Genomic DNA, 130,050 nt, shown 5'->3' with positions numbered 1-130,050 from the left:
CTCCTTCCCGTGGTGTCCCCTACTACCTTCCAGAGCCTCGGAGTCCTCTGTTTTCAGCCAGAAGGAGGAGGGAAGGAGGCACCAGAGATTCTCAGACTCTTTGGCTTGGGGGTGACCCCTACCGCCTCCTCTCGCAGGCCCTGGACAGACTTGAGTCACCTTTCAGCCATTCAACACCATTCAACACACAGCTTCTGCCCATGGCCCCTCTGTCTCTACCCACCTGCTTCCCAAGTAAGCCCAGATGGCACGGAGAAGTCTTGGTGGGCCTACTATATGTTCCCTGGGCAGTGCTGGGGGTAAGGGCCTGCAAGCAAGGTGGTGTCTTGAACACTCTTGAAAAGTTTATGCAATCTAGTCCTGAGGCCAAACAGATACACGCAACGCTTTGAGGAAAGTAGCAGAGCCATGCAAAGGACCACTGTGCTACAGAGAATAACCAGAGCCACCGAGGGGGAAGGAGCAGACCAGACCAGACCCAGCAGCAGGAGCAACACTCAGCTGGATAAGGCCTTGTGAGAGAGTTTGGGAAAGGGAGGTGGGTTTGCAGAGAGGAGGGGGAAGCGTGATGAAAGCCGTGGGGACTGGGGATTGCACGGCTTCTGTAAAGATTCAAGCAGGATTTCAGTATTGGCAGGTGAGGGAAGCGACTCCCAAACACAGGGAAAATACACACCCGTGGCATTCACTCTGGGTGAATTTTCCATTTTATTTATTCATTTGGCGGCATTGGGTCTTCATTGTGGCACGCAGGATCTTTAGTTGTGGCATGCGGGCTCTAGTTCCTCAACCAGGGATCGAACCTGGGCTCCCCCTTCATTGAGAGCCTGGGGCCTTAGCCACGGGACCGCCAGGGAAGTTCCAGGATGAGTTTTCTTAGAGAAGAAGCTTTGCCTGGGAAGGGGAGGAGGAGGCAAGCGTGTGGCCACGGCCAGCACAGGGATTTAAGGCCCATCGGCTACTTTTTGGCCAAACCACCAAACGCCGGCCCAGTCCATTGCAGGATATCTGCATGCAGGCGAAAGAAGGGCTAAAGCAAAACTCTGGGAGCCCTGCCACATGGCTATTCCTTGGTGAGTTCAACCAGACCGGGTTTAGATCTAATTTGGCAGTTTCTAGAAACTGGAAATTGTAAGGGTTGTGTAGGCCCAGCAGGAGCAGCTCATAGGAAACTTAACAATGTCTGATGTAAAAGAAACAATGATTAATTTACAATTAGAAATGTGACGTAGATATTTCCATAAATTAGCATAAATCTTTGGTCATCTATAGGCTGTGAAATGGGGGGGAAGAGGGGTGGGGAGCATCTAGTCCCTTTTACCTCAACCTCCAAGGTAAGGAACCCCCAGGTGACTTCTGGGCAACAATACTGTTAATTTGTTAACCCACCTCTTTTTTAAAGTGAAAGTGAAAGTCGCTCAGTTGTGTCTGACTCTTTGCGACCCCATGGACTATATACAGTCCATGGAATTCTCCAGGCCAGAATACTGGAGTGGGTAGTCTTTCCCTTCTCCAGGGGATCTTCCCAACCCAGGATCGAACCCAGGTCTCCTGCACTGCAGGCATATTCTTTATCACCTGAGCCACAGTTCAGTTCAGTTCAGTTGCTCAGTCGTGTCCGACTCTTTGAGATCCCAACTGAGCCACAAGGGATGCCCTTTTTTTAAAAAGGTAATTTCTAATTAGATTCATTTCAGTTACAGCTTTATTTTTTTTTAACTGAGAATACTTCGTTCTTTCATCTTCAGTGTTTCTCTGGTTTCCTCCTTCAGGATTTAGAGATTATTCAGTTATCTCATCTCTAGCATTTTATTTGCCATTTAGTTGGATTTCACATTTATCCACTGTACCTTTGTGTACCAGGCCCAGGGGACACACAGATGAGATAAGGTATGGTGGGGAAGGGAAGAGAAATCCAGAAAATTTCCAGCTGAATGTATAAGTGGAATGTTCTGCCAGCCAAACACAGCACCAACCAAATGACAGGGATGGGGGGAAATGGGGGGAATCCAGAAAGAATTCTCGGAGAAGGTGGTGCCGAAGGAGGTGGTGGCAGGCAAGGGAATTTTAGGCCAAGGACCAGCCTGAGCCTGGCGTAGAGATGGCCTGACTGGGGCCTGGTAAGGTTGGGGGTGGGGGGGCGGGCGGACTAGCTCTACTGAGGGAAATCAACCCTGAATATTCTCTGGAAGGACTGATGCTGTAGCTCTGATACTTTGGCCACCTGATGTTAAGAACCGACTCATTGGAAAGGACCCTGATGCTGGGAAAGAATGAGGGCAGGAGGAGAAGGGAGCGATAGAGGAGGAGATGGTTGGATGGCATCATTGACTCAATGGACATGAGTTTGGGCAAACTCCAGGAGATAGTGAAGGACAGGGAAGCCTGGTGTGCTGCAGCCTGTGGGGTCACAGAGAGTCAGACATGACTTAGTGACTGAACAACACCTGCTGAAGGATCCAAGGCTGGGAGTGGCTGGGGAGGAGGGGGAAAGGCAGGCAGGAGCCAGCCCCTACCCCCATCCCCAGGCTATTAGAGACCATGCTAAGGAGCTTGGTTCTCCTATTAGCAGGGCTGGGGCACAGCAGGCAGTTTCAGGAAAGGATTTCAGACAGGAGTGAAATGGGTTGGGTAGGCCTTTTAAGTACATCATTCTGTTTGGCAGTTTGAGCAATGGACTCAGCTATAATCCAGTAAAGTAGGGGAAAGCAGAGTGGCTTTCCTTGGGCAATTGGATGGAGTGGAGGGAATGGCTTGAGGAAATCTTTGGAAAGTAAAATTAGCAAAATTCATTGAGAATTTACATGGGGTGAGGGAGAGAGGGGAACCCAGGATGCTAGCCAGGCAGGTGGATGTTGGGGTTACAGTCTGCATCAGTCCAAGTCCAACCAGGAACCCCCAAACCACTCTGCACAGCCTTTAAAACAGCAGGGATTAAGGCAGGGACTGGTTACATTCTGATGGAAGAAACTCTGAGAAGCCAAGGGAACAGCAGGAAGCTGTTAGCACCTCGAGGGTGGAGGGGAAGAGACAGGAGGCTGCCCTATCACAGCCCAGGGAGAGGACAGGTGGGAGGCGGCAACCGCAGTGTGCCTCCCCGGATGGAGCCAAAGCCACTGCCAGTATCAGCAGTGCCCCCATGTGGCCAGACTCACTGGGAAAACAGCTGAAAAGGGCAAGGATTTGGTCTGAACTCCAGCACACCAGGCCCAGTGGGCAACAGGGTAGAAAGGCGAGGAAGCTTAGTGGAGCGTGGGGAGCATCCATTTCTGGGCATGATGAGTTTCAAGATGGTCATGGGCCCTTCAGCAGAGGTGTCCAGAAGGAACTGGATAAGGGCAGGAGAGGTCTGCACCTTTGGAATTTACCAGCCTACAGGCAGTAGTTCAGTTGCCATGGTGACAGCAATGGATGTGCTCATAGGGCAAGTATGTTACATAAAAGAAACATTCAAATTATTTTCCCAAATGGTTGCATCATTTTCCAGTCCCTGCAGTTTTACAATCTATCCACTCCACATTCTCTCCAACATGTAGTCTTTTAGTTTCCAGCAGTTCCAGAGAGTGTGGAATGCTAGCTCACTGTGGTTTTAATTTGCATTTCTCTGGTGACCTTTGAGATTGAGCATTTTAGGAAAGACTTGCATATTGGCCATGTGAACGCACCTCTAGATTTCACTCAGAAGGCTTCTAGGAGGGTATTTGAAAGGGGAGTAGGGTGGAAATGTGTGTGGCCAAAGGTTCCTCCCGACTTCCAGGTCTCATATCACATTTTAAAGCAGCATGTGGGCCTTTCAGGCAACAGGTTTGTCATCTCAGAAAAATTTGGGGGTTACCTCTGAGTGCCTGAGCTAAAAGTGTGAACTTGGAGCCTGAGAAACCTGGGTTTAAACCACCACTTGCTTGCTGGGATGCAGCAGGCTCAGTATTTTCATCTGTAAAATGGGCACGGTATCTTTTTGTAGGGTTGCCATGAGGATTAAATCAGATAGTGTGGGTAAGTGGCCAGTTCGGTATCTGGCACATAATATGAACTCAGTTAACAAGAGCAAATGTCATTGGCATTGTTACTAGAATCAAAGATCTGCTGGAGATTATCTATATTTCATAGATGATCACATGGAGGTCTGGGCTAGTTAAGTCTCCAAAGAAACCTGCTAATTAGCACAGAGCTGGGATAAAACTGAGGTCTCCTCATTCTCTAGCTAGTTACTAGCCCTCTGACCACCTGTCTCCAGCTTTTTATCACTCATTTATACCCTGTATCAGGCTTGGATTAGTGAAAACAATCTTTGTCTGAATCATTGTTTTAGGGCACAGAATGGACTCAGTGACAAATTCCAATCTGAATCTCTGTAGTTGAGGATTCTTACAGACAGGGCAGAGCTCAACATCAGGCTCTTGCCAGCTTATGTTTGCTTTTTCAAAAAAACATCACCCCCGCAAGTGATAACTACAGGTAAATTTTGTCCCAATTACACCCATTCTCTTTCCATCGCCAGCCCCACCCCCCTCTGCCTGAAGGACTGGGCGGGAAGGAGCATGACAACTAGCTCAAGGCTTCTAGTTGCTTCACCCGGTATCATCCATCCTGCCTTTCACATTTGTCTCCCAAAGACACAGCAGATTGGGTTGAGTACTCCAGCGCTGCCTTTTGGAAAAAGTCGTTTACTGTGGAGTAACAATATTCCTTTGCTTCTGTTAAGTATTTGGAGGTCAGGCCTAGGATCACACTACCTCCACCTGCCCTGGAGACCAGGATGGGTGGCAACCAAGAGGATTCAGGTGAAAAGGATTTTTTAAAATACGAAAAAGAGAAACGTGTTTGCAAACATTCAACCACAACCTTAACGCAGTTGTCACGGGATGACGGTTCTGAAATGAAGCAAGGGAGCGGGGTCAGGAAATTGATCAGGGCCCGGAACACGGCGAAGGTCAAATGCCATCACTCCCGACCCCTTCATCCCAAGATCTCTCGGTCCGCTCTCGGGCTTTACTGGGCCTGCTACTCTCTTATCGCCCGATCGGTGTCTCGGTCACTAAATGCCCTGAAGGGTGCGACGAAGCGCCCGCCCCACGCCACCGCCGAGACCGCAGGCGAAAATGAGCGGCCCTCGAGACGCAGCCCAAGGAACGCCCCGAGCGCCAGACCCGGAAGCAGTCACTTCACGTGCCCTGCGAGAACTTGCCAGGTACCGGCCTAGAGAGTGGGGCGCCTCCGACTCTGCGTGCTTACGTCATCGCGTAGGCTGTCGGGGCCGCGAGATAGGGGAGGTGACGTATTGGGAGCGTCAAGCGGCTGTGGGCGGACCCAGGGGGGCTAGGGCGGAAGATAGCACCGCCTCTTAAAGCCGCCGGGGGCCTCTCGGGGTTCCGCCGCGCGGGCCTCACGCCGCGTCTGCTTTAAGAGTCGCCGTGACACGTGTGTGAGGCGCCGGAGACCCGGATGGTGCGTGTGCGGGGCCCGTGCCGAGTAGACGCCAACGCCGCTGGCCTGTAGCCGGGCCGGCTGAGGGCCGGGTAAGCTGGGACCAGGTTGGGGCGGCGCGCAGTCTGGCTGTGGGACTTCCCCCGGGAGTTTGCCGCCCGACGCGGGGCGCACCCGTGGACACTTGTGGGGAGACATGGGTGTTTGCGCGGGGCTTGGAGGTCCACGGGTCCTCAGAGCTGCGCAGTCCGCGAGGGGCTCCGGGGTCCACGGGGAGGCCCTGGGGCGTGCGTACGCCAGGGGCTCTGGGGCCCATGGAGCGGACCCTAAATGCCTGTCCACGAGGGGTTCTGGGGAGGCCCTAGGGCTGCGCAGTCCCCGAGGGCTCGGGAGTCCACGGGGAGGCCCAGGAAGTGTGCCCTCCGTCCGGGCTGCCCCAGGTCTGCTCTCTGCTCTTTCCTGCACTTCCAGAGCGACCCACGGTGCAGGGGAGAGCTGGCCCGGTCAGGAGCCCAGGCAGGCCAGGAGGCAGCAGCCTGTGACGGTGTCGGGCAGGTCGTTACGGACAGAAACATCATTTATCCAGGGTTCAGATTTTCTCTGGAGTGGCTTAAGTTAGAATCAGAGGGAGGGCATTCGATTTGGCAGCAGGGCTGATGTCTTATTCCTTTATCTTATTTGTAAGAAATGTGGGAAGGTTCACTCCTGGAGAGAATAATGTTCCTCATGGTTATGGTGAAGGGGTGGGTTCAAGATGGTGAGTTTTTAAAATACCCATTTCTTTGGTCTGGTAGTATTGGGTCTCCCCTGGGGTTCCCGGAGCTAGAGCAGCCTCCTAAAATAAAGATGGAAGAGAGGAAAAACATCCTGATCCTGCCTCAGTCCACCGTCTGTAAGGGAGGTGGAGAATCAGGTCTCCGGGGAGACGGACATTCAGTTTGCTCTTTCCTGGCTGGGGCCCGGAGCTGGCTTTGCTGCAGAGGCCTCAGGGAGGCCCCAGCCTCTGGGACTCCTCCCCGCCAGCACGTGGTTGACCCTGTGAGTCTTGAGCGCATTTTATGCTGGAAAAGTGCATTTACAGGGAGGAGGGAGAGAAAATGTGTTTGAATGGCGATGGAGAAAGCTCTGTTTGAGTAGAAGTAGAAATGTGCACGGAAAAGTACGAGCCTAAGTATGAGCCGTTCCTGGACAGTGGGAAACGTGGGCTGGAAAGAGCATCCTGCAGAGTTTTGAAGAGTGTGTTACCAGGTGTGTACATCAGAGGCCTTTTGATGGTGTATTACAAGAGCATTTTTCTCAAGGTGGCTGCACCTTGGAGAGAAATCATTTGTAGGTTGTTGCTTAATGTTTCGGGTGGGATTGGTGATGTAGAGGTTGCACCTTTCTGTCAAAACTGGAAAAATTCGATTTGTTCAAAGTCTCTTGACTACACATTGAGGAGTGGGCTCTGTAGGATAGGCGTTCTCTGAGTTGTTTATCTCAAATGAAATGTTAAATCTCCCAAGTTCTGCTTATCCTCTAGCTTCAGGAGTTTCCCGAACCCATGTCTCTGCTCATGACAGTCCTCAGCGATACAGGATGTTGACAAGAAGAGGGACATTGTAGGATGTTTTCATGAGAAAAATCTTTACACATTGACTTCATTCTGAGATCGTGTTCATTGTGTCTTTTTTTTTGAGTTAATATGCTTTTATTTATGGACATCAGACATGGTGTAGTACCTAAAACTTGCTGTGAAGTAATGGGGACAGGAGAGGAATTGCCTGATCCCACCCAGTAATTATTGAAGCTGAATAAGGGGATCATGGCGGTTCCCTGTGCTGTTCTCTCTACATTGTATATGAATGTTTTCACAGTAAAAAGTTTTTAAGTACCTTAATTTTCTGTAATCATAGTGATTGTGGTTGGTAATTCAGGAAAAAACCCACAGACTTAGCTAGAGTGAAAATTTGGCAACTGTCATTGCACGTTCGCTTTTCTTTCTTTTTTTTTGAAATCTTACTGGCTCATGAAAACTGAAAGTTGGAGATGATTATCTATTATCTCCTACTCTTTGCAAATGCAGTGAAGATTGGAGTTGACTAGTGAGTGTGGGGGAGATATTTGTTCATTGGGCTTGTCGCTGGCATGAAGGTTAGGGTCTCTAGTGGAGGGCAGGGTTTTCATATTGTATCCATCAAAATCGTTTGCAGCTAGTTAGCTCAGCTGTCCTCCGCTCTTCCTGTGTCTCGCACTATCCGTATTCCTTCTGCCTTAATGCTGACCGTTACTGGAAGATGGTTGGCCTTCCTGCTTGACATCCACGGAGGAGGGCTGGTGAGATGTTGGGAAGAGAGGTGGCTTCATCTGGTGCGCTTTCATCCCACAGATTCTGACACCCCTTCCGGACAACACGCTTGCAGCTCTGATGATTTAACGGGCCCAAAGCTGGGAAGCACGTGATTTTGAGGGCCCAGCACCCTGCCTACCTAGTCCGGCCAAGCACCTGACCCCACGCTGCAGGAACAGCACTCCAGAGTTCAGACACCCCAGGTAAGCCCGCTAGTGATCCAGCAGCCATTGTTCAGTTTGGTGGGCTCTCTTAGATAGTTCTCCTTAGGAAAGCTTCTTTTATTTTTTTTCATGTCAAAGAACTTGTGCTTGCTTGCTTTTTTTTTTAAATAATGTTTTTACGTTTCTGTTCTCTATAGAAATTTTTATAGAAAAAGAAATTTGATCCATATACAGAATTAGGTGCCCCATAACTTAAATCTGGGTGATTTCATCAGAGGTTTTGGAGGGAGTCTTTTCACTCCAGCAGAATTTTGGGTCCACCTGATCAGTTGGGTCTCCTGGGTCTGGCCACAGACCACATACCCAAGGAAGTCATCTTTTTTTCTGATGGGAGTGAGTTATATAAGGAACCTCTTATCTAATTGTGACTCAAATAGTCCTTGAGCTTTGGCCAGATGGTTGAGAGGTAGTGGATGGGAAGGAAAAGTGGTAGGTCCACGTGTAGCGGTCAGGGGTGTTGGGGGTTTCTGGTTTGTTACACTGCGGTTCCTCAGCTAGTACTCAGCTCTTACCCAGTGTGTGTCTCCCCATTAACCTCACAGGCACCTTTAATGCTGTTCTTATTCCTATTTTATAAAGAATAGGCTCTGGCAGTTACAGTGATTTTTTTCCCTGGAGTCTATAGCTAATCCAAGATGGAATAACACAGGCATTCCAGAGTCCAGGCTGCCGCCACGCCCCTGCCTGCTCCACCGCCTCAAGCTTCCGCATCTTGGGTATACTTTTCTGGTCCTGTTACTATCATTTGTCTCCTCTCTCACTTTTAAAAAAGATAGCCTGCACAAGTGCTATCCGATAACGCAAGCAACAGGTATCATCGGGTTTTACATTGGCCACGTTAGAAAATGAAGCAGGTGGAATGTATTTTATTTAACCCAGTATACGTAAAATATGATCATTTCAGGGCTTCCCTGGTGGTCTGGTGGTTAAGAATCAGCCCGCCAGTGCGGGGGACATGGGTTCGATCTCTGGTCTGGGAAGATCCCCAGTGCTGCAGAGCAGCTAGGCCGGTGTGCCACAACTGTGGAGCCAGCGCTCTAGCGCCCACGAGCCACAACTACTGAAACCCGAGCGCCTAGAGCCTGTGCTCTGCAGCAGGAGAAGCCGGTGCAGTGCGAAGCCCGTGCCTCGCAACTAGAGCGTAGCTCCTGCTCGCCACAACTAGAGGAAGTCCGGGGACGACAAAGAAGACGCGGAGCAGCCGTAGATAAACGAATAAAATAAAAAGTACACTTTGGCTTATAACCAGTCTTAAAATTACTGAGACGTTTTACTTTGCAGACTTCGAAGTCCACGTGTTTTACACTTGCAGCGCATCCCAGTTTGGACCAGCCTCCTCTCTTGTGTTTGGTGGCCCCTTAAGGCTCATGGTCTTCTTGGTTTTGAAGACTGTGGGTCTGAACACACACACTCACTCTTATCTCACTCACCTTGGGAATTCCTTTATTACGTGGATTTGTGTGTGTGACCAGAGTGTCTTGCAAGGTTAGCATTTCCCTGGTTTTGAGCAGATGTTAGCCCACGTGGCCGCCCTTTGAGGGAGATTACACCAGGCGTGATGTCCAGAGTCACTCGATGGTATTTCCTTCTGTTTATTTAAATTTTGTGTATGTATTTTACTTTTCGTTGCTGCATGCAGTTCTCTCTAGTCACACAAGCGGGGGCTGCTCTCTAGTTGCAGCGTGGGCTTCTCATTGCAGTGGCTTCTCTTGTTGCGGAGCACAGGCTCTAGGCTTACGGCCTTCGGTTGTTGCAGTGCGTGGGCTTAGTGTTAGGTTGGTACAGAAGTAATTGCAGTTTCGGACCGTGAATTTTAAATCATTATAACTAGGCTTAACCACGTCTTTATTAATCAAAATAGGAACCCTTACGATCAACACATTTTTGCTGATGAGAGGTAAGTTTGTTTATTCCTGTAGCATAAAAAATCCTTGCTTCCAGATTCAGCGAACTCTTGGAAAGCAGTTTCTGCCTCCTGCTGGTTGCGAAAACGTCTTCCCTGCAAAAAGTCGTCATGATGCTTGAAGAAGTGGTAGTCAGTTGGCGAGAGGTCAGGTGAATGTGGTGGATGAGGCAAAACTTTGTAGCCCAGTTCGTTCAACTCTTGAAGCGTTGGTTGTGCGACATGTGGTCGGGCATTGTCATGGAGAAGAATTGGGCCCTTTCTGTTATACCAGTGATGGCTGCAGGCATTGCTGTTTTTGGTGCATCTCATCGACTTGCTGAGCATACTTGTCAGATGTAATGGTTTCACTGGGATTCAGAAAGCTGTGGTGGATCAGACCCAGCAACAGACCACCAGTGACCATGACCTCTTTTTGGTGCAAGTTTGAATTTGGCAAGTGCTTTGAAGCTTTTTCTTGGTCCAACCACTGAGCTGATGGTTGCTGGTTGTCATAGAAAATCCACTTTTCGTTGCACTTCGCAATCCAATCAAGAAATGGTTTGTTGTGTAGAATAAGAGAAGATGACACTTCAAAATGACATTTTTTTTCCAGTCAGCTCATGAGGCACCCACCGTCTGAGCCTTTTTCACCTTTCCAGTTTGCTTCAGATGCTGAAACGTTGAGCTCTTAGGCAGCTTCTTGTGTAGTTGTGAGAGGAGCAGCTTTGTTGATGGCTCTTAATTGGTCATCGTCACCTTCCACCGGCCGGCCACTGCGCTCCTTATCATCCTGGCTCTTGTCTCCTTTGCAAAGCTTCTTGAACCACCACTGCGCTGTACATCCGTTAGCAGTTGAGCCAAATGCATTGTTGATGTTGCAAATTGTCCCCACTGCTTTATGACCCACTTTGAATGTGAATAAAAAAAGGCTCGATTTTGCTTTTTGTCTAACATTTCTATAGTCTAAATGTAAAATAGCAAATAATTTAGTTCATTAGCAAAAAAAAAAACAAAGCAAGAAATATGCATTAAAATGATGTATAGCATAATCACATTTATGTAAGAGTGTATTTCCAGTATCAAACAGCAAAGTGCAACAATGCAAAACCGCGATTACTTTTGCACCAAGCTAATAGTTGCGTCACACAGGCTCAGTGGTTTTGGCATAGGGGCTTAGTTGCCCCGAGGACTGTGAGATCTTCCTGGACCAGGGATCAAAGCCGTGTCCCCTGCATTGGCAGGCAGATTCATCACTGGCCCACCAGGGAAGTGCCTACTCCATGCTACTTCTTGAAGAGATGACATGAAGAGGGTAGTCTGACCTCAGGGAGGTCTGTCTATTTAGCGCTGTTGGCGGAGGCACTGTGTCTGTTTTGAGAAGAGAGGGGTGGATGCTGCTGTGTCTGAGCGGTCTTGTGTCTTCCGCTCGCTCTGTAGGATCGGCGGCTGATCCAGAGCTGCTTTCATGGTGGGACCCATCCCTAAGGCTCAGGAGGGGGTTGTCAGAGAAGGGACCCATCCCTAAGGCCCAGGAGGGGTTGTCAGAGGAGGGATGCTCTGCTCCGGGGGCCTGCTTACCCGCTGCTCTGTGTTCTCGTCCCCCAGTGATGCGCCATGCCCATCGTGGACAAGCTGAAGGAAGCCCTCAAGCCTGGCCGCAGGGATTCGGCTGACGATGGGGATCTGGGGAAGCTTTTGGCCGCCTCTGCCAAGAAGGTCCTTCTGCAGAAGCTGGAGTTTGAGCCGGCCAGCAAGAGTTTCTCCTACCAGCTGGAGTCACTGAAAAGCAAATACGTGCTGCTGAACCCCAGGACAGAGGGAGCCGGGTGCCACCGGAGCGGAGATGAACCACCGGCCCGGAGACAGGGTACAGACGCAGAGGGTGGTGCCGAGAGGGCCCAGCCGTGTGCTGACAGGCAGAGGGACGAAACACTGACCAGTAGTGGGAACAGAACCAACAGTGTGGTCAGCTGTGAGGGTCGGGCGTGGGGCCAGTAGGTTTTAGCTGCAGGAGTAACAGAACAGGGTTGGTGAGAGCGAGCTCTGTCTCGAGAGGTTCAGGAACAGGGCTTGGAAACTAGAAGGCGACGTGGGTGGGGTCAGCGCCAGGGCGTGCTGACTCCAGCTGTCCGCGAAAGCTCGTGCACAGAGGGGCTCTGGGGCTCCAGGCCAAGGCCGTCGAGGAGAGCTGTGGGGTCACAAGCTTCCTCCTGGGCTCTGGAGTGGGGACCCAGGTACCCCCAGATGCCGCCTCCTGAGCTTGCGCCTGTGGACTGTGTTGGGGCTCGGACATCAGGCTCTCCTCTATCCTGTCCCCCCACTCCAGGCAGCGAGCACGCCTACGAGAGCTGCAGCGACGGGGTCCCCGCGCCCCAGAAGGTGCTCTTCCCGGTGGAGCGGCTGTCACTGCGCTGGGGGCGTGTGTACCGCGTGGGCGCTGGCCTGCACAACCTCGGCAACACCTGCTTCCTCAACTCCACCGTGCAGTGCTTGACCTACACGCCGCCCCTGGCCAACTACCTGCTCTCCAAGGAGCACACGCGGGGCTGTGAGTGAGCACGGGGCTGGGGGGGCTGTTGCACATACGCGGCTCTGAGCGTGCCCTTGCCGCGGGGCCGCTGTGGGTGCTCAGGACCAGACTTTCCCTTATTTGGACAAACCCGTGTTCTCCTGGTGCTGCCATTCTTAGCCTGGGTCAGATTTAGGAGTCAGGTTCATGCTACGTAGTGACTGATAAATTGTAAATTTGAGGTGTGCCGGCCACAGGATGGGCAGTGGAAGAGAATCCAGGTAGAGTAACAGTCTCTAAACTGATCTGAAAGTAATCACCTAGACAGCAGAAAGGGCTTTTGGAAAACACCTCCAAAATACGTACGTTCAGTTATCGCATCCATTATAGTAGCACCATTTTTCGTGCATCATAAAATGTTCTCCAAAGTGGAAATTGAATATCAGTAAACTAAAGATGAAAGAAAGGATAACTTCGCCAAACAGAACAGAACAGAAAGTCTGACTAACCTTTCAACCGTTAACAAAATTAAATCAGTGGTTAACTTTTTTCCCCATGAAGAAAACACCAGGCTGAGACAGTTAGTGAATGAGTTTTACTGAAACTTTTAAGAAACAGATCATTTCAATGCTTCACAACCTCTTCCAGAGTAAAAGAAAAAGAGAGAAACTTCCTAGCTCATTCAGTGGGGTTCTCTTGATTTGGGTAACAAAATTAAACCAGCACAATACGAGAAAAATTAAAGTTCCATCTCATTCGTGAATAGATATGTAAAAATTCTAGGTAAAGTACCAGCAAATTCAGGAGTCTTGTAACCACTGTGAGCAGCTTGTGTTCATGCTAGAAACGTGGGGATGTTCTGATGTCAGGCAGTCTCCACGTGTGACTGTGGAGCGAGCGGAGCACAGCAGCTGCGGGAGCACCCCGAGGCCGGCCGGCCTGGCTTACGTCCTGGCTCTGCCACCCAGTGGCTGTGTCCTTGGAAGTCACCTGACTGGTCCCCCATCTGCAAACTAATAATAATATCGCCTTCGTAGTGTTTTTATAAAACTTCAGTGAATCACATACAGTGCTTAGAATAGCCCTTGGCACACAGTAAGTTCTACATGAAAGTGTTAGTGTCTCACTCGTGTCCAACTCTCTGCGACCTCATGGACTGTAACCTGCCAGGCTCCTCTGTCCACGGGATTCTCCAAGCAAGAATACTAGAGCAGATAGCCCATTTCCTTTTCCAGGGGACCTTTCCAACCCAGGGATCGAACCCCAGTCTTCCGCGTTGCAGGCAGATTCTTTAACGTCTGAGCCGCCAGGGAAGCCTCAGGTTCTATGTACGTGACTGTTAGTTTTGCTACCTTAGTTGCTGTCACTTAATAGATTAAGAGAGAAAGGGCACTTGGAAATAGATGTCCCCCCAAAAAAATTATGATTAAAAGAAAACTCAGCACAGTAGCAACAGAAAGAATTTTTACTAATGTTTATAAAAGGTGTCTTGCAAAAACTACAAAACATTCCAATTAGGAAAATACCAGAAGTACATTTTTAAAGTAAGGAGAGAAGCAAGGAGGGCTGCTCTGCGCGCTTGTGTTTGATGTTTGATGTGCTGGTCCCGGCCAGAGCAGTGACGCAGGAGACAGGAGGGAGTGACGCTCTCCTTGGTTGAAAATGATGTTCCTGCAGCAGAAGTCATAGACAGATTGGAAATTGGGGGGAATTCCTCGTCAGTCCAGTGGTTAGGATTCTGAGCTTTCAGTGCCAAGGGCCCAGGTTTGATCCCTGGTCGGATCTGTTTGGGAAGGACATGCACTATATTTGAGGTTACAGTATCTTGAAGAACTAGGGATGTGCTTGCCTTTGGACCCAGAAGTGTATCTTGTAGGTGTGTACCTTAGAGAAACCCTCAGGCATACAGGAGGTGGGTACGGGACCATTCACCCCAGCGTTGTGACTGTAGGAAGAGGGAGGGGTTGACGTGAGTGAGTAGGGGACTGTGTGGGTGGACTGCGGTCTGGAGGGAGGGCTAAAAGGCAGCTTGGTACAGTTCATAGAAAGCGAGCTTAAACGTGCAGCTGCAGTGCACTGGTGAGTGCCACGTGTGGAGTAGGGTGAATCCATGACTGGGAACAGCGCTGACCTGTCAGCAGTCCCTGCTGCCAGAGGTCAAGGGACAGACGGAGGACGTGGGGCGCGGGGGTGTGAGAGGCTGAGAGGGGAGTTCAGCTGTCACACCTGCGCTTGCCTTACAAATCACCTAAAATGGGGTGTCGTCTTTGCTCTTCTCTTTGTATTTAAGATAGTTCATAATTAGAAGCATAGCTAGGATCTGCCTGCCAGTGCAGGAGACGGAAGAGACGCAGGTTCACTCCCTGAGCCAGGAAGAGCCTCTGGAAGAAGAAATGGCCACCCACTTCAGTATTCTTGACTGGGAAATCCCGTGGACGGAGGAGTGGGCTACGTACAGTCCAGGGGGTCACAAAGAGTCAGACACGACTGAGCACACACACGCACAGAAGTATAGCACTGTCTAGCCTAATGCCTGGGGGAACAAATAGTTTATCCCAGCAGGGGGCTGGCCCAGCCTAGGGGGCACCATCTGGTCAGCAACAACTGGTCCCGCCTCCATGTAGGTGTCCCCTGGGGCAGCAGAGCCGCAGAGTCGGGCAGGTAGACTGGGAGGGAGCAGGTGCCTGGGGTCTCCCCGGAGCTGGCTGAGCCCAGATGTCTCCTGGGGGCAGCAGAGCAGAGGTTCCACGGTGAAGAGCGAGTGAAGGGGGTGTCTGTCGGGAAGCCCGAAATGTTCTCTGTCATTGACCATGTGATGCGATTTGCAGGTCAGAGGACACGTTCTAAACCGAGCTTGGCAGCTCACACTCCGTGGGCTGGGTCTCACGGAGAGATGGGTTCCCAGGTGCCACCAGCCTTGCAGGGCTTGGGCGGGCTGGGGGGCTCTGCTTTCTGCCAGCCAGGAGGCTGTGTCGTCAGCTCTCCTGGGAACTCCCAGGGCCCTACCGTGACCGCGTGTCCACGCCCGCAGGTCACCAGGGCAGCTTCTGCATGCTGTGCGTCATGCAGAACCACATCATCCAGGCCTTCGCCAACAGTGGCAACGCCATCAAGCCCGTGTCCTTCATCCGGGACCTGCGAAGTAAGAGCGGCTTCCTCCTGGGGAGGGCGGCATTGCCAGGGGTGCTGGCGGAGGGCAGGAGGCGGGAGTGGGCTCGAGCCTGGAGGCCTCGTGCACAGAGTGGAGCAGACTAAAGCCGGCCCTGGGGTTGGATGGACATGGGGCAGTCCATGTCAGCCAGTGGCGACCCCCACCCCGGCCCCTTCCCCCAGGATCCTGCGGGTTGGCCAGGCCAGGGGCTGTGTGTTTCGGGCGGGGAGCTAGGTGAGGAAGTGCTGCGAGACCTTTTCTCAGCATCTGAGGAGCCAGGGTCCATGTGTTGTGAAAGTCAGGCTTCTGTTTTGCTTGGCAGAGGTGGGTCCTTAGTTTTGTTGCTGTTGTTTTATTTCACGTATTTATGTATTTATTGGGCTGCACTGGGTCTTCGTTGCCGCTCGCAGGTTTTCTCAAGTTGTGGCAAGTGGGAGCTACTCTCTGGTTGTGGCATGTGGGCTTCTCCTTGGAGTGGCTTCTCGTTGCTGAGCCGGGCTCTGGGGCGCACGCGCCGCCGTAGCTGGGACCTGCAGGCTCTGCGGCGTGTGGGCTTCTCCTTGGAGTGGCTTCTCGTTGCTGAGCCAGGCTCTGGGGCACACGCGCCGCTGTGGTTGGGGCCTGCAGGCTCTGCACTCGGGCTCGGTTGCTGCGGTGCATGGGCTTAGTTGCCCATGGTACGTGGGGTCTTTCTGGACCAGGGATTGAACCTGTGTCCCCTGTGTTGGCAGATTTCTAACCACTGGACCACCAGGGAGGCCCACCCATTGGCTTTTTGAAGCCTGTGTGTGTTGTATTGGGCCGACATGGTGGTGATCTGCCATGGTCTGTATTGGCTCCTGAAAAGCCAGCTTAATTAATTAGCGGAGCTCATATCCTTACTGCTTGGTGTCCATTTGTGCTTTCTGTTACCTGTAGAGGGTCTCACTGGGAAGATAACTGCCATCAGGGAGGTGCCTGGGACGTAGGGCGTCACGCAGGGCTCCATTTCCTCACTTGGGTTTAGTCCTGGGTCCGCTAAGAGATGGCCACAAGACCAGCGGGAATGGGACATGCGAAGAGAAGGCGGGGGCTCTTCTCAGCTGGCCTGACGCGTCTTCCTTCCCTCCTTAGAGATCGCCCGGCACTTCCGCTTTGGGAACCAGGAGGATGCACATGAGTTTCTGCGGTATACCATCGACGCCATGCAGAAGGCCTGCCTGAGCGGCTGTGCCAAGTACGTGCTGCCCTCCCCCCATGCTGCCTCTGTGGACGTCCACACTGGGCCCCTGAGCATCCACAGCGGACCCACCGCTTCCCCAGAAAGGGCCTCTCCTGCTGCAGGTCAGGTGGCGGCGTCTCTCCCAGCAGCTTGCAGAGGGACATGCTCTAATAGATCTCTCCAGGGACCTTCTACTGACAGGGGCTCTCCCCATCTTTTTAAAACTGCCTTGTCATTTCAGTCCCGAGGATGGGGCAGTGGGAAGTGTAACCTTTAGGCAAGAACTTGAAAGTCTGCAGGAAAACTCAAGGGTAAGGAGATGATGATTTTTGAGGTTCGCTCCGCCCAAATTTGGGTGCATAGACCAGTGTTCCCTTTTGTGAAACAGCTGCTGCAAGAATGTTTTTGTATCATTCCTGGGTTTGTGGGTTCAGTTGAGAGAAAGCAGGCAGGAAGTGCTGCTGCCTGGGCTTGGAATGGAACTGAGTGCTGGACTCTGAAGTATGGCTGAGGAGTCATGTCTGGAACGCCCTTCAGGAAGGTTAAGTTGAGTTGTAGCTGTGAGGATGGGAAACCTCTGTTTCGGAGGATGAGACTGATGGAGTTGAACCTGACGTGTCTCCCGGTGAAGCCGTCTGTCTTCGGTGACCTCGCCCTGGCTGGGAAGTAACCCTCCCCTCGGGAAAACAAGCTGGCATTGCTTTTGCTGGTGTTAGAGGTCCCTTTTCCCTTTAATTCCTGGGAGTGTTTCTTGTATTCTGGTTTATGTATTTGATCGTACGGTTCCCTTTCTGGGTGTTGGGCTGTTGGTGGTCTCGCATCTCAGCTGTCCCTGCCACACTCACACACACACAGCCTCCCCGCTCTCCCCTTTCCCGTGCCCCTCAGTCCCTCCCCCACGGGCACCTCGAAGTTCAATCCTCATTTCTTTTCCGAGTTGAGTGAACTTTCTCTCCTTTTGGTCATGTTGGTTTTAAGGCTTGTTCACAGTGGTCTTCCATCTCCCCATGCGCTCGTTTGGGGTCTTCAGTTCACCCCAGGGTTTTGGCACTGCCCCCAGGGGCTGGTTCTTATTTTGTACTGGCAGCCCCCTAACTTTCAGATACTAATGAGGATTTGGCGAGTGGCCTGGTTCTTACTTCGGGCTCCCCCTTCTGGCCGCGCAGTGAAGCGCACGCTGGGGGTAGGTGGCTCTTATCCGGACTTAGAAGGGGTGTGGCCTTGGTATCTTTTGTTTGTTTGCTTCTTGTTCAGGACGCTCCTTTTTCCCCTTGCCCTGCCTCCCCCTCCCCGCAAGGAGCCTGTCGCCCTTGCTGCCCCCGGGGAGCACGTCCAGCTGCCAGGACTCCCAGGAGCCTCCCCTCAGGGGAGGTGCCGCACAGGCCTCGGTCCGTAGTTCCTCCCGTTTCCTCCCCACCTCAGTCTCGGGTGGAACGCTCAGTGGCAGCGTCTCAGATAGCTTCTTGGTCTGGCTCTGCTGTCCTGCTTCTGGGTAGTTGAATGTCTGCGCTATCCCTGCATCCCGGCTGGGCTGAGAGTATGTCCCTGTGTGGTCCTCCGGGCTCCTGTCCTGACGGATCCTGTTGTCTTGGGGGGCATCCCACCCAGAGGGTCTGGGTGTGTCTGAAGTTATGTCCTTGCCGATCTTTGGACCGATGATGTCCCTCCTCTGATGAGTGCTGGTGACAGACGATGGCAGTTGCTTTTCGTTTCCTAGTTTTGCAGAGCAGAAGTCTGCTGGCCCAGTGTTGGCCCCGTGTGTTCTGGGCTGTACTCCTTGGCCAGCTGCCCATGTGTGGGCAGCACAGCCATAAACAGTCACGTGGCCTGGATGGGAGGCTGAGACCAGGGCGCCCTGGCTCGCTCTGCAGGAGGCGGGAAGGGGCCGCCTACGGAGAGAGGAGCAGGATTAGCAGCACGCGTGCAGCCTCCAGAAAGTGTGGTGCCCACGCGGGACTGAGGGCAGAGCTGGAGCGGGAGCAGGGAGCACTGAGGCAGGGTTGGCCTGCAGGCTCATCGGGCCTCTTGCTCCCAGTGGGAGGTGAGGCCGCCTGCTGAGAGGGCAGGAGGGCGTCCTACGGGAGGTGGCTGCTCTAGGGGAGATCTCCAGGCGGAGCTGCCGCTGAGTAGGTGATGGGATGGGGCCTGGTGGGGTGCCCGCCTGTTTCTCGGCCCCTTGTCCTCCACCTGAAGGCCGTGGCCTTTCTCCAGGTTGGATCGTCAGACGCAGGCTACAACCCTGGTCCATCAGATTTTTGGAGGCTACCTCCGATCTCGGGGTAAGTGGAGAAACGTCCTGTGTCCCTTCTGGCCGGGGTTAGAGTATTAACCCGAAACGCTTCGTGTCAGTGCCCAGGCTGACCCGCCAGGCCCCCGAGGCCTCCAGCCTGGTCTGTGCCCCACAGCCCTGCCTACAGCCTTCCTGGGAAGGGGTTTGGAGGAGCAAAGAGTCCAGAGTCTGTAGACACGCTGGTGTTGCTCTTCCTTGGACTCTGTAGTTAATCAGACGTGGCTGCTGCCCTTGGGGTGGGGGTGAGTGCCCCTGGCCAGGCCAGCCAGGCATCTCAGGATTTGCCCTCCTCTCCTCCTGAGCACTTCCTGTCCCAGGATCTTGGGGAGCTGGGGAGCTGGGAGTGTGCCTCCAGTTCTCAGACTTGAAAACCTGGGCGACCTGGGGGTGGTGGCCCGGGGCCCTGCACCCACCCCACCATTCCCTTGTTCTCTCGCAGTGAAGTGCTCCATGTGCAAGAGCGTCTCAGACACCTACGACCCCTACTTGGATGTGGCGCTGGAAATCCGGGTACACACCTCATGCTGATCGATGTTCATTTACATTAGGATGGGGAGGCCAGTGGGCAGAAAACCCAAAACAGGAAAACCGATCAGGGCATGTGATCCAGGTAGATCAGGAAAGAGATACTTGGAATCCTCCATTCTTGTGTGTTTTGTCTTAGCCATCTTCCTCTGTGTTCCTTTTTTTCTTTCTCCGAAAAAAAAGGGGTTAAAAAAAAGACAGTTTGTGCCCTCAGATGTGAATAGCGACCCCACCACGTGCAGGGCTTGAGCAGGGAGGCCTGCGTGGTGCGGGGAGCTTCCACACAGAGGGCGCACAATTCCGAGCGGCCTTCCTCTGTCCCCTCTCTGAGGCGGCCGGAGCCGAGCTCACCTCAGCTTGAGGTTTGGATCAGACCCACGCGGCCGTGATAAACCCCTGGGGCTGTGATCCCGGTCCACAGAGAAGGAGTAGCAGCCTGGCTCCCTGTTGCCTGTGATGGGATGCTCTGACTCCCAGAAGGCGGCAGCGAGCAGGCCAGTTCTTAGGCAAGTGAGGTGCCGTGATCTGCTGCCTCAGCGTGAAAAAGACCTTACACCTGGCGTTTCTGGAGTCAGCCTTTTTCTTCCGCTGTTCACTGTACTCCCTGTTTCTGTCCTTCTCAGCAAGCTGCAAACATCGTGCGTGCTCTGGAACTTTTTGTGAAACCAGATGTCCTGAGCGGAGAGAATGCCTATATGTGTGCAAAGTAAGTTTCGGTTTGATCGTGGCCAAAAAGATCAAGCCAGCCTGCAAGGTAAAACACGTCACCTAACCTGACCCAGGTGCCATCCCTCCCTCGCCCCCGCAGGCGGCGGCCGTCCACGTTCTCTCTCTGGCCAAGCCTCGTGGCTTGTGGCATCTCGGTTCCCCGAGTAGGGGTTGAGTCAGGCCACGGCAATGACAACGCCGAGTCATAACCACTGGACCGCCAGGGAACTCTTGACCACTGTCCACGGTCTTGAGTGGTGTAATATGTCTTAAAACTAAAAGCCTTGAAACAGCACAGATGAAGAAATAATTGTGGCTGTCCTAGCTGCCACTCATGTGGCACTTACCCCAGGCTGCTCTCTGTTCTGAGGGGCTCACGTGCACGCGCGTGTGAAGCAGGGCCTGTTGTTACTCCATTCCACAGGAAGAAGAACTGAGGCCCAGAAGTGGGGTGATTGCATGTGGAGGCCATCCTGCCGCCTCCATGAGCCATGCTCTGCAGCTTCCGGTTTGGACTTGAGTGGTCCTCGGGACTTTTCCATTTCAGCAGACATGACTCTGACCTTCTTCTCTTTAGGGTTGTTCAGTCTCTGTGGGTGTGTTACCTTACATCCAGGTCATTTTTTGATTTCAGCAGACGTGACTCTAACCTTCTTTTCTTTAGGGTTGTCTAGTCTCAGGGTATGGGTATGTTACCTTATATCCAGGTCATTAAAAGCCATAATCACTAAAGAAGGTTTCCCTCCCTGTGTTTTCTTAGGTTTATGATTCTGTGCCAGAACCCTGCTTTTTGTCCCTCTCAGTTCACGCCCCTTAGCTCTAGACGCTGTTCACTTTAGCCTCTCTCTTCTCCCCCTTCATTTCCTCTTCTTCTGGCTTTGCTTTCGGTGATTTCCTGCCTGCCTGTTTATCTCTTGGCCACATCTGCTTGAATTTGTTTTTTCCTGTGTTGGCCCCGTTATTTTTCCATGCATCTGACTTAGTCTCCCGGTGGGAAAAGTGCTTCGTTTTTGTGTTAGAATGTCCACCTTTTTTCTAGTCCTTGTCCTGTTGTTGCTTTCCTTTCCGTAAGTGACGTTGATTTGATTTTTAGGGGTGCAGAGTTAAGTGCCACGTGAGTGGCAGCTAGGACAACCACGACTATTTCTTCTCATTCAAGAAGACTCCTTGTTAAAGAGCAGGTCTCAGGAGACTTCCTGGTCCAGTGGTTAAGAATCTGCCTTGCAGTGCAAGGGACGGGGGTTCCATCCCTGGTCGGGGAACTAAGGTTCCCACGTGCCTGGGAGCAACTAAGCCCTTGTGTCACAACCAGAGCATCATTCTTGCACCACAACGAAAGCTCCCACTTGCTGCCCCTAAGACCCGATGCAGCCAAATAAATAAAAATTTTTTAAAAAGCAGGTCCTGATGTTCTGATGCTAACCCTGTGTGAGGACAGGAGTCCTCAGAGCACAGGCCAATAGCTCTTCCTCTCCCCTTCCTCGCAGATGCAAAAAGAAGGTTCCAGCCAGCAAGCGGTTCACCATCCACCGGACATCCAACGTCCTGACGCTCTCGCTCAAGCGCTTTGCCAACTTCAGTGGGGGGAAGATCACCAAGGTGAGCCCTCAAGCCAGTGCCCTGGACCTCATGGTCGGCACTTTTTAAAATTCAGATTCCAGGCTCTGTTTCAGAGAGAGTGGATTCAAGTCTCTGGAAGCCAGGGCCCAGGAGCCTGCATTTCTGCAAAAATCCCTAAACGATTGTTAGGCAGTCAAGTTTAAGAATGTCTTTTTTCCCCCCAGACTCTGCTTGTGCTTGGGGTGTTGCTGCAATGGAGGGTCCAGGTGGCCTTAAGAACCAAGGTGATGACGGCTGCTCTTTGTAGCTCCCATCTCCCACGTCGTGTTTGCCCCAGAGCAGGTGCAGCTCCATGCTGCGCTTCTCTGTGGCGTGTAGAGGAAAAAGCTTCTGCAGAGTGCTGGTGTAGTAGATGGTGCCTTGTTTTATAAGGCTCTGAAGACCTGTTCTCAGTTGGTGGAGCCTAGCTGTGTAATTTCGGGCAAGGTGCTTGTCTCAGCTTCAGTGTCCTCACTGGTGGTGGTAGGGGCTTGTTTAGGTCAGCATTTCCCAAACTGCTGTTCTGCAGGATGGTTGCATGGTACCCTGAAAGATATTCTGTGTTCAGCTGAGCTTGGGAAACGCCACCCAACATTAAAATAATTCTTTTTTTTGTTTGTTTTGTTTATTTTGGCTAAGCTGAGTCTTACGGCTGCTTGGGCTTTTCTCTAGTTGCAGGGAGTAGGGGCTACTCTTTGGTTGCGGTGCTCGGACTTCTCATTGCAGTGGCTTCTCTTGGGCTTCACAAGTTGCGGCACGTGGGCTCAGTAGTTGAGGTTCTTGGGCTCTAGAGCACAGGCTCAGTAGGTGGGGCACATGGGCTTAGTTGCTCCGTGGCATGGGAATCTTCCCAGAGCAGGGATTGAGCCATGTCCCCTGCATTGGCAGGCAGATTCTTTACCACTGAGCCACCAGGGAAGCCCCTAAAACAGTTGTTTTTGATCGCAGGCCTTCTCAGAGCCTTTATTAAGCTGTGTTGCATTTTGAATCTCCCAGGGGAATTTATTATGAAGAGTTTCTTAGACTCAGTTATTGAGGGAGTCACTCATTCCTCCATTTTACTGACACTCACGTGTTCACATTGCACTTCGCCATGCGAGGCTCTAGGAAATCGGGGAGATGATCAGTGCTAAACGAGGTCTCATTGCTTCTGCCCAGAGGAGCTCACGTTTCTCCATAACACCTCCTGGAACCAGTTTGCTGTTAGAACACAGTTTGAGAGACACTGGTCTGTTTGATTTTGGCCCTGTGTCCGGCAAGACTGGACTGGGGCTCCTGAGCCTACTGGGTGTGTTTGCCTTTAAGATTTCTGAGATTGTCAGTAGATGAGAAAAGACATGTTGATGAATAGCATGACATTCTGTTGATCTAAAGAAGCCAAACACAAACAGGTACCGACTGTTACTGCGAATCCCAGGAACAGGCAGCACTAACCACTGGCTGTGGGCTCGGAACAGGCAGGATGGGGGCATTCACTGGAGAGAGGATTTTCTGGGTCCGTGTCTGTCTCTAGAATGGAGCGTGGGTTACCATCAATGGAGACGGGTCAGAACTCAGCAGACTGTAAGCTCCTCAAAGAGCTACCTGTTTCATTCCACATAAATTGTGCCTCGGTTTTTAAAAAAGTCCATATGAGCACAGGCAGTAATCGCAGTACATTATACCCTTGTCGTTCAAGGCTCACTTCTGATAGTATTTGCTTACAAAAGATTGTTCATTCCTGAAATAAACTTTGGCATGACCTTTGTTCTGATCCATTAAAATTTTAATCTGCTGTTGCAATTGCCCATATGGGGTCAGCCTGTTTTTCTGAAGCCCTGGGTCCCTGCCCTGTCCCCTGCCCTCCCCTCAAAGTCTTCTGCTTGGGGGCGGGAGGGAGAACTAACAGCTCTCCTCCTTCTGCACGTGGGACCCAGGTAGCAAGAGAACCAGTCTGGGCGTACGGCCAAGACAGGAGACCGTAAATCGCTTGACAGGACAATAAAGTAAGAGTTTCTCAGAGAAACTCCCTTAAAAAGGATGTGTTTTCTGCTTTCTTTTTAAATCACTGACCAGAGGAGGCTCCTGCCTCAGCCTTGCATGCCTGTCGCCCCACATAGTTCAAGACCCACTGATTGGGAGGGCGAGTTGACCCTTACTCTCACTGATGAATTGTAATTTCCTGTTCCTTGGCTCTTCCAACAGGATGTGGGCTACCCAGAGTTCCTGAACATCCGCCCGTACATGTCCCAGAGCAGTGGCGAGCCTGTCATGTATGGGCTGTACGCTGTCCTCGTCCACTCGGGCTACAGCTGCCACGCCGGGCACTATTACTGCTACGTGAAGGTCAGTGGCTCCGGTGTCGGCATCTGGCTGCCGCAGGGGTGGTGTATGCGCTGCCTCCTGGCCGGGGGGTGAGGAGAGGCAGGTTGGCAGTGCCTGTTTGCACACCTCCAGGTGGGCCCTCATTATACTCTGGGAAGTGGCCCTGCTTTGTGTTACGTCCAGGTCCTATTGCTGCTTCTTCATGGAGCACAAAGGCATCCTTCTGACCTGTCCCACTCGGATCGGCCCCACTTTTGACCGCCTAGCAGTGAGACACGAGGGGGCTGCTTTCGGTACTCTGTTCTTAGACCCCTGAAGAAGTCTCAGAAGGCCAGATGTTGGTGGGAGAGGCTTTGCCAAGCAGACCTTCGAAAAGAGCCTTCAGGAGGGAAAGCTTGCATCTTTGGGGGTGCCAGGAAGGAAGGGGGGGTCTCCAGCACACTTGTGGGGGCATATTCAGAGGTAGCTATTTGGTATTTTCATGTGAAATCATTGGAAAAGACCTTGATGCTGGGAAAGACAGCATCACCAGCTTTATGGGCATAAGTTGGAACAAACTCCGGGGAACAGGGAAGGACAGGGAAGCCTGGCGTGCTGCTGTCCCCGGGCCCACCAGGAGTCAGACCTGACTAGGCGACTGAGCAGCAGCATTTGCTAACTCAAACTCGGATATATGTGGCAGTTAAAAGGCTTGTCCTTCGCTTGTTAAAAGTAAGCCTCACAGAAGTGTTGACCATTGGTTTTCGTCCTCACCCTCTGCTGGTTCAGGCAAGCAATGGACAGTGGTACCAGATGAACGACTCCTTGGTCCACGCCAGCAACATCAAGGTGGTTCTGAACCAGCAGGCCTACGTCCTCTTCTACCTGCGGTAACCGACTCCCACCCCACCCCTTTCCCCCAGAGCCCACACGCCACGTTTGACCTGACAGGCCTCCTTGGCCTTTTCCTGCGTGAAAGTAACCGAGAAATCTGAAGGACATACAGCTGTCCTCCGGCCAGTCAGGGGTAACAGAGTGCGGCCACCGGGAAGGACGCTTAGACCACGTCTGCCTGGCTGCTGAGTCAGAGCCCGAGGGAAGGTCGGACTGAGTGCAGTCCGTCTGCCCCACATGGAAGTGACTCGGCACATAAATGGGAAGGCCGTCTGGCATTTTACATTATTGCCCCCGAATAGCTGTGCTCCATCTAGATATCGGCTCACCCCACCGTGTCCTCTTTGCGGGGAGTGGTCGTGGTGGGCAGGGAAGTGGGCCATCAGAGGGTGGAGGCCTCGGGAGGTTTTTCTTTCTGGGACTGGTGGTCGCCACCCGGAGGATGAGAACGAGGCGAAGGGCAGTGCTCTGCTGCTTCGGGATGGCGTTGATAAACTGAGAGTCTAGTTTTGGAAGAGCTCTCGCGTAATTGGCTCTCTGCTCATATTGAGCGGAATCCAGAGCTATGTAGTAAGTTCTCGTGGTCTGCCTTTGCTTGGTCCCCACTGCTTTTTTTGGGGGGGGGCCGTGCCACTCGGCTTGAGGGACTCAGTTCCCAGACCAGGGATTGAACCCAGGCCATGGCTGTGAAAGCCTGGAATCTTAACCACTGGGCCACCAGGGAACTCCCTGCTTGCCCCCCCATGAAATTGTACTGACTTGGGGGTATTTTGACTTTGGTATTTACCAACTTGACTTTGGTATTCTGATTCCTTCTCTCGCTCACTTTGGGTCAAGCCTCTGCAGCTTCAGTAAGGCAGTCCCTGCCTCCTTCTGTCCCTTTGACAGGATTCCAGGCTCTAAGAAGAGTCCCGAGGGCTCCATCTCCAGGACTGCCTCCCTTTCCAGCCGCCCCGGCGTGGTTCCGGACCATGTCCGGAAGAATGTCAGCAACGGAACCGCGGCCTCTCCAATGACCGGAAAGGTACTTGTTTAATAGGATCGATGTAAACCCTGCTGTTCTTGCCGCCTGTGCCTCTTGGGGTGTCATGGAGCACCACCCCCACCTCTGTGTGCCGGGGTGCTTGGCCCAGTTGAAGGAGGCACAGACGCGGTCCTGCTTTGTTCCATGTTCTTTCTGAAGAGGGTTACAGGGCCGATGCTGGTAAGGAAGAGGGAACAGTGAAGAGAAGACGCGACTCAGCAGATCAAGACTTAGCTCCCAGCTGCCTTATATAAGTACAATGACAGGTCCCCCAAGCACACCTTAAGCACCTGGGAAAAAATACTTTATCCCCACGCTTTAATATCGAAAATGTGAGTAGATTGTACCAGGGTATAACCGTTGCAGTTTTACTATGGTGGTGGTAAGAGAATATCCTTTCTTTTGAGAAATACTTGCTGTATTTGGAGGTAAAAGGACGTCTTGTCTAAAATTCATTCAAATGGTTAGAAAAATACATATGTACATACACACACATATGTTGATACGTATATGCAGGGAGAGAGAACAAGAAACTTAATGTGGTAAAGTTAAGGAATATCCCTTGAAGGTTTTTTTGTATGTATTGGAAAAAGTTAAACTCAGTTTTATTACCAAGATAAATAGCAATTTCCTTTATTACAACATAATTCGTAATTCAAAACTAGAACAACCATCTCTGTTGACTGCTTCTGTGACCCCAGTCTGAAGATCAGATCAAACCCAGACTGTCAACGGCCTCCACAGCCTGCAGGGTTTTTAGTCTTTTACGAAAATCTGTTTCCCCGCCAACGTTGAAGAAAATAGAAGCTGAAATAGAAGCATTGGAATTGACACAGCAGTGATGAGCTATGACCCAGTTGCAAGGGTGATGGTCACTCTGGCCAGAGCAAGAAAGCCAGACGCCTCAGTCACAGCTCAGAGAAACAGCGAGGGGCGCAGGGGAGCCTGAGGGTGAGCATGGGTAACCCTGGGTTAGGCTGGGTTAGCAAGGCCACTCCACTGACAGTGTGTGTTTTCATTACGAAAGCAGCTTTCCAAATACACTGTGGTTGCCCAGAAATCGTTTTACTTTAAATAACATCGTATGGTCCCAGGGACTTAAACGCTCAACAGTTGAACAGGTTGTGTAGCACAGTGGGAGGGTGTATTCCCTTTAGGAGGAAAATTAATAAAGAGATAAAAAATGACTTCAGTGACTTCAAGTCACTCTGTGGCCTGTGCAAAGGATATGGGTGCTTAATGATTCAAAGTAGTATGAATTTAGCAAACGTTTTGGGAAAACCTCATTGCTGGTAAGAGGATAGTAAATTCAGTGTGGCAATATGCATCCTAATTTGTGGAAATATTAATAGTCTAGTCATTCTATTTCTTAAAAAAAATGAGTATGGAGTACTAAATACAGGAGAAGATTGTTTTTTGATTTTTCATTGACAAGTAGTTACGAAGCGTAGGACCTTGACCTGTTGGGAGGGGGAGGTGACCGGTCACGGTGAGTAGCCCCGGTGCAGGCCCTGGGGAGCGTTTCAGGGTGTGGGTGGTATAGACCTGGGTGTAAAGGTGCTACGGAGAAGGATGGGGCACTTAGCACCCGGCTGGTCATTTCAAGGCTACCTGGAGCTAGTCTAGTTTATAAGCTCTTCACACAGTGAGCTGTCTGCTGCTGCTAAGTCGCTTCCGTAGTGTCCGACTCTGTGCGACCCCATCCCTGGGATTCTCCAGGCAAGAACACTGGAGTGGGTTGCCATTTCCTTCTCCAGTGCGTGAAAGTGAAAAGTGAAAGTGAAGTCGCTTCAGTCGTATCTGACTCTGTGCGACCCCATGGACTGCAGCCCACCAGGCTCCTCCGTCCATGGGATTTTCCAGGCAAGAGTACTGGAGTGGGGTGCCATTGCCTTCTCCAAGCTGTCTGCTAGTCAAACATTAAGACCTTTGTTGAGGGCCTGAGTATTTAAGTGATACGGCACATGGTTAAAACTGAGGCGCCCCTGTGTTGGCAGAGAAGCCCACAGGGAAGGACACCAGCATATCAATCAAGGTTGTGTTTAGGTGATGGAACTTGGTAAATTCTTTCTCGTTGTACTATTTTTGTATAACTCAAATCCTGATGAAAACGTCCTGCTTTCATAGTCGAGATGCTTATGGAGATGCGTCCACTTGTGCAGAACTCAGGAATTGCTGAAAAGCAGCAGCGACATCTGTATCATGTGCCCATGTCAATTTGTTTGGAGTGGCTCCTCCAGAGCTCCCGCCTGCTGCCTCCTCGTAGGGGCCGGCCCAGCTCCCTCTGGCTTTGATCACATCCTTTGCTTTGCTCCTCTCTTAGAGACCAGACCCTGTGACGAAGAAGCCACAGACCCCCGAAGAACTTGGAGTACCCATTGCCAGGAACGGCTCTGTGTTGGGCCTGAAGTCTCCGAATGGATATGCTCCTGCCAAGCCCCCCCTGGCGTCCCCTTCCCCCAAAGTCTGCAGAACACCCACCCACGCGCCAGCCATTCTGGATGAGCCTGGAAAGAAAGTCAAGAAGCCAGCGTCCCTGCAGCACTTCTCCACTCCACCCAGTGCCAGCGCACCGGGAGGCAGCAGGAGCGAGGGTCGCAGGCCAGGCTCCTGGGACGGCCGGGCCGCTGTCTCTACCTCACTCCGGGCCCCAGCTGCGGGGACGCCCAATGGGCTTGGGCCCCAGGCGGGCGACGAGGGCCCCACCCCTGAGAGGGGGGGCTCCAGCCCTGAGCACCCCACCAGCAGGCCCCCGCAGGCCCCCCAGAGCGGAGTCACTCCCCTCGGAGATTCTCAGGGAACCCACTCCGTCACTGCCGGCCCCACCAAGGTGCTGCCGGCCCGACAGGATGCCGAGCCGGAGAAGGCCAAGTGCCCCGTCCCGAGCGGCACCAGCCCTGAGCCGGCCAACACCATGTCTCCTCCTCCGGCCAAAAAGCTGGCCCTCTCTGCCAAGAAGGTGGGTGTGTGGGCAGCTCGACCCCGAAGGGTGTTGGTAGGAGCCAGGAAGTAGGGCTGCTTTTAGCTTTGGGGAGGGCGGTGGGACAACGGCTGAGGGCGTCTGCCAGCGTTGGAGGGCTGTCCTGGCCTGTGCGGGGGCAGCAGTAGTGTGATCAGATGAGGCTGGGGGCCGGGCCTCCGCTTCTGTGGACAGACGTCCTAAGGGAGCTCGGGGATGGGCCCTGGCCGGAGCTCAGCACAGGGGACACCAGCTGACCGGCACCTCTGTGTGCAGCCTGACGCGATGATGTAATTGTCGTACTGAAGTTTCTGTTTAAACTTCCTTCCTTTTTTCCTTTTTGTTTCTAACCAAAAACACTTCTGATTCTTCTTCTATCATGCCCCCCCACCCCTCACGCTCCCTTTTTTTGTTCTCCTGTCCTCTCATCCTCCCTTCTGGGCTCTTTTTTCTTTTCTTTTCTTTTTTTTTACTTTTATTTTTATTTTCCTCCTCACTCACGGCAACCTTTTTTAGACCACCAAGTTTTTATTTATGTCAATAACTGCAGGCCAGCACCCTGCGGAGGGCAACCGGCAATGACCTCCGTCCACCTGCCCTCTCTCCATCCTCCGACCTCACCTACCCCCGGAAACCCACTCACCCCATCGTCGCCGCCCCCTGGCCTGTCCGTGCAATACGGTAAGCAGGGCAGCCGCTCCTCCCCGTAGCGCCGGCGCAGAGGTCTACCAGTGTCCCCTGTCTCCTCCTGCCCGAGGGGCTTCCGCGGGGCACAGGCAGCTTGGTCTCTGCGGTCCTGGCCTTTTTGACTCTGTCTTCATCTCCCGTCTGTCTGCCACATGCCCTTGGTGATGGGTGTGCTGTGAACTGATGTGGCTGGGGGTCCCCAGTGCCGAGACAGGACCCCAGAGTGGACGGCTGGCGTTGCGGGGGTGGTGGGTGTCTGGACAGACGCCGTGTGAGCTCAGAGTCCTGTATGCAGGTTGTGTCTCCCAGCAGCGCTCCAGGGCTTATCTTGGGGCAAGGTGGGGTCTGTTGCCCTGGCCCTCAGGGCACTCCCAGTGGGCTCTGGGGGCTGCTGCAGCGGACGTGGCTCCGTGGGGCTTTTCAGCATCCTGGGGAGATGGCCCTCCAGAGGCGTGGGCTGTCGCCTCCTGGCCCGCTCTGCACCGGAACGCTTGAGTCCCTTCAGGTGTCGAGGGCAGAAGGCCCAGAGTTACTGATAAATGGCTGTCTGAGGAGTGAGAGACTTCTAAGGCCTTTGACAGCTGTGGAGGGAGGGAGGAAAGAAGGAAGACGAGGCAAAGCCACGAGGTGCTTTGGACGGGTTCAGCGTTTACATGGCGCCATCATGCCCTCCCTGCCCCCCTCATTCGAGGCCCTGCGCTCGGGGCCCACTGATCCCTTCCCCCAGCCCCCCTCCTCCTACTCTCACTGCTGGCACAGGGGTTTTGGACTTGGAATGTCCTTAAATGTTCACGACATATATTTGGTATTTTTTTCTGTGTTTCTTTGACGTACAACTTTTTTTTTTAATTTCCAAAGTGCAGAGTAACGTGACCTAGTAATGCAATTTGTGTGACCATCAGAGTTTGTTCTGATTTAGACAGTGATGAGACAGTTCTGTTTAATTAATAACCCTTGGAGGTGGGCATTATTGTCATTCATCCACAGATGAGAAAATTGTGGCTCAGGGTGGAAAATTGACTTTTCCATGGGTGCATGCATAGTTGACAGAAGGGCTTCCCAGATAGCTCAGTGGTGAAGAGTCGGCCTGCCAGTAGGGGACCCGGGTTTGATCCCTGGGTCAGGAAGATCCCCTGGAGAAGGAAGTGGCAGTCCACTCCAGTATGCTGGCCTGGGAAATCCCATGGACAGAGGAACCTGGCGGGCTACAGTCCACGGGGTCGCAGAAGAGTCGGACGTGACTTAGCTACTAAGCACACACACAGACACAGTTAGCGACACACACATTCGACAGAAAGGAGAGCCACGAGTCTCGCCCGTCCGGTCCTGCCCCTTGCTTGTCTTGCTGTATAGCTGGCTGGAAAGTCTGTCTCCCTGATCTTCATTAACCCCAGGTTTCAGAGGAAAATCCTAGGAAGGTAATAGTAAAAGACAGGTAGGCTTGTATCTGCCTTTCTTGTAAGACTCAGCTGCCTGTACTCAGACACGTGATGCTTGTGGAGGCTGGACGTTTATTGCTGGGTGGAGCTTTCCTCTGAACACATTTGTATTGAAAGGTTAAAACACGAGTTTGTAAAAGTACCTTGGACTAACTGGTGACAAGAAACCGAGATATGTAGTGATTTTTATGAACTTTGATCTTGAGGTTTGAATTTGCTTGTTAGCCTGTGTTTTCTAACTTCTCTGAAACATGTACATATCTGAGGTTTACAGGGGAAAATCATTGAAGATCCTTACTTGAGAGGGAGGGGGGCCGAAGGAAGGCAGGGCGGAGAACTCAGCCTGTCCTCACTGCCTGCCTCTCCCTACAGGGCTGTCTCGCCTGCTCCCAGACCCTCCAGCCATCTGAAGCCCCCCTTCGGCCCCTGTCCCCCATCACTGTCCAGCAGCCCCCATCCTCTTGGGACATCAGACCCACAGAGCTGCTCGCCCACCTCTGCACCCCTGCCTCAGGTCAATGGGGCCTTCCGGGCCCCGCTACACCAGCTGCCAGAGGCCAGTGAGCCCCTCCAGAGCCTTTGTAAAAAGAGGAAGAAGACTCGCGTGAAAGTGGGGGGCCGTGTCTCGGAGACCTGCACGGCCGTAGCGGCCCAGCCCGGGAAGAGGAGGAAGAGGAAGAGGAAGCACATGGGGGACGTGGACGCCACCCCCCTGCAGGACGAGCAGACACCAGGGCCGCCCTGGAGCCCTGAACGCAGGAAGGAGGGCCGGGCGGAGCCACCGGCAGACAGATCGGAGGAAGAAGGCAGACAGCAGCCAGGGAGTGGCCAGCGCCTGGAGAACAGTTGGCCAGTGGGATGCATGACCAATGGCCCCCATGTGAGCAGCAGGAAGAGGAGGAGAAAGGGACTGGAGAGCTGTGACGAAGAAGACTGCCTCCCCGGGGACCCACCTTGGCATGGGTGAGAGCGGGGAGCCAGGGGCCCTGTACCTCCACTCACTCACACACAGTCTGCTCTGGGTGGGTGCTGTCTGGAAATACAGGTGCCCGGACCTCTGGGATATGACCATGTTGTCCCGGGGTTTGGCGAGTGGAGGCATGTCCCCGATCTGTCCAGTACCATGTGTGCTGGGAGGTCTCACGTGACCCGGGCAGGGCTGGGCTGGGGTCCTGTTGTCCAGTAGGACTTGCCTCAGTGAGGATTAAAAATGCGCTCGTGTGCTCTCCTGGGCTGTGGCCGTGGATCACTGGTGCAGTCTGTCTTCGTTGGGTTCGGGTGGTGTCTCCCGGGGCTCTTCTGCAGGGCTGGGCACATGCCAGCAGAGTTCTCGAGGTGTCTGGGCTTCGGTTTGCTCGGAGCTGACTGTCCAGTCTGACTTCCCAGGAGCTGCGTGCCCTCGGACGTCGTCCAGCCAGAGACTGTTGCAACGTCACCGAGGAAAAAGAAAAAGAAAAAAAAGAAGCAAGAGCCACGACAAGAAGTAGAAGAGAAGGAGCCCGAGGGCCAGAGGGGCCCCGCTGTCCCTGGGTGCAGCCCCCTGCCAGCTGTGAATGGCCAGGCTCCCAGGGGCCCCACAGGTGTGCATGGGACGAGGAGGGGGCGCTAAGGGTAGGAGCCAGCCTGCCGTGTGTGTCCAGAGGCAGATGCAGTTCACTGGGGAGCCCTCTGCCCTGGTGCGAGCCGTCTGCCCACTGGGCCTCCTCACCTGGCTGATCATTCAGCAGGATCTGCCCCACAGGAGAATGCAGGACACACGTAAATGTCAGCACGTTCGTGAGCCCAGCGTTTCTTCTGATTCAGGGCTGTTCCCTTCTGGACCTTCCCACTGGAATGATTCCTGGCCGTCCAGCTTGATGTTGTCCTTTGCCACTTGAACATGGAGCATTGAGTTCAGAAGCTCACTTCCCTCTGCCTCTCTCAGTTGTGAGCCTGTCTGACGATCGTGTGGCCTCTTGCATTTGGGGTTCCGTGTGCTGTGGGTCTGCCTAAGCTGAGGCCCCCACCAAGCAGCTCATTCGTGTTTTGTCTTCTGTCTTTCTTTCTGGCTGGTGGGACTCACTGGGCTCTCCTGGTGGAGTGTGTCTGTTACATGAGGGAGGAGAAGGTCCTCAGCTCCTCTGGAAGGGGCCCAGATCTCAGGGCATCAGCTGTTGTGTTAGTTCTTTGGGGGCACAACCACCCTGGGGATTGACCTGGAGTTTGTATCGGACTCCAGAGAAACGCAGCCATGAATGAATGTAGGGTTTTGATAATTACATAGCAAAGTGCTAACTGCTAGGCAGTGAGGAGTGGCTGCAGCAGGCAGCCAGAGCATAATTGGAGAAGAGGCGGCAGAGAGTGGCCGCCACCAGACCACGGCATTGCTTTGTGAGCCCGCTGGCCAGGCTGGGGTGCTGGGGCTGCAGGGAGGCCCAGTGCCGTGTGTGCCCGCTCACAGTCCCAAGGTGGAGACGGGCGTCAGTGGCCGAGAATTGGCTAGAGCTGCAGTCGTCCATGGCTCCACGTTACCACTGGGCCCGAGCTGTGCTGAGGAGCAGCCAGTGGGGCTGGTGGGAACAGGCTGGGGGTGGACAGTGGAGCTCTCCTGCTCAAAGCACTGAGCCTGAAGGACACAAGGTCACTGCCAAGTTGGCAGCCCGGAGAGACGAGGTGAGGCTTGTGTTTAGGACGGCCAGTCCATTCAGGCGGTTGGAGTTGGTTGAGGGTCAGGGTAGAGGCCAGGGCTAGCTCAGATGGCATCTCTAGAGCCATGATGAGGGGCAGTCAGTACTATCTGTGCAGATGTCCTTTCTTGCTGGCCAGGCTCTCTGAGGACAGGTCCGGCAGACGGGAGCTGCCCCACCAAGCTGCGGTGGCGGTGGTGGCGGTGGAGAGAGGCACCTCGTCCCTCCAGTTCCCTCCGCTCCATGTTTCTGCTGGTTCCCTACAGGCGAGGAAGAGAAATCATTAATTCTCTTGCCACAGGCGGGCAGAAAGAGCTTGCTTTTACACATTCTTTCAGTAATTTGTGATTAGTAAGTTTTGCAGTGCTGTTGTAAATAAAAGGTGTGTGGTCATTTTCTTGGTGATTTAAATGTATGTAAACTGTTCCTCTGATTGCAGGGCTGGGACCGGCTCCACTTGCATCCTGGGACAGAGAGAGAGAATCCGATGTGGTCCAAGAATTGCTCAAATATTCATCTGATAAAGCTTATGGGAGAAAAGGTACTGTTTTGAGACCTGACTTCTGTTTTTCTGCTATTGGCTTCTGTAGGAGATAAAGAGGCCTGAAGCAGGCCTGCAATTTTGAGCCTTGTGCACAGAGATTGCTTGGCTCTGAAGACAGGAAAAGAAAGCCATTGCATGCAGGTCAAGAACCCTGCAGTTGGGGTTAGTCTGTGGAAGGATCCAGAACAGCTTCCCCCTGGGCTCTGGGAGCGGGGAGAGGATGAGTGTGTGTCTCGGGGCGGGGATGGCTGTGGCAGGGATGGCTCGTCTGGCTCGTGTGCTGTACGTTCTCATTTAGAACATTATTTTTCTAATTTGGACTTGGAGAACACAAGATCTTTGTCTCTCAAATGAGAGCAGGGGTTTATAAAAACTAAACTTGGAGGATCGGTGGTAGAGTTAACAGTGTTCGCTCGTGTGACAGAATCATTGACTGTCCTGCAAACCAGAGACCACCCTGTCCCTCTTCCTTTTCCTTCTGTGTGTCCATTTTCACCAGAAGGTAGCCCTCAAAAACGGTGAATCGTTAGGAGCAGACCAGCCTCGTATGTAAACTTCACCCTTGAAGTAAATCGCCAGGGCAGCTGGGAGCCCACCCAGGTCCTGACGCACGTGTCTGCTTTGCAGTTTTGACGTGGGACGGCGCGGTGTCGGCCGTCAGTCAGGACGCCATTCAGGACAGCAGGCTGGCCCGCACGGCCACGGTCATTGACGACTGGGACGAAGAGTTCGACCGAGGGAAGGTGTGACGCGTGGTGGCACCTGGCAGGGGGGACTTGGGTTTTCAGGGCGGTTTGAAGTGGCCGAGGGCGAGGCTGGAGCCTGGCTGCCTGGGAGCACGTGGCCGGGTGCAGGGTTTCCGTCCTGCAGTTGCTCCTGCTCTGCCATCAGTGAAGTTGGGGTCATGAGGACACCTCCCGAGGCCCACGTGGAGGACAAATCTGTTTAGGTCACACGTTGAGACTCTAGCTGGTGTGCAGTAAGCACTCGGAAGGAGCCACCAGGACCTGGGGGAGGCCTTTGTGGGAATTGTGACACTGTGATTCTTGACATAGGAGAAGAAATTGAAAAAATTCAAGAGAGAGAAGAAAAGAAACTTCAACGCCTTCCAAAAACTTCAGAGTAGACGGAATTTTTGGTCTGTGACTCACCCAGCTAAGGCTTCCAGTCTGAGCTATCGCCGCTGAATGTGCTGCTGTCAAGATAGGTCAGTTTGTGTGCATGTGGCAGTGGGGGCGGGGCGGGGTGGGGTGTGTTTACACACGTGTGTGGAGTGTGGTGTGTGTGCTGTGTTTCTGGGCTCCCTCTGAGTCACATGTCGTGGCCTGTGTGGGACGCACACTTCAGGGATGGTGGTGGGACCCTCAGGGTCTCATCTGTCTCCATCAGGAGCCATGTTCTCTGCTCCCACAGCCTCCAGAGGCACGGCATCCCTCCCCGCGGACGGTCTGTCTGGACAGAAGAGCCGCTTGCCGTGGACTCGCTGGCCTGTCGGTGGGGGGACGGCCCGCAGAGGCCCTGGGCTTCTGCCCAGGTGAACACGACGTGCACTGTGACAGACCGCGTGGTGACGCACGGAGCAGGGGCAGCACAGCGACGGGGACGCGGGGTGGGGCCGGCGCCCTGTGATGCTGGCCGGCAGCGGCCAGCCTGGAGCCGCAGGGGAGGGCGGGGAGGACGCAGCCGAGCCTTTCAGGGCGCCCTCGAGCTCCGGAGGCAACAGCATGCGGCCGGTTGCCCTTCTCCATGGATCGTGCGGCTCCCACTTCTCCCGCGGGGGCTCTGTATGCCTTACCAGTCCATCCTCGGAAAGTCAGAGCCCCAGGCTGGCCCCACGCTGCAGCCTCTCCCTTCTTTTGGAGTTGGGCGGCAGGGGTGGAGGGCAATGCATCTCTCCATCTCAAGAAACTCCTAGACCTCCTCTGGAGAGCGGACGGCTGAGGTGGGGCGGGGTGGGGGCTGAAAAGATGCGACAGCACATCTGCTGCTCAGGCTGCTACTGCTCCGAGGTGGCTTTGCTGGGCCTCCCCCTCCTGCCCCCAGCCCTTGAAGCTGCAGTAACCCCGGGGTCCTTACCGAGGTGGTGTTCTTGGGGTAGATTCCTCCTTTTATTTTACTACTTGATATAAAACGTTTATTTTTGACCAGGCCTGTGGCTTCCATTAGCAATATGTCTCTTTTCCCTAATATACAAATACCGGCTTTGTTTGCTCAATTTTGTGAGTGCTTTTGAATTGAAGATGATTGTGTAACTGGAGACGATCGCTATCCCTTTTTTTTATCCCGCTCAAGCTGTGCCTGCAAACATGTAATTTAATAAATACGGGAAATCCTCAGTGAGCTGATACTGTCCAGAAAAAAGACTGGTGTCCCAGTGGTAGAAGGTACAGAAGTTAAGTCTGAAGATTATCCCTCAGCACATGTCCTCTTGGGATCACTTCTGGCGGGCGTGGCTCAACGTCTGGCCTGGTCCTGCGCTCCAGGGGAGCTCCTCGGCCTGAGCCCCAGTGCACACATCCAGCCCCTGCTTTCCTCCTCACTGAGCTTTGCCCTTCGTTCTGTCCTTTGTTCTGGGACCTGGGGGACCCAGGTGGTATCGAAAAAGCGTTAAACATTTTTTATACGGGGAGATAAATTAATTTTTTCATGTGGGTTGTTGTTTTTGTTTTTCCTGGTTTTGTATTTCTCTCTTAAAAGGTGGGGAGGATAATACCCCATGGCCTGAGCTGGGGCTGCTCTGGCGCCAGCAGATGGGAACCAAGCTCTGCTTGGACTGGCCAGGGAGCCTTTTTCTGGAGGCCTGACTCCTGCATGTCAGCCACGCCTGCTCAGAACTGAGGGGCCCGCCCCAGTGCCCTGTGACTGTCATTTGTCATGTCAGGAGGGAAGGCAGGTGCCTCCATGGGCAGGGTTTTCTTCTCCCCATCTCAAGATGTCAGCATTCATTCCTGTGTGAACTGTTTCCCCGACCACGTTCTTGTCCTGTTTTGTTAGTTGGAAAAAGAAAAATTCTGTTATCTGCTCGCACAAAATTTATCTCCTTTTTTTTCTCTCCCTCTTCTCCAAATCAGTCTCTTCCTCTCTCCACTATATAATTACAATGCCTTTTTCTGAGGAAAACATCACCCGTTTTCTCCCAGGCAGTGATGAGCACTGGCCTGACTCCACAGCGTTTATCACTGTTAGCTAGGCGAGTCCTCCCCTTTCAAGGAGAAGCATCAGCCAAACTGAGAGGGAAAGGAGCGGCCCAGAATGCGAGCCCAGATCCTGGGTGCGTACACATCAAGGTGAAGAACTGAAGCTTTTAGGGTGACACTTGTTGACTGAGAATGTGGGTTTAATTTAACTTTATGTTTGTGAAGGGGGCACCTCTCCTGGTGGTCCCAGGCCTCTCCCTGCCTCTCCGCTGGGGGCCCTGGTTATACTGAGGCCCCCCGTGTGCGATGAGCCCGCAGCTCATGGCCAGGGACCGAGGGGGCCACAGATGTTGCCAAGATCTCAGTGCAATAAAATAACGAGTTTTTGTGGGACCTGCCTCTGTCTTTTCCCTTTGGCTTTTTTGGTTTCCTCCCACCCATACTTCAGTCTGCTGGCCCCGTTCACATGTGAGGTCAGCCTTGGGTGCTTTCTGTCACCTGTCCGTGAGTGGGAACCAGGCACTTCGGGCAGTCTGTGCAGGAAAGCTTAGAGCACATTCCTATTTAATTAGGAATAAAGAGGTTTATCTGAATGTCTTAATGTTATACATACACTTATCCGAATTTAAGAAGGCAAGAATCCTTTGAAGTGGCCCCCTGAGCTTTGTGGATGATTTTCAATGAGCATCAGATTGAAACACGGAAACAGTATCATTCCACTGAGGTCTGTTTGAAAATTTTTGTAACCAAATGTTTGGATTTCTGCAGGTAAAGATGAGGGAGACCTCATAGGTTTTACCAAACTGAGTTTTTCTGACAGCTGTAAAGGGTAACGCAGGCCTCCAGTTTGGGGACACTGCCCCCGCTCCCAGCCTGGCCTGGGTACAATGATGTAGTCAGGTCACCTTCAGCCCTGGACGTGCCCAGCTGCTGCCTCAGCCACGTGCTGGAGGCCCTGGTAAGGAAGGCTTGGTTCCTGCATGCACTGGAATTCAGTGGCCCACATGGACATTGCTGGTCTGGTCAGGCTGGGCCTAACAAGAGCAGGAAGATCATGTCTGGCTGATTGGACGTGTCCTGGAAGTTGGTGCATGGCCCGGAGGGGCCCAGGACCCTGTAGAGCCCCCTGTGATTGGGAGGTTACAGGTGGCAAGGGCAGCACCAGTGAGTGGGTGATAGTCCAGGGTAGGGGCAGGTTTCCGGTGGGTGGGTTTTGGTAGCCAAGCCCCACAGCTCCTCACCCCTTCCTTTCCTTCAGGGATGCCCTCAGACGCAGGACTCTACCCTGGTCACTGTGGGGGTATGGCCAGATGGCTCAAAATGACAGCAAAGGAAGAGGTGAAGCGAGGCATCAACCGGACCCAAACCAGAGGGGGTGGTCGGCAGGTGGGCGAGAGTTTGGGGGGACAGATTACAGCTCACAGGCCTGTCTGACCAGCCGAGCTTTTGTCCAAAGGCTGCACATCACGGGCTGGGCAGCAGCTGGAGTTGATCCACCACAAATCTGGGCATGGGTCATACAAGCAAGACTATAGCTCTATCCATATTGTGGTTCTGCGTGCATGGAAGACAAACACAGCCAAGTTTCCCCCGTCAGCCTGTGGTCTCAAGCTCAGAGCTGCTGTCTCCAGTGGGAACCAGGAGGAGGCCCAGCTCTACCAGATGTGGCCTCAGAGACTAGGGGACGCTGTGAACGGATCCTTGGCTGGTGAGCAGGCTCCAGCCAGCCAGGCTTCCTTGACTGACATGGTCAGGTGACAAAGCGGAAGCCCAGGCTATTTGTCATTTGATAACTTCAGCAGGAACTTCGTCCCTCCAGCCTTAGTGTGTCTTTCAGGCTCTGGTGAGTGCCTGTGGTATTTTCAGCAAGAGAATACAAGGTCTGATTCACTCTTTACACACCCGAGCCAGACGACAGTGTGTGTGCCGGCCAGGGGGTGGGGGTGTAGAAGACGGGCGAGAATGACCAGTCCAACAGGCTGGCCAAGAAGTGCTCCTGTCTGGAACTGTGACATGGCAGTAACTAAACAGGTGGGGCCACCTGGGCACTTGGAATCGAGAGCAGAGGTAACAAATGTGGAAAGTTCAGGGCCAGGGGAAGACCACTGGCTTGGGAAGTCGAGTGGTAGGGCACCATCGTACCAGAGAGGCAGGTGGGTGACAGGTTCCGGGGCCATGATACAGACAAGCCTGCAGTGTTAGCATGCTATCAGAACAGGAAATGGGGAGAACCACAGGTATGAGAAGGACGTGACCCAATTAAGAAAAAAGCACAGTTATCTGAACACCTGGGGAACTAGGCAGGCATCCATTAGAAGTGTGTCCTAACCTCGGGAGTCAGGAGTGAGCAGTGAAAGGCTGGCCAGTGTGATGGGGTGGGGAAGGCCTGGGTGTGAATCCTGCCCAGTCTTGGTAGCATGGACAGCCTCGGTATAGACAGGACCTGGGTGAAACGAGGTTCTGGGAGAAATGAGCTTCTGGGAATCCTCTCCCCCCACCGGGGGGCAGCCTGAGGATGTGTCACGTGACACCTGGTGGGAGCTCAGCAACGTGATTCCTTCTTGGCCTTTGGGACCTTGTGGCTAGTCACCTGCACCGGCTCCTTCCCTTGAACCCACAATCACACGTGTTTGATTCCTGGGTTGGGAAGATCCCCTGGAGGAGGGCATGGCAACCCACTCCAGTATTCCTGCCTGGAGAATCCCATGGACAGAGGAGCCTGGCAGGCTACAGTCCACAGGGTCGCAAAGAGATGGACACGACTGAAGCAACTTAGCAGGCACACACAGGCCTGGAGGGGCCCCTGCTGCACACACCCTGCTTGGTCCAGTCCCAGCCACGTGCTGCTCCTTCCTTCCCCACTCCCTCAGGACCAACTGCTTCTGTTGGGGAGGACCATCCGGCTGCAGAAGCTGGTAGCCATGCTCCGTTAGGCTCTGTCTTTAGACAGCCCCGCTCTCCCATCCCTTCTGCAGTTACCGCATATTTGTCCCCTCTCAACTGCCTGTGTGCCCCTTTTGCAAATGATTTTCATCCCACTCCAAAGTAAAACAGCGAAACACGAGGAACCCAAAACTGAAACCAGCTGCTTTCCCTCCCCTTGTGATCTATTCCCCTTCTAACATAGTGGTTCCAACACTCACGGAGCAGCAAAATCACCTGGGAGAATTATTTAATACTAATTTAATTGACAATGAATGTGCCGGAAAGGAGACTCTTGAGGGTGAGGCTTGGGCATTGGCATTTGAACCCTTCCTGAGTGATCCTACTGGGCAGCCAGTGTTGAGAGCCACTGTGCCAGTCCCAGGTTTGAGGGTCAGAATCACCAGGGGGTTGTGAAAACACAGGTTGCTGGGCCTCAGCCCCTGACATTCTGTTCAGCAGGTCTGGGCTGAGGTCTGATAATTTGCGATTATAACATGTTCCTGAAAAGTCAAAGTATTTGTCGCTCAGTTGTATCTGACTCCTAGTCCATCAGGCTCCTCTGTCCATGGGATTTTCCTGGCAAGAATACTGGAGTGGGTTGCCATTCCCTTCTCCAGGAGATCTTCCCAACCCAGGGATCAAACCCGGGTCTCCTGCATCAACAGGCAGATTCTTTACCATCTGAGCCACCAGGGAAGCCCCTAGGGATGCTTACCCACTGCTGGGTGGGGACCACACTCACAGTTCTGATCTAACAGTTCTGACATGGAATGGTCAGTAGGACCCTCTGTGGGACCTCAGTGTGCTCTCCAGACCAATCTCTTCCACCCCTGGGGACCTCACCTTCTAGCTGCCTCTTGTGTCTTGCTCTTCCCCCTTCCTTCTCTCATGAACATGTTCAAGTGTCTGCCATCCTAAAGAAGACCCCTTGTTTCCATGTCCCTTCCCAGCCACCCTCTCCCTCAACTTAGCTTTGATTTGCCTTCTGCTTCATTCTCCTCTTAGTCTGCCTTCTGCCCGCGTCACTCCACTCAAGTGATCCAATTCCCAAATTTGATGAACGTTTGCCACGACTTCTTTTCAGGATTTGACACTGTTCATCCCCCTCTCCCTGAAGAGCTCTTCTTTTTCTGTCCCTTAAATGTTAAATCTGTTGGATCTGATGAGCCCTGGATACTTAGATGGAGCCAGGATCAATCCACTCCAATCAATATACCCCATTGTCTAATCAATGTATCCAGAGGATGCTCATGGGTATCCTACTGGCAAATTTGTGGCCCAGACAGAGTTCATAGCTGTCTGCCCTCCTCCTACTTGTGTCCCCGCCGAGGCTGGGGGCCCACCATCCACCCAGATGCCAAAGCCAGAAATGTGCCGGCCAGGCTCAGCACTGTCCTCACATGATGCCCACGCATCAGTGATGGAATTCTGATCTTTCCACCCGGCTGTCTGGAAAAGTCCTCTTTCCCGTCCCCGCTGCCTGGCTCTCAGCTTGAGTCACGGCCATGTTTCTCTTGGATTCGAATCGTCTCCTAACCAGTTCTCCCTAGAGAAGGAGACCAGCTTTCTGGTCTGCCTTCCTGGCCCCCAGAACAGTCCTTGAAGACAAGAAGCCCTAATCCAGTGACTCCTGTCCTCAGGTGTTCCCAGCACTTGTCACACTGTGTTATTGAAAGGATGTGTCAGTCTTTATCCTGTGCTAACTGTGGGGACTGCTAAAATGCACCTTTATGTGGTTTTTTGCTCTTACAGTATTAGAAATGATCCGTGTTTCATGCACTTTATTCTCCCTTCTTATGTGTATTACCTGGAGAAGGAAATGGCAATCCACTCCAGCACTCTTGCCTGGAAAATCCCATGGACGGAGGAGCCTGAGAGGCTACAGTCCATGGGGTCGCAAAGAGTCGCTACAGTCCATGCAGTCGCAAAGAGTCACCTTTGCATGGCCTTGGTGAGATGCTTTCCCTTGGCAGAGACCAGTGGGCATTGATTCTATCAGGTCTCATTTTCCAGGCCCCCCCAACAAGAAGTCTTGGTGGAAGGGGTGAGTCAGACAGGAGCGTGGTTGGTGACTGTGCCCTGGTTGAAAGTAAAAGTTGCTCAGTCGTGTCCAACTCTTGGCAATCCCATAGACTATACAGTCCATGGAATTCTCCAGGCCAGAATACTGGAGTGGGTAGCCTTTCCCTTCTCCAGGGGATCTTCCCAACCCAGGGATCAAACCCAGGTCTCCTGCATTGCAGGGGGATTCTTTACCAGCTGAGCCACCAGGGAAGCCCAAGAATACTGGAGTGGGTAGCTGATCCCTTCTCCGGCGGATCGTCTCGACTCAGGAATTGAACCAGGGTCTCCTGCATTGCAGGCAGATTCTTTACCAACTGAGCTACTAGGGAAGCCCCTATTCACAGCTCAGAATGGAGCCAGCCTGCCTCCATCGATGTCCTTGGCCCAGAGGCCTTGCCCAGTCCTCCTGACGCTGCCGTCTCTGAGCCCCTGCCCCCCATCCCCCACTTTTGTGTTTTTTTTTTCCCGCAAGTGAAAACATTTTGGCAGGTCTGGCAGGAACCAGAGCATTAGCTCCTCTATTTGAAGTGAGAGCCTGGACTGTGTGGCACGTGGCCAGCTGTCTTTTGGGCGGCAGGGGAACAGTTGGTGACAGCTGGATACAATCAAGATCCATTACAAACAGATTTCCAAGTGCCATTCACACACAGAAGAAATTGCAAGCTTTAGCAAAATAAAATCTGGGGGTTTTCAAAGCAAGACAATGCCCCAGCCTCAGCCCGTGCGAGCGGTTTAGTTCCTCTCTCTGTAACCACACTTCCTTCCCCACCCCCACCTCCCTCTTGAGTGTAGGCTTAGGGGGTTGGGGGAGGCTGGCAAAGCTGGCAAGGGTTCTCCCTAGGCCAGGGTGTCCATGCCCTGCCTTGTATTACGAAGGACACTCCTGTCTAAACCTGGGTGGGAAGGGGTCCGAGGCTGGCTTCTAGCAGGGCCTCTGGCCAGCCTCAGTCAGGCCTCCCACCTTGGTCTCCAGGAGAAGGAAGGGTTCACAGAGTGGTTGGTGGGTGTTATCGGAGGTAGCTATCAAACCCCGGCCCTGGCCTTGGCAGAGCTCTGAGCTGTGGCTCATTAGGCAGCCGATTATGGTTCTGTACAGAGGGGAGGGCTTAGGATGCGGTTCTGTTGGGTCTGTGGGTCTGTTGGCCTCAGCAGACCGTGTTCCTTGACCCCACGGTGGTGGGTGGTGGTGGCGGGAGTCGTTCCTTTGGCACGTGGAAGGGGTATCGATTCATGGAGGGAGGCGACACTGTCCTCCCTTTTCTCATGAGAACCTCCAGCTTGTATCACCCGCTGGGGCCCCTGCTGCCTCATCCTTTTTTTTTTTTTTTAAACTTTTGGCTGCACTGGATTTTTGTTGCTGTGCGGGCGTTTCTCTAGTGGCAGCGAGTGAGGGCTACTCTAGTTGCGGTGCACAGGCTTCTCCATGCGGAGGCTTGTCTTGCTGAGGAGCATGGGCTTCTCTGGGGCACGCAGGCTCAGGAGCTGCAGTTCCTCAGCTCTAGAGCTCAATAGTTGTGGCACATGGGCTTAGTTGCTCTTTGGCATGCAGGATCTTCCTGGATCAGGGATTATTCACCTTGATGGGAGAAGAGAGAGAGACAGAACAAATAGAATCATTTGTTTTAGAAAAAGGAACCAGATAAAAAAATATGGGCATGAGGAAGAACAGAAAGGTCACAGTAAAATCCCTTGCCATCGTATCTTATATCTAAGTCCACTCTAAAAGTTTTATTTAAAATAGGTAATAATATCATACCACTTACATGTGGAATTTAAAATATGACAAAAATAAACTCATTTACAAAGCAGAAACAGACTCACAGACATACAGAACAAACTTACAGTTAAGAAAGGGGAAAGGGGGTGGGTGAGGAATAAATTAAGAGTTTGGAATGAATAGATACTAACTACTATATATAAAATAGATAAACAACAAGACCCTACTGTGTAGCACAGGGAACTATATTCAATATCCTATAATAACCCATGATGGTAAAAAAATATGAAAAGGAATATATATATATATATATAAAATGGAATCACTGCTGTATACCCAAAACTAATACAACATTGTAAATCAACTCTGCTTCAATAAAAATAAATAATATAAAAAATAAATTAAAAGAGGTAATACCTGTATATGGTACATCATTTAAAAGCTGTGTATTTCCCAGGGCCACCGCAACCAAGTCCCACAGACTGGGGGGCTTAAAACAACAGAAATTTATTCTCCCACAGTCTGGAGGCTGGAAGTCTGAAATCAGTGTTGGCAGGACCCCACTTTCTCTAACGAGCCCTTCTTTGCCTCTTCCAGCTTCTGGTGAGCCAGGCGTTGTTAGCCTCTCAAATGGCTCTCCATCTCCACATGGCCTTTTCTGTGTGTGTCTGTGTCCTGATCTCCCCTTCTTAGAGGGACACCGGTCATTGGATGTGGGCCACCCTTATGATCTCATCTTAACCTGGTTACATTTGCAAAGATCTTATTTCCAAATAAGATCACAGTTGACAAGTGCTGGAGTTACGGCTTTAACGTATCTTTTTGGGCTCCCAATTCAACCCCTAAGAATGGTGTATGTAATGAAGAGTCTCCCACTCCTGTTTCCCTGGCAGCTGACTTTCCTCCCAGAGGCAGGGTGGCCCCCAGTACCCCGTGTGCCCTCTTAGCCATGGTCTGTGCTTGTCCACTAGTTTGGGAGCCCTGAGAAGACATGGCTTTACAGCTGTTCCCTTTGTTGCTGTGTCCTCAGTATTTTGAACCATGCCTGTCACAGCATTGTCCCCCCGTCCTGCATATATGTGGAATGGCTGAGTGTACAGTGTAAATGTACATCACATGTAGATGCATTTTTGCTAGGAATAGAAATACATTATACACCCGTGTTCTGTCCTAGCTTTTCACACAGCTTGGAAACTGGCTCACTTTGGTAAACGCAGAAATCAGCTTCAGTCTTTTAAAAGACTGTGGGTGCTCCCGTGCATGAAAGTACTGGTATCTAGTAACCTGTCTCTTTTTGAACACTGTTTCTAAAAAAGTTCAAAACATCACAGTTTAAGCATGGGATAAAAAATAGATATATTTTGGGTTACCTCTCTCAAAAGCCATCCTTCATCATTCTAATTTTTTTTGGCTGTGCAGCACAGCATATGGAATTTTAGTTCCCTAACCAGGGATCGAACCCTCATCCCCTGCAGTAGAAGTCTGGAGTCCTAACCACTGGACTGCCAACAAAGTCCCTCATTATTCTAATTTTTGGGATTATTATGTAAGGCAAGGACTTCGGAAGGGAGGCATCAACTTAAAAAAAGTTGTCAGGCTGATCAACCCACTAAAGAGAACAGACCACAGTGACAGGCCTGCAGGGAGCCCCAGCCCATTTTCAAAGTTCTTACTGTGGGTGGGGAGGGGGTCAGGGGAAGGAAGCAGAAGACCAGTGGATTCCAGACGCTGGGTCCTCTCGGCTCCTCCGCTCCGTCCTCCCTTTGAGGCTCTCCCTCGGAGGTCTCCCTCTGAGGTCCCCAGGAGCTGAGGACACAAGTAGTAAGAGAAACTGACCTGCTGGCTCCCATTTTATACTGTGACCTCTGTGGGCCTCAGTTCCCAAATCTGCAGTATGGAGATAAAGCTCAACAATGGCCCCTCCCCTGCCCCTGACACCCCCAGCCCTTGAGCCAGGAACGTGAGCTAACAGAGGGTCTTTGACAGTCACCAGCGGTCAAGTAGGGATTCCCAGATGACGCTAGTGGTAAAGAATCTATCCCTGTGAGAGATGCAAGAGACATGGGTTCCATTGCTGGGTCAGGGGAAATCCCCTGGAATAGGAAATGGCAACCTGCTCCAGTATTCTTGCCTGGAAAATTCCATGGACAAAGGACCCTGGTGGCTACAGTCCACGGAGCTACAAAGAGTTGGACATGACTGACCATGCATATGTTGTCAAGTACATTTTACATCCCTACCCAGTGCATTCATTTACAACCAAACCAAACATCCTTATGGTACGAGGTGGACGCTGATTCTCTTTTATTCTACCTTCTCTTCCTTCAATGGAGATTGGTTTTTCAACCATTCAGAGTCAGGACCTGCCATTGGAAAACACTGTTGTAATGAAACAATGTAAGTTAAGGGAATTTGTTTACAGTCAAAAACCAGGCTAATCGAAGTGATTAGCATTCACGCCCTTCCCATCCAAAGGTTTGGGAGTTCAGATTACAGGGAGAATTAACCTGTGGCCTCAGTTGCTTTTCTGCCCAAGTTTTGGTCATAGAGCAAGAGTTATGTAAAATCAGTGAAGATTAAACTCCTAGGTCCACCAGAATCAACCTTCTATGGGTAAGATAATCTCTGAGGGAAGTATCTGATTCTGGAGCTATTGGAAAGAAACACTTGCCTAAGGAAATAAAGCCCATCTTCTTGGACATACGGGAGACATCAAGCTTCACCATCAAAGCCTGGGTCAGACAGCTCAGGGAGTAACAGGGATATTTTTGTTTGTGAATGCACGGTTTTCTTAGCCACCAGAAGGGTGGGCCAGAGCTGTGCCCTGATGGAATGTGAAGATTGGGATCCCTAGACTGATAATGTTGGAATCCGTCTCATCTAACAAAAACATTGTCAGCTGTGCTTTAGTCAAGTAGAAGACAGCAACAGATCAGAGATCAATACTGGGCAGGAGCCTGGATTTTATAGGCAGATACTTCATTTCATAGGTGTGAGACAGGTCCAGGGGGCTGAGGTATTTGCCCAGATCACAGAGCTAATAGGAAGCAGATGTGGAAAGAAAACCTACAGTTACCTCATTCATTTACTCCTTTTCCATGAGAGGAAAGGGACTTTCCTTTGTTGTCTCCTGGGAGGCATATTTTGGAACGGTCTGTAAGGAAACAGACTGCTGAGGAGGGTCACAACTCCCCCTGATGGAGATATTCCCTGACCTTTCAGGGGCATTGCCAGGACCTTGGGCTGAGCTCTTCTCTCGCAGCACCCCCAGTACAGCACATTGTGCTAGGGGGTCCAGGGTCATGCCCCCAGGAGGGTCCTGGACCATCCCTGTATGATCCTTCTAAATGACACACTTATAATTTTTATGTGTAGCACCAAACCAAGAAAGAGCATATCCACCCAGGAACAACTAGAAAAGCAGCATTTTCCTTTATTTTTCTAAATTAAAAATTGGTGATGTCCCCACCTCCAGGTGCAGAGCTACTGCCCAGGCTCCTCAAAGGGCAGCTCAGTCTAACCAGTGGGTGGGGATTGGTCGGTCGGCCCAGTGCAGGCAAATTAAACATGTAAGGCACAGCCTAGAAACGTATGAATCTAAGAGTCGCAGGAGTCAAGGTCACCAAAATCCTGACATGCTGTGAGGCTGAGGTGCCTCTCTTTGAAATTTGATCGGGGTAAATTCAGAGGACAAAGAAAAGGAAGTATATAAAGGCAATGAACTCATGACATTCACGGTGCTAAGGTTCAGACTGCAGAAATAATGAACTCAAAATATTCTGGTATTCGGCCAACGACTAGGCGGACCTGCGAAACTAACGTCAGCGAGGACCACCCTGCCCTTGAGTGGCCGGACACGACCTTGGTACCTTTGTGGGCGGCCAGGCTCTGGTCTGTTTCCCAGGCCTGCGCCACTCTTAGGAAATCCGAAACCTGCTGGGCCCCCGGAGGCGGCCGAGGCGGGGCCTCGGGTTGGGGCGTGGTCAGAGGCGGGGCCTTGGCGCCAGGGGCCAGCCGGAGGGGCGGGGCCTCAGCGGGCGCACGTACGCAGTCCTGGGCAGAGTAGAGGACGCGGCCCCAGGGGTGCGCGCGCGGGCGGCGGGGGCGGGGCCGCAGGCCCGGGGGCGGGGTCTGGACGGGCGCGCGTGCGCAGGCGCGGGCCGGGAGGCGGCCGCGTGCTGGGCTGTGTGAGTGTGTGCGCGCGCGCGCGTGCGCAGGCGGCGGGCGGGGCGCCCCGCGGGAGACGAGGGGCGGGCGGCGGGCGGCGGGCTTGGGGCCGGGGGCGGGGCTCTGAGACGCGCCGGGCGAACGGGGCCGGGAGCTGCGGTACCCGGGGCGAGCGGCGAGCCCAGGCGCGGAGCCTGGCGCCGGCACCATGGACGAGGACGACAGCTACGGTCAGTACGGCCCTCGGCCCGGCCGGCGGACGCCCCCTCCCTCGCTTCCTCCCTTCACCGGCCCGGCGCCTTGGCCGCGCCTCAGGCGACTCACGTTTCCCGGGGACTGGTGCCGGACGCGAGCCGGGCGGGGCGGGGGCCTCCTCAGGGCAGGGGTCACCGGCGGCCCGGAGTGTTAAAGGCTGAGGGGCGCTGAGGGGCCGACGTCGGCGTGCCCGGCTCTCGGGGGCCGGCGCTGGGGGTCGCCGGGCTCGAGTCTCTGGGGCCGGAGTCCTAGGACCGGGGTCTCGGGGCCTGAGTCTCCGGGGCGGAAGTCCTCCAGGGTGAGGGTCTGTCTCGAGGCCGGGGTCTAGGGCGGGGTTCGCGAGGAGAGGAGGGTCTCGGGGTTGGGGTCTCGGGCGGGGGTCTCCGGCCGCTGTCCCGCGCAGGCCCGGCCTCCCCCGCGAACGCTCAACTTCCCCCGGCCGTTCTCCGTAGTTTCCGGCCCCTTCGGTGCTGGCAAGTTATGTACCCCGGTCCATGTCTTTGTTCAGAAACAAAAATGAGAAAACACAGGCAGCGAACCCCGAGTGGACAGGCTGCCACCTGAGGGTGCCGTCGGGGCCGGGATCTCCGGCCGCCGGCCACCCCAAGGTCCGAGGCTGACCGCCGCTCCGCGGAAACTGGGCTGCTGTTCCCCTAACGCCTGCGGGGCGAGCCCGAGGGGCGCCGAGAAATCCAACTTTGCCTTCTCATCTGTGCCCAGAGACGCGGCACAGCTCTCACGCCACACCGACAGCGAACACTTGACAGAACTACCCGTTTCCAAAGCCGCCTTCTGCTGACCTCACCTGGGAACTGTTGGCCATCCGCAGGGCATTCGTCTGTCAAATGGCTTCAGATTGCCAGGGTGGCAGAAAGCTATGTGGAATGCTTTAGTTAAATTATTTAACGTTTTTTCCCCAAGAGATGAAAGAATGGCAGATAGAACAAGTGGTGAAGTTTGTGGTTTGGTAAGCAGAGTACAGACAGCAGTTTGAAATGCTTGTGTGGCTTAGTGGAAGCGAATCCGCTTTCTTGACTAAGTGACATAGGCGACGTTTGTTTCTTAAGCTCTGAGGGAGCAAGCTTTGTTGTGGGGTATGTTAAAATGTGAAAGGTGAAGCACCTTGTTACTTTTCTGTTTATTTAGAGTAAGTCATTGAGGAACCGCTGACCGCGATAGGTGGGTTTATGACCCACAGTGGCAGACAGGGGAAAGGCTGACACTTGTGGCCTGAAATCCAGAGCACGTGGGATCGGTATCCATCAGATGTCCCCTGGTTACCTTCCAAGTAAAAGCAGTGTGTGCTTTTCCTCTGTGATTGAAAAAAAACACACCCGCACACCCACGGATTGATCCCAAAGGACTTTTCATCCCCACTTAGGCGTCTCTGTTTCTGCCCACCCAGGAGAAGCCTTCTCCAGCTTTGCGTGCTGCTGTACCATCTCTTGCTGTTTAATCCAGGCTTTCTTCATGCGCTCTCCTGGTGTTCTTACCCACCGCTGGAGGCAGGAAGCTGTTGGTCTGGTTGCCTTGAACACAATGACTGCTTTGCCACCAGGCATGGCATGAATTCGTGCTCAGAAAGGGTAAATGGAAGCAGGGTGTATTTGTTTCCTGTGGTGGCTGTAACAGATTGGCACAAACAACATAAACTTATTATCTTACAGTTCTGGAGGTCAGAAGTCCAAATTTGGTCTCACTAAGCTAAAATCAAGGTGCTTACAGGGCTGTGTTCCTTTTGGGAGGTCGTAACAGGAACGTCCGTTTCCTTGCCTCTTCCAGCTTCTAGAGACTGCCCACGTTCCTTGGCTGCTGGCCACCTTCCACCTTCCAAGCCAGCAGGTAGCATCTTCTCAGTTCTCTCTGACTTCTGCCTCTTCTAGTTAGGGCTCTGTGATGTCATTGGGCCCACCTGAATAAGGATAAGGATCAGCAGCCTTAGTTCTACAATAGTAATCCGCTTTTTGCCATGTAGGGGCGACGTGTTTCCAGGTTCTGGGATTGGGACAGGGCCATGTCTGGGGCCCGTTATTCTGCTGACCACACATAAAGATGAGAAAGAAGTTCTTCTTTTCTTTCAATTTATACAACTTAAAAAAAAATTCATATTCTTCGTATATTGGAGGAAGCAGAAAGGTTAATTTAAAGATTTCCCCCATTCGTTGGGTTTACCACACAAAAAGTACCTAATGGTTCAAGATGATCATAACAAGAAAAATGTTCCTAGTTCTTTTTAAGGTTTGCCTCGGTCTCCAGAACTTGCCATTTCTCTCCTAGGTTTTACAGAGAATTGACCTCAAAAGATAAGACAACTATTCAGATTCCACATTTCAAAAGAAAGTGGGTGCTATGGACTCAAACAGTGCATAGAATGCCAGGTCCAGGGGGTTCCCTCAGAACCTCCATCGGTGGTTCATGAGTCAGCCTAGGTCACTACCATGATTTTTTAACATTGTATCTTAGGGGACATGGTTTATGATTTCCATGCTATCACCTGGCTAGATAAAACCTTTGAAACATAACTCATTTATAATAAGCTAAAGAAAGAGAATGTGTCTTAGAGTTTGTTCAACGAAAGAGAATTTCGAAAACTTACCAGAAGGCTTTTCCTAACTGCATACTCTTTGATGTCCTGTGCTAACCCAGAGACCACACCACTGAGTTCACCAGCCCTTTCTCCTGTACATTCCCTTTGATCCTGAGTTGTTTATTTGGTCTAGTTGTAATGCACTAGATCCGTACAGCATGGTTCAAACTACACGCGTGGTGTGATAAACCGCACTGCGAACACCTGTGTAAAGTTGGGGGGAGGTTAAACAAAAGTCAGTTTAAAGGTTTTTTTTTTTTTTTTCTTTTAGGAAAAATGTAGAATTAGTGGTTTTCTAAAAGCTTAATTGACACTTTAAGAAAGAGGTTCCTAATGCTTGTGGTTGGCTGGTCTTTATCTCCCCCCCAGCTTTTTAAACCCTGAAATAGTTGGGATTTTTGGGGGGTCATTTTACGTTCTTATTAGATGACTGTACTTCCTGGATGTCGCAGTTCTCGCTTGCAAAAGGAAGAGGTATTTTTGCCTTCATAGGGTTCCCTGCCCACGAAAGGACTCAGTGACTGTATTCCTCTTTGTGACTTCTGAATTCAAGCAGACATTTTTAACATGCAGTCTGCTTCTTAATGGGCTTTCAGGCCCCTCTGAGATTGTATGTGAGAGTTTGTGAATGTGCATTTTTGGAGTCTTTTGCTTTAATCCAGTTCTCGAATGGCGGCTCTGACTCTGGAAATTGCTGCTCCAGAGGTTTGCCTGCGTCTCTCTTACGAAACGTCTTGAGGTGGAGATGGGCAGAGTCCATCCAGTAGTAACATGGGAAATGTTAGTGGTGATGATTCTATATCACGACTCTAACGAAATAATCGGATTTCTGACCATAGGTTCTTAAGCTCCTTGAACCCATGGTGCTATTCAAGACCTTTACTTCTCAGATACAGACCTTACTCCTCTCGGCTTTTATTAGCTTCGGCTTATCCCTTTTCTGCTGCATGAGGGAGAAGCAGCCTTTAAGAAATAAGCCTCTCTCGAGAGAGTGGAGATGTTGATCTTAACCTGGCACACCTGCCGTCCTCAGATGATAACAGTGAGGTGTGGGCAGTGGTATGTGTAGCAGTGGCGTGCATGGGTGCTGCTGCAGGATTGGCTGTGCGTGGGAGCCTGTTGCGTCCAGGAGAGATCTGCTGTTTGGTCTTTGTGCCTTAAGAACAAGCGTGGGGTCCGGTACCCAGTGGAAGCAGCTCAGTGACTCTGGAGGGAATAATAGATTGAGCCAGTTTCTATGTGGCAAAAGTTAACATTTGCTGAACTTGAATTTTTCTCCTACCCCCATCCCAAACAGAAACTGGAACACTTTTATGAATGTGCTTGACCCTATGCCAAACCAATTTTCTTCGTTTTTCTATGATATTGATGACTTTCATTGTTCCCAAATGTAGTTCCACTCAGTGATTTGCGTTTATTGAAAAGGATACAATTACATAAAGTCAGGGCTTTCTTAGAAAATCTGGAACACAAGGTTACCATAATTACACATTTTGTGGTCTATAAGGTAGATTTCCAGGGGTGACATTAACATGTCAGAGGATATAAACATTTTGGGAATTCTTGATGGGTGGTGTCAATTTGCTTTTTCAAAAGGCTGTATCAAGCTACCCTGTTCTTAGCGCTATATGGGGGTATGTGTTCCAGTATCACTACCAGTGTGCCACTGGGGAGGATTAGCATATGAAAGCTTTTTTAAAGAAAACTAATTTAATGGTTACAAAATGGTTCCTCATTATATCTGTTGATTACTAGCTAGGTTAAAACAATTTCCTTTGTCTATTTGTGTATTATGACCTGTATTATGGCTGTTCATATAAGATAATGGTTCATCGATTTAACTGAGATTAACTCCTTTTTTAAGGCCTCTATTAAATCAACAGATTTATGTTTTTCTCACTCTGATGTTTTAAGCATGGGGAAAATATATACTTGAATTTGACTGGGGTTTGGGTCGGATTTTGACCATTTGTAGCAGTCACTCATTTACTTTTCCTTTGTTTTTCTCTTAAAAATTGAGGATCTCTCAACCCATGTATTGTCTTCTGGACAAACAAAATGTTTCCTTTAGGGGAGAAAATTGTGAGTTCTGTAGTTTTTATTGGTTGGGTGACAATGATAAATAGTTCAGTCTGTGGGATCTTAGGACACATACTTGCCCCTTTCTGAGAGTCCTGTGTTAGTCAAAAGCCATTTTGCTGAACAGAGTTTTTCTTGTGTATTTCATGCCTTCAGAATTAGGTAGTTGTCCAGTATGAACTAGGAGGAGGACGCCTTCTCATTCCAAGGGCGAGAGCAAACATGTAGGTCACTTGGTGGGGAGGAGAGTGGGGATGTGTATGAGAGACGGTGAGGCAGAGGATGGAGAGCTTGAGCCTGAGATCCGTGTTGCGGGTAGAGTCTCCTCTCTGCCCTTTTCCTGCTCGCCCTCCAAGACTAAGTCGTGGGCCGGGGGCTCCGAAAGAAAAGCGCTTTGCCCGAGCCTGTCCCTCTGCTCCACTGCCACACAGCCTCTCAACTGTCTAATTATTGTTGCTCAGTTTCAGTTGCAATAAGAGGCCTGGAGGAGGTGGAAAATTATTTAGAAATGTTTTAAGTATTGAATCCCACATCCTCTGAAACTGCTGGTGGTGGTGTTTTGCTTCTCTCTTTGCATGGACAAAAAAAACACCAAACACGTAATATAGGGTGAAGGCTGTAGGGGATTTTTGCTACTCTTCATTATCCATGATGGCGCGAGCCTGTGTCTTTCTGCTGCTGTGGTGGTGAGAGGGTTGAGAGCTGCTTCCTGTGAGGCCTGGCTCCTTTAGCAAGGGTCAGGATGTTCCCTTCCTTAGCCGGGTGCTTTCTGTGTCTTCCATCTCTCTCTCTCTCTTTTTTTTTTAAAGTCTTCAGGAAGGATTCAGTGGGAATTCCCTGACGGTTCTGAGCTCTCACTGTCCAGGGCCCAGGTTCCATCCCTAGTTGGGAAACTAAGCTTCCACAAGCTGCGAGACCAAAAAAAAAAAAGGTTTCTCTTTCAAAAACATGTCTTAATCTGACATTGTTGCAGTCTACATTGTAATTATTAAAGTTGGATATAAATGATGGAATAGGTTTAATGCTATTAGAAAGACTTCCCCTTCCAGTAGTCCTGAAACTGGTTTGGGCTCTGTGAGCAATTTGTAAAGGCTTACTCAGTCAGCAGGCACTCGTGACCACATCGTACAGCCCTTGCTATCACAGATGCTTGGAGCTGAGCAGGAAGAGACAGATGTAGAAGGAGGCTGTGAAGGGGAGTGTCAGAGTGGGTGTGGCAAGTGTGCAGGAAAACGTAGGCACAGAAAGGAGAGCAGTTCTGCTTGGAGCTGGGGTCGAACTGGATGGGGCAGAAGACAGTTCATGCAGGAGCTGGCATTTGGGCTGGACTTTGAAAGATGAGTTGGTGCCAACTAGGCAAATATGGCAAAGACATCCATTTCAGGCCAAGGATGAACCAGTGTGGCTGGAGAATCTGGCCCCTTTGGGAAGCTGCCAGTGGCTCTGTGTGCTTGGATGGCCTCCTGCGTAGAACCCAGGACTTTCCTGTCTGTGCCACAGGGATCTTCCATAGAGGGGGTGAGGCTAGGCTGTGTCCAGGTGATTATTTTGTATTTCAGAGAGATCCCCTGTGGTGCGGTGCAGCCGGAGTCCTGGGAGCTGTTGCAGGCGTCCAGGTCGGGGAGAGGATGGGGCCTGAGTTAAGGCAGTAGGGGTGGGGGGAAGGGGCGAACAACCACAGGACTGAGTGAGGACCTGAAATCAATAAGATGTGGTTGCCAGAGTTTGGGAGAGATAGCATCCAAGGAAGGTAAGGAAGCCGAATGAGTCTGGGGAGAGCAGTTGCATACAGCGTGTGTAGACTGAGTGTGTAGAGTTGAACACGAGCTCAGGTGAGGACACACTGAGTGGAGTCCTGAGATCTGTACAGACCATTCCCTGGTCTGGAACCGGCACTCAGTGGGAGGGGAAGCAGGGAGGGGGTCATGTGGCGTGCTGAGAAGCGGTCCAGGGACATCGTCTTGGACATGTCCCCGTTGAAGGGCTGGGCAGAGAAAGTGGCCCAGAAAGGAGACGGGACTGTGCAGTTGTATTATGTGTATAGATGGCTCTTTATAGGAAACTAGAGAGAGGGGGCAGCAGCTAGAAGGCAGTGCAGAATGGAGAGACTTGTTTTTAATTTGGGGAGACTTAAGACTGTTTGCAGACTCTTTTTGAAAATTACTCTGAACCAGCCTTGGATTAAGGTATTCATAGACTGTGTGCTGTGAACAGCACCTACAATGGAACTCACATTTCATTTTGTCTGTTGAGGCTTTTAAACACAGCAGCTGCAGGACTGCATGTGTTTTTGCAACCTTTTAAACTTAAATTACTTTCTGTTATGATATCTGCTTCCCTGAAATACTGTTTCCAACAGCCCTAGTAATTGAAATTGAGAATGTTTTGATTTTTAGCTACATTCTTGCATTTCCGGCTGCCTACTCGATGTTTCCCTGTGGGTATCCTGTCATCATCTCGAATTCAACGTCAGAACACAGCCTTCTGCCTCTCTCCTGTCTTACTCTCTCATCCAGACTTTTTTTTTTTCTATTTTTATCCCCATTTTCTTATCACTTCAGTTACTGAGGCTTGAAAAAAATGTTTGATTCCTTTGTCTTTCTTGCCTTCTAAATAGTCTTCCAACCATTCATCCATCTATCCATCCCATTTTTCATTATCTTCTTTGTGTTACGCATTTGCTTGATGCCAAGGCTGTGAAGAATTTTAAAAGATGGGCCCTGTTTTCAAGAAACTCAAAGTGCAGGGTAGTTGATGAGTTGAAAAATTTCAGTCAGAATATATGGATATATGACAGATGCTCTGATGGAGACATAATAAATGCTATATGAGCCTGGAGGGTTCCAGTCTTCAGTGTGTTTTGGGTGAGAGATACTTTTGAGTAAAACACCTAACCTTGGGATCAAATGAGGTGGGAACATCACAGACTACGTATTACCCCTGTACCTCCAGCAGGTAACTGTGCTGTGCGCTAAGTTCACTGCTGAACATTTTTCGTATGTTCTTCCTTAATCCTCACATTAATCCTGGGTGGGAGGTACAGTGGCCACGCCCACTTAACAGATGAGGAGATAGAGGTTGAAAGATTTATTTATAATAGGTGACCTGACTGATGAGCTGTACAACTGGTATTGGAAGCAGGTTTCTCAGACTTCAGAGCCCCTGTGCTCACCACTTCTGCTGCACAGCCTGCTTGTTCTTTTTTTTTTTTTTAGTTGAAGTATAGTTGATTTACAATGTGTTAGTTTCAGTATACAGCAGAGTGATTTCAGTTATTGTTGTTGTTCAGTCTCTAAGACATGTTCACCTCTTTGCTACGCTGTGGACTGCAGCATGCCAGCCTTCCCTGTCCTTTCCTATCTCCCAGAATTTACTCAGGCTCATGTGGATTGAGTTGGTGATGCCATCCAAACACCTCATCCTATGTCGCCCTCTTCTCCTCCTGCCCTTGGTCTTTCCCAGCATCAAGGTCTTTTCCAGTGAGTCAGCTCTTTGCATCAGGTGGCCAGAGTATTGGAGTTTCAGCTTCAGCATCAGTCCTTCCAATGAATATTCAGGGTTGATTTCCTTTAGGATTGACTGGCTTGATCTCCTTGCTGTCCAAGGGACTCTCAAGAGTCTTCTCCAGCACCTCCAGCACAGTTAAGTTATTCATACATTTGTATGTATATTCTTTTCACCTTCTTTTCCATTATAGATTATTATAAGATATTGAATATAGTTCCCTGTGCTGTACAGTAGGTCCTTATTGGTCATCTGTTTTATATACAGTAGTGTGTATATATTAATCCCAAATGCCTGATTTATCCCTGTGCCCCCTTCCCCTTTGGTAACCATATGTTTGTTTTCTGTGAGAATTTCTGTTTTGTAAATAAGTTTACTTGTTTTACTTTTTAAGTTCCACATATAAGTGGTAATTATGATCTTGTCTTTGTCTAACTGACTTCACTTAGTATGTTAGTCTCTGGGCCCATCCACATTGCTCCAAATAGCCTGCTTATTTATATTTCCTACTATTTCACACCCCTGTCTTTACTTTTACATACTTGTACTTTTACATACCTTTTCTAAACTTTCTCTTGGAATTAAGAGTTCCAATTCCATGATTCCATGTCTTGATACATTTCGTTTACTTTTTTGATTAAAACCTATGTTACAGGTTATTAAACAGATTAATATTGAAAGAGCCTGTCGCTCCTGTTAGGGTTGAGATTTGAGGGGTTTGTTGGATTGTATAGTAAAGCCCTCTCTTTCTTAGGCTGCTCCGTTGTGCTGGCCTCTCCTGGGGCCTTTGGTGAATGGGGGCTGGTGTGGTGACAGGAATGGCCCTCCTGGCCTTTGAGGATTCCCTGGAGCCAGACCCGTCTTGTGGTTTATGTAGGAAGGCCAGGTAACCAGGTGAAGGTTAATACAGGAGTCCTGCCTCCTACAGATCTGTCCTGAAGCTGGCCTGCCCACCACTTCCAGGGCCCTCTGGTGTGGCTCTTCACCTCTCACCATTTACGATGAAGTAGAAGAAGGTGCTGAGAGAGGAAACTCAGCAGTGAAACAGGAGACTGCGGTGGAGGCACCGTGTTTCTTCACGAGAAGGGCAGTGTTGCCATTCTTCCAGCATCCATCTCACCACCCTAGCTTCATCGGTGTGCCTCCTGTCAGGGGCTGTCTGTTAGACCGTCCCCTGGAGGGATCACCGAGGGTTCTGATGCAAGACTTAGCTCTGCGGGCTGAAAAAGACTTTGGGGCTTAGATTCCTAAGCGAGCATGCTGATTTATGGTGGCATTTGTGAAGAAGTTTTTAAAGCCAGCCTTTGGTCATTTGACTGCTCTCAGCCCAGCTGTGGAGGTGCCTGCACAAGGACTGTGTTTCAGGGGGACTTCCTAGTGGTCCAGTGGCTGAGACTGCATTCCCAGTGTAGGGGACCAGGATTGTTCCTGTCAACTTGGAAGATGTTGAAATTAGAATTTAGCCCTCTTACCTCACACGTGCACTGTCCCGTTTGATTCTTCTGTGTTTTGTGGTTTATCTGGGGGCTTGGTTCCTGCTACAGCTGGTTGTGGTGATAACCAGGTAGGGAGTTTCTCACCGCTGGCTTGCTGGGAGGGTTATGAGTACGGTTTCTAGGCATTCAGAGATTTCAGTACAAATCTTAAAAAAGGGATATGTGGACAAAGCATATGATGATTCTATTTTTGAAAGATGAGTGTGGCAAGAAAATTCTTTAAGAGGGCTACTATCACCTATAGTAAAGTGATTTCTGGTGTGAGGTAGGAAGTATTAAGGTATTTGACAAATGTATGCATCTTGACAAGGATTGGTGTGCACAGAGTACTTAGTCACTCAGTCATGTCCGACCCTTCGTGACCTTTGGCACTGTAGCCTGCCAGGCTCCTCTAACCATGGGATTTTCCAGGCAAGAATACTGAAGTGGGTTGCTATTGCCTTTTCCAGGGGATCTTACTGACCCAGGGGTCAAACCCGCATCTCCTGTGTCTCCTGCTTTACAGGCAGGTTCTTTACCCACTCAGCCATTAGTAGTTAGTGCTTTAACTGACAGGGATTACAAATTGGTAATTGTTTTTTTGTGTGTGATTTAAAAAATCAGGAAGACAACTGGACATGTTAGTAGGATGCTGCTTTGACTTGGATCTTTTCTGGACATGCTGTCTGCATGGTAGACAAAAGAAGTGGCTTCACTGTATTAGTTTTTTATGGCTATTGTAACAGAGTATCATGAATTGAGTAGCTTAAAACCATGCTAATTTGTTTTGTTGTCCTGGGGGTCACAGTCTGGAATGGGTCTCAGGGCTAAAGTCAGGGTGTCAGCTTTGTTTCTTCTGGAGGCTCCAGGGGAGAATCCATGTCCTTGCCTTTTGCACCCTGTAGAAGCTATCTGCATCCCTTGGCTCGTGGCCCTGTTACATCTTTTTCATTCATTTTGTTCTCTTTTATTCCTCTTACTACATCCTCAAAACCAGCAATGACTGATCAAGGCTTTCTCACATCTCATCCCTCTGATGCTGACTCTGCCCCACTTCCTCATTCCCTCCCCCCCCGATTCCACTTCCGAGCAGTCTTGTGATCATATTGTGCCTACCCAGATAATCCAGGATAATCTCTCCATCTCTAGGTCAGCTGCTTCAGTTCAGTTCAGTCGCTCAGTCGTGTCCGACTCTTTGCGACCCCATGAATCGCAGCACGCCAGGCCTCCCTGTCCATCACCAACTCCCGGAGTTCACTCAAACTCACATCCATCAAGTCGGTGATACCATCCAGCCATCTCATCCTCTGTCGTCCCCTTCTCCTCCTGCCCCTAATCCCTCCCAGCATCAGAGTCTTTTCCAATGAGTCAACTCTTCACGTGAGGTGGCCAAAGTACTGGAGTTTCAGCTTTAGCATCATTCCTTCCAAAGAACACCCAGGGCTGATCTCCTTTAGGATGGACTGGTTGGATCTCCTTGCAGTCCAAGGGACTCTCAAGAGTCTTCTCCAACACCACAGTTCAAAAGCATCAATTCCTCGGCGCTCAGCTTTCTTCACAGTTCAACTCTCACATCCATACATGACCACTGGAAAAACCATAACCTTGACTAGATGGACCTTTGTTGGCAAAGTAATGTCTCTGCTTTTGAATATGCTATCTAGGTTGGTCATAACTTTCCTTCCAAGGAGTAAGCGTCTTTTAATTTCATGGCTGCAGTCACCATCTGCAGTGATTTTGGAGCCCCCAAAAATAAGTCTGACACTGTTTCCACTGTTTCCCCATCTATTTCCCATGGAGTGATGGGACCAGATGCCATGATCTTTGTTTTCTGAATGTTGAGCTTTAAGTCAACCTTTTCACTCTCCTCTTTCACTTTCATCAAGAGACTTTTTAGTTCCTCTTCACTTTCTGCCATAAGGGTGGTGTCATCTGCATATCTGAGGTTATTGATATTTCTCCCGGCAATCTTGATTCCAGCTTGTGCTTCCTCCAGCCCAGCATTTCTCATGATGTACTCTGCATATAAGTTAAATAAGCAGGGTGACAATATACAGCCTTGACGTACTCCTTTTCCTATTTGGAACCAGTCTGTTTTTCCATGTCCAGTTCTAACTGTTGCTTCCTGACCTGCATACAAATTTCTCAAGAGGCAGGTCAGGTGGTCTGGTATTCCTATCTCTTTCAGAATTTTCCACAGTTTATTGTGATCCACACAGTCAAAGGCTTTGGCATAGTCAATGAAGCAGAAATAGATGTTTTTCTGGAACTCTCTTGCTTTTTCGATGGTCCAGTGGATGTTGGCAATTTGATCTCTGGTTCCTCTGCCTTTTCTAAAACCAGCTTGAACATCAGGAAGTTCACGGTTCACATATTGCTGAAGCCTGGCTTGGAGAATTTTGAGCATGACTTTACTAGCATGTGAGATGAGTGCAATTGTGCGGTAGTTTGAGCATTCTTTGGCATTGCCTTTCTTTGGGATTGGAATGAAAACTGACCTTTTCCAGTCCTGTGGCCACTGCTGAGTTTTCCAAATTTGCTGGCATATTGAGTGCAGCACTTTCACAGCATCATCTTTCAGGATTTGAAATAGCTCAACTGGAATTCCATCACCTCCACTAGCTTTGTTCGTAGTGATGCTTTCTAAGGCCCACTTGACTTCACATTCCAGGATGTCTGGCTCTAGGTGAGTGATCATACCATCATGATTATCTTGGTCGTGAAGATCTTTTTTGTACAGTTCTTCTGTGTATTCTTGCCATCTCTTCTTAATATCTTCTGCTTCTGTTAGGTCCATACCATTTCTGTCCTTTATCGAGCCCATCTTTGCATGAAATGTTCCCATGGTATCTCGAATTTTCTTCAAGAGATCTCTAGTCTTTCCCATTCTGTTGTTTTCCTCTATTTCTTTGCATTGATCGCTGAGGAAGGCTTTCTTTTCTCTCCTTGCTATTCTTTGGAACTCTGCATTCAGATGCTTATATCTTTCCTTTTCTCCTTTGCTTTTCGCTTCTCTTCTTTTCACAGCTATTTGTAAGGCCTCCCCAGACAGCCATTTTGCTTTTTTGCATTTCTTTTTCTTGGGGATGGTCTTGATCTCTGTCTCCCGTACAGTGTCACAAACCTCCGTCCATAGTTCATCAGGCACTCTATCTGTCAGATCTAGGCCCTTAAATCTATTTCTCACTTCCACTGTATAATCATAAGGTATTTGATTTAGGTCACTTGGACTGTGAAGAAGGCTGAGCGCCGAAGAATTGATGCTTTTGAACTGTGGTGTTGGAGAGTCCCTTGAACTGCAAGGAGATCCAACCAGTCCATTCTGAAGGAGATCAGCCCTGGGATTTCTTTGGAAGGAATGATGCTAAAGCTGAAACTCCAGTACTTTGGCCACCTCACACGAAGAGTTGACTCATTGGAAAAGACTCTGATGCTGGGAGGGATTGTGGGCAGGAGGAGAAGGGGATGACAGAGGATGAGATGGCTGGATGGCATCACTGACTTGATGGACATGAGTCTGAGTGAACTCCGGGAGTTGGTGATGGACAGGGAGGCCTGGCGTGCTGCGATTCATGGGGTCGCAAAGAGTCGGACACGACTGAGCGACTGATCTGATACCTGAATGGTCTAGTGGTTTTCCCTACTGTCTTCAGTAGGTCAGCTGATTAGCAACCTTAATTCCATCTGCAATGTTAATTCCCCTTCACCATGGAATTTACCAGATCCACAGATTTGGGGTCTGTTCTGCAGAACAGATCACCCTAGCTATTTTATTCCTTGGCTGTTTCTTGTGAGGCGGGACCTCTTTCTTCTTGAGGAGATGTTCCATATGGATAGAAAGGACTACAGTGTTGTCGGACTTTTTCTAATTGCTTTAAGCATTTCTCGTCCTGGAAGAGCATTCCTCTTTCAGAGGTAGCACACGTACAGAGCAGCAGCAAACTCTGACCTGGGTGACCTGTTTGTGCTCCTTAGCAGCCCTGTTTGTCATCAGATTGCTAGAACAGAGAATGTCTTCGGTTGTTGCTGCCTATTCTTGAATGTTTTTGTGTTGATACTTAATTTGGTAGCAAAGAGAATTTTTTTCTTTTTTTGGTTTCAGGTAATGAAAACATCCCTGAACAAGGAGCTTGTTAGGAAAAAGGAGTTCCTTGTTGTAGAAGATCTTGACATGACATTGGTGATTATTTTTCCAGACACCTGCTTTTGTTCTTCATGTCGCATGATGGGCATCTTGTGCAGAGGAAGCAGGCGAGGTGTGACACTCTTTCACAAATTGATGTTAAAGGCTCATTTGGTTTAATCTCCTATGGAACTGAATTTTTGGCTAAATACTACTGTTCTTTCCGTTTTTGGATCTTGTTTATCTTTCATTTTCTCAAACATAAATATGTATATGTACAACTTTTTAAAAAGAGGAATTTCAATTTCTACTTTAAAAAATTATAGAAGTAACATATCTTTATGGACTTCCTGGGTAGCTCAGCTGGTAAAGAATCCACCTGTGATGCAGGAGACCCCAGTTCAATTCCTGGGTCCGAAAGTTCCCCTGAAGAAGGGATAGGCTACCCACTCCAGTATTTTTGAACTTACCTGGTAGCTCAGATGGTAAAGAATCTACCTACAGTGTGGGAGACCTGGGTTTGATCCCTGGATTGGGTAGATCCCCTGGAGGAGGGCATGGCAATCCACTCCAGTATTCTTGCCTGGAGAATCCCCTTGGACAGAGGAGCTTGGCGGACTACAGTCCATGAGGTCACAAAGAGTCAGACACGGCTGAGCGACTCAGCACAGCACAGCAACTTATTGTTCTAGTAAAATGTGATGATAGAGAAAAGCCTATAGTTAAAAGTCACTTTTGACTTTTAAAGGGTTCTATGAGGTTGGAGAAGACTCTTGAGAGTCCCTTGGACTTCAAGGACATCCAACCAGTCCATCCTAAATGAGATCAGTCCTGGGTGTTCATTGGAAGGACTGATGCTGAAGCTGAAACTCCAGTACTTTGGCCACCTCATGAGAAAAGTTGAGTCATTGGAAAGACCCTGATGCTGGGAGGGATTGGGGGCAGGAGGAGAAGGGGACAACAGAGGATGAGATGGCTGGCTGGCATCACTGACTCGATGGACATGAGTTTGGGTAAACTCCGGGAGTTGGTGATGGACAGGGAGGCCTGGCGTGCTGCGATTCATGGGGTCACAAAGAGTCGGACACGACTGAGTGACTGAACTGAACTGATGAGGCTCTAGGAAGTTTGCGTGATTTTAGTTCTCTGTGTTACCTCCAAGGTCAGTTGATTTCCACACAAAGATATGTTGCACATCATCCCCGATTCCTGCCTGTGCAGCAGAAGTGAAGAAAACAGCCCTTGTGAGACTGAATTGCTCTTGGAGGTGTGCAGCTTGGAGAAAATAAGAACCTCAGAACCCCTTGGTTGCAAAGGTCAGGGGATCTCCCATATCAGAGACCACGAGAGGAAGAATGTGTACTTGGCGCTCCTGCAGGGGTCAGACTGAAGCTTAAAGAGTGGCTTGTTGACCTGCCCACCTGAAGCTGGGAATCTAGTAAACAGGGGGTAGAATAGTGCTTCCCATACCTGGCTTATCTACAGAATCTCATGGGTCATTTCAAAAAGCAGTTTACTCTGCGGCCCTGCTCTAGCCATGGCTTGTGAACCAGGATCCTCCAGGGTAGGATCCAGGGATGAGTGAATGAGTACAGACACACACACACGTGCACACATGTATTTTCAAAGCACCTGAATTCAGGAGCCCAGATGTAGAAGACCAGTTCTTGGGAAGCTTGTGCTGCTCTCTTTGGGATCATGTTGCTTGCTCCTGTCTTGGGTTAGAGATGGTTCTCTTCATTGCATGTGTTTGTTTGAAATGATGGTGTGGGGATTTGTGTCCAGGATTATAGGAAGGGTTGACTGAGCGTTAAATGTATTTTTTTCCAACTGTAACCATCTAATTGATGTGGTTTTGCTTTAGGCCATTCAGAATTCCCCTTAGAGGGTTTTGAGCTTTCAAGCAGAGGTCCATAAGAAAAGGCTCCACGGATCAAAGAAGCAAAAAATAACCAAGCTTGGGTTTTATTTTTACTCCTTTATAATAGCTACCAAGTTCATCTGCCTCCCCGCTTCAGCTTCCTCAAGTGTCTGTATGGTTTTAGTTTTTGCTCCTTTTAGAAAGATACCTTCCCTGTGTGTTGCTCAGTTGCTGGGCAGCTGCTGGCCAGGCGCCATCCTGGAGTCCTGATCTGTACAGCAGAGGAAGTGACCTGAAAAGAGCCTTCCCTTCTCTCTCTCGGGACGTGGATTGCCAGGCATGTGAGGCCTGCAGAAGGGCTGAGGCCCAGTCACCTGCCAGAGCAGCTTCCGAGTGGCTCTCAGCCTCTCCTCAGGCGTTGGTGGATAGGCTGGCTGTAATTGTAATGTCCTTCTTACTGTAGCACTTGGACAAGCTTTGAAAAGTTAACCTGGAAAATTTTAAAACACACGCAGAAGTGGATGGAAGAGTGTAATGAACTCCTGTGGACCCATCAACACAAACATTTTGGTGTAGTTTCCTTTCAGTCTTTTTTTTTTTTTTTTAACGTATATTTCTACATGTCCACCAACCTTAAGTCCTTCTTGGAAAATGTAGGATTTAAAAAATAAGCTTAAACCTCAGCTTCCACCTTAAGAGACTAGCAAAAAGGAGAAAATGAAATCAAAGCAAGCAGAAGGAAAATATAAAAGAGCGGAAAGCAGTGAAATAGAAGACAGAGCAGCTGTCCAGAAAAGTTCCCACCTTGAAGGGAAGTGGATTAGCAGAGAGGAGGAGGAGGGCATCCATTCCATTGATCACAGTTCAGCAGCCGGGTCATATAGTGCTGAGCAGGTGGCTTGGTAGAAAGAGCACTGGGCATGGAGCCTGGCTTCTGGGTCTGGTACTGTCTCTAAGGGCCCTTTGATCTTGGGCAGGTCACTTGGCATCACCAAGTCCCCTGAAAATGTAGACAATGGTATCTTTTCTACCTGCCCTGCAGAGTTGTTGCAAGGTCAAATAAGACAATGCATGTGAAAGTAAGTTACATAAAACAGCTGGGAAAAAAGTGAAGTATAAAATTTGATAAGGAGAAATTTGAAATTACTAGATCAACTGAAGCTCGGGGATTAATATGTGGATTTTATTTACAACAATGATAACAACAAAAAGTTTAAAAATTAGTTCTAGTCGTTCTGTAAAATGTTTTGTAGCTTTTTAAAGAAAAATGAACATTTTTCTCTGCCCTTAAAATGTATATATGGATGAGTTTTTTGATGGCATCTGCCGAGGAAGGACCCCATCCTCACAGGGACGGCAGGAGAAACAAGACTTCAGAGGGGGTGCTGGCAGCTGGCTGTCTCCCCACGGCTCTGTGGGGGCTGGAGGCAGGGAGCAGGCCTCACTGGGTCAGACAGTTTGTCACGTGGAGCCCAGCGGAAACCGGAACCCAGGCTGGACGTGCTGCTTCCCCGACCAAGGTCCATGGGGTGACAGGATAAGCCCAGATGATGGCCACGCTCGAATTGGGTTAGTCTGCAGCTGAGGAACCAGGTGCTGAGGGCTTAGCACCTTCCGCAGCAGACAGGCCAGCCCTCCCCTGGGAGCCACCTGGTCACACTTGGCCTCCTTGGCCAACCAGCTGTGACAGAGTATGTGCAAGGATGCTCAGGCCCCATGGTGGCCTGACTCTGCCCCAAGCTGTATAATATGATTGCACCATGATTTGATTACTTGTCCTTTCTTGTTGGTCATTTAGAAGTTTCCTCTCTGTTCTGTAACAAGTTAACCCTGTAACATCATTGTTGGTAAAGCTTTGCCAACATTTCTAATTGTTTCCTTAGGCTAGACTTCTGTAAGTGAAATCACTAGGTCAGTGACTAAAAACTATTTTTTAGTCTCTTGATATGTACTGCCAAGTGATTTTCCAGAAAGTTCTGTCACATTTACATTTCATACTAGTATATGATGATATTTGTTAATTTATCCTTCTAAACATTGAATTATTTTTTAATGTAATTTTTAAATATTTTCTGTCTTCTCAGTGTTAGTAGGGTAGCTTTATTCTAAGACCTCGGCCTAGTGTTCATATAAATCAGAATGGGATTTATAGCAGCTTCTTTCCCAGGTCATTTCTTGTTAATTTAGTCAACAGATATTTATTGAGGACAAACTAGAAGCTGGGCACTCTATGAGTCTTGGGATTTAGACGTGAAATCTCAGGGACCTGGCATTCTAGATGGAAGGAGAACTTTGACCTTTAAGCAAGAAAAGGAGCTGGTTTTTCTGGATAGTGTATGTTTCATCCAACTGTGTGTGGAGTTCAGATAAAGGTTTCTTAAGAGTTAAGTAAGGGTGAGAACTCATCTGCTTCCCACCCTGTGTTTATTGGACACAGGTCAGCAGTTGAACTTTGTGTTCCTGACTTTTCAGCACTCATGTGTCCCCTTGCAACTGACAAGGCCTTTTTATAAGACATCTGCATCCACAAATTGTGTTAAAGACTTTTGAAAGTGAGTCTACACAAAGCACGATTTAATCCTGAACAGATAGGTTTTAGAATCCTTTTATGTGAGGATAGGGAGAACAGTGCCTGTTTAGGGACTTTCTGGTGGAAAGAAGCTTAAACTTGGCTTGATAATTTTATCTCTTACTACTCTTTCCAAAGTGCACTGACTGGGAATTCCCTGGCAGTCCAGTGGTTAGGGCTCTGTGCCTTCACTGTCAAGGGTCTGGGTTTGATCCCTGATTGGGGAACTAAGATCCCACAAGCCGCATGGCATGGCCAAAAAAAAGAAAAAGAGCAAATGCATTGTCATGGATCTTTCATCTGTCAGCCTTAATTTTTACCCTTTGGCCCAAGGCCACCTTGTGGCTTGGGCAAATTATCTTGTCTTCTCTCAGGGGCACAGACTTGGGGTAAAGACTCAGTCTCACCTGCCTTGCAGGTCATCGCGAAAGGTCCAGTGAGATGCTCTATGTACATCAGTCAGGGGGCGACACACAGCGGGAGCCTGGAGAGAGAAGTGATGGCTGTCATCAGCACACACTGGAGGGCTTGGTAGGGCCGCCACAGATGCTAGGATACCAAAGGTGATGTTGAAACATCTTACTTAGTGATAATAAACACATTCATTTCCTTTTATCTTTTTGCTAAAAACTTTTCTGGTTACCCATTACTGTAGTTTTTAAAAAAACTATCGAGGTATAATTTACATACAGTAAACTGTATCCATTTGAAGTACAGTCTGATGAGATATATTTGGCAGATTTATACACCGTTGAAACTGCCATCACAGTCAAGATACAGAACATTTCTCTAAAAAGGTTTTCAAGTTCATCTGCAGCCCACCCCCCCCCCACCCTAGGCAGCCTGGGTCTTTGTGTCCCTACAGGTTAGTTTACGTCCCCCAGAGTTTTGTATAAATGGAGTCATACAATGCACTCTCTACTGTGGCCCTCCCTCAGCGTGAAGCGACCGAGGTCATCGCTGGGATGTCCGTCTTTCCTCTTTACTGCTGAGTGGTGTTCCCCTGTCTGTATTTATCCGGTCACCTGGCCTGATCTTGTGCCTTGTTTCTGGTTTGAGGCCATTGTGAACAAAGCTGCCGTGAGCCGTCGTGAAAAGTCATTGTGTGGACATGTTTCATTTCTGTTAGATTAATATCCATGGATGGAATGGCTGGGTTGTATGGTCGGGTTTTACTTTTCTCCTAAAAAATGTTTTATTATATGTAAAATGGTATTATATGTAAGGAATGGTATGTATAAATAGTATGTAACTAGTTTAAAATGTCTCAGAACAGCTTTTATTTAATGTAAGTATAATATGCAAATCAGTTAAAGTATGTTTTAATATGTTATCATTTTGCATCAATCAAAAAATACTGGATTTTCCTAGAAAAAACAGTGACAATAAAACTTGAAGCAATCACAAAGTAAATGAAAGTATTTTTTCCTGTTCTTGTACACAATTCTGTGCTTCCTTAAAATTGGAAGAGAACGCTTCACACAACAATTTCTAGGTATAAATTCTTGGAGGTGGGCAAATGCACCTGAGAGCACAGCGGAGGCAGAGTGGGGGCGGGGCAGCCCTCAGGAAGGGGCTCTGTATCTTGTGCGTGCTTTGCAGAGTTGCTCTGTGTATCTAGGTAAGGTGCTTCCTGGTAGCTAGTGGCTTTTGTCCATGATGTTTGTGAGACAAATACAACGTGGACACGCCTTTGATGGTCACTTTATTCCTTTTCCAGTGCAGCCAGAGGATGGGCGCCCTCTCAAGTCACCAGTCAGGCCTTTGCCACCCACTGAATTGCTTGTGCCACTGCCACTCAAAGTGCAAATCTTTTAAAAAGAGGGGAGTGGGGGTTAATATTTATTTTTAAAGGAATTATTCTGTAAAATCTTTTTAGAACAATTCTGTTGTTTAGGGGTTTTGGCATTTGAACTACCAGGAAGAAAGTTTTCTACTTTGGAATTAAGGTATTAATTAAAGATTATTCTAAAGAATCAGTGAGTTATGTCCCCAGATGAGTTAGATGGTGGGAGTTAAAAGTAATTTAACTTAGAGCTGGGAAATTGGTCCTTTCATAATTGCAACATGGTGAGCTGGTGGTTTAGTCCACTTAGTACCTTATTATGTACTGTTTTCTGTCCTGATTGTTAGTACTGCTTACTTTAATGGTTGTGCTGTGTAGGATTCCCTCGAGTCATTGTGTAAACCCCAGGTGAGAAACAAGGGCTGCCAGCAGTGCTCTGAGCTTTTGTTTGCAGTCTGTCAGCCTGTGGGTTGGGATGAGAGGCTTGGTCCCCATGTCCTCATGCTCCTGGTGACTCATCACCCAGTCCCTCAGGTTCATGCCTGGAGGCTTCTGGAAGGAGGAGGAAACTTTGGGGAGACTGGGTAACCCCTGCATGTACTCTTTTTCTTGATGTATCTCTTGGATGTCTTGTTTCCCAACCAGGATCATATGTGACTTTTTTGGCCGGACTGTCTTTTACTAAACAAGAAGCTTTGTACTCTACAGAATATCCTTTAGTTTTGTGTTTAACTAGACATTTTACATTTTCAATATAGGATTCAATGTGTACCATCACTTTGTGATAAGACATTTGGGACATTACCTCCATTTACTTGGTTGGTGTTAACAAACTCACTGATATGCTTTTGCATCGTTATCAGTCAGTCATTGTCTTAACCACTGACAACATTATTTGTCCTGATAATCCCAAGCCAGTTAATTGATGATAAGGTGAAGGTGAAGTCGCTCAGTCGTGTCTCAGACTGTAGCCTACCAGGCTTCTCTGTCCATGGGATTCTGCAGGCAAGAATACTGGAGTGGGTTACCATTTCCTTCTCCAGGGGATCTTCCCAACCCAGGGATCGAACCCTGGTCTCCTGCATTGGAGGCAGATGCTTTAACCTCTGAGCCACCAGGGAAGCCCAACTGATGATGTTCTCCTCCAATTAGATACGTTTCAAAGGTGATTTCTGTGGAAGTTTATGAAATGCGAATGATAAAGCTCTTTCCTTTCCAGTGAGAGAGAGAGAGAGAGCGAGCAATGAATAACAGTCTCTTCTTTTCCTGCCATGTTCTGAACTGCTGGAAATAGAGAAAGGAAGAGGAAACTGGAGATCAAACCACCAGGCTTTGTGAAGAGAAGGCATCCCCCTGATGCCAGGCATTGGGGAACAGGTTGCAAATTTGTAAAGTAGGTCAGGTTTCTTTCTCTTTCTAACCCCTAGTCGGATCTTTTGAATGTTTGGGACCGCAGGCTTCCAGGACCTTCTGCCTTCCGTTTCAGTACTCAGGTGGAAAGCAGGGGCCCTGGATCCACTCTGCTTAGTGCGATGTTTTTGGTATCTCTCTGTTGGTGATTTCTCTGTTTAAAATGGCCCCCCACACAGTGCTGAAGTGCTGTCTGGTGTTTCCAAGTGCAAGAAGCTGTGATGTACCCACCGAGAACACGTGTGTTCGGTGAGCCTCCTTCAGGTAGGAGTTCATTGTCAGTGAGGTGTCCTAAAACATGCTCACATATTGGGCCATGAAGGAACTGGGGTCAGGGCCTCACAGGAACCTAGCCCTGTATTCCCCTGGGATCTGGGTTCAGTATTTGGCAGTTGAGGGTTAACAGTGACTTTTCTAGGAGCCTTTCTAGGATGCTTGAATTAGGAGGACTGACTGTATTGCTAGCCTTCTTTCTCCCCTCTAAGCTTCAGGCTTAGATGGCTCACTGCCTCATTTCTCTTCCCTCCTCACTGAGATGTCTAAAGGGGGCCTTGTGCTTGGTGTGGCACAGAAGAACCCCCAGATGTCCCCATTCTAGGAAGCAGCATGTCCACCCACGTGGTGTGCAAACTGCGTGTTGAGAAATCAACCCCGATTCCTCCCTTTCTCTCATTTTGCACAGTTTCTTAATGGTGCTGTCCATTCCACCTCCAAACATGGTCTAAAGCGCTCTGCTTGCTGCCACATGAGTGGAGACCCCTGGCATTGCTCCTGGGATGTGACTCCAGCTCCCTGTGTCGCCCTCACTGTGACCTTGTATCCCGTGCTTTCCCCATTATGGGCACCTGATCAGCTGTCCCTTCTCAGGTGGACCCAGAGGAAACAGGCTGAGAAAGATTTTGTGGTTTGAGCCGCTGACGTCACTCTGGGTGATGGTAGCTTCTGTAAACAGTCCTGCCTCCACACCTGGTAGGAATATTTTTGAGACTGGAAAGGAGGTTTGCTTTTTTCTTTTTATAGGGAAAATAGACCTCAGAACAGTGGTTTAAGAGCTTGAAGAAAATCTTGAAGAAATGCCCCTTCAAGAATAGATTATTAGAGTTTTCTTATTTGTTTTGTATTTCACTGAAACCACCTGTCTTCTAAAACAAGGAGATTAGATTTTAGACAAAACCATGGTTTCCGCTTAGTTTGTTTTTAGAATCAGTGACGGGCACCAAGAAGAAGTTGGGACTGGCCGTGTGTGTGGCACTGCCTTCCGCCTTCTCTGCCCTGCCCTGTGATGCAGGGTGAGCGTCGTCTGTCTCCTCCTGTTTCTCTCACATGGTGGCTTCATCAGCAGGGCCCTGGCGCCTTTCCACGGGTTCACTTTGCACTCTGTCAGCTGAGTAAAAGGATGGGTGGAGTGCACCGATTTTATAACGTCCATCTTGTGGTTTTACGAAGAAAAGGGGTGATGTATAATTAGTAAGTCAGAAAGGGAGGGAAGGAAACAGGAAGAGAATATGCAGCACTTGTGCATCAGAGTTGATGTCCGAGGCAAAAAGGAGCGGGCGGGCGAACGCTTGGCTCCCCAGCCCACCTGTCCTCACTCTGAGCTGTCAGAGGGCTTTGCTTCATACTCATGTGGATTTCACACCACAGTGACGCTTGCTTTCATATTTGTTGAAGGCTGGCCACTTTTTCTAAAACTACTAATTGAATTTGGTTTAAAAGTGCACAGTACACCCAGTGAACTAATTTGATCATTCTCCCTGACATTGTTCATATTCCCCTAAGTAGTAAAAGTATCAGAAAGATCATTTCTGGAAATATCAATTGAATTTATCTTCAATGGCTAGTGCTTTTCATGTATTACAGTGAAAGAATGAACTTGCCTGATAGCTTAGTCACCATTGTCCCCTACAAAACCTTCGGCTTGTTTGATCCATAAATGTTTTCCTTTTGATCCAGGACAGCGTTGAACCCATCCATTCATCATCCAGTGGGTGATGAATATCGCATTGAGCTGATGGAACCCTAACATGATTGGTCTGTGATTACCTGAGACCTTAGGATGCTGGTTCAGCAGACGCTTTTCATCTTTGAGAAGGGGAATCTTAGTTCACAGAGTCATAAAATGTTTAGAGGGGAAGTGAAAAGTGAAAGTGAAGTCACTCAGTCGTGTCCGACTCTGTGACCCCATGGACTGTACCCTACCATGGGATTTTCCAGGCAAGAGCACTGGCGTGAGTTGCCATGTCCTTCTCCAGGGGATCTTCCCGACCCAGGGATGGAACCTGGGCTCCTGCATTGCAGACGCTTTACCGTCTGAGCCACACTTACCATCAGTCTGAGCCAACAGCTTCAGCTTGTTTGCTGTGTGTGTGGTGTAGCAGGTGACGGTGAAAGGGTCATGGGAGGACGCTCAGCACTGGACTTTGAAGAATTGGTCTTGTAAATTTCGAATACAGACATTTGCCATCTTGAAAAAAAGAAAACTGTGTTACAGAACTAAAAACAATAAAATGCAAAGCAGCAGTTCCCCGCACCACCTTGAGATCCTCCTCCTAAGGGGTAGCCATTTTGAATTTTTAAAGCTGTTTAACAATATTCTTTTCTTGCTTCTTGATGGCCAGTTTCAGACCTGCTCTGCAGACTTTCTGTTGGGCACGACATTGCCAAGCCACGTAGTATTCTGCAGTCATTCTGTCTTCTTGGTACCACTCTTTGTTTTTCCTGGAGCTGTTAATTGCCTTAGCTTTTCCCTTTGCCCAGTTGTCTTTGAAATTATCAGTTGTTTTCTAAAATATAGCAGCTGTGCCGTAAGCTTATCTGTGATGTGTTTTGTCTGCTTAAGTGCCTCAGTCAGTTGTGTCCCCCTGGCCTGTGCCTATCATTTTTCTGCTCAAATCTAGATCAGTTGCTCTTGGGTCTGCTATCTGGCCTTTGTTTCCACTTCCCCCCAGAGTCATTTGGGATTACCTCTCTGTTGAATCACCTTTTCCTTGGCCTGTGTCTTTCCTGTTTTTGATTTACCTTAAGTACATTCTCTAGAAGTTTCCTTCGAAAGGGTATGTGGGAGGTCTGTGTTCTCTTGGTCTGTCTTTAACACTTTTTGGACTTGGTATAAAATTCTTCTAGTAAAATTTTCTTCTGATTTTGAAGACTTTTACTTTACTTTCTTTTTTTTTTGCTTATCATTCTGCCTGTGAGATTTATTCATGTTGTTTCATGTAGTTATATTCACTTTCACAAACATACAAAACGTTTTATCTTTTGAATATGCCACTATTAAAAAAAGTCTGCTCCACTCTCACTGGACATGTAGGTGGTTTCCATTGGGGGTTATTGCTGCAAGTGCCACTGTGACCGTTCACGTTCATATTTCCTGGCATTCATGTGAATGATGGATTGCCAGCAGCATTTATAGGAAACTCAGTCTGTGATTTTTTTTTCCAGCTCTGTTACATGTCAAATGTTTATATCTACAAGGGTTTCTGGGCTCGTATTCTGTTCTGATGGTCTGTCCCATGCCAGAAGCACCCATCTTATAACCCCCAAAACAGAGAAGTAAAAACCTACCGGGATCGTGCTTCGCAGTGACAGATGTACATGGAACCTCTCGGTCCTCTGGGAACAGTGACAGCTGAGCGTGCCGGGTCCTGAGTGTGCTTTCTCTCTCCATGGATTTAGGTCCTCTGTCAAGGTTTTCACCACAATTTTAGAATTTTTTTCCATTAAACTCTTACACATTGTTGAACTGATTTATCACCAAGTGTTAAATGTTTGGGCTTTCCTGGTGGCTCATGGTAAAGGACCCACCTGTCAATGCAGGGGACGTGGGTTCAACCCCTGGGTTGGAAGATCCCCTGGAGAAGGAAATGGCAACCCACTCCAGTGTTCTTGCCTGGGAGATCCCACGGACAGAGGACACCTGGCGGGCTACAGTCCAGGGGGTCGCAAAAGAGTTGGGCAGGACTTAGAAACTAAACAATTTAATTTGTGCTTTTATATGTTGTCTTTGTAACCAGCAATCTTGTCAACCTCTGTGAATGATTCTAACAGTTTAGGGTTTGTTTTTTTTTAAACCTTTTCTATGTGGATAGTCAATCCACTAGTAAGATAATCATTTCTTTTTTTTTTTTTTTCCTTCTTTACAATCTTTCTGCCCTTTTTCTTGCCCCATTTCATTGGCTGGGGCATTTGGGCCCATTTCTGCTGGGGCTTCCTGACCGAGAAGATTGAGTTAGAAAACCCTCCAGCACAGTACCAGTGAAGTTGCTGAGTGTGGACACACTTCATGTCTTCCCCATCTTAAGGGAAAAGCTTTCAGCATTTCCCCACAAACTATAACATTTACTGTGAGTTGTAAATACCTTTTATTGTGTTGAAAAAACAATTCATCCTGTTTCTAGTTTGTCAAAAGATTTTTTTCAGTCATGGATAGCTGTTCAGTTCTTTCAGTGCTTTTCCTGTAGGTCTATGTGTCATGTTGTTGTGACAGTATATTATACAGCTAAGTCAGGAACTAGTCTAGCCCTGCACTGTCTCACGTGGTGACCACTATTGAGTTCTTGAAATATGTTCTAAGCATAAAACAAATCCAGGATTTTGAAACCTTAGTACAAAAAAAAAGGCAGAATATTTATTATATCGATCATATGTAGAAATGATAATGTTTTAGATATATTGGGTTAAATAAAACTTATTATTAAGGTTATTTTTTACCATTTATCTTTTAGTTGTTTACTGTATAAGTAAGTAAGTGTAAGTGAAAGTTGCTCAGTTGTGTCTGACTCTTTGTGATCCCATGGACTATAGAGTCCATGAAATTCTCCAGGCCAGAATACTGGAGTGAATAGCCGTTCCCTTCTCTAGGGGATCTTCTCAACCCAGGAATGGAACCCAGGTCTCCCGCATTGCAGGCAGATTCTTTACCAGCTGAGCCACCAGGGAAGCCCCTGTTTCCTGTGGCTGCTAGAAAATGTTAAAATACATATTTGGCTCATATTATGTGTTTTTTGGACAGCACTGGCTAGACACACTGATGTTTGCATCCAAATTTATAGTGAAGAATCTGCCTGCAATTCAGGAGACCTAGGTTTGATTCCTGGGTTGGGAAGATCCCCTGGAGAAGGAAATGGCAACCCACTCCAGTATTCTTGCCTGGAAAATCCCATGGACAGAGGATCCTGGCGGGCTACAGTCCATGGAGTCACAAAGAGTCGGACATGACTGAGCGACTAACACAATGTGTATTAAGTGTTTAATAGGTGTCCTCATTATTTTAAGCATTTTTACAGTAACCCAATGAAGTGGGAAATTTTTCTCCATGTCTTGGATGAGAAAACTAAAAGTCAAGGAGAGAGTAACAAAGTAGCTAGTGGGCAGTCGAGCCAGGACTGTAACCCAAGCAGCTGACTCCTGGGCCTGCACTGTCGGTCACTCCCTTGTAGGGATCATATGACATTTTAGATCACTGGGGATCTAAAATGAACGGGATCAGTGAACGGTGATGACAGTTGATTACCCAGAAAATACTTAGATTCCCTTTGTCATTCTACACTTGAAAAATCAAACCAAAAGAACTCCAGATGGATTAGGCCAAAGTGTCCCTTATTTATATATATACACTTAGACCTGTAACCCATCTGGAGTTTTTTGTTTTATTTCTTTAAGTATAAAATGACAAATATAAACACACAAATATATACATATATGCACATATATGTAATTTTTAAGTGAATATTTTTCTAATTTTATTGAGAAAGGAACACTACTTCCTAAGCAGGTCACAGAAACTTAGAAGTCATAAAAAAGCAATCAACAGACATGACATCGTATGAACCAACTTAATATATATAAATGTATTATTTATATTCTTTTTGTGTGACAAAAGCTTTCATAAAAAAGTAAAACAGGCAGTATAGTTGGAGAAAATATTTGCAGCACTTACGAGCAAAGATTGCTATCCAAAATATATGAAGAGCACCTGCAAACCGGTAAAAAGACAAACAACAGTAGAAAAATAGGACAAAGGATATAAACGATTCAGAGAAGAAGCACAGCCAGCCAGTAATCCTAATAGACAGGGAAATGTGAACTACAACGACCAGCAGATTACCAGAACGTTAAAGAGCGCTGGTGAGGTTGTGGAGAAGCCGACATTCTCGTAGTGTTTGGGGGGGGCATTTTGTGCCTGATTTCAGAAGGCAGTTTGGTAATGTCTGTCCCAGTTTAAAATGTTTATAGAGTACATCCTATGCCCAGAGCTTGGTTTCTAAATACCATTCTCCATTAAAAGGAACCTGTGATCCTTGGGGAAATGGTTGATTCTGGGGCTGGGTAGGGAAAAATACAAAGTGAGCCTGCTTGGAAAGTCTTGTGATGGCAGGAAGTGAAGAAGTGCTCAGAGAATGATGGGGACAAGTTGGAAGACACAGGAGCCAACTTGAAGAAGCACCTGGCTGCTGACCCCAAAATTAGGGCATGATAAAAGATGGCGAGGAACAGATACCCACATCCTCCCAGAGCATCTCCCAACAAGATTCTTAGGAATCACAGAGGGACAAACAGCCACAAAAACGGAAACCTGGTGGACTCACCTCTACCAGATGTTCAAGGTTGGCATCACTAGTAAAAGGCTAATCAACATCGTGGACCCTGATGTCATGCATCAAGGACAGCCTAATTTTCTGTGGTGGTGTTTAGTCGCTCAGTTGTGTCCGACTCTTTTGTGACTCCATGGACTGTAGCCCACCAGGCTCCTCTGTCCGTGGGATTTTCCAGGCAAGAATACTGGAATGGGTTGCCATTTCCTTCTCCACATTTTCTGTGTAATTCTTGCCAAAAATACACAACCTCAGTTGCATCAGAAGAAAACTGTGGGCAAATCCAAATTGGGGAACATTCTACAAAACAACCCAGCACTACTCTGTGAAGTGAAAAGGTCATAACCCTGAGACTGGGAACGTTCGTGATCAGACTAATTGCAGTGGGGTCTCCTGGATTGGGTCCTGGACTGGAAGAAAAGGACCTCACTGAGGAAACTGAGGCGGTTCCAATAGGTTTACCAGGTTGCCTGTCAGTATTGTGTTGATGAGAATGGAGGACACATGGCAAGTCGATGTTTGTATAGTTTTTCTGCAGATCTAACATGTTTCAAAATAAAAAGTTAGCTGCCCATACTTGTTGACTCTGGAATTCAGTTTCCGAATCTCTTCTGCAGGTTCAGAAAAATAGATAAAAAACAATGTCGATTTCACGTAGCTTGTGATGGCAGAGTATTGGAAACAGAGATTCACCAGTACAAAATCAAAGTATAGAATTAGTGCAGATTTTACTGTGGGATGTACCAATTTAAAAACTTGAGGTAGATTTATAGGCCCTGACATAGGGAAATCTCTATGAAAAAAAAACTTGGAGAAAAACATATATTACATTTAACTTTGTGATATAGGCAGTAAAAAAAACAAGTAGTTTTATTTTTGTATTTTACATGTTCTGCATCTTCCTCCCCACTCCCCTTCTATAATTTAAACACTGGGAGACAGTAAGTATGGTATTTTCTGTCTTCAGTGAGATCATCCTCTTTTGTGTGTTAGAAAAAACTCAGAATGGTGATTCCGATTGATGAAAATACAAAGACGTAAACTCAGCCCTTAGGAAAAGTTTCTTACTGGTTCATATTTGTGTTTCTTAAGCTAACCTCAGTGGAGAGGGGCTGTGTTCTAGGCAGTCTCAGAGTTCAGGGAATTCACAGTTGATGACTACTTCGCTGGGGGTGTCTGGTCCCTGTGCCCTGAGCGTGTGTCCATCGGGCTGAGGGAGCACTCTGGGAGGGTCCCCTGGGCTTGGTGTCTGCACCCATGGTTACGTGGCTCCTCAGCTCTCCTGTGTCTTCAGCGTCCTTCGTGGAAGGGGGATGGTGGCGGTTGGGGTGCTGCCTGGTCTCCTGCAGGTTGTTTTGATGCCCAAGAAATTCTGTATTTCTGTGAAAATACCTCTGTGTCTCTTTGGAAACTAATGCAGCTTTTGAAGGTTACCTGCTTGGTTATGGTGCAGTAGCACGTGTCCCTTCAGTCAGAGTGACAAACCTCAGGCTGTCCAACAGCACCATGAACCTGGTTCATGTTTGGAATTCTGCATTGTTTTATCTTTGAATCTGCATTTCTCAGGTCTCTTTTTCCTGCAGACTTCTTACCAGGTAGGTTTCCTGGCTGGAAAGAGAATGTGCAGCCCCACCAATACAAATGTCATTCTGTGACTTTGGGTATAAAATCATTTTCAAGAAGAGTAAGGTAATTGGACTGAGGGTTTGTTCAGTGGAAGGAAGTTAAGTTTGAGGCTCATAGTCTTGGAAGGATGAATGATCACTATGCGAATGACAGAAATGCAGGTAGGTCTCTGTGGGTGGAGGGGTTCTGTCGCGGTGACAGCAGACACGGGGGGAGACAGGCAGGACCACGTCTTGAAGGGCCTCTTGTGCTGGGCAGTTCTGTATCTAAAATGCCCTTCCTCTCCCAGACAGTGCCCGGTCACCCATAAAGGTCACCTCTACTTTTCTCTTCAAGATTGTGACCCCAAGGCAGTATTTGAGTCACCTGATCTCCTAAATGCCAGATATTGCCACTAAGATTGTGGATTTTCTCAAAAGTCACTCTTCTTTTTTGGACTGCTCACACCCCCATTCTTCTTGCTGCCCCCAGGGACTCATTTTTGATGTTTTTTCTCCAAGAGCTTGGAGTCCCCGACCCTCACGTCCTAATCCTGAGCAGCCCAGGTGGTGGTTTCAGGTGACCTCTGCCACCACCCGGGGCCTCCAGAGACCTGTGCTCTCATCACCTCTGGAGCCCAGCACCCAGCTAGTGTGGCACTCAACACAGTTCAAACTGAACCACACAGTAGAGACCCAAGTCTTTTTTGAGGGAATGCAGAGTACTCAGCCTTCAATGCTCCTTGGAAGGACTGATGGTGAAGCTGAAGCTCCAGTACTTTGGCCACCTAATGTGAACAAGTTGACTCATTGGAAAAGACCTTGATGCTGGGAAAGATTGAAGGCAAAAGGTGAAGAGGGGGGCAGAGGATGAAATGGTTGGATGGCATCACTGACTCAGTGGACATGAACTTGGCAAACTCTGGGAAATATTGAGGGACAGGGAGGAGGCCTGGCATGCTGAGTCCATGGGGTTGCAAGGAGTCAGACACAACTTAGTGACTGAACAACAGCAACTTAGCACGTACGTTTTTCAAATAACGAGCACCAGCTTTGTGAACGCCAGCTAGAACATGGCTAGAACATTACCAGGGGATGAGACTTCTCCTGAGGACACAGGAAGTGGGAGGTTCAGCCACCACAGTGGCTCTGGGTCCCCGAGCTCAGGTCTGTTCATGGGGAAACAGCCTTGGGAATCTAGTCATGCACACAGTGCCTGGTTAATTTCATTAGTCCATGCGGTGGGGAACAGGAAGCAGGAGGTTCACACACTGCAGAATGCACCTCACACACTGCAGAATTTTGGACCCCAAAAGCCTGTGTCCAGTGTTTTTGTTTCGGCTTGGGGGAGTCACAGAGGTTCAGATTTCACCTCTGTGATGCCTGTTCTGACCACCACATTTAATACTTTTTTGGGGGGGCTCTGTTGGGTCTGCTTTGCTGCATGGGCTTTTGTCTAGTTGTGGCAAATGGGGGGCTACTCCTTGTTGCAGTGTGAGGGTGGCTTCTTGCCGTGGCTTCTCTTGTTGCAACGCACAAGTTCCACAGGCTCAGGCTTCAGTAGCTGCAGTGCCTGGGCTCAGCAGTAGCAGTTCCCGGGCTCTAGAGCCCAAGCTTCATAACTGTGGCAGATGGGCTTAGTTGCGCCGCAGCATGTGGGATCTTCCTGATTCAGGGATGGAACCCGTGTCTCCTGCATTGGCAGGTGGATTCTTTACCATTGAGCCACCAGGGAAGCCCCGTGTTTAGTACTTTAATGATTACTGCACCCTACGCGCACACTCCTGGATCCTTCTTTCCCCCATAGCACCCGCTACTTTCTAGCATGCTAGTGAATATTGTTATTATCTGTGTCTGCCTGTATAACGTAAATTCCCATTGGCCATCACCTATTCCCATAAATTAATCACAGTGGCAAGCCAATTTTCATATAACGAAAACCTTTCAGGAAATGAGAACAGTGGAATATCACCAGAGCATGCCCTACATACTAGGTAGAACATGACTTTCTTCTGTATACATTCAAAAGGTAATGTATTTGCAAAAATGGCTAATTGTAAACCTTTTAACAATCTTATCATGTAACCAGCAGAGGGCAGCACAGTTCGAATTTATCACACCTAGTAATTTTGACTTTATTTTAAAGGACATTTAAAGCTGTAACAACTGTTTTCAGACGTAGTTCAACGTTTATCTCAACATCAAGTTTAATTTTTTTTTTTTTTTTGCTGCACTGTCATGTGGGATCTTAGTTCCTCAACCAGAGGTCTAACCCATCCCCCCTGCAGTAGAAGCACACAGAGCCCTAACCACTGGACTGCCAGGGAATTCCTCAGCATCAAATATAGTATACTGCTTTCTCATTTGTGAGTCATGCTATTGCTTCTCTGTCTCTGTGGAGGAAGACGTTTCTGTTTAACATCACGAATAGGTCAAGCACATGTTTTCTGAAGCACACAGAACCACTTTTCTGAGTGTGATGGTGACGACAGGTATGAGTCCTATGGGGCATCATTCCATCACCACTGGGGGGCGCTAATCATTTACCTGAGCTTCTCTCAGGGACAGGGCTGCCCTCACCTGTTCCTGGAGGACTGGATCCAGGTGCAGATCCCCCAGCACGAGGGTCCTCATTGAGCACCTGGTGATGTGTCGACCCCCTTCTCAAGGAAAATTGCTTAGAAACTCAAAACCACATGGGCCCCCCCCGCCACCCCAGTTTATGGCATTTTATGGCATTGATAGTGATTTTTCTTCCCATGGAAATTAAGAACAGACTCTGAAGAATTACACCTTTCTCTTTTTTTTCTTGCAAAAGTTAATGACTCTTCTTGGAAAAAATTGAAATTCAGATTGTGTAAGTAAGGCAAAGGGAAAGGACATGGTTTAGGGCTTTTGAAAAATATCTAATTGATTTTTACTGTTGATGATAAAACTGCTAAAAATTCCACCTTACAAAGTATGGGCAGGTAACAGTGGTGAGGTGCAAGTTAAGTGTGCATCCAGGAATTTTTTATTTGCATTCTCTGCAACACATGCCTAGTAAATCCTTTGTTCTCAGGCCTTTTTGTTTTTGTACTTTGGTGATTTGGTGCTGTTCATGTGTATGAGGAAAAACAGTACAAATCCATATTTTTCAGGTAACCCAAGAAGTAGAAAGAAAGTGAAGTCGCTCAGTTGTGTCCAACTCTTTGCGACCCCATGGACTGTTTAGCCTCCCAGGCTCCTTCATCCATGGGATTTTCTAGGCAAGAATACTAGAGTGGGTTGTCATTTCCTTCTCCAGGGTATCTTCCCGACTCAGGGATCAAACCAAGGTCTCCTGCACTGTAGGCAGACTCTTTACCGTCCGAGCCACCAGGGAAGCCCAAGAAGTAGAGTAACTTTCAAAAGAGCTTTGCAATATTTCTAGGCAACTGTGGGTTTCTGTCTGTAGAAAGTTGAGGTCTTTGTCACTTTCTACGTCACCTTACAGATACACTTCTGTGGGTTTTTGGACACGTGCATGATTGTGTTCTCCAATCCCTTCCTATTGGCAGCTTATGAGGAAAGATCTAAGTTGCAAAGAAGGAGGTCATCATGAAACGAAATGACATATCTTCAAATCTCAGAAATTCCTCTGAGATTGGAGATATGGAATGACGCTAGAAACCAGAGGGTGGGTCTGAAGTCATGACAGGAAGTTAAGACACCCAGTTCTTTTCCATCTCCTGTAGCAAGGCGATTTCTCTTTCCCTTTGGTAAAACATGGAGATCAGGCTGTAAGGGGACTGAGTGAAAGTCTGTGTACTTACTTAGGAGCTCCTTTCCCTTTCTCTCTCTCTACTTACCTGCCCAGGTGCTGCTGGCCAGCTGTATTGGAGATCTTGTCTTTAGGTCACTGCTCAAGACAAGAACCTCCAGAGCCCTACATGTGGGGTCTGTACGTGTTAATTGCTTTATTATTTTACAAAGACACTCACCACTCAACAGGCCATAGCTACTACACAGTTTTTAATCAGATTGTCAGTGCCTCTCTCTTAAATATGAAGAAATAGCCTCTGTTTACTAGACATTTAAGGAAAATCCCTGAACATGAATAGAACAAAGTAAACAGAAGAAAAGAAATTAGAGGAAACAGGTCAGGGAAGATATAGAAGAAAACTTTAACACTGTATACTTAAGAGTCTCGGAGATTACATTAATGAAATAAGAATCGGATGCTATCAAAAAGATACATTCAGAGATTAAGAGTGAGTTCTTGCAGATTAAAAATAAAATAAATAGGTTTCCCAGATGGCTCAGTGGTAAAGAATCTGCCTGCAATGCAGGAGACACAGATTCAGTCCTTGGTCCAGAAGATCCCCTGGAGAAGGAAATGGCAACCCACTCCAGTATTTTTGCCTGGAAAATCCCATGGACAGTGAAGCTTGGCAGGCTATAGTCCACGGAGTGGCAAAGAGTCTAGCATGACTTAGCGACCAAACAACAAATACCAGAAATAGAACATTCAAATAGAAAGATTGGAAGATAAAGCAGAGAATTGTCTTAGTTCAGGCTGTTGTAACAAAGTAGCACAGGATGGGTGGCTTAAACAACAGATGTTTGTTTCTCACAGTTGTAGAGGCTGAAGGTCTAAGATCTCAGTGCTGGGTGGATTGGACTCTTGGTGAGGGCCTCCTTCCTCGTTTATAGAGAGCTACACTCCTGCTGTGTCCTCACATGGCAGAAAGAGAGCTAGCTAACTCTCTGGCCACTTCATATAAGGGCACTAATTCCATTCAGGTGGCTCCACTGTCATGACCTGATCACCTCCCAGAGGCTCCATTTCCAAATACCATCACGTTGTGCATGAGGGGACACAAACATTTGGTCCATTGAAAGAATATTTCCTAGAAAGCAGCTCAAAAAGAAGAGGAAAAGTAGGAGTGAATAGGTAAGAATAATTAAAGGATCCACAAGAGAGGTCCAGTTGCTAATAAAAATGTCAAAATACAAGAACTGGGGGGGAAAAAAGGACAAATTTAATTGTTAGAGTATAAGATTTCAGGCATAGGTTCTACCCGATGGCTAACATATGAAATTTAATAACAGTCTGCATAGAGAGAAGGTCCTGAAAGCTTCCTGAGAGGGAAAAGTGTCACATACAAAAGTTTGGGCACCAGAGTGGCACCACTGCCAACAGCAGCACCGGAAGAGGGAACAGCGAGGGAGCACCTCCACCGCGCTGAGGGAATTAAGCTTCACTCAGAGTGCCACACTCAGCCAAAGTGCCAGGTGTAAGAGAGGAGACGCGCAAAATTCACAGCCCCGGTGATGAAAGCCTGCTCCTTCACAGCCCCTCTGTTAGTTGTGAGAGGATGTGCTCCACCAAAATGAGGGAGTAATCCCCAGAAAGGAAAAAAAAAAAAAATTGAATCAGACTCAGGAGCAGTGGCGGGAAGCAGCAGAGGGAGCGCACAGAGTGGTCCCCAGAACTTGGGCCTCAGAACCGCAAGACTAGGCTGAGCGGAAGCGTGGAGGTTTCTGGAGGCCGTCTCAGAAGACAGACCACTGCACAGGGTTGACCATATTGACGGCTTCATAGCATGGTAGAGAGTTTGGCACTGAGAGAAACAAAAAGGCCACTTAATGCCGTTATGTGGTTATTTTAATCATAGTACATCATGTAGCTAGGTTTTGAGCAGTATTTATGGGAATACTAAATACTGATTTTACCAAAAATGTTTGCCTAATTATACCAGGGGTGTGTGTGTGAGGGGTGTGTGCGTGTGTGCAGGGGTGTGTGTGTGTGCACGTGCATGTGGCTGAGGTGTGGCAGCAGAAGCCGAGTTTTCATCTTACGTGGCAGGCAGTTGATGTCTAGAGTTGAAAACTCGAGAACAAGTGGTGTAACTAGTTATTTCACAACAGGGAGGTGATGAGCAGAAGAAATAGCCAAGAGACCTACATCTGTGGAGCGTGATTTTAGGTGGGGGAGAGGGGAGCAGGGCAGGAAACTGTGGTTTTCTGTTTTAAACCCTAGGTACTACTTGCTTTATGTGATGTGTGTCTTTTGCTTAGAGAACAAACTAGGCATGGTGGTGAGAGATGAGCCTGGAGAGGCACAGGGTCCCAGGAAGAGGGTCCTGACACTGTGGTGATTACGGGACTGAGGACTTCAGGGCTGGCTCCTGGCCTTGGGGGTTGTGTGGTCTGTTTGGTCAGTAAGGGTTTGTGCCCTCCCAGCTCCACTCTGTACTCTCCCCAGCCCTCTGGCCCTTTGGATTGTCCAGGAGGCTGGCGGGCTGGGGGATACTCCCCACCAGCCAGCTGAGGTCAGGGGTCCCCTCCACTCCACCGCCCGGCAGGCCTGGCCTGCTCAGGGCCACCCCCTCGCACTGGCCCTGGGGCCGCGTCTCTCCCCGTGGTCTCCCCAGACCCTGCCCTCACTTTTCTAGACCGCCCTCTCTTCTGTCCACACTCCCAGTCTGAGTGTGTGTCTGTGTCCTTGGGATTGCGACTGATGTGGGTGTTAGGCTGAGAAAAAGACTTTGCCCAGAACATTATGTGAATATTCATGGAAGCTTTCTTTCAGGTTACATCCTGATAAACACATCATAAGTTGAAAATGTCATAGGTCAACATGTATGTAATACACCCAAACTGAACAGCACAGCTTAGCACAGCCTACCTTAGATGTGCTCAGAGCAGTAAAGCAGCCTACAGTGGGGCCAAACCACGGAACACACAACCTGTGTCGACTATCTGCTGTAACGACTTGAGCACTGTACTGACACAGTGAGAAGAACAGTTGTCTGCGTCCAGGGTGGTTGTAAGAGTGTCAGTTGTTCCCCTTCGTGACAGTGTGCTGACTGGGGGCTGTGCTCGCTGCCACTGCCCAGCAACACAGGAACGGATCGGACCACGTATTGCTAACCCAGAAAAGAGCAACATTCAGAGTATAGTTTCTACTGACTGTGTATCACTTTCCCGCCATAATAAAATTGAAAAGTCGTAAGTCAACCGTTGTGAGACTTCTCGAGCAGTCCAGTGGTTTGGGGTCTGTGCTTCCACTGCACAGGCACAGGCTTGATCCCTGGTTGGGGAACTAAGATCCCTTATGCCCCACAGCATGGCCACAAAAAAAGTCAATCATTGAAAGTCACGGACCATCTGTATACTTATCTCTTGAGGTGAATATATCTTAAGAGAAGGATAAATATATTTCATTATATAGTATATGTGGTTATTATATGTAGTAAATATGGCAGCTGTAATGAGAGATATAGATGTTGAGATATATATATATATATATAAAAAGAGTTAAATATGTAAGAGAGAATGAGAATATAGAAAACAAAAATCTGGACGAATATTAAGAACATATACTGAAATGTCATCAGTGGTTATCCCTGAGTGATAGGATTAAGGGCCCCCCCAACTACTATAATCTAATTTCAACAATAAACGTGTCATGAATATATTAAGAATATGCAGAAAAGAACAGTTTGGTGCAATATATTAGAACATAGAATGGGGATGAAGTTGAACTTATATGGGAATGATGCCCTTAGTTGTTTTAGGGTTTGGTTGTTTTTTTTTTGCCTCTAAAATCTGCCTGCTATTTTTATCCTGTGACCTCATAACATACTGTAATGATTATGATCTCTTAGTCACGCTCTTGGGAAGTGCGCTGTTACCTCACTGTGAGACAACCCAGTGTTTTTAAGTCATTTTGTTCTAAGCAAGTGCTTGGGAAGTGAAGAGAGAAACGCCAGCCCTGTCTATTGCTTTGGGTTGAGTCTGAGACCAGAAGTGCCACTGTTCCTCACTGGACTCCAGCCTCAGACTGCTTCCAGGGAGGAGGTGGTTAACCTCTGGGGAGCTCCTTGAGCTTGACTTCAGGAACTGGGTGGTGGCAGTGAACTGGGAGTGACGCTTCTGTGGATGGAGGCTGATTGGTCCAGGAGAGCTGCCAGGGAGTTCCCCGGCAGTCCAGGAAGCAGCTCTGAGCTGTCCCAGCGTTGGACAGCCCACAGGTATTCCCGCCCCACCCGGCCTCCCAGGAGTACACACCCCGGCAGCCTTCAGGGTCCTGCTGTGACAGAAAAGATGGTCCTTAAAACCGAAGAAGAGGATGGTGAGTCCAGGCCTGGTCTGGGTGTATGGGGTGAGGTTTAGGTATCTCTTTTGATCAACGTGTGACGACATGTGTTGCGTGACGACAGTTTTACAGCCCCTTGAGGAGTACCAACTGAAAGGCTCTTGCTTGTGTGTGTGTGTGTGAGAGAGAGAGAGAGAGAGAGAGAGAGACTGTGTTTTTAAACTGAAAGTGTCCCCCAGCCCCCACCCCCACTCTGCCTCTTGTTGGGGATCTGCCCTGGGTGCGTCTTGGTGGCGTTTGCCCTCCTACTTGGCGATGGCGTCTGACTTCCTGAGTGAATAACAGTCTTAGAAGCGCTGAAAGTTGCGTGTACACCAGTGTGACACTAAAAAAGGAAAGATGTTAGAGACCAGGTTTGAAAGTACCTGAGGATGAATAATAACCGTGAGGTTCAGGATGAATAATAACTTTTATTAAATAAAAATGTAGCAGAGGGAATCCGTAGTTGTTTGATCTTCCTCTTTTGGTATTAGGTAAGTAAGGACTGAAGCCTTGCAGGGTCTGGGGAACTTCCTTTGTCTTCTCCACACCCACACTGTAAACAGTGAAGCTAAGAGTAAAGGGGTGACAAGTTTTGTGGATTCTAAATCCCAAAAGCTTTTGCAGAAGAACTGGCTTTAAAGCACCCTAGGTCAGGGCTCTCCAGTGTCTTGAAGTTTTGTGTGTGGGTCTGTGTATGTTTTATTGTGATACTTTCATCAGATGGCCATGTATTTTTTGTTTTGTTTTTGATTTGTTTTTGACACGTACACACTACTACGTTTTATTTATTTATTAATGGCTGCCCTGCGTCTTCGTTGCTGCACATGGGCTTTCTCTAGTTGCGGCAAGCAGGGGCTGTGCTCTAGCGTCAGTGCACGGGCGTCTCCTCGAGGTGGCTGCTCCTGCTGTGGAGCACAGGCTCTAAGCGTGCAGGCTCCAGTTGTTGCAGCACGCAGGCTCGGTGGTTGCGACGTGCTGACTCTAGGCGCACGGTCTTCAGTAGTTGCGATACGGGGGCTCATCAGTTGGGGCTGGAGGCCCTAGAGCATGCAGGCTTCGATAGTTGTGGTGCCTGGGCTGAGGTGCTCAGCAGCACGTGGAATCTTCCCAGACCAGGGATTGAACCCAGGTTTCCTGCACTGACAGGCAGATTCTTATTCACTTGGGCCACCAGGAAAGTCCCAGATGGCCATGTTTTAGTGCCTTTAAGACAAAAAGCAAAATGTATACTGGTTTGTAGCTGGTATTGGATGATATGAATAAGTCAGAAATAAATATTAAGCTGTTTTTCAAAATGGATTTTGTGAAAATGATAATAAGCTTTAGGGATCGTTTTTATCTTTTTCCTTATCTGGTTCACTGTAAAATGTATTTGAAGTTTCATCTTTGTGTCAGACAGTATTGTGGACCATACCCCACAGGGTGGCTCGAAAAGCTATACTGTGTGTGAAAGCCTATGGGGGAGAGGGGGATTTGGTGTTGACAACACCCGGCATGTGAGGAGGGGATGATGATGAAGTGGTTCTCCGTCAGGGCTGAACTGCCCCCGTGGGAGCTTTTGTATCTGAGCGGTGTGTCCACGGTAGCCAAGGTGTCTAGCTCGAAAGGGGACCCTTGTGAGAGGGGTGGAAGACACTGGTGGATTATGCTGGGGTGGTCGGGGTGCACTGGCCCGGCCTCAGCAGAGGGTGACCGGTGCTCACTGAGCTGGTTCTTCCCTCTTACTTGCCGCTGCTCCTTCCTGGTGGCCTGGCTTCAGACTCCCTGAGGTGGTGCCAACAGTCACTTTAAAGTCAAAATCAAGGGGTTCCATGCTGTCAGCTTCTGGCCATCCTAGAGGCTTTAACATTCCACATAAACTGCTCAGTGTGTGTGCCCTTGATTCATGGGTGGGAGTAGGGCTAGGGCATTTAGAAATCAATTTTTAGAGATAGGATTAATGGGCAACTTTGCTTTGAGAAAGCAGTCTTCAGAATGGGTGGTTCTCCATTTCCCTCAGCGCCCCCTGCCCCGGAATGTTTCATCTTGTTGTTTGTTTGAGACATTGAGGGGGGCGCAGTGTTGATAAGATAGTTGCCCCTAGATACTGAGATGAGATGACAGAAATGGCATCGGGCATGTGTGAAAGTGAAGGGAGCAAATGGACTTTCCCGGGCCGGTCCCCAGCATCCCGAGAGGGCGGGTGAAGTGTCAGCATGTGCTTCTCACACAGCTGAATGGATTAGATTGTCACCCAAAGGGCCACCCAACACAGGGGAATCAAGGTTTAAAAAATGTCTCTGAAGAAGTCAGATCTTACCTGCTGCATGAGAATCTGCAATCCTTCAGTTACAGACATGGCTTTGCCTCTGTCCTTCCCTCTTACTTAGGCTCATCAGGTTCCACTCTAGTTACGCAGGTGTGTGTAACTGAGACTTAACCAGTGTCCAGTTATGTACGCGTGTGTAAGGATAGTGTCCAGTTATGCAGGTGTGTGAGACTTAACCATTACACTGAATTGAGCACTGTTTTCTTAGCCATCTGAGGCTGTTTTTAGCTGTTACCTTTGGAATGTTTGACCCCCTTGCTTTGCCTTTGAACCTTCTCTCAGGACTGGGATCCCAGCTCCCTGCTGAGGGGCACACGGGACTCTCACCGGCACAGCTCAGGCTCTGCCGGGTGCCCCGGGCCCTGAGCGGAGCTGTGCTCACTGTCCCCAGGCACGCAGCCCCCTGGCCTCGTCCCTTTGTGTGATCCATGCATCCACATTCTCTCTGCATCGGTCCTCAAGTCCAGGCTCCGAGGCTTGTCCAAGTCCTGAGCAGCCTGGCCGCGGTGGCCGCCTGTGCCGCTGCTGAGGGCTCGCCCGCCTGCCCTGCTGGGAGCCCCCTGCTGAGCTCTTTAAATCCCAGCCCCAGCGCTGGCCGGGCACATGCAGATGCGCAGTGAGTGCTGAGCTGACGTGGCACGGTTGATTATTCTGGGGAGAGAAAAGAAAGAGCTGATGGCTCAGCCAGAGAGTTTGAGTTGGACTTGGTCTGTTCCTGGATTATTTATACTCATTGAATCTTACCTCATCTCTAAACTGGAAGTAACACCGCGTACATAGTTCATTGTCAGGAAGTGTGCAAAGGTCACAATTGGGCTTTGTCGTCAAGTTCAAATAATGGAAATGAAATAATATTTTAGGCTATGGATCTTATATATGTATAAGTTAGTATTATTTGTAGGAAAATATACTGACTGAAATGGAATTGAGTAGAGTATCTCTCCCTCAGGACACTGGATTTTCAGGTTGCATCTGAAATACTCTGTCTGGTGGTAACTTACCCCTTATCCCGCCCTCTCAATGTGGTCCTTGCCACTGCTCCAGCCTCACATTGGGCAAGTTGCCGAGGCTGGGGGGAGTTTTAATTCGGAAAGCAGAGGTGCTATAAGTGCACATCCCATAGATACTCCCTACTCCCTTCCTCACCGGTTGAGTTTGTATTTTGCAGAACCAAAAATGGTTACATCTTTATTTTTAAGCAAGAGCTCTTGGCATTGTACAAAGCACACATCTCAGCGGACCTGCATCACCATCTGCCAGGACCAGTTTTGAAGGGGCCTCTCTCTGGTCTGAGTTTCATAGGCTCTGGTCTCAATTTCATAGGCTGTCTGTGGAGCACACCAGCGTGAGTGCCTGCAGCACTGAACAGAGGGTCAGGACTGCCCTTTCTTCTTGATGAAGGAGGTTGAAGAAATGAGGCTCAGGTTCTGCTCTGAAAAGAGTGGACCTTTATCTGTCATCTGAGGCTTTCCACAGCCTCCCAAGTTCTCTTTGCTGTGGAACATAAAAGCTGTCGGTGGTCAGGACCCAGCATCCAGGAGACAGTTGGGGTGTGGAAGGCAGCACGTGGAGTTGTCTGAGGAGCCAGCATTGTGGAAAGAACAGGCAGGGAGTATGGTCTTGGCAGGACGCAGGACTGGCATCCTCCAGCCTCTAGAGTGGGCCACGGAGCCGAGGGCAAGGGAGATGCGGTAGATATGGCAAGGCATTAGGACCTTGCCACCCAGCCCTCCCTGTGGCTCTGGAAGATTCGCTGAGTGTGTTGGTGGTGGTGATGGGGAGGGGCTGACTCTGCCTACATATAGTTTGCTGCTGGTTACCTTAAAAGTGGAGGGCTAGACCTTCTGCACATTTTATATAGTATCCATTTCTCACTTTTCCCTTGCATTTTGACAGCCTTCCAAAGGCACCTTTACTGAATTTACATTGTTCTTGTCTTTGCTTCTCTGTTTGCTGAAGCCAAGCTGAGATTTCCTTTTTAGAAAGATTCTTGTAACAGCTTCTGTCTTCTCCTGTTACCTTGTGAAGAGCTTCCGCTCATGGGGACTCAGATGGGCTCACCTTGCAGCTGGGACTGTCACTAGTGCAGAGGGGCCTCAGGCTCGTGGGGCCCTGGCTCCCAGGGCACGTGGAGCTCCCCTGGGGCTGGCGTTGGGCAGCGCTGCTGAGACTCGCTGCTCTTGGGACCCACTTGTCCTCCTCCTGAGCCCGTGCTGGTTGTGACACACCAGGGAGGATGGACACAGAAGTCAGGCTTGCTGCCCTCAGCTCTGCTCATGGTCAGGACTCGCCCTGCCACTTCCTTCCCTTCTTCCGAAGATAATTTCTTGACTTTTGTATGATCTTCCTTCCTTACCCTACAGAGAAATCATGAAAGCTTAACTTCTGACTTAGAAAAATACAGCACATTTCTCTTCCAAGTTGGTGACTGTTTCTGCATCTCTTCTCTTTCTGGCATCTTGAGTCTCTTCTCCTTTGTCTCTTCTGTTAAGAGTTCAGGATTCTGATTCACGGAAGTCCAGTGGAATCCTACATAGACAACACAGCATGATGGTATAGTTTCCCCCAGGGATTTCACACGCATTATATATAACAGGACTCCAGGTATGTTCCTCCCACAAAAGAAATACTTGGGTGTAAGCTGAGCAAATGTTTTGGGGTAATTGGTTGGTGACATTTCCATATTCTTTTCTGAATAGAGATTTCAGCGTAAAATTTTGCCTTAGTTTTGGATCCAGATAAACAGAAGGGTATAAAGTGCAGCATCGCTGCCTGCATTCATTCCCTGTCCACACTCCTTGTCTCTGGAGAGGGTCCCTGTCGACAGTTTGAAGTGCATCCTTCTCAGATCTGTGCATTTCCCAGCATCGGTGTCACATGCGTGGTGTCCTGTTCCTTCTCGTGGCACCGTGTCTGGGACATCTTTCTGTGCTGTCATCTGTGACCAGCTTACTCTTTTTAACGACCAAATTGTGTGTAAATAGCTTTTTAGGAGAAGGCAATGGCACCCCACTCCAGTACTCTTGCCTGGAAAATCCCATGGACGGAGGAGCCTGGTAGGCTGCAGTTTATGGGGTTGCTAAGAGTCGGACACGACTGAGCAACTTCACTTTCACTTTTCACTTTCCTCCATTGGAGAAGGAAATGGCAACCCACTCCAGTATTCTTGCCTGGAGAATCCCAGGGATGAGGGAGCCTGGTGGGCTGCCGTCTATGGGGTCACACAGAGTCGGACACGACTGAAGCGACTTGGCAGCAGCAGCAGCAGCAGCTTTCACTTTTGCACTTTTGAGAACATGTCCGTTGGGTAAGTTCTCAAATGCAGTTGCTGAATGGAGAAGTACTGCTCGAAGTTTGCGCCCTCTCCGCTCCCCCAGCGGAGCCTGGACCCTCGGGCCTTTGGTAGACGCTTGTTTCTGCCAGGCTCTTGGGAAGCTTTAACTGGAGGGTTGAAGCGTCCGTCCTTCGTGTCTGGCCACTGTGTTTCCGTGTCTGCCTTTCCTGTCCTTTGCAGCTTGTGCACCGTGGTCTCACAGCTCTGTGTGGTGCTCTCCTTTGGAAACGCGTGAGCCTCTGTCACAGGTGTTGCACGTCTGCTGTCCTGGTTGTTTACCTTTTAGCTCATAGAACTTTATTTTCCATTCTGAAGCCTTTCACTTTATTACAGCAAATTGAACAGATTCTGAGATTATGACCTTATTAATCTATGCTTTATTCTAGAATTTCTGTGGTTTCTTTTTTTATATTAAAATCTTTGATTCAGCTAGAATTTATTCTGATATAAATGAGGTAGGCGTTCAGCTTAGCTTTCCCTCAAATGGGTAGCTAATTGCCCTACCACCATTGACTGAATAATCCTATTTTTCTTTATATTTTTGTATCTTTTAAAAATACTTTCTTTATGAGACTTCATGACTTGAAGTGTTTCAGTATTTCTTGAGGTTCTTTTCTGCTGTTTTCCTTCTCTATTGCTGAAATTTCAATTATTGACGAGGAAATGGCAACCCACTCCAGTGTTCTTGCCTGGAGAATCCCAGGGACGGGGGATCCTGGTGGGCTGCTGTCTATGGGGTCTCACAGAGTCGGACACGACTGAAGCAACTTAGCCGCCACCGCCGCACTTCAATCTCTGGCAGCAGCTCTCTCACATTACCCTTCTTCCTCTTGATAGTTGCCTTTGCTATTCGCATACGCATTTTCCGTGTGAACTTTAATATTGTTTTATCCGTCACACTTCCTGTAAAACTCTTGTTGTTAAGGTAAATAGTATTTTTAGAAAGCGATGTACAAACTGAAGACCACCTTCCCCCACTGGGGTCCTCCTGCCTGTGCTCAGATCGTTTTATTTTCTTGGTGGCTTTCTCCAGCCATGGTAATCACGCTAGCTTGCATGGAATTTGCTGGTCTTTGGGGGTAGATTAGAGTGAGGATCTGTTTGTATTAGATGGAGGAGGCCTGTGCCCTCTCCCGGGTCAGCTCGCCTTCCAGAGCTGGTGGTGGAGGGCACAGAGCCACCCTGCGTCTCCAGGGGCAGAGCTGCCCGCATCCTGCCTCCCTCCCTTCTTCCTACCGCCCTGCTGCACCTCTGCCAAGGGCAAGAGGGAGAGGACCCCGAGAGTGGCCCCAGCAGGGATGAGTCCCTGTGCTGGGGCTGGGAGCAGGCCCCCGTCTGGAAGGCGGGCTGCCTGCTGCCCCAGCTTTGCTGCCTGTGAACGGACTCAGGGCTGCTGGGACCTGGAGAGCAGGAGCCTGGGTCGGTGCCTGCAGCCGCTCTCAGGCTTCTCTCAAACCTTGAGAGCCTTCTCTGGACCTCAGGCAGCTCTGAGAAGGGTTGATGTCTGGCCCCAGGAGCCAGCCCTTTCCAGTCTGAGGTTAGAGTTAGGGACTGCTACCCCCTCAACTGCTTCCGGCCCTTCTCAGAGCGGGGACAGAAGCCGGCCTTGGCTGCTTTGAAGAGGCATTTATGCTCCTGCTGCTGCAACTGCTGCTGCTAAGTCGCTTCAGTCGTGTCCGACTCTGTGCGACCCTGTAGACGGCAGCCCACCAGGCTCCACCGTCCCTGGGATTCTCCAGGCAAGAATACTGGAGTGGGTTGCCATTTCCTTCTCCAATATACGCTCCTCAGTTCAGTTGCTCAGTATATGCTCCTAGCTTCTACTAAAGAGTAACTCAGCATTTTAAAGCAGAAGGAATGGAGTAGAATGGTTGAAAAGTCCGTGCTTGCATTTCCTGTGATGCAGAAGCAGGGCAGGTGGGAGTGCAGGCTGACCTGGGGCCTTTGCCCAGAGGATGGGGGGCTTGGGGATGCGTAGGATTAACAAGTTTGTGATGCTGATAATTTGAAAGACACTGATTCATTGCCTCTCAGGAGTTGTCTGGAATTAAGCACAGGTGGGTGGCCGTGGAAGCTCTGAGCTGTCGGGGCAGAAGACGCTTAGTTCTGTGCCCCCACTCCTGAGCTGAAGTTTCGCTGCCTTAGATGAATGCCCTGTGTCCCTGTCACTTCTCTCTGGTCACCCCAGAAATGCTGCCTATCCCTCTCTCCTGGTGCGCCCGCACCCCTTGTGACTCTGCCTCACTGCCTGTCCAACAACAGTCAGATGTTGTCTTCAGGCCAGACTCAAAGGACACCAAGATACCAGTCAGATGTCTTCAGGCCAGACTCAGAGGACACCCTTTCTGACTAGTGCAGCTTTTCTAGGAGTTTCCAGTTTGTTCTGTATCCCTGTTTGTCCTTTGTCCCCAGCCTCTTGTGCCCTCTTCCCGCTGGCCCGGCCTCAGCTCCCATGAGGCCTCTGGGACAACCGGCTTTGCCGGCTTTGCTGTTGCTGACCCCACAGCACCTGTCACCAGTGTTCCATTGGCACATAGGCTGCTTGATTCTTTTTCTTTAAAAGGAACAGGAACACAGAAGCTCTTTGGGGGCTAAACCCACATCTTACTGTCTCTGTATCTTCCGCAGTAACTAATAGAGCACCTAGTTTATGGGTGGTAACCATTTTTTTCCCCAAAAGATTGTTGGAGTATGAGTCTGAGAAAGTAATTTTTTAAAGCTTTTATTTTCTCTGTTGGTAGATTTCCTGAGATTACTACCCTGTGCCCAGTCTTTTCCTCCAATCATCGCTGTGATTTCATAAACTTGATTATGGGGCTATTTATTTGAGATCTGTCTGTAGATATGAGGCGAGCCACACTGCAGACTTCCTGTCGGTAGCTTTTCCCTGTCACTTCTTGTCTCCTTGCTTCCTCGGATCATACTGTTTGTGCAGAGAATTGACTGTGGTGTAGGCTTTGCTGCCAGCGAGTCTGGCCTGGAGGCACGTTGAGGTCTTTGCCAGTTTACACGTTGCAAGTCCAGCCCCAGCAGTGGATCCTCTGTTGCTCAGTTGTAGCTGGTGGGTTCAGGACAAGCCACAGCGAGCCTGTGCCTTATGGACCGAGTTGTGCACAGGAAGTGATGTCAGGATCCACCTACTGGGACCTTTAAATCCCTGGAGGGTTTGTGTGCCTGTTTTGATCTTACCTCAAAAAGGGGGATGTAGCCCTTAGGACTGTGTAGAGTGCTGTGAGAATATTTATGATATTTTACTGGAAGGCAAGAGCTTCATTTCATGGACAGAAACCCCCCTGCGAATAGGACAGTGTCCAACCAGGTGTTAAACTTTGTGATACAAACACGTTCAGAGGAGACCGTATAGATGAAGAAGGCGTTTAGTGATGGTTCTTTTGTGTGAACTGAGGGAGTTCTTTCTGGAAGAGGTGGTCTTGATGGCTGGGGAGGATGAGCCTCTGAACAACAAGAAGGAAACAGAGATAGGTTGGAAACCTGTCTCCCTGGGCCAGGTGGTGTGTGATTGCTTACCAGACCCAGTATCTAGTAGGGACTCTCAGCTGGCACGTTTGTTGAAAACTTGTCTTCCTTTGTAGCTTTAAACAGATATTTCATAATTTTAGGGTTTATTTCTCATAGATGTGGTATGATTCTTTTAGATGAGAACTCCTATGACACAAAAATAAAATTTTTCATATTGTGACTGTTTCTTTAAAGACAGGCTGGGCCTGCAAAGCCCAAGTGTTGGTCAAGTCTGGTGACCTTGTCCTGGTGATAAGGAACTCACATTAGTGTAGTGGAGGGAGGGAGTCGTCTGTCAGCCGTCTATCAGCAGTTTCCTGAGGACAGAGCATTGGAAGGCAGGCCAGAGTGTGGGGTTTTTAGTTTTTTTCCTCTTTTTGTTGTGTGTCTGGAGTGGTGGTTCTTAGGCAGGGAGGTTTGACCCTGCGAGGATTTGGGATATCTGGAAGCCTGTGGGGCTGTCCTCTCGGGGTACGGTGGGATGCTGCTGTGGGCATCCAGGGATTGGAGGCCAGGGTGCAGTTAAATGTGCTCTAAGGCACAGGACACCCTCCCACACAGAAGGAGCCCCCAAATGTCAGAAGTGCCGAGATCGGAGAACTTCATCTAGTATAGTGGTTTATTTTCTCTTTTTCTCCTCGTGTATTTGGCACTTGTTTTAATCCTTAGGTCTCTTCCCTTATTAGTCAAAGGCAGTGCTTCCCAGAGGAGTTCACAGTCACAGCCTGCAGTCACCCCATGTTCTGCTTTAACACGGGGCCTGAGCCTCCAGACTCCAGTTCTGGGGCCTGAGGTCCCCAATGTGTGTGTCTGCCAATGCCCTTGGTGATCCTCACACCTTGAGGTGGACAGCCACTCCTCAGGCTGTAGTGACGTTTCTTGTCACCAGCCGTCTTACAGTATTGTCCTAGACCCACCGGCCACTCGCCCTAACCAGAGTGTACTGGCACGCTGGGTTGGAGCCTCTGGTGCTTGTGGCCTGAGTAGGAGGCAGGCCGTTTTAGTAAAAGGCTGGAGCAGATCACCTGGAGACAAGGGGCTTAGGGCTGCAGAGGACCAGAAGGGGTGGGGCGTGGGGGGGACGTTGGAGCATCAGGTCAGCGTCCCTGCCTGCTGATGCGGTTGGGGGGTGGGGGTGGGAGGGGTGGGGGAGGGGGAGTCAGGGGGTAGGGGGAGACGGGAGGTGGCCTTCTGCTGAGGGTGACAGGATAGTCTGCGTTCTGGATCCTACCCTCCTGTTTATCCACTCGGGGAGGGAGGTACCTTAAGTAAGGGTTAACACCCTCCTAGGGAAGCCACCATCAGTCTTTTGCTTCCAAGGGGGAGAAAAAAGCCGCTGCAGTCTGTGAGCAAAGGCTCGTGGCGCGTCCCCTCCCCCTCGGAGGCCTCGAGTGGGGGCGCGGTGGGCGGGGCGCTGTAATTGCATTCATGGAAATAAGCCTGGAGGACTGAGCACACGCTCGAAGTGTCCGCCTGGCGCTGGCTCCGCGGCCATCTCCAACCACGCCAGCCTTCCCCACTAGGATCGACTTACTCCGCACCCGGGTTTCTGCTCAGCTTTTGTGTCCCCGCCTGGCTGCCGCCTCTGCCCGGGCAGTGCGGGCGCACATGCCGCGCGGGCTCCGTCCCTGCCTCCACCCGGCGCTGGCGGGGCGGCCGGGGGCTTGGGACTGGGGGGTCGCGGTGCCGGGCCACCATGGCCTCTGAAGCGGACAGCTGCCACCTGCCAGGGCGTTGACGTCGCTGCCCCAGGGCTGCCGGGATCCTGGGGCCACCGGAGAGGGGACTCGCCCCGGGTAAGAGGCCGGGCGGGGGGTGGGGGGGTGGTGCGGGTGAGCCCACCGTGTGGAGCTTCCTGTGCCGCGTGAATCCCTCTGCTATTACTATGCTCCGCTGCCGGCCTCTCCCACCCCGGAGCCAGGCAAGCCTGATGTGTGCAGCGGCTGCTTCTCTGCATATCTGTCGTGTGGTTTCGCATTCTGCTCTCTCTTCCTAGGTTTCTTTTTTCCCGTAGCTGCTTCTTATAGAGGTTTCAGCCTTCAGTGTGGTTTCTGCTAGGCCCCAGATTAAGGAATAAGCTAATAACCAATTTGTATGGTCCTGCTAGGATGAGGTTTAAAAAAGGAGGACAGAAAACAGGGGCAGAGTCTGAGAGATCACCCTCCCAACCCACCCATGGAGTTTTTATTTTACTCATTAAACACTTGGGAACCTTTCCCTGGTATGAGTAGCCCTCTTCCCAAAAATGCACATAGAAGAGGAGCTGGAGTCCCTTGTTTAATTTGCTGCCATGGGTCTGTTCCAGCTGTCCGGCTGAGGGGGAATGTTTCAGTCTGCAGAAATAGTCAGGGTTTTATAAAGGGCCAGCATGCACGTAGGTTTTAGGAAGGTGAGTAAGGTGAGAGGAAACTGAGCTATGTGCCTCGGGTCCCCACCGAGCCTCTCTTTTGGAGGGCAGGGGTGTGGTGGCACAGCTGTGCAGTGCCCAGATGGCAGCTGGCTTGGGGAGGGGGCGTGCTTGCTCTGCCTGGGAGGAAGGAGAAGGGCACGGATGACAGTGGGGTTTGTCTGCTGGGACGGGAGCTCCCAGGCTTGCCCTGAGAGTGGAGGGCTCCTTTCTTGAGAAGCCAGAGGTGGAACGTGGTTCTCCTTGTCAAGCCGGCTCCAACTCTGCTTTCAGTCCACGAGACCCTTTCAGAAACAGCCTTGGAGACAGAGATTGGTCGTGTGAGCACTGGGAAGAAACTGCTGCAGAAGTCCAGCTGGACCACGTATTACCACTGCCAGGTTTTAGAAAAAGCTTGAGGTTCTTAAATGATTGTTTTTTAGTTTTCAGCTTTTATTGAAAGCAGATGTTAACTTTATTTTCTAAACCAAACTTTTAGGATACAATTTTATGACTTTGTCTCTTTTACTACCTTGAAATTTGATCTCATTTCCCTTTGATTACAAAAACCTGTCTTCAAGTTCTCCTTTTTATTAGATAAAATGTGTCCATTCCTTCTCTAAGTAAGGTAAGATGATAAAATACTTTGCTTTCATGAGGCAGTTTATGGAGCTGTTTAATAGACACCCTCTCACTGGGAAGGGGGAGGATGCTGACATGCCCATTCCTGCTTAAGGAAACCAAGGGAAAGATGGTGGTTTTTCCCAGGTCACAAAACCACTGGTCAGTGAAGCCCCACTCAGTTGCGCCCTACCTCAACTCCTGGGCAGTGTCTCATCTCAGTTAAGGAGGCCTGAATTTTTAGGTTAGTGGTTAGATGAGATGTCTATAAGATTGATACAGGAATAAAGTTTTCCTTAAAGATGCAGACTATAGGAATAAAATCTTTAATATACTTACTTCTGGGTGGGAGACTGAGTGGTTTTTATGTGGAAAGAATTTAAGCTACAAGAGTAAATATTCACATTGGTAATTTGCTGGAAGGCGCCTTTCACCTTTGATGTTGAATGTCAGTTATGCTAGCACATGCCAATTTAATTCCTTTTGGTCCTGTTGGTGTGTCTACATTCTTTTAGTCACTTAGGCTGTAAATTGCTTGCCTGGTGGCTCAGACAGTAAAGAATCTGCCTGCAATGTGGGAGACCTGGGTTTGATCCCTGGGTTGGGAAGATCCCCTGGAGGAGGGCATGGCAACCCACTCCAGTATTCTTGCCTGGAGAATCCCCAAGGACAGAGGAGCCTGGCGGGCTACAGTCCATGGGGTTGCAAAGAGTCGGACACGACTGAGCAACTAGCACAGCACAGGCTGTAAATTGGTGGTGAGACACTTCTTTTTACAGTGCTTTATACAAAAATCAGATCATAGCTTCTGAGAAAAAGGACTAAGCTTAGCAGAAATCAGGAATTCAGTATATTGCTATTAAAATTTTTGTTTCATTTTTAATTGTGGTGAAATATATGTAACATAAAATTTACCATTTTAAGTGTATAGTTCAGTAGCATTAAGTTCATTCATTCACGTAGTTGTACAGCCATCACCATTATCCATCTCTAGAACTTTTTATGAAACTGAAACTCTGTCCCTGTTGAATTTTGGCTCCCGGTTCTCCCCTCCCCCAGACACCCACTGTTCCACTTTCTGTCTCTGTGAACTTGGCTTCTCTGGGTACCTCGTGTAAGTGGAATCGTCCGGGATTGGTCCTGTTGTGGCTGGCTTATTTCACTGAGCGTAATGTCTTCTGAGTTCCTTCATCCTGTGGCATGTGACAGGATTTCATTCCTTTTCAAGGCAGAATAATATGGTATTAAATTTTACAAAGGGTTGCTATAGTTTTGACTTACGGAGGGAAAAGGAATTGTTTCCCAAGGTTGGGAGACTTTCTGTAAAGTCGTGAGATGATCAGGTCAGCACCCAGTTGGCCATGTATGTGTCCCCAGGTTTCCGGTTTCAGTCACATCCCATTTCCTCGTCCTTCTGTGTCCTCTGGTCTGACAGCACCCTGAGGTCTGTCTCTTAAGTGTGAGGCTGGCAGCAAAGCCCCTTAGTCATTGTATCTTTCTGTTTCACTCATCTCTACGTTGCCTGTTGTTAAAGACCCTGTGAATTTTGGTTGTTTTCTTGCCCTGTCAAGAATATCTGACCTTGTGTATTTCTAGTGTCAGGTCAGAATTGAGAGTTTTGTGAAAGTTTGCTGACTGTTTGTGTGTCAGCCAAAGCCTGACTATTTTCTAGTATTTAGAATTTTTTCACACTGGAAGGCTCTGGGATCTCCTGGGAGACCAGGTGACTTACCCCAGGGCGGGGCAGTACAAGTGATCTGACCGGAGGATCTATTTGCACAGGCTGAGTCAGGAAGGGCCCAGTGTGTGACCAGCACTCGCCACACGGCCGGCTCTTTGATCTTTGTCTCTGGAGGCAGTGGACACAGCGCCCTCAGTCATGGGCAGCTTCCCAGATTTGTGCTCTTAAGCCCAAAAGCTGTTCGTAAATAGCTTGTGTTCCCTCTGGAGCTAGTAACAGTTTCTGGAGAGGGTACAGGAAGGTCCAGTGCTTAATTTACCTTTCTTTTTTTAAAAAATTAAGTATAGTTGATTTATAGTGTTGTGTTAATTTCTGGTACAGTAGAGTGATTCATATATATATATTTGTGTGTATATATACATACACATTCTCTTTCATATTCTTTCCATTATGGTTTATCACAATATATTGAATATAGTTCCCTGTGCTCTGCAGTAGGACCTTGTTGCTTATCCATTCTGTGTACAATAGTTTTTACATCTGCTAATCGGCATCCTTGACCCGGCTGCTGTGGCTCCAGGCGGGCGGGTGGTTTCTGAGGCCTTGTGTGTTTTCAGTTTCATGAAGCTCCAGCCTGGAAAGGGTCCGTCCAGCCTTGCTTAGCAGGGCCCCCTGGCGCAAGCTCTGGAGGGATGGAAGCCCGTCTGCACAGTGACACCCTCCTGGGCTGCATGGGGGCCAGACCTGTCTGTCTACCCTCTCCACATGTTGGGAAAGGGAGGGCCTTCTGACTCTTGACCTGCCTTTTAAAATATTGTCCTGCTGTCCTGGTTTAAATTTGGACCCTTGTTACCACCAAAAGGCAGGGGCTATATATAAGAAGGATGATGCTCAATGATTATGGTGGAAAAGGTAAGGCAAATTTAAATCTAGGCAGTGGGACCCGGTGTAGCTGGAGCCTCCGAGGGAGCTGTGTCTGGGCCCTAAAGCGCACCTCCAACACTTTGATGTACGTCACTCCTGGGGACCAGGCACAGAGAGCAAGCATGGTCCCTTTTGGCCTGTATTCTTGTGGAACGGAAACTGCTGTCAGTAGATGTCTCTTTTCGGTTGGACTTCACTGCAGGTCTCTGGGCACCTGCCTGTGGCCTCAGGGGCTGGAGAAGCTGGACCTAGTGATGCCGCCCTGAGCATTTCTACTTGCCCCCAGCCCAGAAGGAGGGCACTGTCCCTTTAAGACTGCCTCCTTTGTATGCGCTGGATGGAGCACGTTGCAGCTCTGGGTTTCTGCTGGTTAAATCTGCAGAGCAACATTTAAATAAAGAAATAAATAGAGGGTCCCCTTGTGTGGCTTTCCTATTCACAGCTGAGTACAATGGTCCCTTGTTGTTGTAGGCTCTTTAATCCCCTTCATTAGATTGGAGCCTTGCGAGGGAATGGTGAGGGGCTGCTGCTGGAATGGTCCCCGTGCTGGAAGCAGGACACCTTGTAAATTAACCTTTGCAGGCATGAATTCCCGAGGCCTCCCAGCCTCTGCTCTGTGTCCTTTCTGTGCAGGCCGCTGCCTCCCTAGCTGCCATTCTTTTCAGAAGGAGAGGGCTTAGCTGCTTCCCTGGCACAGAAGTGTGGCTGCAGCACGTGGCAGTCGGGGGAGGGAGGAGTTGTTTGTTGCTCTGCCATCTGGCCCATCAGCAGATATTTTACAGTTTAACCCCAGTGGCTACACAGGAGAGCCCGGGCCTGGGCAGAGAGATGCCTTTGCCAGGTGCCCCTGCCACTTCCTCAGAATCTCGGGGTGGATGTGGTGGGTTCTGAGTACCAGCTGTTCCTGTCCTGGTGGTGGCTTGCAGGGTCCTGGAGATGCCAGCCAGGATCCTCGGGACCCCTCTCTCCTTCAGCTCTCCAGCCGTGGTTTTGATTCTTCATGCTGTTAAATGAAATTAAGCATTTTGTCTGTGAATTTTTTTTTCCTCATGAGCAATATGAGAATGAAGGCTTGAGTTTAACATTGGTGTTGCATTGATAAGTTTAATCAAAGGAAAATACATTTGTTAAAATGTTGGATTTTTTTTTCTCATCTGAGAACAAAATTCCACTAGAAAAATGAGATCTAAATCTGCTTTTTTTTTTGTAAGTTCTTAGGTGATTTATTGACCCATAAAGGAAGCAGTGTTGTGATTTGAGGGGGACTAAATGTAGAATGGAGAAGTGATTTAGAAATCACGGGCTTAATGTCAGGAGACTGCTTCACAGTAACTGTGAATGAACGTCTTGCTGGTTCTAACTGCACAGAGGTCCATCTGACTACCAGGACATAGGAGGCCTATCTTTCTCATAACCGTAGATTAACATTTTTATTTTTCATTAAAAAGAAAAAATCCAGTTGTACCTAGCTGTATTTTTTTAAAGCAGATATTCAGGAGCTTATGTTCCCCATCTCTCTCCATTCCCAGACACACCCTTCCCAGAAGCAATCACTCAGAATTAACTTTTTCTGACTTTTGATCTTCTGGTAGGTGCTGCCAGGTCTGTATTAATATTCTTGTCCTGCTGATTATTTTATCAAAGACTCTCTCCTGATTTCCTTCACTCACAGCATTCTTTTTCCTCACTCTCTCCCTGTCTGATAGTTTATCACAGATGTTTGGTCGCTTAATTTTCATCTTTGAGATTTTCACACACACATTCACAACCTTGATTTCTGTCTGTGGTCTTTCATGAGTGCCTCCTGCCCCTTTGTAGGAGGAAACGCAGGGACCCTGCTTGCCCTTCGTGTGCCCCCTGCCCTCCTCCAGCCCTCTCGCCTCTGTCCACTCTTTCCCCACTCAACAAGTTGACAGCTGATTACATACAACTTTTGTTGTGGAGCCTGGATGAGCCTCTGTGTGTGCTCCACTAGCTCCGCTCAAGACCAGAGTGCACGCTGATCATCTCTCCTGGGAGCTGCTCCCAGCACCAAGGTCATGCCTCTCCGTCCGTGCCTCCCCTTGGCCTGTGGCTTGCACCCTGATGCCCTCTCTCCTCTGTTTCTCCTGTTTCCAGCTGCCTTGTTATTCTGCTGAGAGGAGACCCAGCGATGCCTTCTTCCATTGTAAATGCTCCAGCTCTTTCCTATTTATTCTCTCGTGACCTTCCAGAAAAACTGTCCTGTATGAAGGCTAACCCAGAATAGCTGAGTGCTTAGATTCTGAAAAGAAAGCCACCACTGAGAGTTTCCAGTTTGGAACAATAAAATTTGACTTCTTAGGGTACCCAGCAGTCTTGAGATACAAATTTTTCTTATCGTGGTTCTGCATTAAATGCACCTTGTTATGGGGACTGTAGTCCTGCCTCTGATTGGGGTGAGACTCATTGGTGATCTGATGAGGCCATCTCTGGTTCACAGTCAAAGCCTGGTTGTTCATTCCCCTGTGGAATAGCTGTTAAAGAGATGAACTATTACCTCAGATTCTCAAAACCATGTTATATTGGAATGAGTCTTTGTCTTTTCGAACCTCAAAAAATTAGTTTCTTAAAGGGAACTTCTCATCTTCATGGACTAGAAATTTTTCTGGTTTGTTAAGTCCAGAAAAAGCAGAATAAACTCCCTTTAGGCTTGCTTTCTCTAGAATGGGGTGTGAATCAGTAGAATTTGTGTTGTTTCTCAGAGTGGTTTTTGCTCAGACTAGATCTAAGCTGTTTTTAGTTAACTTTCTCCTGAAGTAGCTGTTGGAATGTTCACCCTGGCTTCCCAGAGACACAGTTGAAGCCTCATGTGGAAGGCCTGGGCTGCATTTAGGTGGTCTGTTGGGATCTCTAGGTGGCTGTGTCTTCCAGCCTTTAGTGTACTGGGAGTACACTAAACACACTGGGAGTGTGTTTCAAACTGCAGTGCATTTATTAGGCTATGAAATCAATTTCATGGGCTAAAGCTACTGTTAGGAAAACTAAAACAGTAGGAAATGTCAATGGATTTCACATGATGAGAGTATTGTTTTGTTATTGTTGTGTTTGGGGCAGATTGGGTTGTGAAGTCAAATGCGTTTCGCAATTGTGGGTCTTGAAGTTTGAAAGACGCTTTTCTATGAAAGGGTGGATTTCATTTCTGTGGCTAGGAATGAAAGAGGAGGACCATTAATCAGGCCCCAGCCATTTCCATCCCAGAGGCTGGGGGGCTCAGGCCCCTGGTTAACCACTCCAAGGGTGGAAACTGGATTAAAAGGGAGAAGTCAGCTGAGACTCTGATATAGCTAACTAACCTGTGCCAAGACTTAATCGTGGTGGTCTCTTGTTTCTACCCTCTTCCGCTGTCTTACATGATTTGTATGAAACATTCGGGGAGAAGAACTGCTCTCTGAGTGCAGTAGGTTCAGTTTCAGCAGCACGGCTGGTGAGTCGTGCACCCTGACCTCACTCTCACCCAGCAGAAATGTCACACGAGCCACAAGGGCAGTGTTCCTCTCTAGCAGCCTCTGCGAGCGCAGTTAAAACACTGTATTTTGTGTACCAAGTTATTTCAACGTGTCATCAATATAAAATAGTATTAAAGAAATATGTTACTTTTTTGTACAGTCTGGTGTGTCTTTTACATACACCGCACATCTCAAACTGGGCTAGTCACATTTCAAGTGCTTACTACCCACACGTGGCCTGTGACCACCTTGTCACATGGAGCAGTTCTCTCTTAGGCGCCTACTCGAAAGATGGATGCCCACAGTAATTGTTCTGATGATAAGAGCTCGTTCTAAAACATTATTCAAAAATGTTCAGAAAAGCAGAGAGAAAAGTCCCCATAACCCCATCCCCAGAGTTAAGCATTGTTTCAATTTGGGGATGTATCCTTCTAGATTTTTTTCTCTGTACATACTAGCCTCCCCGCTCCAGAAGTGGCACAAGACTGTCATTCACATTGCTTTGCAATTGCCTCCCCCTCCCTGCTAGGGTCCTATACATCATCGCGTGTCAGGGTGGATTCAGTGAGGGAGCAGAGACCCGGAGAGATTGGTTAACCAGGGGCCTGAGCCCCCCAGCCTGTGGGATGGACATTGCTGGGGCCTGATTAATGGTCCTCCTCTTTCATTCTTAGCCAACTTCATCTCACCACAGGCAGCCTTTTCTCGTGTGTGTGTGTGACAGCTGTTCCTTTATCAGAGCTTTTCTCTGTGATCCGTGGTCCTTTCTAACTTTGGTCAACCTGATGGTGAATGGGAGCCAGAGTCTCCCCAGCAGTCGGTCATTTCCGACACAGGCTTCTTGCCTTTTCTGTGGTATCTTTGTCCTTTTGTGGTCTGAATTGTATTTATTTTTGGTAAGGTAAAAGCTTTCTTAGTAACCTTTCCCTCCTTTTTTGTAGTTCCCAGTGACCTAACTGCAGAGGAGCGCCAGGAGCTGGAGAACATTCGGCGAAGAAAGCAGGAGCTGCTGGCCGACATCCAGGTAGGAGCTGGGCAGCACCTTGACCAGGCGTCCTCTCATGACTAGCCTTCTGACTTGCTCTCACCACAGTTCGGACTAGGTGCCGGAATTGACAACCAGCTTTGCTCAACAAGGGAGAAGGGAATCTCAAAGTGGGGGGTGCTCTGTGAGCTGCACCCAGCTGGTCAGCTGTCAGGCTAGAGTGACCCCAGGTCTCCTGACTGACTTGAACCCAGGCTTCAGGCTAAGCAGACCCACGTCCACATCCTGGTGGCCATTTTCTGGCAGGGCAATTCTAGAGAGAGAATTTTGGTTCTTTGAACTTTAGTTTCTTCTTCTGTAAGATAGGAGTGAAAACATCTGTTGATAGGTTGTCATTAGTTGGATTATTTTAGGCCTTGGGGAAGCCATTTCTTTTAGAATTCTCTGTAAAACATTTGGAAGCCCAAGGGCAGGGAAGGGAGGGGGCACACCTTGTAACCCCAAGCTGCAGCATGTCGAGGAAAGACTGGGTCTGCTCCAGTGCTGGTGTGAGTGTACTTTGCTGTTACCTAGTTCTTTGAATCCTACCTCACTGGTAAATGCTGGAAAAGCATAGCAGTTCTTCAGTCAAAGCCAGTGAACTCTGTCCACTGTGCAGACCTGCTTAGAAGGGGCAGGAGGTGGAAGGCATAGCCAGGAGTGGTTCTCTTTGCCGGCCACTTGGCGGCAGTGTTGACCCAGTACAGGCACTGCTGGCTGGGCAGCTGGGTGCCTGGGGGACTGGTTTGTCCTGGTTTGTCCCCCCTCAGTGAGCTGCAGATGCGCTGCGGCAGACTGTCCAGGCAGCCCTTTTCCAGGGAAATACGCAGTTTACGTAGTGCATATGGTTATAAACTTCTTCCTAGGCGGTAAACTCCTTGAGGTCAGGGTGTTATCTTTTTCTTCTTTGTATTCCCTAGAATGATTACAGTCTGGTAGGAACTCAAGAAACATTTGTTGAACAGACGAATTTTCCAAAAATTTTTAGGTTTTGGGGGGTGTTGTCTTTATTTTGTTTGCTCTGTTTTACTTTTTGATCAGAGCGAGTTACTGGAGATTTTGGTGGTTTCTTCCTCCGGGTGATTCTGGATTGTGTATTTTGCAGAGGCTGAAGGATGAGATAGCAGAAGTAGCTAATGAAATTGAAAACCTGGGGTCCACAGAAGAGAGGTGAGTCTGTCCTTTTGCGGGTGGTTTTGTGGCTGTGGCATCGCCAGGTGCCAGCCTGGAATTGTGCCCATATCGCGCATTTAAGGAGAAAGTGCGTCTTCTGCCTTCTTTTCTGAGCAAGCACGTATGTAGCCATACTCTCTGCCTTCCGCGCAGGGACTCCTGAATGTGAAGGCTTTTGATGTTTTTGGAAAGGCTGAACTGGAGAACTTGGCAGGTCCCCCAAAATCTTAAACTGCCTTTAAATTGTTGTGTGAACTATTTCTTCTCTTCTCTTATCCACTGGGTTCCTATTTTAGAGTTTCCATTTTTTGCTTTGGGTAAAGGAAAAGCTTAACGGATGCTGCTGATGCAGCTCCAGAGGGCTGGAGGCCCAGTTGTGTCTAGGCATCACTGCAGGCTTGCTTGTGCCTCCCTAACACTTAAGAGAACATAGAAGTGAGATTACAGCACAAAGTGCCAAGGCGTGTCTGCTGGTTCTTTTTTTCCTTTAACTACATGAAATGTTAGTTGCTTTGAGAGTTTAATTTTCAATGGGGTTCCCAGACCATTTCTAACTGCTTAATGTCGTAAATGGGCTGTTTCTAATTCACTGCATGTCTGTATTTTTCTAAGCCTAAGTCTCCCCGTCTAGCTTCAGGAGACCGTTGGATTTTGTTATTTTAAACTTGTGTGCACAGGGCCATATGGATTAGTGAAGCTGCATGTCCAGCAGAAACCAGCCAGCTTATCATGTCCAGTCTCTGCTTTGCCAGTTCTGAATTACAGTTTTCTTACTCGCCATTAAAAAAAAAAAAAAAAAAAAAAAATTTGCTGCTTCAAAGAAATGGACAAGTTGGTGTTTGTCAGAATTTACCATTTCTGCTCTTACAAAGGGTACTCTTAAAAGAAATGAATAGGGACTTCCCTGGTGGTCCAGGGGCTGAGACTCTGCACTCCCAATGCAGTGGGCCTGGGTTTGATCCCTGGTCAGGGAACTAGAGACCCGGGTTCGATCCCTGCGTGGGGAAGATCCTCTGGAGAAGGAAATGGTAACCCACTCCAGTACTCTTGCCTGGAAAATCCCATAGACAGAGGAGCCTGGTAGGCTACAGTCCATGGGGTCACAAAGAGTCGGACACGACTGAGCGACTTCACCTCACCTCACCTCAGGGAACTAGATCCCACATGCCACAACTGAAGATCCTGTGTGCTGCAACCAAGACTCAGTTCAGTTCAGTTCAGTCGCTCAGTTGCGTCCGACTCTTGGTGACCCCATGAATAGCAGCACGCCAGGCCTCCCTGTCCATCACCAACTCCCGGAATTCACTCAAACTCACGTCCATCAAGTCGATGATGCCATCCAGCCATCTCATCCTCTGTTGTCCCCTTTTCCTCCTGCCCCCAATCCCTCCCAGCATCAGAGTCTTTTCCAATGAGTCAACTCTTTGCATGAGGTGGCCAAAGTACTGGAGTTTCAGCTTTAGCATCATTCCTTCCAAAGAAATCCCAGGGCTGATCTCCTTCAGAATGGACTGGTTGGATCTCCTTGCAGTCCAAGGGACTCTCAAGAGTCTTCTCCAACACCACAGTTCAAAAGCATCAATTCTTCGGCGCTCAGCTTTCTTCACAGTCCAACTCTCACATCCGTACATGACCACTGGAAAAACCATAGCCTTGACTAGACGGACCTCTGTTGGCGAAGTAATGTCTCTGCTTTTCAACATGCTATCTAGGTTGGTCATAACTTTTCTTCCAAGGAGTAAGCATCTTTTAATTTCATGGCTGCAGTCACCATCTGCAATGATTTTGGAGCCCCCAAAAATAAAGTCTGACACTGTTTACACTGTTTCCCCATCTATTTCCCATGAAGTGATGGGACCGGATGCCATGATCTTCATTTTCTGAATGTTGAGCTTTTTAAGCCAACCTTTTCACTCTCCTTTTTTACTTTCATCAAGAGGCCTTTTAGTTCCTCTTCACTTTCTGCCATAAGGGTGGTGTCATCTGCATATCTGAGGTTATTGATATTTCTCCCGGCAATCTTGATTCCAGCTTGTGCTTCCTCCAGCCCAGCATTTCTCATGATGTACTCTGCAAATAAGTTAAATAAGCAGGGTGACAATATACAGCCTTGACGTACTCCTTTTCCTATTTGGAACCAGTCTGTTGTTCCATGTCCAGTTCTGACTGTTGCTTCCTGACCTTCATATAGGTTTCTCAAGAGGCAGGTCAGGTGGTCTGGTATTCCCATCTCTTTCAGAATTTTCCACAGAAGGCTTTGGCATAGTCAATAAAGCAGAAATAGATGTTTTTCTGGAACTCTATTGCTTTTTCGATGATCCAGTGGATGTTGGCAATTTGATCTCTGGTTCCTCTGCCTTTTCTAAAACCAGCTTGAACGTCTGGCAACCAAGACTCAGCGCAGCCAAATAAATTTTTCAGAAAGGAAATGAATAGGCAGGCTACAGATAAGGGGAAAATACCTGCATTACCTGTATTTGAAAAAAGACTTGTATCTGGAATCTGTATAGAAAGTGAGTGAAGTGAAGTGAAGTCGCTCAGTCGTGTCCAACTCTTTGCGACCCCATGAACTATAGGCCTACCAGGCTCCCCCGTCCATGGGATTTTCTAGGCAAGGGTACTGGAGTGGGTTGCCATTACTTGTATCTGGAATCTATATAGAAAGAACACATAAAACTCACTAATAAAAAGACAACTTGACTAAAAAGCAGGCACAAAAACCCCATGAACGCTTTTACATGTATAACAGACACGTGAAAAATGCTCAGTATCATGAGTCATGAGGAGATGCCACTTTGCACCCACTAGGATGGCCAGAGTTAAATAGACAGGTGGTGCCTTGTGTTGCAGAGAGCTGGTGAGAACAAGCGGTGTAAACATTGGGGAAAACCAACTGGCAGTTCCTCCTTATGTTGACCGTATACCCCTGCTGTGCCCAGCAGTTCACCTCCCAGGTATTTACTCAGGTAAAGGAGAACATGCCCACATGCATGAGGGCATCTATAGCGTTCTTATTTAAAATAGCCCCAAACTGGAATCAGCTTTAATGTCCCCCAGCAGATGAACGGATGAACAGATGAGTTCATGAGCTATTAACTTACATAGTTAATACGTAACTATGACAGTACTCTACAACTGGATTATGGTGATAGTTGCCCAACTCAGTAAACTTATTAAACATTGTTCAGATGTGCACTCAAAAGGGGTATGTTATATGACATGTAAATTAAACCTCAATAAAATTTCAAAAATGACATGAAAAAAAAAAGAAACCCACTGTAGTAGAAGAAACAAAGGAGCCTAGGACCAGGGTCAGGATTTCAGTTGACCTTCCATAGTTAGACCCAAGTGTGCCTGAACTTTACTGAATAAATCTCAGACATCACTGCACTTCACTGACACATGTGGGAGTTATGTCAGTCTTTCAGAAATTCCCGATTACCCAGAGTACTGAAGTGGCTGTGATGGTTGTTTTACAGGAAGAACATGCAGAGGAACAAACAGGTAGCCATGGGCAGGAAAAAATTCAACATGGATCCTAAAAAAGTAAGTGACAAAAGCCAGCAGCCAGAGCCTGCAGTCTGTAAAGTGGCGGTTTCCACATTGTCAGCTGCAACCTGGGGCATTTGAGACAGCCTCCCTTCCCTTTTGTAGAGTGCAGCTCATGTCATAAGCCCTGCCTCCTGCGGAACATAGGAAGTACTTATTGGACACTTACTCTGTGTCCAGAGCACCCACACCCATTCTTCCTGCGCCCCCACCTCCTTTCTGGATGTTCCTGGTGTCTGAAGCACTGTTGGTGTCGTCGCTGTCTTTCCAGGGGATCCAGTTCTTAATAGAGAATGATCTGCTGAAGAACACCTGTGAAGACATCGCCCAGTTCTTGTATAAAGGTGAAGGGCTCAACAAAACAGCCATTGGTGACTACCTGGGGGAGAGGTAAGACCTTGGGAGACCCGAGTAGAGAAGACTGGTTGGCAGTTACCTAGAGAGAGAAACTCCAAGATACCCCGAGCTTTGTCCCGGGACAGGTGGAGGTGTCCAGCAGCTGGTATCCTGTGTTCAGCCAGTACACAGAGGCTGCAGATCTTTCATTTAACATTTGGCTGCCTCCTGGGCTGTGGGGGGTCTCAGTGCTCAGCCTGGGAGGCAGCCTGACTGGGGGTCTGCACGACCTTGGATTCTCAACATCATTGTCTGACTTCTGTCTTCTGTTTCTCTTGCTAGAGATGAGTTTAACATCCAAGTTCTTCATGCGTTTGTGGAGCTGCATGAGTTCACTGATCTCAACCTCGTCCAGGCCTTACGGTGAGCATGTTTGCAGCCAGTACCTTGTTGAGGGAGACAGGTCTTTGGTTGTAGATCTGTCCTGCACAGTTCAGTTCAGTCCAGTCACCATGGATCCTGCACAACCTGGCGTTTTAGTGAAATTGTACCTTGGGTGGTGATTTGAGTATCTGTGATTGAAATGATTGGATGTTCAGTTCAGTTCAGTCTCTCAGTCATGTCTGACTCTTTGCGACTCCATGAACCGCAGCATGCCAGGCCTCCCTGTCCATCACCAACTCCCAGAGTTCACCCAAACTCATGTCCATTGAGTTGGTGATGCCATCCAACAGTCTCATCCTCTGTCATCCCTCTCTCGTCCTGTCTTCAATCTTTCCCAGTATCAGGGTCTTTTCAAATGAGTCAGCTCTTTGCATCAGGTGGCCAAAGTATTGGAGTTTCAGCTTCAACATCAGTCCTTCCAATGAACATCCAGGACTGATCTCCTTTAGGATGGACTGGTTGGATCTCCTTGCAGTCCAAGGGACTCTCAAGAGTGTTCTCCAACACCATACTTCAAAAGAATCAATTCTTCTGCGCTCAGCTTTTTTTATAGTCCAGCTCTCACATCCATACATGACCACTGGAAAAACCATAGCCTTGACTAGACAGACCTTTGTTGACAAAATAATGTCTCTGCTTTTTAATATGTTGTCTAGGTTGGTCATAACTTTGCTTCCAAGGAGTAAGCGTCTTTTAATTTCATAGCTGCAATTACCGTCTACAGTGATTTTGAAGCCCCGAAAAATAAAGTCAGCCACTGTTTCCACTGTTTCCCCATCTATTTGCCACAAAGTGATGGGACCGGATGCTGTGATCTTAGTTTTCTGAATGTTGAGCTTTAAGTCAACTTTTTCACTCTCCTCTTTCACTTTCATCAGGAGACTCTTTAGTTCTTCTTCACTTTCTGCCATAAGGGTGGTGTCATCTGCATATCTGAAGTTATTGATACTTTTCCCGGCAATCTTGATTCCAGCTTGTGCTTCCTCCAGCCCAGCGTTTCACTCATGATGTACTCTGCATATAAGTTAAATAAGCAGGGTGACAGTATACAGCCTTGACGTACTCCTTTTCCTATTTGGAACCATTCTGTTGTTCCATGTCCAGTTCTAACTGTTGCTTCTTGACCTGGTTAAAGGGGATTAAATTGAAAGCAAAATTTGTAAAACTCTTCCTCAAATCTTTCAGTTAACATTTGGAAATTGATGAATACTTCCACTTTGAATCTTTCCCAATTTCACTCAAGAAAATCCTTTATACTTCTTGCCCTGGAACAGGAAATAGGTAGCGTGCCCTTCGTTTTAGAAGGAAAAAAGTCAACATTTAATTTTTTTTTGCTGAATCTAGTTCCTTTGTGCTTCTTGAGAAATTGTAATTTGGTATTTTCATTGCTGTTTAAGTGTAAATATCATGTTTTGTGGTGTTTAGGTAGGTGAAAAAAATCCAGAATTAAACCTGTTGGCTGTGGGTTTCTGTTTGACTTAAAGGGCTCAGTTGTGACTGCTTTGATAGAAAATCTCTTCTCCTGCTATGTCATTTTTTTTTTTTTTTCTTTCTGGAAATTGGAGTTCTTATGTATCAGTCTGAGGAGGTGAACCATTCTTTTGAATAGGAAAGTCTTTTTCTTTTTTTTCTTTTCATAAATACATTCCCTCCTATCGAGAGGACAGAGATGTGGAGTGGTTAGCCTGCATCTGGCAGAAGGCTGAAGCCCCCAACATCTCCCTTGGCTGCAGAAACCTCTCACACACAGGTTATCTCCCCCAGTCCCGAAACACGCCCTGTCTTGACCCCCAGGCAGTTCCTGTGGAGCTTCCGGCTGCCGGGAGAGGCCCAGAAGATTGACCGGATGATGGAGGCGTTTGCCCAGCGCTACTGTCAGTGCAACCACGGGGTGTTCCAGTCCACAGGTGAGCGCGAGGGGCGCCCCCTCCCAGGGCTGGCAGCACCTGCCCGGCTCACTGCTAGGCACTGGGCCATCCTAACACCAGAGGGGTTGGGTTCCTGCCTAAGAACATCGCTTTAAATGGTATTTATAATGGTAAAAAGTTGGAAACTATCCAAAGTCTGCCAGTAAGGTAGTAGGCGTCTAAGTAAGGGCACCTCTGAATTATGAAGTGTACAACTATTAAAAATTATGTTTTTATAAAGAGGCTTTATTGACATGGGAAAATGCTAATAAGATTGGCCAAAAAGCAGACTTCAAAACTGTGTATCTGTTGTAATTCTAACAGATATGTTACAGTCTTTATCTCTGAGGTTCATATTTTTTTTAATTAATTTATTTTTTAATTGAAGGATAATCACTTTACAGAACTTTGCTGTTTTCTGTCAAACCTCTGAGGTACATTTTGTGATACATTACACATAGTCACATTTATGTAAGAAAGCAAAATAAGTTATTCCTAGGTATGGGATTGTAGGTAGTTTATATGTTCTTTTTCATATATTGTGCTTTTCTGTACATGTTCTTGTTTTACAATCTGAAAAAAATAAAACCCTTTTAAGTCGTGAATGCTTTACGTTCTTTCTCATGCCTTGCCCTTTGCAGTTAGTGTACCCAGATGCGTGGATTTTGCTTACTCTTTGAGAGCACTGCTTTGCATTCTCAGTCTCACTTGGCGCTTCTTGTTCTTTCTGGTGGGATGTTTCTGACTGGATTTTGGTTTTCCCTTTTAGACACTTGTTACGTCCTCTCATTTGCCATTATCATGTTGAACACCAGCCTGCATAACCCCAATGTCAAAGATAAGCCCACTGTGGAGAGGTTCATAGCCATGAATCGAGGCATCAACGATGGGGGAGACCTGCCCGAGGAGCTGCTACGGGTGAGCTCAGCTCTCCTTCAAGGCCATGGGCTCAGGCGATGCTGATGGAGGGGACGGGAGGGACGCGGGGTCAATCCAGTGTCTGCTCGGACCATCCATTCAGCTACATGAATTGCATTAAGAAACTGGTAGCAAGGCCCAGTGAGGAATCAGTGGGGGAAAGTGATTTATAACTCTGAGACTAAAGGCTCAAGTGGAGGTCAGGCTGATCTCTCTTCTTTCTTGCTTACTGGTTAGGCCTCTGTTTCTTTTGTCTCTGGGTCCTGAAGGCAGAGGGGTTCTCGTGCCGCCAGTGCATGGCACGCAGTGATGCTCATTGCATGAGTGACAGGAAAGGCGGGGGGAGAGGTCTTTCTAGGATCGGAGACATGCAATGTCATCTTTTCTTCCAGAATCTGTATGAGAGCATAAAAAATGAACCCTTTAAAATCCCCGAAGATGATGGGAATGACCTCACCCACACTTTTTTCAACCCAGACCGAGAAGGCTGGCTATTGAAGCTCGGTAAGTGATGCCCTCTGGGTCAGGGCTCCTTACAGAAGCTTAGAAAGGATGTGTGTGTGCACACCCATGCATGCACTATGGGGAAAGGGGGTTTGGTACAGGAGGCTTTAAGGAGAGACTTTGGTATGAGTTCCTACTGTTCTAACATAATTGCCTCCCAAAAGACAGTGAATGCACGGCCAGCGCCCCACGGGACACACAGACTCCTGGGGACAGACTTGCCCACATAAATATTGCCCACGGGTGTTTGCGCTCCACGTTTCCTCTCTGGGGTGGATTGAGGAGAGTTCGTTTCAAGGCGGTTCCCCGAGGACCTCGTCCTTTTCCCTTCCCAGCCCCCCCTGACCACTGGGAGGGTGGCCAGCTGTGCCCACCTCTCTACTTCCCATCACAAGTTTGTGCCCCGTGCTCCCGCCTCGCCCACCCCCAGTGCATCACCACTTCCTTCTGCATCTGGCTCCCCACAGGCAGCGTGCATGGCAAACCCAGGGCCCTGGCTGCAGCGCGATCCACGGCACTCTTACTCATTCGCGGGCGCTGGTTTTTTCCCCCCTCCTTTCCAATCCAAATCAGCCACATTAATTATTTTGTTCATTCAGGAAAACTAAAAGTTGCTCCCCTTCCCTCTGCCAAAAGTGAGCTGGTATTGCTGAGATGTGTGGTCATGATCTGCCATCAGAGGGACAGGAGTGACCAAAAGGATCAGTAGGTTTTTACGCACATTCATATGCACCTCTGACTGTTTCATTGACAGTTTCAGCACGCAGAGAGAGCCCCCAGACATAATGATGCTAATTTTTTGGCCACTGAGAGAGTGCATTCCTCTGTTTTCTTTTCCCTTGGCCTTTTGACGCGAGGGTTCCTGCGTTCTCAGAAGGTGTCATTGGGGTGATCCTCCTGTCACCATTCCAGCTGTAGGTCCCAGTGAGATTAGAAGTCCTTATTATACTCTAGGCTGTTACTGACACATCTGGGAAGTGCTGAAATGGAATCTTCAATTTCTGTCTCATTCAGGAGGATTTGTATCCCCTTTTAAAACTAAGTCCTTGTGTTTATACATAATGACTTAATTCATAAATTCTCCTTAAAGCACTATCTCACTGAAAGGAGTTTTTAATGTCTCTCAAATTGGTCAGCATACCATATACATTTAAGCCAGTAGAATCTTTGAAGTCAAGGCTCTAAAATTACTTAGCCCAGAGGCAGCCACTCTGCTCTGCGTCCTGATTGCTAAGTGGACAGAGTTAAAAGGAAACCTGCTGGAAATGTAAGAAGTATATCCAGGTTTGGGTTTGCTTTCCCCTCCAGTGAGATTTGTTTAAATGCTAATACTAAGTGTTAGCTTTGACAGCCCAGATACTAAATTTAGAGCAGTACGAAGATTATCTTGGTTCTTACACCATGATGACATGTAAATTCATGAGACATCCCATATTTTTAAAAAAGAAAAAAATTTAACTAAATGTGAAACTCATTTTTAGGTCATTGCATTACTTTTTCTGAACCTCCATCAAACCCTCCTAAACTCTTCCTGTCGTGTTTTCATCGTAGCGCACTTAGAATCACCCCTTCATGTGTGTGCCATGGAAGGCGGGCCTTCTGGCCATCTGTAGTTGTATGTGTATGTCTGTGTATGCATATAACTGTAAGAATGTGTATTCTTGTGTATACACATATGTACATATGTATTCACAGGCTTGTGAGTGTGCATTTTCACACACACTTTAAAAAGGAGTAGCCATCCGAAGAGAGACATTTAATTTTTCCCAAAGTGATCATCACTGTGTTTGCTCTGGATTCTGGATATAGTAATAAATGTCAGCTCAGTGAGAACTGATTGGTGGCATCTTTGGGGCCAGGATTTGGGTGGTGCCTCAGATCTTGCCTTTACCAGGTAGGACATGGCAGATGAGGCAGGCCCCTTATTCCCACGCCAGACAGCGGCGTTTGCCCCGTGACTGTTTTTATGTCCCTATCCCCCAACCAGGCAGACATGAATGACTAATACAGTGCACCTTAAGATTAAGGAGTCGGGTTTAATTTCTTTGTTTTAATTTTCTTTTCTCCCTCATTTGTATGTTTCCATGATTTTGGCTCTCCTTTTCCTTGCCCCAAACTCCAGGAGGTATGTAATCCCCTCAACCCTGCTCGCTCGCTCTGCCCAGGCCACTGTAATCGCTGCAGCGTTTCCTTATTTTTGTTATTTTTGGTTATTTTGTTTTTTAATTGCTGGTGGTAGTGTTAATGCTGCTTCTAACTTACCATACAGTCCCTCGGGAACTGGTCAGGCTTGGGGGTGTGGAGGGATTTTCATCTTTCCCTGGTAGAGGTGGTGCACAGTGTGTCCAACAGCTGGGCCTAGATGTGGAATCATTTGAACTTTCCTGAGGGCAGTAGTGTAAGAAAACACAGTAAGAGTGGGTTTGTAAAAGCAAGCAAAGCAGTCACTGAATTCTCTCTTCGACTTTATTGGTCAGTCAGATGCTATATTATTGATTAAAATTGACACCCATGAATTTTCGAGATTTCTCAAGTGGAGAAGAGGAGGAGGAGAAGGAAGTGACTCCCACGGCCGTGTGCTTCTGGCACACCTCCCATGACCTGAGAAGCAAACTAAGAAAAGAATTAAATTAGACTACGTAGGACATTTGCCTTTGCATGAAAAAGGGAAATGGTGTTTCTTAAACTCAGAATGAGGCCAAGTAAAGTTTAAAAAAAAAGAAGACAAAAACCCCAAAACCCCTTCTTGAAGGCCTTCCATTTAATTTCCTGTCTTGGGGGAGGGCATTACAACCTTGGCTCTGTTTTTTATGTTTTGTTTTTATCCCGCTTCTTTTTCAATGAGTCATCGTTCAGACCCCAAATTGGCCTCTTAGTTACGTCGCTGGTGTCTGCCCTCCCTTGCTGGTTTCGGGGCACCTGTTTTCCAGATGAGGAGTCCGTGGATGTCTGCTTCAGTGGCACTTGAACAGAGCCACACAGGAAAGAACAGCCCCAACACTGATGTTTATAGAACGTTTTGGGGCCTTGTCAGGTGGTTCCCAGCTCCCGGGGAGCCAGAGTCAGGCCTTTGTACCTATGGGGTGGAGGCCAGCAGGCCGGGCAGTGGTCCTGTGAGTTCCTCAGGGACTGTCTTAGGTGCGTGCATCGGTCTGTCTGCTTGTTTCATGTCTGTTTTCCTTCCAACATAAAACATGCCCCTGGGACCGCACGATGCTCCCTGGTAGGAGCTCGTTAACGCAGCAGGTCGTTGGGAATAGCCAGGCCATCGTCGCCAGGGAGAGGCTTTGTCCGGCTTTGCTTTCTGTCCTGGATTTCCTCCCGTCTTCCTCCTTTTGGCATCTGACCCCTCTTCCACAACCTCCCAAGATCCGAGGGCCCCCAGGGTGGTCCTGTGAGGGGAGCGCACAGCAGTGGGCGTGAGCTGAGGTGTCCTGTGTCGGGGGGCCCCACGTGGGGTGCAGGTCCAAGAGGCAGAAGAGCCACTTTCTCAGATGCTGACGGGGGCGGGCTTCCTTTTCACAGCAAATCAGTTCAAGTTCTAAGTATATCCTTGTCTTCCTTCTCCTTATTTATTTTGGTTCTGCCCAGCCTCTCCCATTTCCTCATGCATGTCATACTTCCATCCGTGGTTTTCCTGATTCATGCCCTAGGGCCTCAGGGGCCAGAAGCACGTGCTCACAGAAGCTGGCAGTCACTGGGGGAGAGAGTCAGTCTTTGCTTGACACCAGCACGGGACGGGGGGTGCGGGGTGGGGGGTGTGCTGGCTTAAGGCCAAGCTCCTTCCCTAACCAGGTCTGTGCCATTGAGAACCTCTGTAGTTCATGATCAGTCACTTAACCTCTCAGAGTTTGGGCGCCCACGCAGAGCCATGCCAGGAGCCCAAAAGTCGGGTAGCCCTTAGAGTTGCTGCCAGGACCTATGCTGGACCCTTTATTTCTGGGACAGGATTTGCATTGCTCCAGCAACCGGATCCTTTGAGGAAACCAGGAGCCACATCCTGGAAGCTGGAGACACTCCCTCTAAAGCCCCTGCTCATCTGTTGGGGGAGAGGGGCAAGCGAGGAAGTGTGACCGGGGTCATTGGATTCACACCTTGTGGTCCTTGTTTTCTTTGAGGACCGGAGAAGCGGTGCTCTCTGTAGGTCCCATTGGCAGAGGGCGCGCCTCCTGCCCAGGGCAGCGCGAGGTGTTTGTGAAATGGCCTGCGTATCTTACCACGTGAAGGCTTTTCATTTGGTTCGTATTCAGAAAACTTTTCCTGGACCTGGTGTGCGTTGAGGAGAACGGCTGTGCTCAGAGGCAGGCTGAGAATAGGGTGTGCCTTCCCTCACCAAGGTCATGGTGAAGTGTCCCTTCCTTCACGTCGTCTCAGGACAACATCACGACTCTGATGTTTCCTTCGATTGAGCAACATTTAAAAGGACTAAAGGAGCCTCCACCAGCTCACCGCCACCCCTGAGAGCTCACTTGGCTCGTGGCTTCCTCTTCCAGTTATTTTTGTTCCAAACTTCTGGTGAGAAGTCCACAGTTGAATAGGTACCTCAGCCCACCAGTGGATTCTTCCCTGTTCCAGGAATCCTGCTTTGTCCCACCGAGGACTCTGGGGGAATTTAGGACACTGGCCCAGAAACCTAAAAAGCTAGAGTAGAAACATACTACGATCAGGAAGCTGGGCTAGAAGGTGAAACCGCAGGACTGTGGGTTCCTTGTTCCAGGAAAACTGGATTTGATCGTGAGGGGATTAAGATGTCTTATTTCCCAGTTCTTCTCCCACCCTCTTCTGATAAAACCCTGGGCTGGTGGACCGGCAGTGTAGTGTGGCCAGGGGGCTGACCCTCTCCCCTCCTCTGTGTGCGCCCATTTCCACTGCATCCATAGGCTTCTGCTGATGCTTCTCTGGTTCATCACTGTCCCGGCTCCCTCCCCAGCCCGTGCGCTCATCTGCTGTCCTGATGTCATCTGCAGGGGGCCACCCAACTTGCTTGCTCTGCTTGTACCCACAGACTTTCACACTGTGAAAGGTGCTTCTGTTTTGGCTCTGTGTCTCGTTACTGATGTAAATCTGCCATGGTCTCAGTGTCCTGGCGCCCTGCCTTCGCTTCCTCATCCCGCACCCTGGCCAGTGGACTCCTATCCAATACGTGTCTCTCTTTGCTCTCCAGGTGGCAGGGTAAAGACTTGGAAAAGACGCTGGTTCATTCTGACTGACAACTGCCTTTACTACTTTGAATACACGACGGTGAGCGCCTGCTGGTCGGCTGGGACTGGGACGAGGGGTGGGCCAGGCCTTGTGGTTAAACAGCTCTAATCAGATAAGATTGGAGGAGGTGGGGGCAACAGTCGGATGCCGCATCTTAGGGCAGGAGAAGAGTTTAAGTGAAGTGGAAGGGCTAAGAGGAATCTCAAAACTGGGGCCTGGGCGTGGTGTGCAGTGTCTGGGCACAGGAACCATACTTCAGAGCCAATGTCCAGTTCTCAACTGGGACAGCTGGTGCCTGGCTGGGAGACAGTGGCAGAGAACGTCATACATGGCGTTAGAAAGGGGTCATGGAGCCCAGCTAACGAGTTTGGATCCATGGCCAGGAGAGAGTTTTTGGCCCCACTGAAAGGGAGACAGAGGTATTGTGATTTAGAGAAGGCACATCTGTGGTAGCTGGAATACTGAAGCACTTGATTTAGAAGGAACAGCCAAAGGGCACAATGTATAACAGAGGAAAAGAAAGTGAAACGAAATGGGGAGAGTTAGAGACTACCTGGAGTTTTACCTAAATTGAAAATTTTGTTGGTTTTTATTCAGTGGGAATGAAATTGTAACACAATGCAAATACTTGTTACATACAAGTCCTGTTTGTAACAAGACCTAGGAGCATAAAGATGGTACAGTAAACCTTTTCTGAAGCTCCCTCTATCAGAGCCCCCAGGAGGCCTGGCAGGTTGGTGGCCTCAGGTTGGAGCCCTCTCAGACAGGCTCCCCGCGGCTGGGCGCCCTTGCTTCTGCCCTGTCCCCTGGTCACCAGAAGAGAAAACACGCACTGCTGGCAGCACTGGCGGCTGTCTCACCTAAGTCAGGGCGACTGAGATCCTCCTGAGAGAGTGGGGTTTTAGAAGTGTCTTGTATGATAAAGGTGGGGCACGATGGGACAGGCGTCCTGGTAGCATTTGTGGGACGCTCAGTGGGAGCCAGGAGGCAGGTCCACACCTGACCCTTTGCAGCTTGGGGGTAAGCAGGTTCCACTGTGTCCCGCACGGTGGTTCTTCAGCTGGTAGACGTCGTGTGGATGTGGCTTCTCAGCTGGGAGTGAGTGTCATGACAGTGTCAGCTGGTGACTCAGCCGCTCAGCAGTTTTCAAGGAAGACTGACCAGGATTTTGTGTGTAACGGGCTAAATTCATGCCACAGAAGTTCTGCAGCTTTGCATTTCTGTTACGAAAATCCTTTCAAACATGAAAGTAATGTATTTCAAATACCAAAAACAGTACAAACATTTTTTTTCACCCTATCAAAGTACCACTATGAACAATTGGTAAATTTCCTTCTGTTTTGCCCCTGTTCCCCCCATATGTATTGCCCTTTTTCTTCTAGACTGATGACATCTCTTAAATGTTGTTTAGATCTTTTTCATTGGTCTCTGGTTAAAATGAGCTCAATGCAGGCATCCAACAGTGCACCTCTGGGTCCCCAGTAGTCTCAGTGGTAGTGCAGTGAGATTCTAAAATCTTCTGGTTCTTAAAATGACGCCGACCATGCTGGTGTTACCTGAATTCAGTCTAGCAGTGCATCAGCATTTTATTAGGCAGTGGGAACCAGAGAAAACGTTCCCAAAGATGCTGACGGGGGAGCCTCAGGCTTAAGATGGTAGGTGGAGCTGTCTTCATGGAATTACCTAATAAAGCAGGAAAATCTAGTAGAAATAAGTGGGAACAAAGCAGCCAGATAAGGAAAAAGCAGAACTTAGTCAGCACGCTTCCCATTTGGCAGAAGGGGCCGCGATGCATCCTGGAGCCAGCAGAAGGGCCCCTGCTGTGCAGCCAGGCACAACGAACCCCAGACTTCCCGGCCCCGTGCCCAAGTCTAGGAGAAGCAAACTCAGTAGGAGTTCTTCCCTTTACCTCTTTGGATGGAGGAGTAGAGAGGGTAGAAACCAGGAAAAAGTGGAAAAACAGGACTCACTATATCAGTAAAAGCTCCGAATACGTGTTCATGTGAGAAAACTGTCCGTGGAGGGTCTGCAGTACACGTCAGCTCCAACACGTGCTGGATACCAGCAGCCTCAGGGGAGAGTCAGGGCTCAGGGTATCTGAGGGGGGCGCTCTCTCCACTCACTTCTCTCCTGAGGGTCTGAAGTGGCCACAATACAAAATATCCAGCCCTCTAGAAGTTTCAGACTAAAAATAAATAAGAACCAAAACTGCATATTCAAAATATAGCTATATAATTGTGGAATTATAACTTATTTATTAACAAATAAGTTAAAACTTTAAGGAATGATTAGCCAGAAATGTTGGAGAAGGCAATGGCAACCTACTCCAGTACTCTTGCCTGGAAAATCCCATGGGTGGAGGAGCCTGGTAGGCTGCAGTCCATGGGATCACGAAGAGTCAGACACAACTGAGTGACTTCACTTTCATTTTTCACTTCCATGCATTGGAGAAGGAAATGGCAGCCCACTCCAGTGTTCTTGCCTGGAGAATCCCAGGGATGGGGGAGCCTGGTGGGCTGCTATCTATGGGGTCGCACAGAGTCAGACACGACTGAAGCGACGCTGCAGCAGCAGCAGCCAGAAATGTAATTCCTGTTCTAGAGGAAAGATTTGAGATAGTCCCAGAGATTGAAAGATGAACATTAAAGCAATTTGTGGAACTCCCCTGGTGATCCAGTGGTTTAGACTCCAAGCTCCCAATGCAGGGGGCCTGGGTTCAGTCCCTGGTCAGGGAACTAGATCCCACATGCTGCAACTAAGAATTCACATGCCACAACTAAAGATCCATCGTGCCGCAACTAAGATCTGGTGCAGCCAAATAAAATATGGGGCGGGGGAGAAAGCTAACAGGTGCAGAGGACAGGTGAGAATCTCCCAGTGCCAGAACACTAGGACCTGCAGATGCAAAGACAGGTCATGAGATTATTGCCCTGAAAAGGAGAAAGAAACCTGAGTCTGCAGATCAAAAGGGTGCACATGGTATTTTAGGAACATTTGCTCTAGGAAGTGTGGCATGGCCCAGTTAAACTGTTGACCTTGGAACACAGTCTTTGGCCATTATTGTCTGGATGTTTGAGAGAGGAGGTGAAGGCTGCTGGTCAAGTGCCGGCAGGTGTGGGAGTGGCCTTGGCTGAGATGGGAAGCCCTGGAGGAGGGCTAGTCGGGGGTGAGGGGACGCGGGGCTCTGTTCTGGACAGGAGTCTAGGTGCCTTTTTGGTCCAAGTGGAGTTGTCAGGCAGGCAGTGTCTCTTTGAGGATCCTACAGCCTGGAGCAGGAAGACGGCACCGGAGGTAATGATAAGGTAGTGACACATGATACAGCTGTAGTCCAGATGTTGGGGGCACAGAACAGGGGCACCCAGGGCCAGACTAGGGCTTCCTAGCTTTGCTGACACTAGAACTGAGGCTTGAGAGATGAGTTAGGCAAAGAAGCAAGAAGTTTTTGTGTGAAAGGGACTTACACGTTCCCCACTGGAAGACCACACACAGCTCTTGTCACACTCATTCTTTTAGAGCGTCTGCGGAAGCACCTCTTCCAAAGGCCTCTCGGTTGTAGGGGTTCATCTGTGATATGTTGACAACACCCACACGTTTCTTGACCCTATTCTTGTTTTAGAACATAGGGTGTGGGCTCTAGAGCTGATTTGTAGACTTCAGGTCATAGAGAGGTGCAGGAGCCGGGCTGGGCCACTGTGTCAAGGTAACAGAACGGGTGTTCGGAAGCCGAGCAGTGAGGTCTCTCTCCATCTCTTGTGCAGGATAAGGAGCCCCGGGGAATTATTCCACTAGAGAACCTGAGCATCCGGGAGGTGGAAGACTCCAAAAAACCAGTGAGTATTTTTGATGAGCTGCTTCGGGGGGACAGAAGAGATGGGCGTAGCAGCTGTTCAACACAAGATGAAGTCACAGAGGTTTGCCATTGACCTTGGGCAACACGGTTGGGGCTGCGCAGGTCCCCTTACAAGCAGACTGTTCTCAGTGGTAACTGCTGCAGTAGAGCACTGTCTGTGTTGGGCCGAGTCCTTGGAAGCTGAGCCTCTGCTGCATAGACGGAGGCCACCTGTCAGTCAGACGTGGTCTCTTAAAGTGCAGAAGGTCGGTGCTCACCCCCGTCTTACTCAAGGGCCAAGGACTTCAAAAAACTCCAAAAGTACTCATTTAATTTAGCCTAACTTTTAAAATTATCTTTACAGGTAAGGCCAAGGTGAAAGAAACTGAATGATGTCTTTCGTTCTGTCCATCTGCTTTAGTGTCGCTTTCTAACTATCACACGACGTATAGGATTAGCCTGCCTTAAAAGGCTTCAGCAAGCTCTCGTGATTGGGCCACTTATTTTATGATCTTCAGATGGCTTATAAATATTTTTCCTTTGTTTTGGATTATTGTATTGCTGATGTGGCTGTAAAAGGCATTCGGTTACCTGCAGTTATCTCCATATTTTCTATACCTTAGGAGTAGAGCTAATGTGTATCTGCTTGGTATCTTTGCTAGTAAGACCTATTTATATACAATGTATGTTCTCCAGGATTCCACTTTTAGGTTACTCTTTTCCAAAGGAAATGTATGTTTCCTATATTTTATGAAAGTCAGAATAAAGAAATTAACTTTTTTTTTTTTAATAAAAATTTCCTTTTGGGAAAATAACCCTTTTTTTTTTTCTTGGTCAGCAGCTTTCTTAGATCTTTATCGCGCTCTCTCTCTTTCTTAATTCTCAGAACTGCTTTGAACTTTACATCCCCGACAATAAAGACCAAGTGATTAAGGCCTGTAAGACAGAGGCTGATGGGCGCGTGGTTGAGGGGAACCACACGGTCTACCGTATCTCGGCCCCAACGCCCGAGGAGAAGGAGGACTGGATCAAGTGCATCAAGTAGGTGACATATGACAGCTTGGACCTCGTGTCTCAGTCACGCCCCAGCTGTCTGTGTGCTGCCTGCCCCGCCTCAGCACCTCTTGTGCTGAATCCATAGTGGGTAGTTTGACTGTGATTCCCAGGTGACTTTTCACTGGGTCCCTGGATTCTTGACCCTTGGACATTTTTAAGAGAGTACCTCACATATTGGTTTCCCAAGAGCAGCTCCTGGTCCCACGGAGGGGACTGGTGAGCAGGCTTACAGGCACAGACGCCACTGGCTGGACTGGCCTTCTCATGTCTTTGGAAGCAGGTCTCATCTTCATGGTGACAGCTCAGTGGAAATTGTAACCATTCCCTTTTATAATTCCTTAATCCTGCAAGACACTGTTGTCCCATTTACAGACAGGCAAACTGAGGCCTACTGAGGATAAATGGTGAACGCTTGTCGAAGTCATGTGGCAGTGATCCAGGGTCATAAAGCAGAGCCCCACACTCCCCACTGAGCTGTGAAGAAGAGAAGCTCTGGGAGAAGGCCGGTGTAAACAGATCCTCGGATCCAGGGCTCTTCCTGGTCCCTGCTCTGCCTGTGTCACCGACTGTATCACAGGGGCGGTATCCTGCTGCAGGCTCTCTTCTCCACTCCCCCTGGGGCTTCTGCAAACCCTGTCCCCTCCACCGTCATGCCCATGCCCATCACCATGCTTGTCTCCGTGGCTCTTCCTCCTGGGAGCACGTCCTCAGTCTCGCCACTGATGCTGCGTTCATCAGGCGTGACCCAGCCGTCTCCCGGGTGTCGCCGGGACCAGAGTGAGGATGGCCACGGGAGCACACCTAGGTGTGCAGCTGGGCGGGGCTTCCAGACCTGAGCATGTCATGTGTCCTGAGCCCCTCACATGGGCCGGAGCTGTCCCGTGGCGTCCCTGGGGCTTGGCCCACCCAGGAAGCCGAGGTGGACTCCTCGCCCTGACGCCCCGAAGACAGAAGCAGGATTCCCTCCTGACCTCTCCACGTGGTCAGACATCCGCATGGCAGAGTCCCTCGGGATGTGTCCCGGCCCTGTCCAGGTCCTGCCTCCCATGCACATGTCCTCTCTGTGAACAGGGCCTGGTCAGCTTGCAGGAGCCACTGTGCACCTGGTCAAGTGCAGAGTCTGCAGTCACATGGGCTTGTGACAAGCCCGGAAACTGTTGGCACTTGGAATACCACTTCTCTGGAAAAGCAAATGAAAGTTCAAATTGTGGTTCACAGCTTGCTTGAAAGTAGAGAATGACCGGTATAAAGGGGCAGCAGGGGGCCGTGGCCTGCTGTCACCACCTGTGCAGGTGTCTCTGGGGCCAGTGTGGGGGCTGCCCGGGCTCTCTCCCCACCGGACTGTAGATGCCAGGCAGGCCACTGGCCGCTGCTCAGGCCCCTGCTGCCCAGTGACGGGTCTTGGCTGTTGAGCTGGTGCACCTGGGGACTCAGAAGTTGCTCAGTACAGACTGCAGCTGCCAACCAGATGCACCACATGCCAGGTGACACACAGGGTTGTGTGGCAGTCACTGCTCCAACAGATGCCACTGTCATCACAGAACTGAAGCATCGCGATTGTTTGCCTGTGAGGTGAAGAGGACTCCTGAACTTAAATTGATTACTTGGTTGAAACAGGCAACAAGCGCCCCACAGTTACCTTGTTACTTGTACCTCATCTCCCTCAAGACTTGTCTTTTGCGCCACGTGTGGGTCCAGTGAAGGTTGATGCCACGACGTGGCCTTTACAGCGACAGTCAGGCAGCTGAGGGGAGTGTATGGGTGCGGCTGCCACTAGGAAGCCCGGGCCTGGGGTTGTATCTCCTTTCCTGTTCCTCGGTCCCCGCTGATTTCTCTCCTTTTCTGTGCTGCAGGGCGGCCATCAGCAGGGACCCTTTCTACGAGATGCTGGCCGCGCGGAAGAAGAAAGTGTCCTCCACGAAAAGACACTGAGTCTGCACAGCCAGCGGGGCCCGCATGCCCAGCGAGTGCTTCCCAGCCAGTGAGGCCCAGGGTGGCCACCGAGCCTCCGAGAGTGGGAGCGTCTGGCCAGGCGTCACCCTGAATTCCTAGAGACTAGCTTCAGCTTTTGCTAATTTTTTTAAGTGGGAGAAGGGTAGGTGGTCACCCCTGAGGAAGGGGGCCTGACGCCTTCACACTTGGGTTTTGAGCCTTTCTCTCTAAAAAAGAACAGAGCTCCTGTCGGCCAGGCCACCCCCCGCAGGTCTCCGCTCAGCAGGTCTGAGAGCAGAGCTCAGAGCCGACCGTTTACCTCTTGGTTATTCCCTGGGAAGAAGCCTCAACCCTGCACCATAAATACGTGTATCTGTATCTTATTATATGTTAAGGAAAAAGGGGGAATGGAAGAGAAGCCACATACTATAAAGATATATTTTTGTTTTTTAAAGAATGAGAGAAAGTAGAGCTGTCCAGATGCGTTCTGTCCCATGTGCTTCAGGAATTTTCTCCCTGGAGAAGTTCTCTGGACCGCTGCTGCAGGTGTCAGCCCAGGGCAAGGGCTGGGCAGACCGCCTCCCCGTGCTCGTGGGGGCTTGGCTGGGTGGGAGAGGGCGTGGCGAGAGGGTGGAGGGGGCCACGCGTCGAGGACAGCCTCGGGGTCTGCAGGGCAGCGCCAGCCACTCCAGTCAGTGCTTGTGCTTCCTGGTGCCTGGGGAGCACTGCGGGGAGAAGGGAGTCCGCCTGCCGCCTGCACTCTTCTTTCTCTTTCAGGATTCATTCTTGTCGGGCTTTAAAATAGAAAGTCAGCATCTTTCCTTGAGCTACATACCTAATAACCAAAACTGTGAGGAAGGCAGTCCCATCAGAGGTTCTGGGATGACCTGTTTCTTATTTGGTTTTTCTTCCTTCTGCCCCTACACTCCATTCCTCGTTTTAGAGGAAGGAGCAGGTCTGACCTGATCACCCGAGGGCTTCAGCCTTCTCTGCCTCAGAACTGGCCCTCACCTGGACCACGCTGTGGCTTTAGTGGTGGCCCTCGGAGGGGAGCGGGCCTTCACCTGCGTGGCAGGGCCAGGGCAGGGGGATCCAGGGGGTGAGGGCTCGGCCCCCACTCCTGACGTGTGGCCGGAAGGAGCCGCCGCCACTGCTCTCCTGCTGTTCTCTCAGGGACTCTCGTCCGGGCCCGGCACCCAGTCCAGGCAGAGCAAGGCCGGCCAGGCCATTGTCACCAGACCCCTCCCAGGCTGTGTGACCCCGGCTCCTCTGACTCCTTCCAGGCAGGCTCGCATCTCTGGAAATAGCTTTGGTAAAGGGGAGTGGGGGGCTTTCTGGGCCCACCTTTGTGTAGGTCCTCCCTGGAGTGGCTTCAGGCGTTTTAATGCTGGAGCTTGTGGAGGTGACAGAAGAGGGTCCAGGCTGGTAACCTGACCTTTCTGGGTTTGAGAGCCGGGGCAGGGCCAGCTGGGATCCAGGGAGTCTGGGCCGGTGCTGGAGCCCCTCTGGTGATCTGAGTCCTTGGCCCGGGTTCTCGTGAATATTACAGACAGAGAGGCACCTGGATCAGTATTAGTCTATTTATCAGAGGTGTAAATAATCCATGTATAGTTTTTCTCCTTTTAGATTATTTTGTATTTGTTTTAAAAAAAAGTTTTGTCAAATATAAAGAAATGACTGAAAGTTGTTGACAGGGTTTTTAAAAAATTATTATTACAATTTCTTTTTGTTTGTTTTTTGCATTGTAAACTAGCGCCAAGGAACTGCAGCAAATAAACTCCAAACCTGCCCAAACCACTCTGTCACCTGTGGCATTGCTTCGTGCCCGGCTGGGCCCTGAGGAGGAAGCTTTTGCTTGTCAGGTGTGCTCATGAGGGTGGGTGTGTCGCCTGAACCTCACACAGGCCAAGTCCAGTGACAATAAAGACCAGAAGTGGGGAGGATGGAGCTGTCTTCCGTAAAAGAAAGCAGAGCAAGAAAGATGAGTAGCCTAGTGATTTCCCCCCTTTTTTGGAAGAAGAAACAAATGTCAGACATTGACTTTATTTCCTTTTATTAACTTTTATTGATAATTGCTTTATAATGTGTCAGTTTCTGCTGTACAACAAAGTGAATCAAAGTGAATCAACAAAGTGTACCCCTTCGTTTTTAGATTTCCTTCCCACTTAGGTAACCACAGAACATTGAGTAGAGTTCCCTGTGCTATGCAGTCAGTTCTCATTAGTTATTTGTTTCATATATCAGATCAGATCAGATCAGTCACTCAGTCGTGTCCAACTCTTTGCGACCCCGTGAATCACAGCATGCCAGGCCTCCCTGTCCATCACCAACTCCCGGAGTTCACTCAGACTCACGTCTATCGAGTCAGTGATGCCATCCAGTCTTCTCATCCTGTGTCATCCCCTTCTCCTCTTGCCCCCAATCCCTCCCAGCATCAGTCTTTTCCAATGAGTCAACTCTTTGCATGAGGTGGCCAAAGTACTGGAGTTTCAGCTTTAGCATCATTCCTTCCAAAGAAATCCCAGGGCTGATCTCCTTCAGAATGGACTGGTTGGATCTCCTTGCAGTCCAAGGGACTCTCAAGAGTCTTCTCCAACACCACAGTTCAAAAGCATCAATTCTTTGGCGCTCAGCCTTCTTCACAGTCCAACTCTCACATCCATACATGACCACTGGAAAAACCATAGCCTTGACTAGATAAACCTTTGTTGGCAAAGTAATGTCTCTGCTTTTCAACATGCTATCTAGGTTGGTCATAACTTTTCTTCCAAGGAGTAAGCATCTTTTAATTTCATGGCTGCAGTCACCATCTGCAGTGATTGTGGAGCCCCAAAAAATAAACTCTGACGCTGTTTCCAGTTTCCCCATCTATTTCCCATGAAGTGATGGGACCGGATGCCATGATCTTCGTTTTCTGAATGTTGAGCTTTAAGCCAAATTTTTCACTCTCCACTTTCACTTTCATCAAGAGGCTTTTGAGTTCCTCTTCACTTTCTGCCATAAGGGTGGTGTCATCTGCATATCTAAGGTTATTGATACTTCTCCCGGCAATCTTGATTCCAGCTTGTGTTTCTTCCAGTCCAGCGTTTCTCATGATGTACTCTGCATATAGGTTAAATAAACAGGGTGACAATATACAGCCTTGACGTACTCCTTTTCCTATTTGGAACCAGTCTGTTGTTCCATGTCCAGTTCTGACTGTTGCTTCCTGACCTGCATACAAATTTCTCAAGAGGCAGATCAGGTGGTCTGGTATTCCCATCTCTTTCAGAATTTTCCACAGTTTGTTGTGATCCACACAGTCAAAGGCTTTGGCATAGTCAATGAAGCAGAAATAGATGTTTTTCTGGAACTCTCTTGCTTTTTCTGTGATCCAGCGCATGTTGGCAATTTGATCTTTGGTTCCTCTGCCTTTTCTAAAACCAGCTTGAACATCAGGAAGTTCACGGTTCACATATTGCTGAAGCCTGGCTTGGAGAATTTTGAGCATTACTTTACTAGCGTGTGAGATGAGTGCAATTGTGCGGTAGTTTGAGCATTCTTTGGCATTGCCTTTCTTTGGGATTGGAATGAAAACTGACCTTTTCCAGTCCTGTGGCCACTGCTGAGTTTTCCAAATTTGGGGGCAT

The 130,050-nt window shown here is 49.1% G+C and overlaps 2 protein-coding genes and 1 long non-coding RNA gene across 9 annotated transcripts; 2 read left to right on the top strand and 1 right to left on the bottom strand.

The window, feature by feature from the left end:
* The first annotated feature begins 5,361 nt into the window (after window positions 1-5,361).
* USP36 (ubiquitin specific peptidase 36) lies at window positions 5,362-37,874 on the top strand. Of its 3 annotated transcripts, none has more exons than XM_070389198.1 (22): window positions 5,362-5,519; window positions 7,796-7,959; window positions 8,606-8,696; window positions 11,471-11,732; window positions 12,192-12,413; window positions 15,406-15,516; window positions 16,639-16,741; window positions 18,938-19,005; window positions 19,456-19,526; window positions 20,165-20,247; window positions 21,737-21,848; window positions 24,033-24,173; window positions 24,921-25,021; window positions 25,914-26,049; window positions 28,373-29,008; window positions 29,559-29,689; window positions 31,507-32,097; window positions 32,521-32,714; window positions 34,240-34,341; window positions 34,972-35,087; window positions 35,400-35,551; window positions 35,758-37,874. In XM_070389198.1, exons 4-21 carry the CDS (start codon window positions 11,480-11,482, stop codon window positions 35,529-35,531), a joined length of 3,303 nt encoding a protein of 1,100 aa, XP_070245299.1. In that variant the 5' UTR covers window positions 5,362-5,519; window positions 7,796-7,959; window positions 8,606-8,696; window positions 11,471-11,479; the 3' UTR covers window positions 35,532-35,551; window positions 35,758-37,874. The 3 variants fall into 3 exon arrangements, with proteins under 3 accessions (XP_070245299.1, XP_070245298.1, XP_070245297.1); XM_070389197.1 differs by having other exon boundaries at window positions 8,599-8,696; XM_070389196.1 differs by lacking the exon at window positions 8,606-8,696.
* Window positions 37,875-40,725: 2,851 nt separating this feature from the next.
* On the bottom strand, window positions 40,726-48,989 carry LOC138992070 (uncharacterized). 2 transcript variants are annotated; one of them, XR_011467912.1, is made up of 4 exons: window positions 48,679-48,989; window positions 46,428-46,550; window positions 45,861-45,993; window positions 40,726-44,046 (listed from the first exon to the last, which is right to left on the bottom strand). It is a non-coding gene; the product is annotated as an uncharacterized lncRNA (long non-coding RNA). The 2 variants fall into 2 exon arrangements; XR_011467913.1 differs by having other exon boundaries at window positions 46,501-46,550.
* On the top strand, window positions 48,441-128,215 carry CYTH1 (cytohesin 1). Of its 4 annotated transcripts, none has more exons than XM_070389194.1 (13): window positions 48,441-48,584; window positions 105,489-105,571; window positions 106,677-106,741; window positions 110,224-110,290; window positions 110,565-110,683; window positions 110,972-111,052; window positions 112,868-112,980; window positions 113,750-113,898; window positions 114,291-114,403; window positions 119,565-119,643; window positions 123,363-123,434; window positions 124,320-124,474; window positions 126,343-128,215. In XM_070389194.1, exons 1-13 carry the CDS (start codon window positions 48,563-48,565, stop codon window positions 126,419-126,421), a joined length of 1,197 nt encoding a protein of 398 aa, XP_070245295.1. In that variant the 5' UTR covers window positions 48,441-48,562; the 3' UTR covers window positions 126,422-128,215. The 4 variants fall into 4 exon arrangements, with proteins under 4 accessions (XP_070245295.1, XP_070245294.1, XP_070245293.1 ...); XM_070389193.1 differs by lacking the exon at window positions 48,441-48,584 and adding an exon at window positions 62,366-62,510; XM_070389192.1 differs by lacking the exon at window positions 48,441-48,584 and adding an exon at window positions 85,957-86,301 and having other exon boundaries at window positions 114,291-114,402; window positions 119,567-119,643.
* Window positions 128,216-130,050: the final 1,835 nt, after the last annotated feature.

This window comes from Bos mutus, chromosome 19 (genome assembly GCF_027580195.1).
Source record: "Bos mutus isolate GX-2022 chromosome 19, NWIPB_WYAK_1.1, whole genome shotgun sequence".
NCBI lineage: Eukaryota > Metazoa > Chordata > Mammalia > Artiodactyla > Bovidae > Bos > Bos mutus.
Note: the sequence above shows the minus strand (reverse complement) of the source record. Positions and strands in the feature narration are given on the sequence as shown.

Bases quoted from the DNA above. Each gene is read 5' to 3' on its own strand.
- USP36 (XM_070389196.1), top strand. From the start codon at position 11,480: ATGCCCATCGTGGACAAGCTGAAGGAAGCCCTCAAGCCTGGCCGCAGG. The intron at 19,527-20,164 runs GTACACACCTCA...TGTCCTTCTCAG, and splicing joins ATGTGGCGCTGGAAATCCGG to CAAGCTGCAAACATCGTGCG. The intron at 29,690-31,506 runs GTAAGCAGGGCA...CTCTCCCTACAG, and splicing joins TGGCCTGTCCGTGCAATACG to GGCTGTCTCGCCTGCTCCCA.
- CYTH1 (XM_070389192.1), top strand. From the start codon at position 86,109: ATGGAGGCTGATTGGTCCAGGAGAGCTGCCAGGGAGTTCCCCGGCAGT. The intron at 105,572-106,676 runs GTAGGAGCTGGG...TGTATTTTGCAG, and splicing joins AGCTGCTGGCCGACATCCAG to AGGCTGAAGGATGAGATAGC. The intron at 123,435-124,319 runs GTGAGTATTTTT...CTTAATTCTCAG, and splicing joins TGGAAGACTCCAAAAAACCA to AACTGCTTTGAACTTTACAT.